The sequence below is a fragment of the Rhinolophus hipposideros genome (genome assembly GCF_964194185.1).
Source record: "Rhinolophus hipposideros genome assembly, chromosome: 6".
NCBI classification, from domain to species: domain Eukaryota; kingdom Metazoa; phylum Chordata; class Mammalia; order Chiroptera; family Rhinolophidae; genus Rhinolophus; species Rhinolophus hipposideros.
Window position 1 is genome coordinate 51,617,240 of NC_138052.1, and position 134,350 is coordinate 51,751,589.

The 134,350-nt window shown below is 47.5% G+C and overlaps 9 protein-coding genes across 11 annotated transcripts; all 9 read left to right on the forward strand.

Moving 5' to 3' along the window:
* Positions 1-430: 430 nt before the first annotated feature.
* On the forward strand, positions 431-2,209 carry HOXD13 (homeobox D13; the record flags this gene model as incomplete). The annotated part of the gene is made up of 2 exons (XM_081051734.1): positions 431-1,205; positions 1,959-2,209. The coding sequence occupies 2 exons, from the start codon at positions 431-433 to the stop codon at positions 2,207-2,209; spliced, it is 1,026 nt and encodes a 341-aa protein (XP_080907860.1).
* Positions 2,210-7,262: 5,053 nt separating this feature from the next.
* HOXD12 (homeobox D12) lies at positions 7,263-8,337 on the forward strand (the record flags this gene model as incomplete). The annotated part of the gene is made up of 2 exons (XM_081051833.1): positions 7,263-7,952; positions 8,099-8,337. Exons 1-2 carry the CDS (start codon positions 7,379-7,381, stop codon positions 8,335-8,337), a joined length of 813 nt encoding a protein of 270 aa, XP_080907959.1. The 5' UTR covers positions 7,263-7,378.
* Positions 8,338-14,880: 6,543 nt separating this feature from the next.
* Positions 14,881-17,967, forward strand: HOXD11 (homeobox D11; the record flags this gene model as incomplete). Its single annotated transcript, XM_081051621.1, has 2 exons — positions 14,881-15,661; positions 16,412-17,967. The coding sequence occupies 2 exons, from the start codon at positions 14,881-14,883 to the stop codon at positions 16,645-16,647; spliced, it is 1,017 nt and encodes a 338-aa protein (XP_080907747.1). The 3' UTR covers positions 16,648-17,967.
* Positions 17,968-23,231: 5,264 nt separating this feature from the next.
* On the forward strand, positions 23,232-26,821 carry HOXD10 (homeobox D10; the record flags this gene model as incomplete). Its single annotated transcript, XM_081051559.1, has 2 exons — positions 23,232-25,201; positions 26,544-26,821. The coding sequence occupies exons 1-2, from the start codon at positions 24,247-24,249 to the stop codon at positions 26,819-26,821; spliced, it is 1,233 nt and encodes a 410-aa protein (XP_080907685.1). The 5' UTR covers positions 23,232-24,246.
* A 3,559-nt stretch (positions 26,822-30,380) lies between these two features.
* Positions 30,381-32,648, forward strand: HOXD9 (homeobox D9; the record flags this gene model as incomplete). Its single annotated transcript, XM_081051730.1, is given in 3 exon segments — positions 30,381-30,482; positions 30,484-31,303; positions 31,652-32,648. Coding segments are annotated over 3 exon segments (1,164 nt in total). The 3' UTR covers positions 31,894-32,648.
* A 5,083-nt stretch (positions 32,649-37,731) lies between these two features.
* HOXD8 (homeobox D8) lies at positions 37,732-42,031 on the forward strand. 2 transcript variants are annotated; one of them, XM_081052072.1, is made up of 2 exons: positions 37,732-38,720; positions 39,100-42,031. In XM_081052072.1, the coding sequence occupies exons 1-2, from the start codon at positions 38,132-38,134 to the stop codon at positions 39,393-39,395; spliced, it is 885 nt and encodes a 294-aa protein (XP_080908198.1). In that variant the 5' UTR covers positions 37,732-38,131; the 3' UTR covers positions 39,396-42,031. The 2 variants fall into 2 exon arrangements, with proteins under 2 accessions (XP_080908198.1, XP_080908199.1); XM_081052073.1 differs by having other exon boundaries at positions 37,869-38,720; positions 39,103-42,018.
* A 15,438-nt stretch (positions 42,032-57,469) lies between these two features.
* On the forward strand, positions 57,470-63,610 carry HOXD4 (homeobox D4). Its single transcript, XM_081052070.1, has 2 exons — positions 57,470-59,598; positions 60,140-63,610. The coding sequence occupies exons 1-2, from the start codon at positions 59,169-59,171 to the stop codon at positions 60,469-60,471; spliced, it is 762 nt and encodes a 253-aa protein (XP_080908196.1). The 5' UTR covers positions 57,470-59,168; the 3' UTR covers positions 60,472-63,610.
* HOXD3 (homeobox D3) lies at positions 60,207-81,515 on the forward strand. Of its 2 annotated transcripts, none has more exons than XM_081052069.1 (4): positions 60,207-60,566; positions 75,064-75,168; positions 75,735-76,358; positions 78,821-81,515. In XM_081052069.1, exons 3-4 carry the CDS (start codon positions 75,818-75,820, stop codon positions 79,576-79,578), a joined length of 1,299 nt encoding a protein of 432 aa, XP_080908195.1. In that variant the 5' UTR covers positions 60,207-60,566; positions 75,064-75,168; positions 75,735-75,817; the 3' UTR covers positions 79,579-81,515. The 2 variants fall into 2 exon arrangements, with proteins under 2 accessions (XP_080908195.1, XP_080908194.1); XM_081052068.1 differs by lacking the exon at positions 60,207-60,566 and adding an exon at positions 64,809-64,955.
* Positions 81,516-94,348: 12,833 nt separating this feature from the next.
* HOXD1 (homeobox D1) lies at positions 94,349-96,543 on the forward strand. The gene is made up of 2 exons (XM_081052230.1): positions 94,349-95,079; positions 95,450-96,543. Exons 1-2 carry the CDS (start codon positions 94,455-94,457, stop codon positions 95,782-95,784), a joined length of 960 nt encoding a protein of 319 aa, XP_080908356.1. The 5' UTR covers positions 94,349-94,454; the 3' UTR covers positions 95,785-96,543.
* Positions 96,544-134,350: the final 37,807 nt, after the last annotated feature.

The following is a 134,350-nucleotide window of genomic DNA, read 5'->3' on the forward strand; positions in this document are numbered from 1 at the left end:
TCCCCGGGAGGGCGGGAAGGGGCGGTGGGCTGCACCAGGGATTGGGGAGGGCTGGGGGCCGGGGTGGGTGGGTGGGTCCAGCGGGGCCCGGGCCAGGAGCCAGGCTCTCCCGCGCCCCCACCCCCACGTGGCCTCGCGCAGCCAATGGCACGGCCCCGAGAGGGAGTCCTCGGGGAGGGAGGCGGCCCCCCGACCGGCCCAGGCCCCCTCCCAACCTGAACTTCGTTTTTATAAACGTCCCGCGATGAGCTAACCTGTTGGAGGGCGGGCGGGCGGGCGGGAGGCGGGAGGCTCGCAGAGGGAGAGAGGGCGAGAGGAAGAGGGCGGGAGCGCGAGAACGAGAGAGAAAGGAGAAGAGGGAGGAGGCGCGCTGCGCCATGGTGTCCTGCGCGGGGCCGGGGCCGGGGCCGGGGCCGGGCCGGGCCGGGCCATGAGCCGCGCCGGGAGCTGGGACATGGACGGGCTGCGGGCGGACGGCGGGGCCGCCGGAGCGGCCCCGGCCTCCTCCTCCTCCTCCTCCTCCGTGGCGGCGGCGGCGCCGGGCCAGTGTCGCGGCTTCCTCTCGGCGCCAGTGTTCGCCGGGACACACTCCGGGCGCGCGGCGGCGGCGGCGGCGGCGGCGGCGGCGGCGGCGGCGGCGGCGTCTGGCTTCGCCTACCCGGGGACTGCTGAGCGCGCGGGCTCCGCCTCGTCGTCGTCGTCTTCGGCTGTGGTCTCAGCGCGCCCGGAAGCTCCCTCGGCCAAAGAGTGCCCTGCGCCGGGCGCGGCCGCTGCAGCGCCCCCGGGGGCCCCAGCTCTGGGATACGGCTACCACTTCGGCAACGGCTACTATAGCTGCCGCATGTCGCACGGCGTAGGCTTGCAGCAAAATGCCCTGAAGTCCTCGCCGCACGCCTCGCTGGGAGGCTTTCCGGTGGAGAAGTACATGGACGTGTCGGGCCTGGCAAGCAGCAGCGTACCGGCCAACGAGGTGCCCGCCAGAGCCAAGGAAGTGTCCTTCTACCAAGGCTACACGAGCCCCTACCAGCACGTGCCAGGCTACATAGACATGGTGTCTACTTTCGGCTCCGGGGAGCCTCGGCACGAGGCGTACATCTCCATGGAGGGCTACCAGTCCTGGACGCTGGCCAACGGGTGGAACAGCCAGGTGTACTGCGCCAAGGACCAGCCACAGGGCTCCCACTTTTGGAAATCATCCTTTCCAGGTAGGGACGTTAGAAAGAAAGGGGAGGACAGGAGGGAGGGAAGGAAAGAAAAGAAAGGACTTGGCGTGTACGCCCCTACTTGAGAGTGGGTGCCTGTCCTCCTTGCCCAGCCAGGGTTAAGTTAACTCAGTGGAACAGTTCCTCCAGTTAGTGTGAAATCTGTAAATTCCTCCTTTGATTTAAACTGCCCCTCTCACAACTCTTTTCTTCCCGTGTACGGGCACAGGCCTGTTTTTCTCCTAAAGTTAAGGGTCTTTGGGTGCTTTTTGCTCAAGCCTTGGCCCCTCCTCCCCAAAGAAGTGTCACAGAGTTGGGCCCTACTCTTCAAGGACTTGAATGCCCCAGAGTGACCACTAAAGATCACAAGCTCCAAACACAGAAACACAAGAAATCAAAGCTTGAACAAACAGTCTGGATTTTATTTTTAAAGTCTGTGTGTGTTTGTATGTGCGCAGCCGGTATTTGCAGAAACTGTCCTGATGAGCGTCCCCAGTACCAAGGCCGTAAAATCACAGACTTTTTAAGATGCGGGTTTGAGAAACCATGATGCTCCATCAAATAGGCCTTCACTTTGAAGTGTAAATAATCTTTCTTTAATAACGTGTAAATAATATGTCTGTGTAAATAATAATAAAACGTAAACAGCCTGGCTTTCTTTAGTCCCAGTAGACCCTCCAAACGTACACACACAGTCTCCAGCTGGGTTCTCCAGATATTCTTGTCTAATTTTTCCCATGCTGTTTTTTATACCAGGGGATGTGGCTCTAAATCAGCCAGACATGTGTGTCTACCGTCGGGGGAGGAAGAAGAGGGTGCCCTACACCAAACTGCAGCTCAAAGAACTGGAGAACGAGTATGCCATTAACAAGTTCATTAACAAGGACAAGAGGCGGCGGATCTCGGCTGCCACGAACCTATCGGAAAGACAAGTGACCATTTGGTTTCAGAACCGAAGAGTGAAAGACAAGAAAATCGTCTCCAAGCTCAAAGATACTGTCTCCTGATGTGGGCCAGATTGGCTACAGAAAGTTTAAATGCTTTCCGTTGTCTCCAAAAGACCTTTGGAAAGACTTGAATATGTATTTAATTCCCCCCACCCCCTGCCAGTGATGGCAAATTTTGTGAATTGTTTTTCCTCTCTTCCCCTTATCTGGCTCTAAAACTTTGTGCTGCCCAACCTGACTTTGTAATTCTGTTTCTTACTTGTTTATTATTGATTTTGTTCTTTTCTAGGTTTATTTTTTGACGTTTTTAATGTTCTGTTTCTCCCTCCAGGCCAGTATAAAGGACTTGAAGTATTTTTTAATAATCCCCCCCCCAAATGAAATTTCAGAAGTGCCATTCTGATTTTAGGGTTTTATTTTTTTAAATCACTTTATATGCCTATTTTCAGCACTGATTATCTTCATAATCTATTAGGGCAGAACGATTTGCAGTCATTCATATCCTGTGATTCTGTAATTGAATCATTAGCTCTCAGCAGTCGCCCTGAGGCAAGTGGAAACAGCTCTGGGCAGGCAGTGCTCTAGGGTCACTGCGAACGTCTAGAAACAGGAGGCTGGAGGTACCGTGATGGCTTTAAAAGCAGCTACCTTATTAAATAGGGTTTGTTTCGATATTGGAACTAAGATCTTTCCGACTTCGGGTCTTTCACTTGCTGTTGTAGTTGTATGTGTTTAATACATCTTGTAGATTTGTGCTTTTATAATCTTTAATTTGAAAATAATGTGTCCCCATGGTTGCCTTAATTTCCCCAGCTCTAGATGCAAATATTTAAATGGCTGCAATTGTCAGAGGTATCCGTGGATGGTATAAATGCACCCTCCTTCCTTGGCCTCGGGTCTGGGTCTGTAGGACTAGAATAGAGGCCATTTCCTCAGTCCCCTGAAAAAGGCTGAATCAATGTGGCCATTGGTGGGAACTTTTATCCAGAACCCAGTGAAGAACTTGACTGTCTGAACAAATGTATTGGGTCTCTCTCAGAGCTTTAAAACATCTAACAAACGTGAAAATTATGAAGCTCTGAGGCTCAAGAAGAAAAAACAATGTTTCTTGAAAGTGGCGATAACTACTTTTAAAGTGCTGCATATTTATACAACTGAGAGATTATTTTTGTAAATGAAATGTCTGTGAGCTGGGATACATGGGCAGTGCTTCAGGCATTTAAATCACTTTTTACTCCTAGGGAGATGCAAATAAACAGAACTCTCATTTCTTCTGAGTCTTTATACATTTGTTTTCTGTTCCAAGCTTGTGTTGCCTCTAGAAACTGTTCTTATTTATTATAAAATCTTGTAATCTTGTAACTATGATATTTTCTATAGATGAAGAAAACATCAGTTCTGGTCTCTGAAACCTTCAGGCTCTCCACTTCCATCACCCTTTTCCCCTTTTCCGGTGGCTTTAACATAAGTAGTGATGTCTTTAAATGAGGATATAATTTGTGGTGTCTAAAATGATTTTTTTAACCAGACCACGTCAAAAACATGCCCAATAAAATTGAACTTCTCTTTCAATATTATGAATTTATTCAGACAGTTTTATTTTGTAAGTCAATATATATGAGCATGGATATAGCAAAACGTGCTCACTTGCAGATTTTCTTCCTAGAAAGGCCGTTATAAATATCTACTCTAGGAAGGTCTTGAAATTAGACATACCCATATTTGGCAATTGAAAAAGAAACATTTCAGCTTATGCCTTATTGCCTTCTCAGGGCAGCCAGCACACAACAGATGAAGACCGAAGCCATGATTATACACCCTAAACCTATAGACGCAACTTTTAGGCACCACGAAATTACTTTCGGAGGCCTTTTTGCCTCTCAGGGAAATGGCAGCTGAGTGACGCGGTGCCTCGTCGTTGTTAGCACCAAGGCACAATTTAGTGGTTGCTAACTTTTTGGTATGTAAGTTAAATACAGATGTTTAGAACCTCACACAATACATAAACTCTTCTGGCGGGAGGACTTCTTTATGGATCTGCCAGAAAAAAAAAACGCAGAGATCCCAGGTTCGGAGCCAGTTTCGTTTTCTCTGGCCGGGCTTGATTTCTTTCATATCTTGCAACTGATTGCGGGACGGCCAACTTCGTTTTGAGAGAGGGTGGGAGGGAGGGAAGGAGAAAAAGAGAGAGAGAGAGAGGAGAGAGAGAGAGAGAGAGAGAGAGAGAGAGAGAGAGAGAGAGAGAGAGAGAGAGAGAAGAAAATGACCACGATTCAATGTGTGGAGAAGAAAGAACCCCTGAAAATGGGGCCACACTATCCAGGACCTTTCACTTCGGGAAGAATTTCTAACATTTTCTCTGTTTTTCTCACACGATGTGTTTTCATCCGAAACGGGCTTGTTTTCCTTTCTTCTCCACCGTCGTTTTCCCTTCTTTTTTGTAACTTCCAGACGTCAGGGCCGCACTCCATTTCCCGGGTCCTTTTCTCAGGTTTCCCGTCGTGGATGGGGGGATTGCCCCGAGGTTTTCCTTTCATCTATAGTTTGCCCGTCAGTTTCCCTTCGCCTCAGAGAAATCGGAGGTTTGCTGAAGATTAAAACTGCGTTCGAACACTCTGCGGTGGAATTTGAATTGAGAGCTAAATCAATAACAGATGAAGACTTTGTTATTTATATGCATTCCTTTTATATTCCGAATTGAGGCGGGAGAAGAGGAGCCGGTCGTTGGCCTCAGCGCTGGACGGGAGGCCTCCGGGAAACCTGGAGGTGAAGGGAGCTTCGGGGAGCAGCCTTTCTTTCGGGTGCACAATGAGAGGCCGCAAGGAGAGCGCCTCCGAAACCCGGCAGGTTTCGAGAGCCGCTGGTGAAGAATCAAGGCCCGCGCGTCTGCGCGGGATTCAAGAGGCAAAGAAGGCTTTGGAGCCTAGGGACACACCGCCACACAAAGGGGCGGCCGCCACGCTTCCCCGTGTCTGGCAGCCTGCCCAGTCATTCTGGCTCCGCTGCCCCGGCCGGCCTTGCCGCCACGACCTCCGGTTTCCCAAGACGCTTGGCCGCGCCTGGCAGCGGGCCGTGACCGCACCGGCGGGCGACTCCAGGCGGGCTGTGCCGCCCTTCACTGTTGATCTTGACCGTGCGCGGCGCCTCTCCAGGCGTGGAGCGCGCTCGCCATCTCCTGGGCACTTGGCGGCATTGGCACATCTCGCTCTTGAGCTCCGCGGCCACATCCTCGGTTCACAAGCTCCAGTTCACCAGTCGAGCCTCCTGCCCCCTCCTCCCTTGCCTCCCTCCCTCCCTGTCCGCAGCTCCCAGCTCCACTCATACGACTTTGCCTGCTGGGACCTCGGGAATCATAAACCCAGGAGAGGAGGTGGGCGGCTGGGGATCATTCTCAGTCAAGAGAAATGAAGGGAGTCTAGTTGTTCTAGTCTTTTCTGTCTCACTTAGTTCCTTTATATCTTTAGTCCCGAGGGGCAAACGACAGCTGTGCGGCTGCCTAAGAGCCCGGAGTACACTTGGAAATACCGGAGAATTTGCTGTATATTGAAACGGGAGGAGAGGAGACGGCGGGGACCCCTGGAGCTAGAGCTTTTGGGTCTGGGGAGGCTGTAGCTCCTCAAAAACAGGGCAAGTTTCCAAAAATAAGAGCTTTCCCTTATACACTTAGGGAACTTAGGTCCCCTAAGTTCCTAGGTACTGAGGCTGCAGCTTGTGTCTACCTCGCTTCCACCCATGAAAAGGACGGAAAGTGGATTGCGCCTCTGTGTCTGAGCTTCTAAGGCAACTCTGACAGAGCCCTGAGAAGCCCCCGACTCGCCCACCTCCACTCCCTACCCCGCCCTAGAGCTGGAGGAAGAGGCCGTTGCGTTCCCCAGAGCCGCCCAATTGGTAGCCATAACTCACACAATAAAGTCGCAGCGCGGTGGTCAGCCTTGCCCCCCGGCGGCGCCTGTGTGGTCTCGGTGCCGGAGCTGGCGGTCTAACCAATTCCAGCTTGGCTCGGGACTGCAAAGAGGGCTGCAGGCTGGGGAGGGCTCCAGTCACGGGGTCGCTGGGGGTCTTAGGACCGGAGGCAAGAGAGGAGGACCCTTAGTCCTCTGGCCAGACTAGACCAGAGGGCCTGCGGCGGGGGCTGCCACATTGCTCCGGGCGCCTGAGCACTGCCCCGCCCACCTCCCTGTTCTCCAGACCCCGGAATCTGCCAGCCGCCCGCGCCCCTGGAGGCGCTGAGCAGAGGAATGCTGATAGCGGTCTCCTTCGGTGTACCCCGCTGTTCCCGACTGGAGGCTCTGGCTCTTCTCTCCTGCCACACCAGGACGGGAGAGCTCGTCCTGCTCTGCCCGCCACAGAATGGATAAACCCCTGGGAGTTCTGGTTTGCAGTATGTAGTCGCCAAGTGACTCCTAGCGATAAAAGGAATATAGCCTTTGGCCATGATTGGTCCATCAAACTGCCGGTCCCGGGCCTCCTTGGACCTGGATGGCGACTTCCGCAGGAGCAGAGGACTTGGCCATGAAGAAGCTCACCAGGAGTGGTGTGAAACTTCGTTCCTGTGCGCCAAACTTGGGTAGAGTTTGTGATGCACTTCTCAATCAGTAAGCCTCTTGGACTGGGTATGCCTGCAGCCTGGGACCCAGGGCTCAGGCAGCGCGTGGTTCTTCGCTGCCAGATCACGGGTGAAGAGTCCTCTCCAGAGAGACAGGACGGGAAGAGACGGGGTAGGAGTAGCATTGCTCAGGTCTAGGGGCAAAGCTGGTGGCCTTATCAGACCACGAGATGTCCGGACAAGCGAAGAGTCACTCGATACTGGAAAAGGCCTCAGCTGCAACTTAAAGCAAGTAGAAGTAACCTTGGCCCAGGTAGCCAGCGGAACACGGGAGTGCAAAGCCAATCAAGACCAAGAAGGGTCCCAAGGGACACTGGGGCAAAGGCACCCTATGCTTGATGGCCCCAGCTCCTGCCGCTGGCCCCGGAAACTCGCAGAGGCTTCACCTTCGCTCAACATGCCTTGGCTGTGCCTGGCAGCCTTGTCCGTCGCCATCGAATATTTCGGGTGTTATCATAATACGCTGAAGGGGGGGAAAACGGGTCGGGGGATGTAGGCGGTGCTGAAATGGCCGGCTTTGAAGAACCTGCAGGCAAAGTTTCGTCCAATCGTCTGAGCCTGTCCTCTTATTCCCGGTTGTAACTAAATACTGCTGCGAGCGCAGCCGAAGCCCTTTGTTGGAGATGTGTGAGCGCAGTCTCTACAGAGCGGGCTATGTGGGCTCGCTCCTGAATCTGCAGTCGCCTGACTCCTTCTACTTCTCCAACCTGCGGCCGAATGGAGGCCAGTTGGCCGCGCTTCCACCTATCTCCTACCCGCGCGGCGCGCTTCCCTGGGCTACCACGCCCGCCTCCTGCGCCCCAGCGCAGCCTGCGGGTGCCACCACCTTCGGCAGCTTCTCGCAGACCTACCTGGCTGGCTCCGGGCCTCTTGGCCTGCAGCCCCTGGGCGCCAAGGACCGACCTGAAGAGCAGGCCAAGTTTTATACACCCGACGCGGCCGCTGGGCCCGAGGAGCGTGGCCGTGCGCGGCCGCCCTTTGCCCCCGAATCTAGCCTGGCCCCCGGGGCTGCTGGTCTCAAAGTGGCCAAGTACGACTACGCGGGTGTGGGCCGTGCCGCGCCAGGCTCTACGGCCTTGCTCGAGGGGACCCCCTGCGCCGCCGGCTTCAAGGATGACGCCAAGGGCCCGCTCAACTTGAACATGACAGTGCAGGCAGCGGGCGTCGCTTCTTGCCTGCGACCTTCGCTGCCCGACGGTAAACGGTGGCCATGCTCCCCGGGCCAGTCTGGGCCGGAATGGGAGGTGGGGTGCAGGGGAGAGTGTGTAGGGGGAGGGAGCCTCAGGGGGCGGACAGGCAACAGGGAGCGGGCTGGGCTGACTTGGGTTGGGGCTGTGTTGCAGGCCTGCCGTGGGGGGCGGCCCCAGGGAGGGCTCGCAAGAAGCGGAAACCCTACACCAAGCAGCAGATTGCGGAGCTGGAGAACGAATTTCTCCTGAACGAATTCATCAACCGGCAGAAGCGCAAGGAATTGTCCAACAGGCTGAACCTCAGCGACCAGCAGGTCAAAATCTGGTTCCAGAACCGGCGTATGAAGAAGAAGCGTGTGGTGCTGCGGGAGCAGGCGCTGGCGCTGTACTAGCCCGGGGCCTGGCCGTGGCCACGCCTGCCTTTTTGAGCCGAAGCCTGACGTGGAGGAAGAGCGGGGACTGGGGGTTTTTTCCTTCCGCTCCTCTTTCGCTGGTCCTAGGTACCCTCCCTCTCATTCTGCATGCAGCCCCAGAAGCCAGCAGGAGATTTGGAGACCTGGGCAGTTTGGCCTCCACGTCTTCCCCTTTCTCGGAGGAGCTTGGGAAGTTGCAGCACAATCTTGGCCCTGAGGCTTCCCGTGTGGGGGCGTGGGGTCACCTGTCTTAGCTATTGGCTGAAGCATTTACACCCGCGGCTCATTCTAGCTCCCTTTTACTTGGATTTCTGCTTTCACCTGGTTAGTCTCCTTTTCCCTTTCTCCCTAACCCTTTCTGCTTTAAGCAGGCATCTAGCTAGAGCTCAGAGTGGAATTGGATTAAGGAAGACCCCCCCACACACACCAGGGCAGAGTGGAAAGGGCTGCGAGCACAATTGTGTGTCTTTGCAGCCAAAGCCCCTTGTGGCAAAGCTAGAATCTCAATTCTGGATGAAGGAAAGGGCGCCGCCACCACCCGCCTCCTTTCTGCTCTGGCTGCTTCAGGAGGACAAAAGCTGCCCTAGACCTTCAGACTTTGGGAGGGCGGGACAGGGTGGCTGGACAAACTCGGAGACACCTCGGAGTTCAGGCTGGACTGGCCCTTGCAGCTGGGCAGAATGGACTGGATACTTCCTTCTCATGGACGGCACAAGGAAAGCTGGGGCTACAAGGCAAACTGCAATCCCAGCCAAGACTGGTAAAATTCCCCTACTTCTCTCACCTCCTCACATATGCCTAGGCCAGAGCCCTGCACTCTGTAATTGGACCCCCAGGGCTGAACTCTGGTGAGGAGCTGCTAGTCTGCTTTGAGTCTGGGCTGCACTAAAAGGAGGGGAAAATGTCCAGGGGCAGGAGAAGAGAGTGAGCAAGGGGTGGGGGGGAGTATCCTACATTCTGACTGTAAATATGGCTTTCCTGTTGAGGTGGGTAAAGGTGTCGATATGTGTCTTTCTTTCTTGAATTACAGTAATGGGCCAACACAGGGTGAGGTGAAAGCTCCTCCACCAGTCAGGGAGCGAGGAAGGAGGCCCCTCAGATCCTCAGCCCTTCATCACTGCTCTTCACGAAGTAGAGGGGAAGTTCCAACCTCTTCACCACCTGTCAACTCCACCAGGGTCCAGCCATTCTGCCGTTTCTGAGGCCATCTCTGGCCTGCCCCAGTGGAGCTTGTGAGGCCCTGAGCCCTGCTAGGCTTGCTTTGTGGGGTTCCTGAATACCAGATGGAGTTGTTCTAGGTGTGCTGGACTGTCCTACCTTAACCACAGTGAACCTGAGATCCCCCCTAAACTCCTACCATCCCAGCTTCTTTTCTCCCTCCTTTTGAGAAGTAGCGCCCCCAACTCCTAGCAAGATGCACGACAGCCAAAGAGTTGAAGATTCCTTCCCAAAGTCCAATGATTTGTTTTCAGTGGAGGACCAAGCACTAGATCTAGAGTGTGCACCTCACAGGGAGCCCTGAGCCTCAACCCTCCTGACCTCAGTTATGTTTAGATTAATTACATTTTCTCTGCTATCTAATAGTTGTCATGCATGTTTTGTTTTGAGTTTGTTATAAAAAAAACAATAGCTTGTATATATCAGACACATAGAAATGTTTTGAGTGGAAATAAATATCCAGGTCCCACCCAAGCTGTCAAGGGATGATGTTGATTTCTCAAAATTTTTCGGATTCCCTCCTAATGGTTTTCAGGCCACGAAATTCTTTTTTTTTTCTTTCCTGGTTGCAATTTTGCTGTGGGCATTGACTTGACTATTCATTAAATGAGAAAATGGCTTCCAAGTCAGTAAGGAAATGGTACATAAAAGCCTAGGAACAAAATGTGTATGAAATATCCAAAGGAGGGAATCATGGACAGATTTGAGTGTGTCTCACACACTAAGCAAACCGTCATCTTGTTGCAGGCTGAGGCTTCTGCGTTTTGTCTAAATTCTCAAACTTGGAAGCTTGCTGTTATCAAGAGGCTGCCAAGATATGAGGTTCCACAGATTTCAATACAAAACATTTCTCCCTGCCATGTTTTTGTCAAACTTCTCTCTAAAAGGCTATGCCCTGTGGAAAACCTCCATATAGGCACCTCTGCTTGGAGCCCAGCAGATCCCTTGGTAATTGTGGCCTCTGAACCCCCTAGACCTTCAGAGCCTCTAGCTCAGGCGCAGAATGCTCGGGCCTGCTCAATATTCACCATCCTCTTGCAAACCCCAGCTCCTGGTAGCTGGGAGATGGAAAATAGAGAATTGTTAAATTTTAGCGAGTATGACAATAACAAAACCGCCAAATCTCTAATACTGAGTATTCAAATGGTTCCAACTCCCCTTCCCTGAAGCAAATTTGATGTTTACTTTTAAAATATATTTTAAACAGCTCCTTGAAAAAATACAGCGGGGAGTATGTGTGGCGGGGGGAAGGAGCCAAGAGATTTCAGAAGCCCTCTCTTTAGAAATGTATCCCCACCTTGTGGGGCTCAGGGAGACGGTGGCACTCGGAGCTGGTTCTCAAAACATCTGAACAAAGGCAGAGGCCATACTCAGACCTCAAGTTGGGAGGATTGGGTAAAGGACCAGGAAACCAGACTTAGACCCAGGCCCTAAGACAACACATGGAAGCCGTTTCTTTCCAATATATACCATTAAATCATCGTGTTATTTCTCTTTGGCCTGGGTTGTGGGGTGGGCGGATATATTCTTGGAGACCATTCCTCAAAGAGATTGAAACTATTCTAAATGTAAAATCTTGTCTGTGGATTGGGGCTCTGGCAATGTTTTTTAAGTCTATTCTTCTTACTGATCCACGCAAATACAAAGGCGGCGGTGTCCTCTCTCCCTTCCTAGCCGAGGTTCCAGCAGGGATTTGGAACCACGACGAAATTCATAAGAAACAAACGCTGGAGAAAAATGATGCTGAAATCTGAGTGCTCAACATTCTCTCGCACAAAGACAAATTCGTCCTCGGAAATGCTGTAGTCCTTGCAGGCCTCTTGACCAAGGAAAAATGTTTTTAAACAAGAAAAATACCGGCTTCGTCTGGCATTCAATCGGCTGCGAGCTCAGAGGGCCTACGGGGGACGCTTTTAAGGCCTGGGGGCTCTCCCCAAGGAAGGCCGGCTGGGGAGGCTTCCGGGAGGCTGGCGGGTGGAGAAGAAATCCAGAACCTTTGTAAATATTCATGTGTGTGGGGGTGCCCCTTCACCCCGCCTCCCACAGCTGCATCCACCACCCACCTTAGTGAGGGTTTTTTGGGGGGAGGCACGGCGCCTGTCCGATCGTCCTTGGACAAAGGTGATCTCCCCACATTTGTTCTCCAGTCCGTAAGGAGCCCGTTCCGAAGGCTCTGCAGGAAGGGACTGGCTCTTGGTGTTTTCCCCGCGTTTGTCCTCCTCTTTCGTTTCCTAAAAGAGCATAAATAATTAAAGTTTGGCAGGGAGGAAAAGCTTTCTTGCAGAACTGTAGTGGCAATAAATGAAATGACTCAGAATCCCTTCCCCAGTCAGCTTTTACGAGAGCTGCCAGACAGTGTCTGTTCACGTTCTCCAGATACCAGGGGCGCCCTGACAAAGTTAAGGTCAAGTTAGTGTCTTATCTTGGGTGGCTCAAAATTACCGCATCGCGTCTCCGCGCTGCGCGGAAAGCTACCACTCGCGGAGCTGCTGGCTGTGCCGGGAGGGTCCGGTGCGTTCCCTGCGCTTCGAATGGGGCCGCGCAGGCAAGGACAAGGCCACAGCGCCGAGGTCTTCACGGTAGGTTCTCGAGCGGGACGTGCGGGTCGGGAGTCTGGTTTTCCTTGGGTCTCGGTGACGATCGACGAGGGAGCTAGGGCCAAAGAGCGAGGCGGACCGAGCCCAGAACGAAAGCTCTGGCTTGGGTGTGGGGGCCGGGATCCGTGCAAATGTGCGGAGAGGGGCCAGCCACCCGGTTCCTCTATGCACCCGCGCGCCGCTGCGGATGGCGCACCCTCCCCCGCCAAAGCGCGGCTCCAGCCGGAGCCGCCGTCGCCATGTCGTTGAACTTGAATGGTTCGTCCTCCCCACTTCCCTCTAAGGCGGTCAGCAGGCTCTACTTTAGGGGTAGTGGGCTGCCTGCGCCCCACCCGGTGCAGAGAGAGGTGCAAGAATTTTGCATACCCCCAGACAATAAAGACCCGGCTGGGGGGCCCGCCGCCGCTGCGCTGGGTCCTGAGCCACTGCAGGGCCAGCGTGCAGTGTCCGGGGAGCCATTTTAGGAGAGAGATCAGGGGTGTCGACTGCGAGCCCGGAAGGGAGAGGCTTGGGCCGGGGATGGAGATAGGGAGGCAGATAACTGTGCTGGCGGCCTGGGCTGAGGAGAAGGGGCGGGGGGCGGGGGCGGGGGGTGGGCGGGCGAGCTGGAATCTGGATGAGGGTGCCAGCAGCGAGAAGGGTGCACACAAGGATGGGCAGTTCTGGGAGGGCGGGGAGGCTCCTTGCCCTCCTGTCGCCACCGACCTGTTTGCGCAGTATTCTGAGGGAAGCAGAGGTAGGAGGGAGGCGGAGGAGGGTGAGTGGGAGGGAGAAAGAGAGGGAGGAGAAAAAGGGGAAGGGGGAGAATTCGGCCAGAAAATAGATATGAGCTCGGATCAGCCGCCTTTCCTCTGAAGCATGGTGGGCAGATCTCGCCGCACCCGCACTGCGGCGACCGGGTCCTGGGAGGCAACCAGCTTCACAGCCTGCGCCGTCTGCCCTGGGCTAAGGGCTGAGGCCCAAGACCCAGTGTTCCTGATTACTTGGGCAGAGGAATCCTGGGGAGAGGGGCAACTTCCTGCCCCGGATGCTGTGATTTGGGTTGGGGGAGCTTCTTTCTGAGAGACTTGTTTTACCTTTGGAAAGCCCTGGGTTTCCCTGAATCGGGATCCCAGGCCTTGCCTGGACCCCCAGGCTAGGAAAGAGGGACCTAGCAGCCACCGAGGAGAGTGAGGCCTGAGGCGAGTGGATGGGGCGGGGGTCCTCAGGGCCAAGTGGTACAGAGTTGGCTTGAGCAAGGAGGCAAGAGCTGATGAGCCCCCCCCCCCCAGAGCCAAAGGACCTGGGTAGCGGGTGGCGCAGTGACCATGACGGCCCAAGAGGACGGCAGGGGACTAGGGGAGATGCGGCGGATGCATGGGCCTTGGCGGGGCTACTACGCAGGGAAGGGACTGAATGTGAGGCGGGCTGGTTCCAGTCCAGGCCAGAAAGCAGAGAGGGTGAGGAGGACAGAGGCGCCGGTGGTTTATGTCTGATTTTCTTTTTTTGGGGGGGACAGAAGCTGGGCACCCTGAGAATAGAACTCCAGAGCCTTTTGTTCATCAGACCTCCCAGCTTCCAGAGGGTCCCAGGGTATCTTGGACGGCTGAATTCCCTTTTTGCTTTAGCACTGGGAGAAAAAAAAGCAGAGAGGCGTCAAGGAGGGAGATAGACACTGTGACACACAGCGAAGGGAAAGGAGGACAGAGTATCAGGGGACAGAGAGAGAGACAGAGGAAAGGAGACAGGAAAGTAAGAGGAAGGAAGAAGCAAAGAGGAAACAAGAGGGGGGAGTGAGAGAAGAGAGGACAGGAGAGAAAGAAGTGAGAAGACTGCAGGGAGACGAAGGAAGGTGAAAGACAGGATCAGAGAGAGGAGAGGACAACAGGGCCGAGTGGGCACCAAGGCCCTGGCCCGGGTGAGCTGTGGGCAGGATTTGGGCGTGGGTTTCTTGAGGCTGGCACTCGAGCTCCTGGGGTTAGGAGTGAAGAGAGCCAAGTTACTCCGCGGTTAACGCGCCTGGCAGAGAACTATGTAAATCAGGGCTCTTTGCGCCCCCAGAGCGGCGCAATCACGCCCCTTGAACAAGAAGCAACAAGCTCCTGGCGGGCATGCTGCAGAGGGTGGCGGCGTCGCGGGGGAGGGAGCGGCTGCAGGAAGGGGTGTGGGGAGTGGGAACCTCACACCCTCACACCTAGTCCCTTGTGCCCAGGGCTGGGGCTCCCCCTCCGCTCTCCACTCCTTTCCCTTCCCCCTCCTCCCCCCTCCTCCCCCTCCCTCCTCCTCCCCGCCGGCCTGGGTCCGCGTACTTAAAGCGGCGCGGGCGGGCGGGCGCGGGCGGGCGGCCCAGCCGGGCGGTGGCAGATGCACCCAGCAGTGGCAGCCGCCGGCAGCGCACAGGTGACCGGCCTGCAGAGCAGCCTGGTCAGTGGGCGCACAGGGAGAGCGGGCTGGAGAGGGAGGCCGAGCCGCCCCCAGCGCGCGCGTCTCGGCGCCAGAAGCCGTCCCGGGGTGTGTTGGCGAGCGTTGATATAGATATAAGGACATTTCTCTCCATGGCGTCACGTGACATAATTACCACCAGAATCAATCAAGATGAATTGCACGTCAGCGCCCGGTGGGGATTTTTGCTTAGTTGATCCTGGCCCAAGCCTCTTGTGCAATCGATGGCTCAGGTTGGCGGCGCGGGGAGCGGCCAGGGGCTCGCCGGCGCGCACGCCCCGGAGCCATGAACGACTTTGACGAGTGCGGCCCGAGCGCAGCCAGCATGTACCTGCCCGGCTGCGCCTACTATGTGGCCCCGTCGGACTTCGCGAGCAAGCCGTCGTTCCTGTCGCAGCCGTCGTCCTGCCAGATGACTTTCCCCTACTCTTCCAACCTGGCGCCGCACGTCCAGCCCGTGCGTGAAGTGGCCTTCCGCGATTACGGCCTGGAGCGCGCCAAGTGGCCGTACCGCGGTGGCGGCGGCGGCGGAGCTGGGGGCGGCGGCGGCGGGGGCGGCCCGGGCGGGGGCGGCGGCGGCAACGCGGGGGGCTACGCTCCCTACTACGCGGCGGCGGCGGCGGCGGCGGCGGCGGCGGCGGCGGCCGAGGAGGCGGCCATGCAGCGCGAGCTGCTCCCGCCCGCGGGCCGCCGGCCGGACGTGCTGTTCAAGGCGCCCGAGCCCGTGTGCGCCGCGCCGGGGCCGCCGCACGGCCCCGCGGGCGCCGCCTCCAACTTCTACAGCGCCGTGGGCCGCAACGGCATCCTGCCGCAGGGCTTCGACCAGTTCTACGAGGCCGCGCCCGGGCCCCCGTTCGCCGGGCCGCAGCCCCCGCCGCCGCCCGCGCCGCTGCAGCCCGAGGGCGCTGCCGATAAGGGCGACCCCAAGACGGGGACCAGTGGCGGCGGGGGCAGTCCGTGCACCAAGGCGACCCCCGGCTCCGAGCCGAAGGGGGCGGCAGAAGGCGGCGGGGCGGACCGCGAGGGGCTCCCGGGGGAGGCGGGGGCTGAGAAGAGCGGCGGCACAGGTAGGCACCGAGCGCGGGGTGGGCGCTGGGCCCCGGGGCCGCGGGGGCGGGGGGGCGGCGGGGGCCTCCCTCTGCTTGCGCCGTTTTATGTGCTACTTTATAAGCGTTCGAAGGGGTTTATACATCCTATAAGATTTCCCCGGCCGTTGTAAAGCGTGTTTACGATAGGAAACCAATTTAGGTGGGCTTAAGGTAGACTTCGAAGAGGACATTAATCGCTGCAGAGAGCTTTCTCTCAGTTTGGGGGGTGTGTGTCCTAGAGACGATGGAGGGAGAGAGGGGAGATTGCAAGCCAACCTGTGAGTGTGGACACTCGAGCCTCCTGTTTTTAAGGGTGGGATGGGGAGGGGAGAGTTTGATCCGTGAACTGGACTTTATCCAAGCCTCTGGCTGACACGCGCTGCAGGCTGGAGTCGAGCAGATGCCCCGGTGTGCTCGCGTTTCTCTCCCTTCAGGTTCCAGCTCAGAGCCTGCCTCACGCTCTGCTCGGTGCCAGGCTGTGTGTGTGTGTGTGTGTGTGTGTGTGTGTGTGTGTGTGTGTGTGTCCGGGCGTGAACACACGTCCACGCCCGCACTCTCTCCTGTGCCCGCCCATATATCATCCCCCACTACGCAGGCAGGGCCTTTCAGCAGCGGCAGGGGACGTCCCCAAAGGGCCGAGGCCTGGCCCTCACGCGGGCCTGGGCGGGAGGGTGGGCGGGGGTTGGCAGGCTGCGGCCTCTCTCACCCCTTGGTCTGTTTGCCTTGCAGTGGCCCCCCAGCGGTCCCGGAAAAAGCGCTGTCCCTACACCAAGTACCAGATCCGCGAACTGGAACGCGAGTTTTTCTTTAACGTGTACATAAACAAAGAGAAAAGACTCCAACTCTCTCGGATGCTCAACCTCACTGACCGGCAAGTCAAAATTTGGTTCCAGAATCGCAGGATGAAGGAAAAGAAACTGAACAGAGACCGTCTGCAGTATTTCACTGGAAATCCCTTATTTTGAGAGCTCCAGGAAGCACCCCTCTCCCCTGAGCCCCACTCACTCACCCTCCTCCCCACCAGCCTGCCATCGGCAGGCCCAATGTCCTTGGGTTTAATGACGCCTCTTCTCTGTGGAACTCCACCATTCCTTCCCACGGTCAACTCGGGACCTCCCAGCGACCACTGCAGCCTGCGGATGAGGCCGGGACTTGGCCGAACGGATCCTAATAAGGGGAAAATGGTAAATGCAAATGTCCCTTTACAATTTTACCGCCAGTGTGCTGTTGTTCTCCCTCCCTCTCTCCATGTCTGCGTGGGGATGCTGTGGGATCTGTAGAGAGTTAGGCCGGCGCTGCAAGGCACTTGTTTTTGTTTTGAGTTTAAGGGACCCTGCCCTTCCCACTTGGTGAACGCAGATTATTTAAAATCTGGGAAATGTACCTTTGGTTTGTCGTATCAAGGCATGAGTCGCTGTCTTGTGTGTGAATAAATGGTTTCTAGTAAAAAGGAGGTTACAGCTTCAATACACTGTATGAATTTTCCTCTTTGAATAAGTTTAGTGTCTGATTAGGATATTTTAGTGACCAAAATCTTCACCCCCATGCAACTGAAAATCAAGTGAAATGCTTTTTAATTCCACTAAAATAAGAATTGTTCCTTCCTACTTCATCTAGGCCACCCTGGTTTTAAAAATCATTTTAGGGGTGAATTTCTGAATTGAAGATGTGTCCCAGGTGCTGCTTTCTCCAAGCAATGAGGCCGGGGCAGCAGGAACCTAAAAAACAACACTGCTCCCACCCCATTCTAGCAAACTTGGAATTTCTGAAAAAACAAAAACCATTTTTTAAAAAACTGGTTAGAAAATCTAAATTCACTCTTAAGAAGGTATCAAAAAGATTCAATGTCCCTTAAAAGAAACCAAAATTAGAACCCTCTATTGAAAAAAAAAAGTTTGCTGAAAGGAAGTTATCAGTGGGGAGAGAGGGCTTGGGGTGTTTGCCGGTGTCACAGCCAGGGAAGATAAGCCCCATTCCTGGAATAGGGCCCGAGGCTGCAGACCCACTTCTCACCACATTTATCCCTTCAAGTTAAAGAATGTGGTGGGGGCTGCACTGCACTTTATGTTGCAGGGCCAGGCCAGGCTGTTTACAAAACCTTGAACTGTCTAGACAACACCATAAAAGCCAAAGTTCTAAACAGCTTAATTGGGTTATATTATACACCTTCTGGTGGGCCCAAAAGAGATTTCCGCAATGTGCAATAAACTGGAGGAGTGAGAGAAAGCTTCTCTTTCTCTGAAAAGAGTAAAGTGAATCTTATGACTCTTAACTTCGCATAAGCCCAAAGTAAAAAAAAAAAAAAATCCATAAGATAGACACATCCCATGCCTCTTCCAAAGAGGCAAGCATTTCTAAATGCAAAAAAAAATTTTAATTGCCAAAGCTTTTTGGGGGGGGAAGGAAAAACATAAGTGCATAAGTGTATGCCTTTGAACTTCCAAAATGTCAAGGTCATCACCTTTAACCTTTCTGAATAATTAGGCGCCTTAAGGTTCCTCTGTGATATTCATCCGCCACCCACTCTCACACACACATGCTCACACACATCCAGATCCCCACACACATTTATGACCACACAGAATTATATGGGGGCTCACCATAAATCTAAGCAAATTCCTAATTTCAGGATCAATAAGCTTAATTTCCCTTCAAACATTTGCGTAATTCAATAGCAATTGACTTCTTTTTCAAATACTGATTTGATTAAAATGTCTACCAGAATGTTTTTAATACAGCTAGAAAATGCTGGGGTGTTTTTTGGGGGGTCATAGATAGCAGTCCCTTTTGCTCTAATGAAGAGCCTCGCTTTTAAAAAGCAGACATTTGAAAAGGAAGTTCTATTCAGACTTACACCTTCGTTATATTAAAAAAAAATGTCACACTGTCAAATAAATTATTGCGCTTTCTATGATATGAAACAAAAGAAAATATATTGTTCTCAAAAGCGTCGCACAACGTTTGGTGAAAGATGCAATAGACACAAAGCCTACAATTGAATAATTTCGTTCGGAAGGGGATTCCTTTGTTTGGAATTCTGGGTATCAGAATTCCAATGACAATGTCAGTGCCCTAGTAGTATCATTCCAGGAGCTTAAAATGGTTTATTTCTTTCTCTCTCCATGTATCCGTTCTTTCTTTCTTTCTGTCTTCCCTTTTTTTTTTTTTTTTTTTTTAACTGCGGCTAATTGTATCAAGCTTGTATGTCCACCACCTTAGGCAAGCGATACCATTTCCCGTTTGCATGACCTTGGACAGCCACACGGGGGCGTGCTCACGTTCCAGAAGTCGCGTTTGGCGGAGAGGCTGTGGTACCGAGTCTTTCCGTTACTGGATTCTAATAAGCAATCAGCCCGTTAGAAACAGGCGGCCGCTAAGGTGTTTGTTTGCTATTTGTTTGTTCTGAGCAGCCACGAGGTGTGGGAAGTTGTATACAGACAGAGATAAGAGAACCAGCCAGATTTCTGAAAAAAGCGATCTCCTAATCGTTGTCTCCTTAAAGATAAAGCTGTTGCAAAGCATACCTTGTTATAACTTGGTGGTGTCGAGGAGAGATTTTTAAAAGGCAAATATGTGCACCTCGAAATAGGTAATGCGACTGCGCGTTAATTCAATTAGGGGAAATCAATATTCTAGCTGGTTTGAGTGCAGAGTGATATGAGGATAGGACCACCCCCTTCCAAAAACCGCGTCTGCCTTGCGCGCTCTCCGACCTCCTGGGATGATTAAAAGGCTTTTGTTTAAAACAGATCAGGGCGCCGGCAACTTAGCTGAGTGTGGTCCCAGAAAATAAGGGACGCGTCGGAACGGAGGGGGTCGTTCTGGGCGAGGAAGTCTCCCCTCCCCCCAGGGTCGTGCCTGGCGCCAGGGGCTACCGGTAGCGACTGGGAGGCGCAGGCAGGACTAGGAGTTGGGGAGCCCGGGGCCAGGCTGAGCTGATGCGGCGGCGGGAATCGGCAGACTGTCCCGGGATACGTTTATACTCCGAGGCGTCGTGGGATGGGGAATGCATTTGAAGCAAACGGGCTTTGCATTTGACAGACTCCTGGATACCCTTCCAAGCCGCCTGCTGGCCTCGAGCACGGAGTTTGATTTTGGGACCAGCTCTTGGAAGCAGTTTTCTTGTCGCAAGCCATTCTAGCCCGTGTCCCCTTTGCAAAGTTCCTGACATGGGAGAGGGTCTGTGTCACCATCCGGGGTCCAAAAGGGAGGTTCCAAAAGGGAGGACTCCAGGACGTGAGCTTCCTAGGATGGGTGGCCGTCCCTTCCCCAAAATTCACTGGGAAGCGCACCCAAGCCCCGGAATTAGTGCGGGCCTGGGTTGACTCCGCTGTCTCTGTCTCCTCCCTCCGGGCCCTGGATCCAAAGCCCTGGGTCCACCCCTGAGAGCTGGCATCTGCTTCAGCGGTGGCTGAGGCGCCATGAGCACCCCAGTGAGGCGCCAGCCAGAGGCGTGGGTGTTCCCTGTGGGAACCCCCCCGGCTCCAGCCTGTCAGACTGTGGGTCCAGCTTGGCTATTGTGAAGCTACATTTTCCGGGGCCTAACTCGGACCTCAGTCCACGTGGGGTGAGAACTACCTTCCCCAAATATCGATGTGTTCCTCTTTAGGTGGCTCCAGAGGGGGGCGCATGTGGCCTTGCAGGGGGCCTCTTGACTTTGACTGGCAGCCCCTCAGCAGAACGCAGTTCCTTTCCTCCCGGCAGCGCCTAAGATGGGCCTGAAAAAGGCCAGGGCATTGGACCAGGACTTTGGTTGGTGGGGGGGGGGGTCCAGGACAGAAGGGGTCAGGCTGAGCCCTTTTGATCTTCAGAGCTATGGGGCTTATAGAGGGTGGCCATGTATCTTGAGTCGCCAAAGTCTCAGATCTTGAAGTGGAGGGAAAATGCGCCGAGTAGGAGTCTTTTGTGTCTACAATGGAAAGAGGCTCCCTGGCTGCTGGCCCTTTTGCGTGTCTCCATAGATCCCCTCTTCACTTTGGTGGTAGCTTCCCCAGCCTCTCCATTTGCTCCCTTGATTTCTTGATTTCTTTTCACATTGGCTGGGAGGTGCACCGTGCAACCCGGAGGGGCTCCTGGGGGAAGCAACTTTTAAAATTTGTCTCCATCCATTCTGCCCCCAAAGAGTGGCACAACCCTGAGGCCAGGCTCCTCAGGGCCCAAATTCAGGGTGAACCTAGGAGCACCCAAGTCCATTCAGGCCCAGGACTGCTGCAGTTCTTCCCGGTTACAGGAGAGCACAGATGCAAGCCACTCCTTGATTACAAATACTAATTTCTTGCTAAAGTGACCCTTTCATTCTTTTTTTGGGGGGGAGAACTGTGCTAGGGAGAAGGAAGTTTGGTACAAACGTGGATATTCATCTCCTTTATGGTGCAATATTGATTTATTATTAATGGTAACTGCTCTCACTGATCTAAGGATGATCGAGAACAGTGGCTATGCAGCTACATTAAATACTCGTAAGCAAAATAAGGTTGGCCTTGAAAGCCGCTGCCTTTTCATTCTATTTGCTTCATCTTAGCCTTAGGGTCTTGGGCAAACTTTCTATCCTCCCCTGCCATATCATTCTCTTGTATTAAAACTATTTTGCTTGATATTTATGATAAAATCTCTCTGAACTAGTGGAAGTCTCTGGCGTAAAGGAGGTGGTGTGAGGGCAGAAGTTTGAAAAAGAATAAAATAGATTTGTGATAATAGATTCAAAATTATATCTGATACAAATTTTTTTCTGCGAGTGAAGAAGACCTATTTAAAAACAATTCCAATGTGGGGGTGACTTTGAGCTCAAAGCCACCAGGAGCTGAAACAGAAAAGCCCTCACATTCAGAAGGCAGATTCTGCCTGTTCTGGCTCACCGAAGACCTTACCCGGTCCACGAGGAATCGCTGTTTTTTAGCCTGGATGTTTTCTTCATGTATAAATAAAGATTATGAAAGGGCATTTGATGGGCATAAAATTCCCAATTAGATTGAACAGTCTTGCCTTTGGCATGGTACAGAGAGAATTGGATAACCGAGTTCCTGGCAGCTGCCCTGGCCGCGGTGCACAGGGACGGTGCTGGAGCGCCAGGCTGGCGTCAGGGCGCCTGCCGAGGGCGCGGGTAGCGGGCACTTTGTCCAGCCCTGGGCACGGTTAGCTGTGGCTGGGATAATGATCTCTGCCTTGTGAGAAAGCAATTTTCGGGGTGCTGGTCAGTGGCTGTTAGCTTTGAACAGGATCTTAGCAGACTGGAGTTAAAAGTTGTTTTTTGTTTTGTTTTTGCCTTCCTCACTCCTCTCCCCCAAGCTTAAAAACAGACACCCCTGCTGAAAGGCAATGTAATGTTTAAACCTCGAACTTTGCCGGCCCCGCAGTCGCAGGTCGCAGTCGGAGCAGTTAGAGACGCCAGGCTTTTAACCTGACAATGATGTTGTATTTGAACAGCTGCATAAAGGTTTAAAAGGTCTGTCTCATTGCCACCGCAGAGTTGTTTTTTTTTTTAAAAGGGGTTATTGTTTGGGCGAGGGCACTGCGAGGGGACAGACCAAGCCGTCCCAAGGCCGAAAATAATGCCCAACCCCTGTTTCCACCAGGCCAGGGGAGATTCCTTTTGGGGTGAGGGGACAAAGAGTTTGTTGGAAAACGTTTTTGTGAAGGAGCAACGGGGCTACTACTAGGTCCTGCAGAATGCTGAGCACTTCTGTGAGCATCGGGCTCCAAAGAAATGTTCTGCTGAGGTGGGAACCCAATTTGCCTACAAGTTCAGTCTGTGGGCCTGAAATCCAAGGCCAACCCATGACAGGGAATGTGGGGAGAAGAAAACATGGATGCCTTCCCCGACAGAGAACTGGTTCATGATCAGAGTTGGGGTGGGGGGGAACCTTTTCCTCTCTCGGATGCAGAGAAGGGGATCCGGAAGCCACAGGACGACTCCAGCGCCCTGGCCCGGCCCCTCGACCGGGGCAAGCCTCTGGAAATCAAGGTTAAAGCTCCCCGCTGCTGCCTCGAGGCCCGAGCTTCCGAAAGGCTGCTCACCCGCCTGGAACCAGAGAACGAGGGAGGAAGTTGTTGGAGAAGTTTCTCATAAAACTCCGAGTTTCCATGGTGGTGATGGTGGTTGTTCTTTAATGAGCTCGACCACAACCCCAGACCAAATCCTCTTTATAGAACTTTCTCTCACCAAAGGAAACAGGGGACTAAGATTCTTCCCCCACCTCCTTTTTTTTCTCTCTCCCCTTACCCAAGCAAAACCATGTCAAATAATTTTAGGAATTGTCCAAAACTATAAAACTCAACTTCTGTCAAAAGTATAGCTTTTAATATTTGACGATTTGTGTTAAAACAAAAATTGACCTCCTTAGTTAGTAGTGAAGGGGAAAATCAATAGTATAATTTTCAATAATTCATAAAGCGAACGCCATTATGCTAAATCTTAACTATTAATCTTATCCTTTACAAAGTCTCGATTGATTTGTTAATAAAATATCTTCCCGTGTGTGGCAACAGCGGGTATAACTCTTTAAAAACCTTCAGAAGCAAGAAAATTACCAAGTAGCCCAAGAATGTAGATGAGAATTTTATTGATCGCCCTGATTCTTCTTAATATGTATTAATAAATTCCACAACCTTTTGTACCTTGCACTTGTCAGAAACCAATGCTTTTACAAAATCCATAAAAGGAAAACATTTTTCTTTGCAGAAGAACCAAATGACACCTTTGCCTCTCTCTCTCTCTCCTGCTTGGCCCAGTCAGTTTTCTAAAACTTCTAGAGTCTGAGGGCCAGAGTTTTCCTCTTTGAAAAAAATTATTTTCTTTTTCTCTTCCTTCCTTCCTCTTTGCCCTCCATTTATCAGGGTTTGTGGGGAGGAGAACCTCAGTTTAGTTCTCCTGCTGGGAACCCAAGGGCCTCTTTCACGGATTGCAAACTGCTCGACGAGGGATTGTCTCCGGTCTGAAAGCTCCCAGCGGCCTGGCCCGCAGAGGTCGGGGTGTGGTTCCTCAGAAAGCCCAAGGCTCGGGTAACTCACCGGGGCGCGGAGGGGCCCGGAGGCCGGGCGGGCAGGCCGAAGGAGAGGATAGCGCCGGGGCCCAGCCGGTCCTCGAGGCTCCGGGGTCGGCCGGCTACTTGGCCTCTCGGCCCTCGCGGCCCTTCTTGCCTCCGCTCCCCAGGATACCTTGGCCGCGTCTTTGCGCGAGAGATTTTTTCTGTGGACACCTGGGGTGGGATGTCTCAGAGCCCAGGGAATCGACTCACCGTCCCAGGCTTCCCGGGACAAAATTAACCAGCCTGGGCCCCCACCCCCGCCCGGGCCCCGGTCCTCGGTCCTCTCGGGCGCGCTCTGCCTGGGTGTATGCCGGGGGGAACCGCTTCTGTGTGCTGGCGCCACCGCACTCCGCCTTCCCTCCCCAAAAGGATCCTCCCGGAAGCCCCTCCGGCCGAGCCCTTCCTTCCGCCAGCGGGGCCCAAAGGCCGGAGTTGGGGACGCGAGTGGGGCAGGCGGGCCAAGCGAGCCCCGGAGCTGGCGGGCGGCGGAGGGCGCTGGGCGGGTTGTCTCCAGCGCGCACTATCTCGGGCGCGTAGTAGATGTCGCTGTTGTCCGCGCGTACGCTGCCGGCCGGCCGGGCTCTGGAGCACGTGACCTGCGAGGAGGCTGCGGCTCAAGGCCATTTTCAAATCTCATTGGCTTGGTTGTCATGTGGTCGGCAGAGGCATCCACAATTACACGGGGAATGTTTTCCTAGAGATGTCAGCCTACAAAGGACACAATCTCTCTTCTTCAAATTCCTCCCCAAAATGTCCTTTCCCAACAGCTCTCCTGCTGCTAATACTTTTTTAGTAGATTCCTTGATCAGTGCCTGCAGGAGTGACAGTTTTTATTCGAGCAGCGCCAGCATGTACATGCCACCACCTAGCGCAGACATGGGGACCTATGGAATGCAAACCTGTGGACTGCTCCCGTCTCTGGCCAAAAGAGAAGTGAACCACCAAAATATGGGTATGAATGTTCACCCTTATATACCTCAAGTAGACAGTTGGACAGACCCGAACAGATCTTGTCGAATAGAGCAACCTGTTACACAGCAAGTCCCCACTTGCTCCTTCACCACCAACATTAAGGAAGAATCCAATTGCTGCATGTATTCTGATAAGCGCAACAAACTCATTTCTGCCGAGGTCCCTTCGTACCAGAGGCTGGTCCCTGAGTCCTGTCCCATTGAGAACCCCGAGGTTCCTGTCCCTGGATATTTTAGACTGAGTCAGACCTACGCCACCGGGAAAACCCAAGAGTACAATAACAGCCCCGAAGGCAGCTCCACAGTCATGCTCCAGCTCAACCCTCGCGGCGCGGCCAAGCCGCAGCTTTCGGCTGCCCAGCTGCAGATGGAAAAGAAGATGAACGAGCCTGCAAGCGGCCAGGAGCCCACCAAAGTCTCCCAGGTGGAGAGCCCCGAGGCCAAGGGTGGCCTTCCAGAAGAGAGGAGCTGCCTGGCTGAGGTCTCCGTGTCCAGTCCCGAAGTACAGGAGAAGGAAAGCAAAGGTCGGTATGAGCAAAGTTGTCACCCCAGCGGGGCGCGCAGCCCGGGAGCCCGGCAGAGGGGGAGCACCTGGGTGCCCAGCGCCGCCCGGGCAGCCCAGGTGGGGCCGACTCGCAGGTGCAGCTCCTCCCAGCTTTTAGAGAAGCAGTCTCATTCCGGAGATGGTCTCCGCTTCTCCGCGGTTGCCCTGGCCCTCCTGGCTAGTCCTGGCCCTACGTGATGGCGCCCGAGCAGAGGAAGGGCTTGCCGGGTTTATTTTTCCTGAGCTAGATCTGAAATGCAACAAAGGAGTGCAAATGAAACCTGCGGCTCGTAAACACGGCCCCAGAATCTCCTTTCTCCCACTCAGATTTGTAGTCCCAGCTTTACCTTTCACCCAATGATGATTTTAAGGTGGTCCAAGGCACCGTGTTCGTGTTCAAGTGTATGCACCCCGCATCTTGCGAGCTTGGAGGCGGCAACGGGAACCAGATGGCTTGGCTGTTTGGCGCTTGGGCCGGGGAAACAGAGCTCCCTGCCTCTGTGGGGCTAGGTAACCTTGGCTTTGTCTGGGGGAAAGTGCAGCAAGCTTTGTAATCCGTTTGCAAAGGGGGCAAAGGCGAAAGAGGGGAGAATGGAATCTGCATGGCCCACCTGACAGAGACAGCCTTAGGGCTGGGCTAGGGCAAAGAGCCAGGGGCTCTGGTTTTTTGAGAAGGAACCTTGCCCGTGAGCCTCTCCCCCAGTGTCCAGAGGTAGGCCACATTAAGAAGCTATATTTCTAGGGGAATGCCTTTGTGTGGGGACAAGAAGGCAGAAGAATTCAGGAAAATCTGGGGAATGTAACAATGCCCAGGCAGGACCGAGAGGTTGTACTCAGTTCCTTGGTTATATATTGAAAGAGAATGGACACCTATGAGGCTCCCCCAATTGACTCGGGGAAGTGGGGAAAACGTGGCTGACTTGGGGACCTGAGGGAGCAATGGGGTTGGTAGGCTTGTCTGGGCTGTGGCTTGCTTTCTTCCACTCCAGCCTTGTCATAAGCTGACCACTTAGAATGTTGCTGGGGAGATCCTGAAAGTTTACTGTTGTACTAATGTTTTGTGCAGGTCAGAAACTTGAGAGAGAGAACCCTGACACAGAGGGCGAGAGTATCCGCCCATCGTGTCATTTGGGGCATTTAAACTAATCTGGCATCAATTACAAATCCCTTCCAGGGCCCACCTCATGTGAGTAATGTTTAATACCAGTATTTCCCAAAGCAGCCTGGCTGCCAGCGGGGTCATGGCCAAGGGTACATTTGAACAGACTGAGAGAAAAAAAAAATTCTTGATTTTTTTCTTCTTCTCCCTTTAATTTTGTTAGAGGAAATCAAGTCTGATACTCCAACCAGCAATTGGCTCACTGCAAAGAGTGGCAGAAAGAAGAGGTGCCCTTACACTAAGCACCAAACGCTGGAATTAGAAAAAGAGTTCTTGTTCAATATGTACCTCACCCGCGAGCGCCGCCTAGAGATCAGTAAGAGCGTTAATCTCACCGACAGGCAGGTCAAGATTTGGTTTCAAAACCGCCGAATGAAACTCAAGAAGATGAGCCGAGAGAACCGGATCCGAGAACTGACCGCCAACCTCACCTTCTCTTAGGTCCGAGGCCCGTGGAAGGCCAGGATCAAAGAGGGGGCACTGAGTTCCAGGGCCGAGTGCTGGAGGACTCGGAAGGCGGAAACAAAACCTTCATTGCTCTTTGTTTTGTTTTGTTTTGTTTTCCTGCTAGACTGTGACTTTGGGGTCATTCTGTTCGTGCTGCAAGTGATCTGTAATCCCTATGAGTATATATATATATGTATATATATATATATTAAAAAACTAGCACGTGTAATTTATTATTATTTTTCATCGTAATGCAGGGTAACTATTACTGCACATTTTCATTTGAGTCTTAACTTATTGGAACTGTAGAGCATCCATCAATCCATTCATCCATCCAGCAATGTGACTTTTTCATGTTTTTCCTAACACAAAAGGTCTCTGTGTGTGATTAGTCCATGAGCTCATGGCGTTTTGAATATCAGTACTTAAAAGTACTTAAATTACATATATATTTAAAAAAGATTAAGAAAACCCACAAGCTTTGGGGGGAGGGGGCCTAAAAAGCACATTACAATGTATCTTTTTGCAAATGAATTTAGCAACTGTCCTTGGTGAGATGGAATATTGACGATTTATGCCTTGTAGCCTTTCCTTGTGGTGCATCTGTGGTTTGATAGCGTGCAACAGCAACCTGTCTTTTCTGTGCATGTTCTGGTCGCATGTATAATGCAATAAACTCTGGAAATGAGTTCGCTCCTTCTTGCTTTCTGAAATGGAAATATAGTGGAAATGAAAACTTTTGGTGAGATTATCTTCCTGTCAAACTGCTTGTTTGGGGCAGTTGAGGGGAGGCACAGAGAGCAGGGGAAGGGATGTGGAAGAGAGAAGCTGGAGGAGGCCTAGGGTCCTGGATTTGGCAGTGGTGGGGGGAGTGATACCCAGCCTGGGTGTGCTGTTTCCATAGTTGGGAGGAAAGAGAGTCCTCTCTCCCCTGCCCGCCAACGATTGAATTGAATTCTCAATGGGTGTAAATTTCTCTCTAGCCCGAGCCTGGTGAGTAAGTAAGCCTGTGCCCAAGCTGCTTTTTCCTCAGAGCTCCCTCTCTTTGGTTTCAGTTGTGTTCTTTTTAATGCTTTCAGTAGGGTCTTGGCAATTTCTGGCTGGTGTGAAATCATCAGGGGCTGGGTTGAAACCAGTCTTGACCACCTGGAAACTGCGTGGCCTCCATTGCAGGAACAAGGACAAGCTCCGTTTAGCATTGCATTGGATTCAGTTCTGCCCCCCATTCCCTCATTCTCACCCTCATCCCAAGCACAAGACAGCCAGGCCACAGTAAAGCAGAGGATGGATGAGTTTTGCCATCCCACTTTGCCCTAATTTCCTTATGGAAAAATTTTATGCTCAGTCATTGCCTATTAGTGGCACACATGAAATTGTTTTTAAGGAAAAGAAGATTTTCCCCAGTAAATGCTTCCTCTATTTAATTACAAAATGCAGGTTGGAGCCACTGTATCTGGGAGGCAAGAAAATGTATAAAGGGTGACCAAAAGACAATTTGCAAATAAACATGACTTCCTATGAAGTCCAATGTTTCAACTGCCACCATGGCTTGGAAAACTCCAGCTTTCACCAGTATATATATATATATATTGCAGGATCCTCAGCCCAAGAGATTCCAGACTTATCTAGTCTTGTCAGGGAGAAAGGAGGAGAAGCCTTGGGGAGAATTGCTGACAGAGAATTCGTTACCCCAGGTTGTGCTGCAGTTTCAAAGAGTCTCCAACAGCTTCAAGCAGCTTCACAAAAAATGTTGTTTTTCATTTCTAAAAACAATATATTTATGGGCTCTAAGCCTTACAGCCCTCATCCAGGGAGTCTGGCAGACTCCGTATTTATTCAGAGTTTTAAATTTCCTCCTCAAAACCAAGAACCTGCCCCAGTTCCAAGACAGAACCCTTTAAAGGATCTATCTCCTAAGGATGGAAGAGAGCCTGCTCGGAAGGAATGCCAGGTTGGGAACACTGGAATCCATTTGTCCAGATCTCCACTGGTTGGGCAGGAGAAGGTGGGCAATTTTGACTTCTCTGTCTCCTCCGCTATGTGGAGAGCTCCATTAGTTGTTGACAGGGGGCCATGTCTCGGAGGAAACCCTGCGCTACAGGCAAAGGCAGCTACTCTGGAACAAAATGAGAAAGCCATTGGCAAAGACAATCACGCCCGAAGTAGCCATTTCCCCTCTTCTTTTTGGGCTCGAGGTGGGCTGGGAGCCCTCCAAGGGTGCGCTGAGCAACTTGTAGAGCGAGAAATATATCCTCCGCTGCCCGCTCCCGGCTGCTTTTGTCTGGGCTCCCAGCCGAGCTCCCGAGGCTTTGTACCATGGATTTGGGAGTGACAATGGGCATTTGCCTCAGATTCAAGGCTGCCTAGCCTTACCTCAGGAGGAGAGAGAGAGAGAGAGAGAGAGAGAGAGAGAGAGAGAGAGAGAGAGAGAGAGAGAGAGAGAGAGAGAGAGAAGAAAAAGAAAAAAGAAAAGAAGAAAATAATTCGGAAGTGAGTCGCCCAAGGACCAGGCCATTTTTAAGACATCTCAGGCGTTCGCTTGGAAACCTCTAAGTGGGAACCAGGCAAAGCCGCCCTGCCCCGGGAGATGCGGGTCCTGCTGGCCTCTTGCAGGGAGGGTCTGGGCGGCGGGCGGGCGCGGGCCTGCGCTACCATTTGGGTTCTGCCCTATGGTATGTTCTCTTCCAGGGCCTTTCTAGCAGTCCCGGAGAAGACAAGGCACTCTGGCCGCCACTGTCCGCACGCTGCCGACTCGCCAGCCTGCCGGCCGCTTCGAGGGCAGACAGAAGCTCCGTCTGCGGCCGCCGCTGCGCCCAGCCCGCGGGTCAAGTCCGCCTCAGCTCACCCGTCGGGCCGCGGCGTGTGCTCAGCCTCACGTCGGGGATGTGTGTGGCTGCGCGGGCGTGTGTGAGTGTCGTAGGGGGAGGGGACCCTCCAAGCTGCTCCATCCGTCCGTTTTATTAGGGACACATTAATCTATAATCAAATACACCTCATAAAATTTTTATTGAAAGGCATAATATCATTACAGAGGTCTTCCACCTGTTTTAAACAACACGACAAGCTGTGAGAGAGCGTGTGTGTGTGGGGGGGTATGTGTAAGGAGGGGGTGGGTTTGAGTAGGGAGCGAGGCACAGGGAGAAGAACTCCCCTCGGGCGCCAGGGGGCCGCCTCTGGAGGCCGGGCTGCCAGGGGCCGCACCAGGCCTGCGCGACCCCGGCTGCTCCCGGCGGTGCCCAAACTCTCGGTGAGCCCGGGACGCGCAGTCGGTAGCTGAGAGCCCAGGCGCTGGGGAAGCAGAGCCGGGACCGAACTGCAAGACCAAGGGCGGCAAAAGGAAGCGAACAAATAGTCCCCAGCGCCTCCTCCGGCCGCAGCCAGGCGTGTGGTCCCAGGAGCTGCCGAGCTGGCCGATCCAGGCTGTGCCAAGTCCGGTGCACTGGCCGGGACCCGCGGGCTTTAATTGCATGGCTTATGTTGATGATGATTTTTTTTTTTTTAATCACAGCAGCCCCCAGTTTAGCGGACTGATTTACTCCTGGTATTGGTAAATATGATCACGTGGGCCGCGCGACCAATGGTGGAGGCTGCAGCCTGCGAACTAGTCGGCGGCTCGGGCGCCGGCGGGGAGCGGCGCGGCGGCGGGCAGTGTAACCTTGGGTGGGAGCGCACGGGGCTTCAAAATGTCCTCCAGTGGCACCCTCAGCAACTACTACGTGGACTCGCTCATAGGACATGAGGGCGACGAGGTGTTCGCCGCGCGCTTCGGACCTCCCGGGCCCGGCGCGCAGGGCAGGCCCGCAGGTGTGGCCGACAGCCCGGCCGCCGCCGCCGCGGAGTTTGCCTCGTGTAGTTTTGCCCCCAAATCGGCCGTGTTCTCTGCCTCGTGGTCCGCGGTGCCCTCCCAGCCCCCGGCGGCGGCGGCGATGAGCGGCCTCTACCACCCATACGTGCCCCCGCCGCCCCTGGCCGCCGCCGCCTCTGAGCCCAGCCGCTACGTGCGCTCCTGGATGGAACCGCTGCCCGGCTTCCCGGGCGGCGCGGGCGGCGGCGGCGGCGGTGGAGGCGGCGGTGGCCAGGGCCCCGGTCCCAGCCCCGGCTCCAGCGGCCCACCCAACAGGCGCCACTACGGGATTAAGCCTGAAACCGGAGCGGCCCCGACCCCCGCCGCCGCCGCCACCTCCACCTCCTCCTCCACTTCCTCGTCTTCCTCCTCCAAACAGACTGAGTGCTCCGCGGCCCGGGAGTCCCAGGGGAGCGGCGGCCCCGAGTTCTCGTGCAACTCGTTCCTACGGGACAAGGCGGCAGCGGCGACTGGGGGAACCCGGCCTGGGGCAGGGATCGGGGCAGGGGCTGGGGCCGGGACAGGCGGCTCGTCGGAGCCCTCGGCTTGCAGCGACCACCCGAGCCCCGGCTGCCCGCTGAAGGAGGAGGAGAAGCAGCATCCGCAGCCACCACAGCAGCAACTTGACCCAAGTAAGTGCAAAAGAAATTGCCCCCTGATTTATTGCTGAAACCTGTAAGGCTCGAATGTGCAAAACTGATAGTTTTACTAACCTATAAAAACGTCTAGACGCCTACCTTAGCCTAGGCGAGCAACACACATCCATAAAAAAGCTTCCCATAACCACCTACCCTGGGTGCGCGGTTTGTACGGTAAACAGAGCGCGGGCATTAAGGTTTTTTTTATGATAATTCCCCCAAGTTGTGAAAAGCGACCATCCTTGGTGAAATTAATTTAACGACCTCTCTCCCCCACCCTGTCGTCTCTCCCTGCCTCCCCTCCGCCCCTCGCTCCCCTTCTCCTAACCCCCCTCTTCATAGACAACCCCGCAGCAAACTGGATCCACGCTCGCTCCACCCGGAAAAAGCGCTGTCCCTATACCAAATACCAGACGCTGGAGCTGGAGAAGGAATTCCTCTTCAACATGTACCTCACCCGGGACCGGCGCTACGAGGTGGCAAGAATTCTGAATCTCACAGAGAGACAAGTCAAAATCTGGTTCCAGAATCGTAGGATGAAAATGAAAAAGATGAGCAAGGAGAAATGTCCCAAAGGAGACTGACCCGGCACGGCGCCGGCGGGACCGCTCTGTTTTGCAAAGGCAGTGGGTTTTTTTCTTTGTGGGTGCTTGATTTCCAGAAACTCTCCGCGATACGGACATTACACACACACACACACACACACACACACACACACACACACCCCTTTTTAGGTAGAAGTGACTGTGTGGTTGGTCTCTGTGAGGTATTTGGGGGACTCTATATTTGCTCGCTTATGTGTTGGAGAAACCAAGTGGCTTTGGGTTTTTGCCCTGTCCCGTGTGCCCTCCCTTTCCTGCCCCATTGGTTCCTTAGGAAATGCTGTATTTTGTGAGTGCACGCTGGCTCGAGCAGCCCTCTCCTTTGTAAATGTCTTCCATGTTACTGAAAAGTGCTGTAGTTTAGTCCTCAGCGCTGCTCAAGCAGGGCCACGCGCGCCCCACTTCCGAGAAGGAAGGCAGAGCGACGGCAGTGCGGAGACTCGCCGAGGCCCGGCCGGGTAGCCCACCGGTTATGAAAGCCCCCTTTCCTCAGGAAGCCCGCGGCGCTCGACTGAGACCTGGAGGGAGGCAGAAAGAGGAGCCCAGGGCCTCCGGTGTGGCGGGGTGGGGGTTACTCAGTGCACTGGAGGAGCCGCTGCCCCCGGGAGGGCTCGCCTCGAGTGGGCGGCCGCGCGGGTGTAGGCCCGCCGGGTTCCTGCCTGAGGACCAGTTGTAAATGTTACCGCTTCCTACCAATAAATGCTGACCTGATCAAATGGAGCCCAGACGCTGGCCCGTAACGCTGTGTGCCTGCTTTCTCTGTCTTTCTGCAAAATATCACCCTCAGGAACGTCTTTCCCGTCTCTGCGAGTGAGACATTGCTAAAAATCCGGGTCCTTCCACCTGAGAGATCTTTCTGATTTGCCTCCGAGTCTCCCTTTGTGTGGACAAACCCAGCTCAGAGCACAGACCGTGGCGGGGGGGGGGTGTGTGTGTGGGGGGGGTGGCGGTCCGGTCTCTCCCTCAGCTTGCCTCCAGCACCTTAGCGAGCGCTGTGCCCTGGAACCAGTGCCAGCCTTGCAGCAGTGCACAGAGGAGCCGAAAGGCCCGAGAAAGCAGGCACCCTCTTGCTGGGGCGCTGGCACCACATACCCCACGTCTCTCTCTGATCATGTAGTCACAGCCATCGACCCCCCTCTCCAAACAAGGGAAAGGCCAACTCTGCACTCTGGAGCAACTCCTCAAGCCCGGCGGGTCTGTCTGGCTCCCGGAAGGCTGAGCCGGTCAGGCTGTGAGCTTCCGCCCCTCCCCACAGGAGCCCCAAAGTGACCTTAGCAGATCAAAATGGTCAAGGCTCTCCTCCGCAGTTACCTTCACCCCACCGCCCCCTCTCCCCCACCCAGTTTCTGTGCTCGTTTAGCCCCCAGCTTGGCCCTCTGAGGGCCTCATTCAGAGGCTAAAATGAAGGTCATTGTAAGTGAGGGTTCGGGCCCAGCGCAGCTTTTGCAGGCCGGAGAGGCGGCGGCGGCGCCGGGCGGCCTGAGCTGGGCGGAAGGCAAGGGCGAAGACAGAGTTTTGGGGGTTCCTGATGAAAGAGGGGACTTGAAGGAAAAGCAGAGGGGGGCGGCGAGGGAAAGCCAAGGCCCAGATCCGGCAGAAGGTGCTGCGTACCCCCACCCCTGCGGCCAACCCGATACCTAGGGCTCTTTGAAAACAGGAAGAGCCAAGGTGTCATAAAGCCATCGAGCCGGCGAGACGTCTGGAGGTAATGAGTTTACGACAGGCCCGGCGCTTCGCTTTGAAATCATCTCATTTTGATGTTTGTGTTTGTAGGAGGAAAGGAAAAATGCAGACAAAACTAGGTCTTAAAATCTGGACAATAAAATATAAACAAGACTGCGTTGGACCAAGAAGGCAGGGGCTTGGGAACGCCCGGTGAGGTGTGAGCACTTAGGAAATTAAAATGGGGGTGGGTAGGAAGGAGGAGATGATGTATTTCTGATATTTAAAATGGTCTGGGTATTAGAATTAGCCTTCGGTGGGTGCCTCTTTATAATATTTGACTATGGCCGTGGTCTAGCTTGTTCTTTTTGTTTTTAAATCGGCCTCTTATTTGGGGGTGGGTGAGTTAGTGATCTTGGGTCATTTACTTAGGTCGAGGGTCTCCCAGCCTCATGGTCGGCTGGAAAAGATAAAGTTACTTAAATGCCTTTTTACAAAAAAATCTGGCCTTCCACTCCAAACTCAATAACAAAAATATTATTGGCAATTATATCTATTTGCTTATAGAAAATATAATAGTTACTGCTGAGTTGGAGGAAAGTGTTTTTGAAAATGAGAAAAAAGATGAACCTCACAGGAAACACCTAAGCTGATTAAAGTCTTTGCTTTTTGTAAAAAAAATTAAAGTAGAATGCTTACTCACTTCATTTCATTCTGTGACTTTTGATGTAAACTTAAAATCTCCTTTATTGTTCATAGACATTCCAATGAACACAGCCCAGCGGGCCTTTCCAGACAATCACTGAGATTTAGCAAAAACCTCTTAATTTGGTCTGTATAACCCTCACCCCATCGCCCAGAGAAATGGATCTGAAGAATTAAAATTACAAAGTTAAAATAGCAAATATTCATGTTCAACGCTAAGTGAGAATTTTAAAAGAAAAAATTAACAAAATTTATATTTTATTTTCTGAAGTGCCTGGCTCCTCTGCGGGAAAAAATCCTGTTGCAGTTGATATTTAGAAAATTGTGATTTTTGTTAAATCTAGCCCAGCTATAGTTGTGGATGATTACAGAATGGGGACCTACTGTGTCTGGCAAAAGAAGGGCTGGAAACTTGAAAAAGACACTACTAGCAGCTCTTGGGAGCACAAATATCTTTGGCATTCAGGAGCTCCTGTTTGCTGCTCTTCACTTGTTGACAATCAAAGGGATGAAGCATAATTAGTGTCAGCGATCCAAGCCCCAGTCAAACTAAAGAACAAGATTGGAGTTATTAATAGTTTGAGTCGAATTAAAGGTAAGCTAAACTCGGTCGGCTCCAGGTGGCATTTGGCCACCAGAGAGCGCCGTTGCTCCACTTTGTGATCTCGTAAAGCAAGAGTTGGGGGTGTAGGAAGGTTTTGATTAAAAATATTTATAATCTTATTTTAAATTCCAAATTAGGATAAATTTAACAAATAAAGAAGCAGTGTGCACTATTAAATTCTGTAGCCATGTTTGTTAGGTATAAAATTTTGGCTTAGTCAGGATTTCAGAAAATTTGGACTATGGCACAGCTGAAACTGTAAAACGTTATGGTAAGTTAATGCGTTCTATCAAAACAGAAGCTTGTAAAAGCATAGATCTTTATTTGCGAAGTTAATCGCTCTCTTTTCCCATTCAGATTATAAATAAAATGCTTGAAAGAAAAACTAAGTGTTTTGTCCCAAGAGGAAATGTTGTGTTGTAATAATGTTTTCTTAATTAGGCCAGAATGTGTAGAAATGAATTTTGTTATATTTGTATTTCTTTTTCATCTTCCAGGAACCACACAGATCTAGATGGTGCCTTGCATTATTGAGATCTGGGTTCACTCTCCCTTTTCTCCATCCCATTTCAAAACCCACTCTTTTATCGAGTGTTTAAACACACACACACACACACACACACACACACCACACACGAAACAGTGAAATAAAAAAGCCACGATTACAAAGTTACTTCGAAACCTTTGCTGAAAACAATATTCTTTTAATTGGGTATTTGCAAGACCGAAATACAAATCATTAACTGTCAGAATCCGGTTCATTCGCCATAGGATTTAAAGGAAGTTTCACCTGGAGATAACTGGCAGAAACACACACACACCCTACCCACCACCCCCACCCGCAAAACACAAGTCTCCTGCACTTCACTAATTTGAAAACTAAATAAAGCATGACTTTATCATCTGGAGATTTATTAGCAATCCGTTTACTTTAACCATTTCCAGCCCTTCCCTGTAAAAACAATTGAAAGTCTTAGACATTATTATCTTCTTATGCCTTTCCACATCGACCTTATTTTCTTCATTTGCAAAATATGATATTTCTCCTGGACTGATCTCAAGACGACACTCTCAGGCTGAGGCAACCCGCAAGGAGTGGGGTTAGTTGAAGTCACTCGCCTGCTGCTCCTTTGGGGGCTGCCTGGGGTTTTCAGACATTTGCATTTGGCGTGAAAAGCCGGAGGTAGTGTGTGTCGTCGTTAGCAGGAGCGTCCTGGATGGGCTCGGGGCGTGTTTTCGGGGTTGGTTCCCAAAGCCCGTGGGCCTGGCGTCCTCACAATGGATTATCCCCAAGGGAAAGGGGCTCGGTCACCCAAAGAGCACAGGAAAATGGTCAAGTAGGTGAGGGAAAACTCAACAGAGACCTATTACATTTATTGGACATTAAAACGGGAGTGGAGGGGGGCGGAATATGTGGGGGACACAAGGCGGTTGGTGGTGTAACGCAAAGCGGCTTTGGAGCGAGCTTCAAAAATCAGGAATATTTTCCGATTCACACTCGACTCGACTGGCCCGCATGCCTCGGGACAGTTCTTTCTCGTCGCTCACAAGCGAGGATGAACCGCCTCTCTTTTCTTTTGGAAAAATTATTAATAGTAACTTTTAAAGCTCAGCCCGGCGCCCGCTCCTGGTAGTAATTACACGGGCTTGGCTGATGAACTAGAATGGCTAACGGGAGCTGGGTGCTGCCTGCAGCTGCCTGGAGCCGGCGGGACCCGAACGCCGGCCCCGAGGCTCAAGGGGGGGGCTCGCGGGCGTCGGTCCCCCGCTCCGCCCGGGGTCACTGCCCGCTTTGGTCCGCGCCACCCCGGGGCTGGCACCCGGGACCGCGCGCCCTGCGCAGGGAAATACCACGCACCCCAACGGGAGTCCTCCTTCCCGCCTTGGAGCATTTCTGGGCGCGTTTCTACTTACTCCCTCAGCAATGCTAATGCCTCCCTCCCCACATTCTTCAGCCTCCCCCCTGCGCTGGGTGCTGACGTCTATCGAGGCTGAAATGATGGAAACTATATTCATGGGCATGATTTCCATTAAGTATCAATTAACCCGGGAGCCTCAGCCAGGCGTGCAGTGCGTCAAGGGTAAGTGTCCATCTCATTTCCACCAGGCCCGCTCGGCTGGCCAGGGCTTAGATTCGCTTTGATAATGACAGGTTTGGGGGTCACCCTTGTGGCTTTTAATCAAACCTCTCGGATAGGATCTAACTTAACAAGTACGGTCCGTTCCGTCTACACTGCTCGCCCCTGCTCCCCAGGCTGCGCCCGCGCCTCCAGAAGGGCAAAAGTCACCGCCAACCTCTGCGGGGCGGCTCTCGGGGCCGGAGGGGGAGGTCGTTCGCGCTGCGCCCCCCTGGGAGTGGCCTTCTCGCCTCCACCACCACCCCCAAGAGTAAGGCACCGCTGCGCCCCCACTCCGCCGGCCGCGGCCCACCTTCGCGGGGCCCCGGGGCACGGCCAACCCTTGGCAGCGCGGCTTTCTGGGCCCCCTTTAAGGCCGGCGGAGGCATCTCCCTGCCAGTGTGAGGCGTCCCAGCAGGAGCGGCGCTATCGCCTCGGATCCCTCCGCGCGGTTATCTCGCCCCCATCTGGCTCCCTCTCCGCGCAGTGGCGTGGTGCGAAAATGCCTCGCCGGGGCGCACCGGGTCGGCAGCCCCGGCGGCGGCGGCGGCGGCGAGAGCAGTGGGAGGGGGCCGCGGGGGGGGCGAGGTGAGAGGTGGCGGGCAGAGGGTGATTGTTTTTTTCTTTTCCCTTCAGAGCGGGGGTTTGTAAACCGAAGCCAAAGAGTGTCCCCGTGGGCCGGGCGCACTTTTTTTTCTTGTCCCGGTGCGTACAGGGCCGCCTGGTGCCTGAGAGGAAACTGGAGGCAGCAGGGCAGGTCACCCGGGGCGTCGGCGATTAAATTGCGGCCGAGCCGGCGCGCGCAGGGAGAGGCCGGGCGGGCGGTGACCGTGGGGGCTGGGTGAGGCCCCGCGACCCGCGAGAGAGACGGCGCGAGGCCGCGGCGGCAGGCGCGAAAGCCGGGCATGAGCGCCCAGTAGCCGAGCGTCCGCGGCTGCCGAGCCGCAGAGGCCACGCGCGCGCGGGCGGGCGGGCGGCAGCAGCGACGTAAGCCGGCTGCCCCAGCAGCGTGAGCGGCCGCCCCAGAGGCCCCCGCGGCAGTGCGGCCGCGCCGCGGCGCGCTCCCTGCCTGCTCCGCTCCGCCCGCCCGCCCGGGGCCGCCCTCCCTCGGTCCCCGGCCGCCGCCGCCCCGATGAGCTCGTACTTCGTGAACCCGCTGTACTCCAAGTACAAGGCGGCGGCTGCGGCGGCCGCGGCCGCGGCGGGCGAGGCCATCAATCCCACTTACTACGACTGTCACTTCGCGCCTGAGGTCGGCGGCCGCCACGCCGCCGCCGCCGCCGCCGCCCTGCAGCTCTATGGCAACAGCGCCGCCGGCTTCCCGCACGCACCCCCGCAGGCGCACGCGCACCCGCACCCGTCGCCACCGCCCGCGGGGCCGGGCTGCGGTGGTGGGGGCGTCCCGGGCCCGGGCCCAGACTACTTCCAGCCCGGCGGGGGCAGCCCGGCCGCAGCGTACCAGGCCGTCCCCCCGCCTCCTCCGCACCCTCCGCCTCCGCCGCCGCCTCCCCCCTGCGGCGGGATTGCCTGTCACGGGGAGCCCGCGAAGTTTTACGGATACGATAACTTACAGAGACAGCCGATTTTTACGACCCAGCAAGAGGCCGAGCTGGTACAATATCCTGACTGTAAATCGTCCAGTGGTAATATTGGCGAGGACCCAGACCACTTAAATCAGAGCTCGTCTCCTTCTCAAATGTTTCCCTGGATGAGACCACAAGGTTGGGATGCAGCTTTTTTTTTTTTTTTTTTTTTTTTAAGCGGGGAGAAGGGGAGAACTCTTTCACTTCACGGTCTAGCTTTAAAACTTCCCTTTTCTCTCCTTCTTCTACTTCTTGTGTAGCGACAGTGGCTCGTATTCATAAAGTAATACGGACTTTTACCCCCTTAGAGGAGAAACCCAGTAAAGACGATGGAGACAGAATAATTGTGCAGACCTTTTCTCTCTCTCTCTCTTGCCTGCGTATTCTGTGTATAGCCACTGAAGAGAGTTGTGCATATTCCATCCCGTAGACCCATTCCAGAAACCTCCCAACAACCTGCAGAGGCACGATTACATGTTTAAAACGTTTATTTTCCGCTTTTGTTTGTTTTAATCAGCAGCTCCTGGTAGGCGAAGAGGAAGACAAACCTACAGTCGTTTCCAAACCCTGGAGCTGGAAAAGGAATTCCTTTTTAACCCTTATCTGACCAGAAAGAGAAGAATCGAGGTTTCCCACGCCCTAGCCCTCACCGAGAGACAGGTAAAGATCTGGTTCCAGAACAGAAGAATGAAATGGAAAAAGGAGAACAACAAAGACAAATTCCCGGTTTCCCGACAAGAGGTGAAGGATGGGGAAACTAAAAAGGAAGCCCAAGAGCTGGAGGAAGACAGAGCTGAAGGCCCAACGAATTAAATTCGACCTTTAAAATTCTACCATTGACTATTAAAGCTAATGATCAACATATGCTGGTGGACATCACCTATTTTCTTTGTTGGAAAGACTTTACGTGTATTTCAAGCTACCTTCATGTCACTGCTCTTGAGGTTTCTGCGCTTTGAGAGGGATTTGGGTGTTTAAAAAAGTTTCTAGTGTGGTATAAGAAGCAGCACTTGAGCTGTCCTATATAAGGGTAATTTGATCCTACCTTGTAGCGATATTTTTATAATGGTAGTTTTTAATGTTTGGGCTCGTGATTTGCCTCAACAACATAAACTTCCTAATGATTAGCACTAAATAATTGAATATAAAATGCTTTATTAATCAAACAAGTGCACTTGAACATTTTGAATCTTTTCTTTATGGTGAGTAAATTAAAAGAAGTCTATTAATTTTTTTAAAAAAATTATGCCTGCAGAATATTTACTTTGATTAAAATGTATTATTTATGTTTTTTCTTCTGCTTTTGTAATAATGGTTCGGGTGCCTTTTGTTTACTCCTAAAAGGTTTATTTTGTAAATGTAGTATCTCTGGGAAAAGTCTGGGCCAAATATTTGAAAAGCACATGTTAGCTGAAGAGTGTAATGTGTAGTCCCAGCTCTGCAGCTTCCTTAAACTTGGGGAAAATGTTGGGCCAGTGACAAAAGTTTCAGGGCAATGTCAAAGCTGACATTTAATGATTTTTCTATAATCTATACAAATTATGGCAATGTAATCATTTAGAGTGAATGAATACTTGAAAAGCCAATTATAACATTTTCACTCATTAACTTTTCACTCTGGCAAGTCGCTTTGTGGAATGCCTCTGCTTTCTCAACTTGCTTTCGTTTTGGTGTTCCCTGAATGCTAGGTGTCTATACTGTGGCCACCGCTGTGATTCCGTTTTTTTTTTTGAGTAGGTGCCATATTTATTTGTATTCCCTTCGCTTTGTTTGCACGCCCATTTTGAGCCAACTTGCAGTGTGTGTCTCAGATGTCGGTTGGTACGTCCTCTGTTATTCTCCAGGATGGTTTCACCTATTTGAAACAAGCCCTGAGAGCAAATGCAGAAAAATCCGAGTGTAAACAACCGCTCCAGAACTTAGCTAGCTCCTTAATAAAGAAATTAATCTTTTTCTAGAGCTAGTGTCTTTGAGCGCCGCAAATAACTCTTTTCCTGAGTCAGGAACAATTGCCTGGGCTCACATGAAGGCAATGCCCCGCTAAAGCTTCTATTTGATAAAAAAAAAAAAAGAGGTGGGGGGTTACATGCACCCATAGTATAAAAATACGTAAATAAATGTAGGGGAGGGGGCGCTTTCTTTCATTCCAGAGAGGACTGGCTAGGCTATCCTAGCTTTATTTTGCTCTAAGTAACCCTGCTAAGATACTGTGAAAGCTTTGAACTTCACAAAGGACTCGAGTTGTAGGCCCAGTGAGGGACAACCCGGAGCCAGGTTACACCACAGCTTATTCCGCTGAGCCCACACTGATGCTGGGCTTTGGGATCTGTTATTAACAAGATATCCATTTTCCATTCGAGGCTGCTCCTGCAGCTGCCATTTTATGAGAGAAAAGGAGGGGGACGAGGGGCAGGAGAGAACAGGAGAAATTCAAGTAAACTGACATTTCTCCCTGCAAAAGGGAAAGCACCTTTATCAGGTAGACATTGAAGAGCTCTCTGCTCTTTCTAGACGCATTTAGTTTTAAAGAGGTACATTTTAATTTCCAGAGTGGCATTTATTGCAGAGGTAAGAAAATGGAACCCTAGAAAATGGAATTAGGCCTAGATCACCCCCTCAGGCATTGGCGGGCTGTTTGCATGCCACTTTAAGGACCAGGGAAATGTTGGCATTGATTAGGCCAGTGGCAAAGCACCATCTGACTTTCTATCCATGGAAGAGGCTGTGGCTGTGGCATTAGCTGACCTGAGCCAGGAAAGACAATTTTAAGTCACGGGTGGCTCAGGGCTTAAGAAACATTTGCACGAGGGGAGACAGCTGCAAACGTGCATGCTGGATTTGGAAACGTTTCGCTCTGTGTGCTGCCTGAGACTCTGCTGTTGGCTGACACACAGCAAGGATGCCAATTACCTTAAAGGATGGCTAAGGAACAGCCTGGGGGTGGGGGGACAGTAAGCTGGCCAGAAACTGGTGCTGGCTAAATTCCCGTTGCCCTCCATTTAAAGGATTCCTCTATTAGCAAAATTGGCTGCCTCAAGAATACTCCCTCAATATTACTTTTAGAGCCACTGATTTGGGCAAAACTCTACCAGATGGGGGACCTGGTGTGTGGATGGATGAAATAATGGAAGGAAGGGGAGGTAAAAATGTCCTTATTTCCTCTGTGCTGCTCTGTAAGTGCTGTACCTCTGGCCCCATCATCGCCCTAACCACATGGTAAAATCGTAGCTTATGTATAGAAAAACTGTTGCAATTACTGATATATTTGAGTATTTGTACATATACAAATTTGGTAATTATTTTGGTATATATTTGGTGGATTTGTACATATACATAGATTGCACATGTGCAAAAAGTGTTGGTAATAAATGTAGATATATGTTTCCTTTTGTAGATGTGGAAAGCATAGATTTATCTCCAAATAAAGAGCTTGGGGAATTACACATCACACACACCACCTTTTTTTCCTACAGTGGCTAGAAACCCATCATCCTGGTGTTTCACGCAGACGGATTCGCGGTGACGAGAGCAGAAGATGCCCTTCTAATTGGCTCAAATCTGTAAACATTCAAGGGTTGCGGCAACAAACGAGCAAACATTTTTGCTGCAGAAATTTGCATAAAATTTCAAAGAAACCTTTGCAAACCCAGGTGACTGCTTCTCTGCCCTGGACTGCTTAGGGAGTCTTCTTAAAGAGGTCTGTAAACCATTTAGAGAAAAACAGGACCCTCTAATGTTAACACTGAATGAAAGAACCAAGCCTTCTAAGTGATTTAGTTTCTCTGTTTGCAAGGACCAGAAACACACAAAAGAGGGTGTAGGTTTCAATGGTTCCTCGAGAAAAGTCAGTTCAGCGACTGCCATTTTGTGAGGTTCCACAAAGCTCAGCACACCCCTTACTTCTGCACAGGGGGAAAAAGTGCAAATGTGGCTGCCTTTTCAGTGCAAAGAGTCTTTTCCTAGCCTTTCTTCCCCAAGCTGAAAAGGAGGGTCATAAAGCTCTGCTTTTATTTGGGTAGAGGAAAATTGACAATTGAGATTATATCTCAGAAAATTTTAGAATTGAACAATCTCTGTTCTGTTCCACATGTATAATAGGCCAGTGTAAAGTGTTCTAGTTTGGGAGGGCCCAACAACTTGCCCCATTTTCTGTGTAATTAAAAACATTGTCTTATTATTATTCAATGCAAAAGGTGGTGTTATTTCACACCCAAACTTGTGTCCTTTACTGCCCCTGTTTGCTGAATCCTTGGGCATCTGGGGGTAGACAGGGGAAGAGAGAACATTTTAATGGACTCTGGCTGCTGCTATGGTTCCCTCCAGCAAAGTTAAAACCCACTGACTTTTTCCAGAAAGAATATGACTTTTGCTGACAGATGGCAACAGAAGTCCTTTAATCAGAAACATCCAAGGTCATCGAAACTTTTTCAAGGAATATAAATGGCCATCTGCAGAGGGTGCTGGGCACTTCCTGCTTAAGTCCCCATCCACTTAGGTAGTTACTGGGTGTGAGGATGTTAAATAGCAGTGAACTTACACATAGGTATCCAATGCAAATATTTATAAACATATTAGAAGTCTAAAGACAGTGTCCTTGAAAGGATGGGGGTCGGGGGAGGAGTTACCTCTTTCAGGAAGGTTTTGAAGCCTGGATGGCCATGCCCGTGCATTAATGATGGAGGGACTGCTGGGGCCAGCCAAGGACATTTACTTTCAGCCGAGGTTCACTGGAGCAGCTCCTATCAGAGGTGCAAAGGAAATGTGACCCCTGCCTTTGAAGAAAAATGACTTTTCCCCCCTAAGGATGAAACTGGGGAGTCCCTCTTTTCCTGAATAAATGAAGCCTCTCTCCTCTTCAATACTGCATTGAATAGGCTTTATAATGGACAAACATTTTGGGAGCCAGAGAAGAGGGGAGAAACTAGAATTAATTCCATTGAAATGAGAATTGCACTTAGGGGAGACTTACAGCAAGGGGTTTCAGAGGGGGTCCAGAAAGGTGGCTTCTCCTCTAACCCAGGACTGACCAGAGGGTGTTTCTGCTCAGATAAAGGCCAGACATTGGGAGCTCAAACTGTTATTTTGGAGAAGTTGACAAGTGTCTAAAACCATTTCCAGCCTTTGAGCTGGTTGGTGACTCTCCTACCCCAGAAACCCCAAGAAATGGGAGAGACCCCAATTTATGTTGGAGAGGGGGTAGGAAGGAGAGCTCGATTTCTTGGCCTGCAGATCCCAGGTTTCCCGCGCAAGATCACTGACGCTGTCTTGCCAGGAAATTAGAGGGGCAAAACCCGAAAGTGCTTGGCTGCCTCCCAGAGCCGGCTTTTTGTGAGGGGAGGGGAGGGGAAGTCGAGTGCCCCCTGTAAGGGGAGATTTGGAGGGAGGTGACTGCCAAGATCACCAATCTAAGCGCCTGGTCAGTACACCGTACACCCCACTCATTTTCCCTCTAACACAGAGCCAACCCAAAAAAGAAAAAATAATTCCTAGAAAAGGTGGGACTACTGAGGCAGGAGAGGCAGAGAGAGCAAAGGAGAAGAGAGCAGGGAGGAAGGAAGATGAAGAAGAGAGACAGAGGGAGGAAGGAAGGGGGGAGAACGAGGGGGGAGGGAGGGGACAGAGAGAGAGAGAGAGAGAGAGAGAGAGAGAGAGAGAGAGAGAGAGAGAGAACAGGAGAGAAGAGAGAAAGAGAGGAAAAAACATGGCGCTTGCAAGCTGTACGTGCAAAATCCGCAAGGAATTGCAGTAAATTCCTTTTTGTTTGAAGAAAATTTACAACTTGGTAATAGACCTTTTTATGACCTATTTGCGGTCGTCATTGGCTGCGGCTGGTCATGTGCAGGCGCCGCTTGCCTTCACGGCCCTTTTCCTGATTTCCCAGGCGAATTTCCCCCCGCATTCTGCCTTCCTAGAGCCTCACCCCCTCTTTTTCTAACCTTTGTCTCTGCAGAGGTGGGCTACAGTCGTCGGCTGCAGGAGTGCGGGGTTCACGGCGGCCTCGGAACCTACCGGGCGCCCAACTTGGCCCTACGGTGGCTTCGCTCCGGGCGCACCGCGGCCGCCTCCGGAGCCGGTGGGGAGCCCGGAGGGCGGGAGAGCCCGGAAGGAGCCCCAGGCGCCGAGGCCCCCGCTGGCGCCGACACCGCCCGCCGGGAGCAGCCGGCCTGGCCCGGGGGACCGCAGCCGCGCGGTGCCGACGCAGCTCGCTCTGCAGCATGAGCGGGTCCCTGCCGCCCGGAGTGCGTGCAGCCAGGCAGCGCCTAAAGGATTACAGCAGCCGCCCCGGCCGACCCCCCGCCTGCAGCTCGGCAGTCTCCGGGTAAGAGTCGCCCCGTTCCCCGCCACCTCCGCTTGCCCGAGACTTGGGGGTGGCTGTCTGCGTCCCTCTGCTCCCTAATCACTCCATCTCTGAGCGGGCGTCCCCAAGGGTCCCGGGTGGGGTCTGGCTGAGCTCAGAAGTCGAAGGGAAGCCCCATTTCCTCTGGAGATTTCGAGAGGTGGATAGCGGCAGACAGGATCCCACCGCCTGTATCCAGAGCCCGTCAATCCCCCAACCTGGGAAGAGTGTGTAGATGGTTCCTGGACGTCTCAGGTTTACTGGGGGTCCCTAAAAGCACTCTGTAGTATAGAGCAGAGTTCTGCGGTTTGTTTGTGGTCAGAGGCACCTGGGAGGCAAACAGGTGTTTTTTGAGGATTGGGGCTTGGGGTGGGGGTGGGGTGGATTCTGTGTATCCAGGATGTACTTGGTTTGTTAATTTAGGTTTTGATGGGTGATGCTGACTTCATTTCTAGGGTTTATGGTTTATTGGGCCTTGTGTACGAGATGGAGTTTTAAATATTTTAAACTGTTTCTCTAGTTCTTAGCGAATTTTTGTAACAACTCAAGAAAGCTTCCTCCCACATCTAATAATCCAAAAGGTGAACGTGGATTATTTTATGCCACAAAATGGATGCATGTTTTGGTAGGTTACAGTATCCGAAAATCTGGTGCAGGTTTGGGGGGAAAAATCAATTAGACATTTCAAAAAGGCGAAGCATATCCAAGTTCAAACATCGCATTATGTTTATTTGCCATAGTAAGAAAAGTGTATTTTGCTCTTTAAATGTACAATCGTGTTGTGGTTTTTGTTGCCTACAAATCAATATTATATAGCAACATTTTCCCCTCTACTTTAAAATTATTGAACCAAAATATTATCTGAGTCAAAAGAAAATCCTTTGCAGGAAAAGAATGCTATTTTCTCCCATTGATTTTGAACGGTACTTGAGTATGTAGTTCTTAAATCCTATTTCCTATTTACTCATGGATACATGAAATATTAAAACCTTTGGACAATCTGCCGCATTGCGCATGGCATGAACCTGCGCATGGCGGAGTATGGTCTCCAAAGCACCCAGTGGCAAAATCTAACTTAATGTTGCCCCAAATATTCCGGTGTAACCGTGTTGGCCGTAAAAGCATTTCTGAACAATACATAATATCTTTATAGAAAGGTATTTTGTAGCAATTAACGATGGAATCGCGCTCGTTTCAAAATGGAGGGCCACGATTTGTGGCTAGTTGAAGTCTGCGAAATTGTTGTGGATCACTATGATCACTCACAAAAAAGATACTGAGTATTTTTAAAATTTGTAATGTCTGTATTTTGTAACTGTTTCTCTACTATGGTACAATGGGTGTTGAGATTATTTTTTCATATTGGTAAAAAGCATTACCTATTGAAAAGCAGGCCCCTGGTCGTGGGCTGTTAGGCCCTCCCCTGGCAGCTCCAAAGCCTGCGGATCCCCTAGGTTGGCTGCCACCACGGTGGGGGGTGGGGAGGAGCTAAGGCCGTGATGGCCAAGCCCTGGTGTTCAGAAGTTCAGTCGTTTTTCCCTGGGCTCCGTGGCTGAGCACGCCCAAGTGACTAGGAACCTGGGCAGGCTGCAGGTCCGATTACGCAGCAGAGGGTGATGTCATGGGCAGATAGATATGGAGGACTGAAGGGCTCTTTGTAAGTCCCCGTGGTAGCATTAAGAGCTTATTGGAACTAAATGGTCGATTGCATCTAAGGGAATAAATAATCTGCAAATCACATTTGAACTCAGGCCACCTTGTCCACCAGGAAACTAGTTAACGCTTTTGCCACTGCCGGAAACGTTCTCATTGTCCCTGTTAAGCCAGTAAAAAAGAAAACTTAAACGAAATAAAAAACACTTGGACCCTAAGAGTTCACAAGCCAGAGAGTGTAACTCCCAGCATCCTTGGCCTGAACCTCTATCCATTTATAGACAGGGAGCCGATGGCGTGTCTGGGCCGTGGTGTCCACGGGTCAGGCTGTGAGCTGGGCTCGCGCTACCCCCGAGGACCAGGAAAAAGAGCAAAGCTCGCTATTGCAAATGTGGCCAAGCACCCGGGCTGAAAAACTAACGTATTTTCCTGTCAAATGGTCCTCCAAATAAATATATTTCGCCAAAATTCTGTTTTCTGAGCTCGAGAAGCAGGGGAAATCGGAACAAAGACAGTATTTCACTCTGGGCTGGCAGGCAGCTGTTAAGAGGTATTTACGGCCTTGCCGCAGTGCGGCCGCCGGGCAGGGCACGCAGGGGCACCGGAAGCTGAGGAGAAGCCACCAAGAACTCGGAATTCCGATTTAAGTCCAATTTAGGGCCACTTTTCCGGAATTGGTATGAACAGATACCCTCTTTCTAGGAACTGGTCCTAGACTTAATAGTTGTGCAGAACGCGGGAGAAGTTGTGATTTCTAAACGTAGGGTGTTTTTCGTCGCCTTGATTAATGATTCAGGAGATATCGTGGCTAGATGTGAAATTGCTGATCCAAATGACAACTTGACGAGTGTTCATTGGTAACGTGGCGATTTTGCTGGTTCCGTGGAACATGGCTTGCCAATCAGAAAGGACGGTTGGCTCTTTTAATACAGGTTTTCCTGGAAAAGAAAAGCATATTTTCTGTCCCTTAGATATAGGGCATCCAAGCTCCTCTGCAGGTAGGCGCTGAAGCAATGCGTGGTGCCGCACCCCGCATAGCCCCGAACCGCCTGCCACGCACGCTCACCCGGCGTCCAGCGGCGCATGTGCAGTGAAATAGCCCGCCTGGGGATCCAACCGGCGGAGCACTACGGGGGGGAGGGGATAAGTGGACTCAGAGCAGGAAGATAGAACCCGATCTCTCCACTGCTCCCTCCCTCAGGGTTCGCTACTCATCTTTCCTTTATTCCGGCCTTCAATCTAAATATAGCTAAACATCTTGCCCTTGACTACGTTTTCAATCATCTTGACTCACACCCCACCGCAATTTAAATCTGTACTTTAGAAACTGTGCAAGTATGAGCTAGTGGCCAAAGGGAAACCAAATCTTCTTTCAAGGTGTTAAGTAAACACACATACATATACTTAACACCTTAAAAGAAGATTTTGAGAGAGAGAGAGAGAGAGAGAGAGAGAGAGAGAGAGAGAGAGAGAGAGAGAGAGAGAGAAATCCTCAGGGAAGTGTATAGATGTTTTTTCAGCCTGGTGCTTTTGCTTTGGGGGAAAAGCCTTTCCTCTTGGCGTTTGTTCAAACCGCCAAACTTCAGCCAATCCTTCAGCCGGACCATTCCCGGATCTTCTTACGCCAGCGCAGCACGTTCGAGGGCTCTGCGGGGGGCACGCGGCTCAGCGGAGAGCGGTCAAATAAATAAATAAATGCACGGACAAACTGGAGGGATTTTCCGCTTGGGCTCATCTAATTAATGGAGGATGCACGCTTCTGGGCCGCGGGCCTGCTGTCAGTGCTGGAGGGAGTGCCGTGGGGGCAGCCTTAATGCCCTCTCGATTCCTTCGTGCCGCCGCGGGGGACACTGCAGTACTAGCTCACAGCCTCTGGTGCGGGGAGACCTCCGCCCCCACGCAGAATCCCCGGCCTCGGGTTTCCGGGCCTGGCGTAGTCCCTCTGTTCAGCTGTCTGGTGCCTTGTCCAGGAGGAGGCGCTGTAGGACAAGCGTCTCGAGGCTGCGGCCGCGCAGGAGTAGCCCGGGGCGCGAGCGGGAGGGGGGAGGAGGAAGGGGAGGACACGTGACCCCTCTCGCTCTCCCCGCTCTCCACCTCTGCTCTCGAAGTGCTTTTCGCCTCTGATGAGGGTTGGCTACGCTGCGCCCAACCCCAGGGGCTGCATCCGGGGATGGGCAGCAGAGACAGCCCCGAGGCCCGGGAGCCTGAAGGCAGGTTCCGGGGTGGCAGGCCACCTCACTTTCTCTGCCTTCCCGGAGGGGGCGCGATTTTCGCGCGCTGGGCTCTTAAGAACAGGAAAGTAGAGCCCGGTGGTAGGGCAAGGCGTACCTAATCCGCGGGGTCCCAGCGAGCCCCCTCATGATGGGCTGCTGTTCTTGCCACTTTCCTTTCCTGCGATCCCTGGTACCCAGAATGGGCAACCTTGAAAAGCACAGCGTTCGGCGCCTCCGGCAGGCTGACGGGCCTCTCCATGGCTCACCTAGAGCAAGACCTGAGTGTCTGAATTTCCTTGAGGCTCCCTCAGAGCCATGGCGTATCCTATTGACTTTTCGGCCTAAGGACCCTGCCCATCTCTGCCCTGTACCACACCACCCACACACCCTTCTCTCACTATTGCGCCCATTCCAGGCCTATGGTGGGCTCCTCGGGGCGTTTCTTGCACCAGCAGTGGCACCCAACTTCAACTGGCTCTGATCCAACCCCACTGATCGATCCTCCATTGTCTCCTGACCAAGCAGTCGTTTTCCTCCCTCTTTTCTCTACTTCAAGGCAGTGATTCTTAATGAAGGCCTGCATTCAAATCTTGTTTATAATGCAGGTTCTTGGGTCTCCCGCCAGATTTCTTACTATATCATAATGTCCTGGACTTGCATTTTTTAAACAGTCTCCCCCACGGGCAATTAGGATGCACACTTCTGTTTGAGAACTACTAGCCAAAAGTCCCTCCTTCTTTTATGGTTCTTCTGTCTCCAGGGGCCAAATTCCCTCTACCACTCAGGACTCCCCATAGTTTCTGGGGTTCCCTCCCTAACTGGGTTTTATAATGTCCTATCCCATAGGTTGAGGAATTGCTCCCATTTGGAGAAAGTGATATTGATCCCTTGCTTACTTGGAGATTTCAGAGGTGAGTAGATTCAGATTACGTTGGTTCAAATTTTTAACACTTACCTGCTGTGTGACCTTAGGCAAGTAGGGAAAACTCTTTGCACCTGTTTCCTCATTTGAGAAGTAGGGATAATAAGAGTACCTTCGTGTGTTATGAGGATCGTTACCTATACAGCACTATGTGCCAAGCACTATTCTAACTGCTTTACATACATTAACTCACTGGTTAAGTACTTAAAAGTGTTTTAACACATAACAAGTGTTCAATATGTGTTCCTTATCATCAATATCCCTTTTCTGCTCAGCAATCATGTCTAGACTTTTAGAGCTGAAAGAGACCTGGTTTACTCACCTAATCCTTAAATTCTATAGAGAAGACAAGCCTAGGCTTTGTCACACAGGAAGTGGCAGACTCAGGAGAATGTAGTTCTGGGACTCTTCCTATTGCTATAATAAGCCTCATAGCCCCTGCCTTCTTAGGTCTCAGTGTCTGGCACATGTCTACAGGTAGACTTCAGGGCCATACCCAGGAGGAAAGTGGTCCTAGCTCATCAGTGGGCAGATGTCAGGTAGGGGAGGCCTCACGCCCACACAGGCACATCTGTGACTCATACAGAGGGCTTCTGGCCTTTCCAGAGAGCAGGCCCCATTGTCTACCCCGAAGTCACCTTCTCCACCATCTATCATCACACCTACCAGGGCAAGTACCCTCTTTTTCAGACCCTAGGCAAATACTCTCTTTTCAGTTTCTTGAAATTTGGGGTAAGGTGGAAAAGCAAAAGGCTGGTGGGCAACAGCAGGGGAGACCAGGAGTGCCCCACTTCCCCATAATCTGCTTGTGTTCCAAGATTTGGATTCCAGGGCCATGGCTGAACCATAGATCCCACCTTGGGCCATAGTGACGCTAAGGTGTCTTGGAGAGGCCTTATCCCTAAAGCACCATCAGCTCTTCCAGCCCTTCCAATGTTTGAAATTATTTATATCTTTTACAAAGTTATGTAAATACTACCTCAGGCTACAACGTGCACACATGGACACACGCCCTGCAACCAGATTCCACCCCCTTAACTCTGGCTTCCATGACTGCTGCCTATAGACTTTTCCTAAGAGGGCCTCTGTAACCCTTGGCTAAGCCTCTTGGTCTGGTTTTCTCTCAAAACACACACAGTCTCTTCTGCTATCCACCACATCAGGTGGAGTTGGGCCCATGGCATACGGCAGCACTGTAGCCACCTAGCCACCCCCAACTCCTGTGCCATATAACCTTAGATAGCCACCCCAGACCCTGCTCTTCTTGGGATCACTGGAGAATTTTCCAGCCCCTGCCCCCACCATCAGATTCTGTCCTAAGGCCCATTCTTTTGGATCTCATCTCTCATTGAAGTTTTCTTCTGTAGTCACCTTTTCTTCCCAGAAGACACTAAGCCACAGTACCAATGAGTGGACTCAATTGTAGGGGATACGGTGGGGGTAGCAGGAGAAGTGTTCTTTCAGTAACACAGCACAGTGCCAGGAATATGGAATCATATTTCTGTCCTGCTTGGGACTCCCTGATCAGTTCTTCTCTGGCTCCACCCCCAGCCTGTATCCCTAAGTGCCAGGCCTGGGCAGTTTCCTTTCTCTATCTTTCCCTGGCCTAGGGAGTTCATCTAAAGTCGCATCCATACCAATCCTGGTTGTGCAGACATTTAGTTTAAGGGAAGAGATTAACACCTCCTCTGGGCAAGAAAACTCTTAAAAGTCAGTATTAGAATATTCTTTTCTGCCACACAGCAGAAGCCCTAGGGTGGGCAGAGGGCAGACCTCGTTACCTTTTGAGTGCAGCTGATGCCTCTTCCTAGCAGCCGCTCTGGCTTTTGGGTCAGGAGGATCCCTACAGGGACTCTATTTCATTGATAGCTCTCTGGGCAGGAATTCCCAGGACTGGTTTTTTCCAACTAAATGGGGAGGGACAGTGCCTAGAATCTCACTTTACCCAGAAACGAATTCCTTCGAGGTTTCTAATAAGGCCTTGACCTCTCTTCCCCTACCCCCTCTTTCATAACCACTGCCACCACCATTGAAAGTGTTTGGGAAAATCCCCAACAAATCAGCCTACGCTAGTCTGCTGTTCCACCAGTGCTCCACCTTCTTACTAGACCAAGTTTGCTCTTCCCCATATCTGCTCTCTCATTCATCTACAGAAGCCCAGGACATGGGGCAAGGGAAGATTGTAGGAAGGTGGATACTCTCCTTAATTACGTTGCCTGTCCTAAGATTAGAAAGTAATTGAAGATGTCTGCCTCAATGTCTTCCTGTCTTTCCTCCTGTTCCCTACACAAAGTCGTTTCCTGTTATTATCTAAATATACAGAGTAGGCTGTTTGGTAGCATCTTCTTATGTAAGCCACAGTGAAGACTGCAAGAAAGTCCCAGTCACCATCCTTCATTACCATTCATTCAAAAAAATATCTGCTAAGCCCCAACTAGCTAGGGGCCAGGCAGGCATTGTTTCAAACACTACCTCCTCATCCTGGTCTTCTCCTTAGCCTTCCCCCACCCCCATAAAAAGCTCATCACAATTGCCTAGAAACTTATACATCCTTTAACTAATTGTTATATTAACTTAAGGTAAAATCAAGAAAGCTTTTCCCACCCCTCAAACTTTGATTATTTTTTATAGTGTTTAACAAGGACTAATTTTGAAGCTGCTCACCTCGTGCTAACAGGATCAGAAACCATTTTTTAAAGGGTTGGTATTTATTCATATTTTGAAAACAGATGCTATCAAGTGAAATAGAAAAAAGTCCTCTTAAGTTATTAATAGGGGGCGGGGATGGATGCATGCAGTCTGGGCTTACAGTCCCCTGCTTTCTAGCTAATGAAAGTCAAATCAGGAAATGGGTTTAGAAATGCAAGGAGCATATGGAGGTGGAAATTAGGAGGCAAATTTCCTCTTAATTGTAGAGAGGGATCTCTTTCATGGGCTTAGTGGGACTTGCAGATGAGAACTTTTGCAACTAAATTTGATTCACAAATCATATGTGTATGTGCTCCCCAAATCTCCACGGAACATCCATTCTTTTCATTGGAATCATAAAAATCACACATTTCACACTGTTTGGTGGCAACTCTGGCAGACTATGGCAGGGTGCTGGGGGTCAGTCCTCTTTTATTTACTCCTGTTGGTGGGAGCTCAGGGCAGCTTTCCCACTCCACCTCCCCCAAGCACAGAATGTCATACTCTTCCGTAGAGCAGCACTAAGGCCCAAGCTCCTTTTTTTTTGGCTTTCTCAACAGGAGAGCACACTCCTCCCTGCTCTCCGCTCTCTTAGGCTCTCCCTCTCGTGGGAGTAGCACTGCAGGAGGGGAGGATAGGACCTACCCAGGTTTGGGCCCTGGACAGGACCGTGAGCCCAAAGCCCTGTGGTTGGGGAACTGTGAGAGTGGGGACATCTGACTTCCTGGGCTTGGGTTCCTTCAGAGCTTCATTTGCTTCCTCACACCCTCTCCCCTTCACACCAGGGCTGTTTTATTGTTTTATAACCTTCTTTAAAGCTTCAGTTGCCAAAGATTCCGATGGGGCTATTCTCCACTTTCTCACTTTACCAAACCCCAAGTCTTGCTGTTTTAAGCAGTTTGGTCACTTGCAAAGGCTTTTCTTTCAGATCTAAGCAAATCATAGAAACCTCTAAGCATGCAGCTACCTTCAACTTTGCTGAGCCCATGCACAACAATACAGAGCCAAGTGTTAACTCCAACTGCCACCCCACCCCCAAGCCCACCCAGCCTCTCCTTAACCATCTTTTTGCTGTTGAAGCTTGAACAAAATCTCAAATAACTTCTGGTATAAGCAGTAAAAAGTGGCCCTTGGCTTTCCTCTTTGTTTACCACATCCAGAGCTAGAAAATGATTGAAATAAAGCAGTTGATGGTACTCACAGTGAATGCAGTCAAAGACCCATGACATGCCCAAACCGGCCTTTTCCAAATAGCACTATCTCCCAACTTAAACAGCCGTCTCTGAAAAGATGCTATTTGAAAAGCCCGGGGTATTGATATGAATATGACCCCTCCCCCCCATCTTGGATATTTGGAACTATTTAGATGTGAGGGAACAGTTGCAGTGAACCTTTATTTAGTGAATAAAAGTTTAAAGCCAAAGGTTATTTATGGTTCTGCAGAGATGGGACCTGAGTGGCTATTTACGAGCACGTGATTCCAATAAACTTTGTTTTATGGCTTGAGAGTTGACAAGCCAAAATATAATTCCCACCATAAATTAGGTTAAGAGCATACAAGTGCAGATGCTTGGTTCCTGGAGCAGCGATAGGAAAGTGAGAGGCTCCAGCTAGCACCCGGCTCAGGAGGCGGTTCTACTCCCAGCTCCCCTGCCCACTAGGAGGGAAAACCAGTAAGTCACTTATTACTTTTTCCAGGACAGCTCCAGGGGTGGGGGATTTATCTGCCTCTCTTTTCCACCTGGGGTGGGGAGAAATCCCATCGAACTTAATTCTAATTTTAGCTTAAACCTAAATTAACAAATAGAAGGGGTTTGGGGGTTTTCTCCCCTCCCTCTGGACACAGAAAGTTAGGAGTTGAGGGATCCCATCTCACAAGAGGGACTTACTGTCTCTCTCCTCCCCATAGGTAGCATCTGTTTCAGAAGTGGGATAAGACAGTGGTAGTCCAGGTGGAGAGAGAAAGCATGAGGATGGAGATGGCTCTGCCTCTGAGATTTTTCAGAGAAGAATGCCATCCTAGAATAAAACGAGAGGAGACTGAAAACTTAAAGCTGGACACCAGCCCCTGTGAGGACCTCTGCTTTGTAAAATTGCTTTGTGGATTCTCCAGCAGCAATGCTGACAAAATGATGTCATGTCCATAAAGCTGGATAACAATCTCAAGCATTGCCATTTACCTTTAAATCCATTGATTTTCCTCCTCCTAGGTTATCATTTGGGTCCTCATTTCCCTTGGAAATTGCTCTTTGTTTTGAATTGGAGCAGAAGTGGGAAGGCAAGTCTCAGCCAAGCCTGGTCCTTCTTTGGGAAGGAGAAGACAGGTTTGGGGGGCACTAGTTTGGGGCTGGGGAATTTGAAACCAATCTGAAACTGGGAAAGGGGGCTGAATTGCTCCCAACGCAAGACAACGGGAAGCTGGGGCTGGGGACAGACGAAGCCGCTGCTCCCTACCCAGTGGACCTGAGCCCACCCAGCCGATTCTGCAGAAGGAAACACACAAAAGGCCCATTTTCTCCTCGTTTCCCGTTTTCCCACCGGGGAAACTCTGTTACAAGCAGACTGAGTAGGGCCAAGGAACCAGTCAGGTTTTGCCCAAGGGAGGTGATGGGGGCCATACTCTCCTACTCCGTGGGTCTGCCCTTGAAGACTGCGTTCTCCCGCTCCGCGGAAAACTTGGCGCGGTTCCTGGGGGCGGGCACCCGAAACAGGGAGGTCTGGGTATTGGTGGGGTGTCTGGGCCTTGTCATTTTTCTGTGTATCATCTCTCTGCCTTATTATCCTGTGTAATTTAAGTGACCCCTGTTTTCATTGCAACAGGTTCAGGACCACGAGAGACCGCCGCTGTAAGTACCTTCCCGTTTCTTCCGAATCGCGAGGAGGCGGTGTTGATAGCTGGGGAGGTGGTGGGCAAGGGCCGCTCCAGGGGAGAGGGCGCGTGGAAGACCGGCCCAGCCTCCCCTGGCCTGGCGCCTGGAGGGGAGCTCGCTTTGGAGGTGAAGGCTCTAAGTTGAGCTCCTGGAAAGATTGTTGGGGCCTAGTGCACAGTCACCTAACTAAGGAAATGTGCCGCGGGCTCTCTCCCTTCTCTTCTTGAGCTTCCCTGGATCTTCTGGGCTTTCCCAGGTCTTCCCAGCTCGCACAGGTGCAGCTCTGCCACGGAGTACGCTTCTGTTAAGAGCTTGCAGCTAATTAGCAGCCCGCCCTATTAACAAGTTGCGGCGAGTATCGCCTTCTGCTAGGACCAACCTGCGGAAACACCAAGACGACGCGATCTCCCTCCGCAGGCCAGCCCAGCTTAACCCGGTCCTGCCTGGACCAACCTTCTCTTGTGTTTTATAAAAATAAGACAGAAAAAGAGACAAAAGAAAAAATTTAACCCTCTACGGCGGGTGTGTTGAGTGGATCCGCTTCCAGCAAGGGCTGCGATTCTGAGCTTTAGGTAGAAGTCCCTCGTCGCCCCTCCCCCGGCCCAGCCTCCGCGGTTTGGGCCCTGGGTTGGGGACACGGGCCCGAGCGAGGAGGGAGGAATACGGTCCTTCCTGGTCACCTCTGCTTTACTGTAACTGCAATTCGATAATTTCTGAGCCAGAGCGGCTGGTGCTGCAGGCAAATACTGGGGGAGAGGGAAGGGATTGGGAGAGGTGAGGTGGACGCATACATTCTTGGGGTCCTGGGCTTGGAAGTTAGATCTTTCTGAGTTGCACATGCCGCGGAAGACAGGTACATTTCTGAGGAGGCCCGTGACGTCTTCAGGAAGACTGTCTCATTAAGATGATGGCAATGACAAGAGAATCCTGGAAAACACAGTGGCCCCTCCCTCACTGCAAAACGGACATAGTTTTATTTTGATGGGAGATGGAAAATGTGAGGGCGGTAGGACTCTGGCACCCTCCCTCTCTCGTGAGACACCCTCTCTTCAGGGTAAGAGATGCTGGGACATGGCTCTAGGTCAGGTTTCTTTGCCATCCAGCTTGTCAGCTTAGTAGACTCCCTGGGTGCTGCGCTCAACCCGCTCAACCCGAGAAATGGAGATTTCACTAGTACACAGTTCCCCTCTACAAATCAAGCTAGCTCAAGTGAACCGGGTTCTGGGCTCCAGGCTGGAAAACCTAGTGTCCCCAGGATCCCCTTGCCTCGCCCCCTTTCCTGCCGCTACCCTGGCTCTTGGGTGCTTAATCTCTGCAGAGGCTTCTTGCTTGAAAACCCACTTTCGGCACCCTGTAGCTGAACACAGCACAAAAACCGGAGAGATCAAAAGCATTCGTATGAGCAGTTGTGCAGGAGGTGAATATTTAACGCTTTTGTTCATCAATAACTCGTTGGCTTTGACCTGTCTGAACAAGTCGAGCAATAAGGTGAAATGCAGGTCACAGCGTCTAACAAATATGAAAATGTGTACCCTCACCGGGTCCCCACCTGGCCCAGCAGGCTCCCCCAATTTGTCTGGGTAAAGCCTAGGCCCAGTGTCTCCAGGAAGGCGGGATTGTTGAGAGCACTTGGCATTAGGGGAAGTTGGGGGGAACCTCTTTCGGACAAGCAAATTGGGCATGGGGCAGCCTCAGAGCTCTTGTTAGAATTGGCACCTAGGAAGCCCCTACAAAGTCGCCAAAGCACCGGAACCAAAAGATTATGGTATAGGGTAGAATGTGCAAAGTGCAGAGTAGAAGCAGGCAGACAATTTTGCCAGGCTGGGGGAGTGGAGGGGAGTCTCCCTGCTCCACCCTACCAGGCCCAGGCTAAGGTTTGAAACTAATTTTTGAATCATGAGAGGAAAATCAAAACAATTTAAATTTTTTTTTAACACCTCTGGCCTACGATCAGTGATCCAAAAGCCCCACTTGAGCCAGGGTTTCCCTCTGCCCCTGAAATCCATCAGGGCCCTAGTGCATCTGTGCTGTTGGCGCCCTGAACTGAGGGGTGAGCCCCAGACAGCGCCCAGGCTCTGGGGCGGGTGCAATTCGTGAACTTTTGTACTCTTGTGTGCTGCTGTCGGCAAAGCAAAAATAATGAAACTTTCTGATATGTTTGTAAATGATTTCGAATGACCCCTCGCCCTGCCCTTCACCATTAGTGTGCTGGCCCCAGCCCAGGGCAGCTCGGTGCCTTCAAGCAGCGCCTGCCTCGGGGGTCTGCAGCAGCAGCAGCCGCCGCCGGATGGAGAGGCCAGCCGGGCTCAGGGCCCAGGAAGGTAAATGTGCGACTTCTTAGAGAACTAGCTTTGTCAGCCAACCTGGCTTGCCCGGGCAGTGGATGGAGGATATTCCCCTGTTGCCTCTTTCTTCTGCCACTGAGGGCATTTGCTCCTTTGTGGAAAATACCACATGATAGGGGGTGGTATTTGGATCCAGAGAGGGGGGTAATAAAACCTCCATTTCTGGGATGGATTATTTTTTTATTCTTTCTTTTCTAAAGAAGACTGTCCTGGATCCTTGGCTGCTGGGTAATCCCCGTCCTGGTACAAGGATGGGGAACTCGTTGCTGCAAATTGCCACCCAGCCCTTCAGGCTACCTGAACCGTCTCTGAAAATGCGGGTGGCTCCAAGGCCAGGGCTGGCAGCCGTCTGGGTACCCGATTTGGGTGGAACCCGGAGGTAGTAACGTTGTCTATATATACCCTGTAGAACCGAATTTGTGTGGTATCCACATAGTCACAGATTCGATTCTAGGGGAATATATGGTCGATGCAAAAACTTCACATTTCTCCAAAATAGCCTGGGTCGGAAGCATAGTCCAGAAGCAGTTGGGCGGGTCAGTTGCCTCTTTTTGTTTTATTACCTTGGACTCCAGCAAGATCGACTGAGCCTGGTGTCACAGAGCACCCTTTTCCTGGAGAATCTCCTCAACTTTTAAACAGAGGCTCTTGTGCAAACCCTTAATTGGTTGCACGAATCCAGGGCGAAAGGGCTAGGTTTTGGGGGACTGGGGAGTGAAATGGGAGGCCAGGTAGCTCCAGCTGTGCCCTGGAAGAGTAGGAGGTCAGATGGTGCCAGTGAGGGGACTGCCGCATGGGAAGGAAGCACAGGGGAAAGCGTGCAGAGTCCTTTGGGGCTCATTTGGGTGAGGTACAGATACCCTCACCACCTTCCTAGCCCACCCCTCAGCTGTACCGGCTAGGCCTGGCTTTGACTAGATGTACCCCGGCTTGGGCACTCGCAGAAAGCTTGGCGGTTACTCATTGCCTAATTTGATTCTGGCCAGCCAGATTGTGGTAACTTTTGGGTGACCCTGACGAAGACAAAGCCGGGACTCGGCCTTTGTATGGCAGAGTCCCTGTTCCGAGGCGGTGCTAGAGCCTGGCCTGCCTGGGGTACTCTGCCTAACTCAGAAGCTGCCTTGTCTGCCTACCTGCCTTTTGGTGCTTTACACTCCAACAGATATGGGGATTCATTCCCCCTTGAACTGTACCCATTTTGGGGAGCTGCTTTCAGGTGGGGTGAGAGTGCACTTCGAGGTTAGCAAAGTCAGTGGCAGACAAAAGCTGTGATTACCTTTGGGGAATGAGGATACTAGAGGTTAGAACTACACTAACATGTGCTGGGGCCCCTCAAATGTGCCACAGCAAGTCACTTGATTACACGTATGTTATTTAGTTAAATTTGTAAAAATTACGAGATGCTCGCCAACCCGGTGATAAACTCGCTCCCTCTCCATTGGCTGGCCTGGTCACATGGCCGCCAACTTTATTCAGTTGACAGCAAGTAGGAGGGCCCTATGGCAGGAGAAAAAAAGACAACACGAGAAAAATTAGTATTTTCTACCTTCTGAAATTAATGGCCATGAGTTCGTATATGGTGAACTCCAAGTATGTGGACCCCAAGTTCCCTCCCTGTGAGGAATATTTGCAGGGCGGCTACCTAGGCGAGCAGGGTGCCGACTACTACGGCGGCAGCGCGCAGGGTGCCGACTTCCAGCCCCCCGGGCTCTATCCACGGCCAGACTTCGGTGAGCAGACCTTCGGAGGCGGCGGGCCCGGGCCCGGCTCGGCGCTGCCCAATCGGGGTCACGGGCAAGAACCCGGTGGCCACTACAGCGCTCCAGGAGAGCCGTGCCCGGCACCCCCGGCGCCCCCGCCCGTGCCCCTGCCTGGTGGCGCCCGGGCCTGCAGCCAGCCCGGCGGCCCCAAGCAGCCGCCCCCCGGGACCGCACTCAAGCAGTCGGCGGTGGTCTACCCATGGATGAAGAAGGTGCACGTGAATTCGGGTAAGGCGCAGGCCCAACGACCTCCCAGTCCCCACCCCAGCCCAGCGGCCTGGGCCCCGGGAAGGGATGCGAGTGGGTGGGGGCATGTGGGGCTTCAGTGGGAGCCGCAATTACTCTCTCCATAAATTTTTATAGCTGAGGGAGCTGGCCAGAACCATGTGGCAGGCTGCTTGTCTGTGGGCTAAAAAGGGGGTGGAGATGGGGGTGGGGTGGGGGTGAACTCCATTTTTAGAGTGCAAGGAGCACAGAGGAGAGGGGGGGTTTCCAAAATACTTGGAAATTCCCGAGCTTGTGGTGGTCCGGGGAGAGGGGAGCACAGTTGGGGATCCCCACTTGTGAGCGTGGGATAGTGGGTGGGTGTCAGGGAGTGGGTAGGAGTGAGCGTGTGTGCCGGGGAGAAACGGCAGGCGAGAGGGAGAGCAAGCTTGGAGCTCGGGGCGGGCCTCGGGCTTTGGGGAGCTGCAGGAAGTGAGCGTGGTGGCTGGGGGCCTAACTACTGGCCAGGCCCTGACCTGACCGTGCTGTCTGTTTTGTCTTGCAGTGAACCCCAACTACACGGGCGGGGAGCCCAAGAGGTCCCGGACGGCCTACACCCGGCAGCAAGTCCTAGAACTGGAAAAGGAATTTCATTTTAACAGGTATCTGACGCGGCGCCGTCGGATTGAAATAGCTCACACCCTGTGTCTGTCAGAGCGCCAGATCAAGATCTGGTTTCAGAACCGAAGAATGAAATGGAAAAAAGACCACAAGCTGCCCAACACCAAAGGCAGGTCCTCCTCCTCCTCCTCGTCATCCTGCTCCTCCTCAGCCGCCCCCAGCCAGCATTTGCAGCCACTGGCCAAGGACCACCACACGGACCTGACGACCTTATAGAAGTGGGGACCCTGGGCCCATCCCTTCCTGCACTCCCGGCTGAGCCGAAGCTGCGGGGGCAGGCCGGGCCTGCTGGCACCTCGCTGGGCTCTAAGGTACTGTGGGGTGGACCTGGGACCTGCAGGCCGCCCTCGGACTAGGTTAGCATCTTGCCCGAGGGCAGCCCCCTCCCTGGAGCTGGGACGGGGGTGGGAGGGGGGCGGGATTGTCTCTCTAAGTATATTATCACATGGCAGGAGCTACTGAAACATAAAACCTTGGCGAGTCATTAAATTCATGAAAATCTCTGCTGTTGGATTTTGAATTTGCAAGTAAAGGTTGAATGCTTTATCCCAGTGTGAATTTGAAAATCCTCCCCCACCCCACCCCTCCAGGGAGCTTTGTGGTTTAATAATGTGGGGGAGTTGAAGCAGAAGGTTGGCCACCCCTGTGCTAGGTGCTTTCATGGAAGCAGGAGAGCTGGGCCAGGATTTCTGAACTTTCTGGGTTGTCTATATAATTTCCAGTGTGAAAAAAATGCATATATATTTTGCTCCTAGTAGCCCCATGCCCAAAGAAAGGAGTCTGAGAAGGAAGTGGAAACGGGTTATTTTATGTTTAGATTATATTTGCTTAAATATTTATTTGTTGGGGAAGGGAATACAGAAATAACTGACATCTTAATGCCAAAAACCTTAAGATGGTGAAAGGGGCTGAGTTTCAGAGAGCAGAATCAGAGATGTGTGGACTTAACTTCTGGCTCTAACCGGCATTCTGAACTCCACCCCCTCCCCACTCCCGGGAAATATGTGTAGGAGACCCTTAACCCTTCTAGAGGGAAGCAAAGGGTCCACTCAGAGTTGAGTTCTTGAAAATATATTTTCACATGTGCTTTTTTCAGCATTGTGCTTACAACCAGTTCTGGGTAATTAAAGGAAAGGAAAAAAAGGAAGAAACAAATGGTCCAACATTTTCCTTCTGGGGAAAGAAAACAAAACCTCTGTGTTCTGGGTCATTAGATAATGACTGAATTTTCTGTTCCAACTGGATTCCAAATGCCCAAATGCCCCACATAGTAGTATTTTATAGGACTTAGTGTATGGCCTGTATTGGAAAGGGGATGTGCAGTGGGGAGAAAGTGGCAAGATGAGGAAGTCTTGCTTTAAAAAAGAAAGAAAAAATGAATTAAATTCAGAAGTCCACAAAAGTTGATTTCTTCCCTGAAGTTTTTATTTTTTAAACAAATCTAAGGTAGTTTTTCTCAGCCTATTAATTAGAAGCAGAAATGGTAAAAGTATAAAAGTTTTCAGGCCCTCTGCCTTGCTTTGAGAATAGTGGTTTAAAACAATCACTCAAACAACAGGAGAGATGTTCTTTAGTCATTTTTCTTATGTCTTGCTTGGGAAGGGTTCAAAGCTCATTTTTCTAAAATGCTGACCCTTAGGGATAAGGGGGAAAGAGAGAGTCAAAGGTAATGACCAGAGTTCATATACTCAAGTGAAACAAGGCTTTGGAAGTTTAAACCCCAAAGCCTCGGGCTCCAAAAAGAAACCCCTGGTTGTAGCTATCAAAAAGTGACAAAAAAGCGGGAGGGAGAAAGGGTGAGCTTGAAAGGAAGACTCAGAATTGGGGTTATTTTTTCAGTGTTTCAGAACACTTTGGAAAGTTTCAATGGTAATTTTAAAAATACATTTAAGTGGAGGGGGGGAAAAACTTTCTCTGCAGGCATGTTCTTTGGTTTGGTGTCTCCTGAGAGCTAAGGGCAGGTATTCACTGGAGTCCCTAGGCTGAAATTCCACTAGTCTAAAGTATCTTCCAAGCCTTGGTCTTTTGTATTAGACCCTGGGGACAGCTCTTTGTTCCTCCTTGGGGTGAGCCTGGCTCTCAGACTTGCACATGGCTATACTTGAATATCGGCACGTCGGGATATTAAAGATGGATATTCCTGCATTATTCCCATCATTGTTTCTATGACAAAAAGCACAGAGTTCATACATAGTCAAGATGTCTTTTTTCTGATGCCCTCACGTTGAGAAGCTGAAAAGGTATTTTACTGAAGTTCGGCTAATTTACAGAATCAGGTTCATCCAGAGGACAAATTTTCTATTCGATTAGCTGTATTTCAGCCGGGAGGACTGACCTCTAAACCCTTAACCTTTTGGACTCTAACTACCCTTCTCTTCTTTTTTTTCCCCTCTAACACGGAGAGTAGTCTTTGGATGTAGCATTTGAAAAGAGCTGCTATCCTTGGGCAAGTTGGAAAGTTGCTAAAATTCTTTCCTAAAACCCTAATCTGTGAACACATTGAATTTCTTCTTGAGAGGAGGAAAAGCATACATTATCACAATATCCAACTACTATATATCATAGAGAGATTATTATATAGATTTCCCAGAAGTTAAGGTTACTCACCCCAGTTTGAGACCAAATGCCAAACCCACTTTACTGCCTTCACCCCTGCCCCAAAAGAGAGTCAAGAGGCATATTTTGATGAAGAAAATACAAGCTCCTTCTCAAACATAGCCCCACAACTTAGGAAAGTAACTTAATAAGAGAAACAACTTCTTTGTTTATAAGTCTCAGCTCTCCTTCTCAGCTTCTAGGGATTGTCTTTTGAAATGTTAATGGAGCCTGGATGGCCCAGAGGGCAATCCTCAGCCCTGAGGTCCCAATTGGACCCCACTGTCCATTTGGGCCCACAGGAGTGGGTCAGGGAAGAAGCAGGGGCCCCCATAGGTCAGGGAAGGAAGTGAGTTTCCATCTGGGAACATGCTCTGGAGAAAACTAGATGTGGAAAGTCTCAGTGCCCATTTGCTCTTATTTGTTTCCAGTTTGTTCCCCCAAATATGAGCCAGAAGTGTTTGTTTGGTGTTTTTTATTTTTCAGCTGTGTTTGGGTCCTGACTGGGGTGGGGGTGGGGTAAAATGTTCGCTGAGGGCACTGCTCCTCAGACTCCCATCTCACTTTGTCCATTGCAACCTTTTGTTGGGGGATGACATTGTCAGTCCATGGTGTCTGTTCCCACAAGATGCTTTTTAAATAGAATTGACCAATGTTCTGCTGCCACCGATTAAAGTATTATTTATACTAATTGTTGCCTGTAGTTTTGATGTAATTCATTGCTCTATATTTGAAATAATAAAAGGTATAGCAAAATTGCCCTCCTGTTTGGTGCCTTCACAGAAGCATCTTCATTAAGTCTTATGAAAGCTAACATTCAATATAAACTACTTTTTAAATTTTCCTGCAGTGTGCCTAGCATATGAAGGTTAAACTGTGTAAGGTGAAGCAATTCTATCCTTATCCCCTCCCCCATGTATACATAGCTCCAATTTGGCCACCAAATTTTATGAGCATTGAAAAGCCTGGGGTTGAACTCAGGTTGCTGGGGGTGGGCATTATTTTTTAAAGAAAAATAAGTTACTGGGCTAAAAGGAGGCTCCAGGTTGGCTTTCTGTGTGGCCCCAGTCACCCCCAGACTCCTTCCGTCTCTTTTTGTTATGTGGTGGGCGACAGACTTCCCCACCTCCAGCTCCAGGAGTGAGTGTCTAATGCTGGGTTGGGGGGCGACCTGGGACTGGCCAGTGGCTGCTCGGACACGACCCCTCTGGCCTCCAGTCTTGGGCTCCTTCTACTTTTCCGGTGCTGCTGAGTCCCACTGGGGCTTCCAGCACCTGCCCCTCCTCCCCCGTGCGTCCCCTCCGCCCTCCAGACAACAATAAACACTCCCCACTATAAAAAGTGGCGTGCGCTATTTTTATCGCGAGGGCTTTTTCACAGCTTGGCTTGCCTTGAAGAGGGGCCAAGACAGGAGTCCCAAAGTAGATGGGTTGTGGGTGGGGGGGGGGGCTTGCTCTTGACAGGAAATGAGCAGAATGCGTAAAATCAGACATGTGTACTTAATATATGGAAGGGCTCGACTCAGATGCGTGGACATGTGTATTTATAAGTGCACAGAAGTTTAAATATTAGGACACATTTTATGATGGTCCTCTGCCTGTCTTCTGGCTAATGGCTCCTCCTGTGCCCACCAATACATCAGTACGGCTGTTTGTATTGAATCACCGGCAGGGATGAGGAGGAAGCGAGTCCGCAGCCGAGCCCGCTCGCGTGCAGTACAGTGACTCGGGCCCCTCGGCAGGCAGAAGGCGCTGCCCGCCCGCCCGCCCGCCATGTTGGGGAGCCCTCCCTGCCCCCCGCGCCGGGCTGGGCGGCCGGGGCTCGCCGGCAACCGGGGGAGGGCCTTTCATAACCCGGAGAATTTTCAAAGTGCGAGGAAGATGATAAGAATAGATTTCTACAAGCCCCGACCACGTGATGGGCGAAATAATTAATTCAGCACGTCCCTTAAGAAACACGGAGTCGTCATTAATCTGCCACGCAAAGGGCTCTCTCCGACTTGGAAAGTGCAGGGATCCCAAGAATATCACCCGTCCAGGGGGGCCGCGCGGCGCCCCCGGCCTCCACCCCCGGCCCCGCCGCGGGCGCGGGAGCGCGGCCGGCAGGTAAATATTTTGGCGACTTTTATTTCTTCAGATTTAAATCCTTAATGAACTTAGCTGTCAGGGCCGCTGACAAATAGTTCCCTTTGCTTCCTGATTGGGAACCGCGCGCCGGCGAGAAGTTGTTAGTGGCTTGGATGGTGACCTTTGGTTCAGCAAAGCTTTGCACTTATGAAAAATTACTGAGAGAGACCGAGTGAGTGTGTGTGTGTGTGTGTGTGTGTGTGTGTGTGTGTGTGTGTGTGAGAGAGAGAGAGAGAGAGGCGCGAGGGACGAGGGGGCGCGGGGCGAGGGTGCGCGCGGGCTGCTCGGGGACAACAGGCGCTGTAAGAACCCGCCCGGCTGGGGGACGCGCCTGGCGCGCGCGGGCCGAGGTCGCCCGGTCGCCTGTGTCTACCGGGAACAATGGTCGCTGTCGTGGCATCTGCCGCCTATTCTTAAACCGGTGAGAAAAGGCCCCAGCCCTCCTTTCAAGCGAGGGTCGTAAATTTTTCTTTGCGTCATAATAGAAGGCTATAAAATCGAGTGGAAATTTTACCCCAGGCAGGTTTTAACCAACGGATAATGATTTCCGAGTTGCTTCTTCCACTCCCCGCCCTCTCCACCCAAGCGCTGCAGCTTCTGTCACCCCAGATAGTTTTCCCTTCTCCCCTTTTATTTCTGTGTTTTTAATTTGGGGGGAAGTTCTAAAATAAAGACGGGGGGGGGGAGTCACTTCCGCCGTCTGAGAAGACCTGGCGGCCCGCGGAAGCCTGGAGGAAGGCATATGCGGGAGAGAGGCCCCGGCGACACGCGTGCCAAGGCTGTCTCTCCTGCTTGCTTTCATTTCAGCCTCTTTTCTCCCGCACCCCAAGGAGATTCGAGGTCCCAGAGCCACCCCACTCCCACCCCAAGCCACCCCCCAGCTTGGGCTCAGGGCAGCAGCGGGCATTCCTCTTCTCTAGCTGGAAACTCTGGCTTGGGGGAAGAGAGCTTCTTTATTCACCTCCTTCCCTCCTCGGCGGCGTTGAGGATGATTTCCTCGACCTGAGGCTGGCTGCATTTGGTGGTTGTTTTGGGACTGTGTGTGTGTGTTTTGATTTCTTTTTTGGTGTGTGTATATTTCCCCGTCAGACAGAGACAAAGTTTCCTCCGTTATGAATTATACATTCAAACAATAACACATTAATTCAATTATTCAAAGATGACAAATGTTTATGTGCTTTGCAAGTGACTCCGGCGCAGATTCCAGGCTCTTTCTCTGAGCTGTTCGCGTTTTTCTCAATGAGAATTGGCTCCCCTCCCACCCCAACCCCACTCACCCCGACGCACCTCGACATCCCCTGGTAGGCCCGGAGAGGAACCCACAAAAAGCCTCCCCAGCCCGACTGGCAGCCTGGCAGCTAGCAGCCTCCCAAGGCCCGGGCTTGGCGGCCACCGGCCCGGGCTATTTTATCAGTGTGACAATTGCCCGGGTTGGTGTGATAAATCATCGTAAGTAATTCCTGAAAGGGTGCGAGGCTGTTGGGGGCCGGGCGAGGACTGTAAATCTTTCCGGTTTATTGCTCTATGAACATATGCTCCGATTGAAGAAGGCTTAGATCCTTTCCTGGAGACAAATTCCCGCAAAGCGGCCCGCCTCTTTGGCTGGAGATTAACACTTGCTGCGGGCGGGCTGCTGGGCCCCCGGCGGGAGTCGAGGGGGCGGGATCCTCCTGGCGGGGTTGAAATGGGGGCACCCATGGTCTGGTTCCAAGAGGCGTCCGCTGGGCCTCCAGCCAGGCCAGCCAGGTGAACACGAGGACGGGCTCACTGAGAGGTCTGGGGGCTTTCTATGACCTGCCCTCTGGGACTTGCCTGGTTTCTGGAATGGGATTTCGAAGGACCTTACTCCCTTTACCGCGGCCCTTCTGCGGCTGCGGGGCACATTCACCTTCACCTGTCGGAGGTGAATGCAACGGCGACAGGGTTTCTGCTCCGTGCCCATTGCCACTGAGAAGCAGAGCTGGCCGTGAAAGCGAGACTTCGGGGATGGGGTGGAGCCCCTCGCATGGTGTGGGATTCCGGGTGCAGGTCGGACTTGGGGAGGTGTGCGGGCTTGCCCGGAGCCAGGAGCTGGAGGCCACCACGCGCTGGCCTCCGGCCGGCCGGGAGCTTAACTCTCGTGACCAATGCAGAATTGCTACCGTAAATTTGACCCGACCACTCACTCGGAAAGTGCTGGGAATCTGTCCTGATTTAATAGTTCTAAAACAGAAGCTCCCTCGTCCCCCAGATAAGCCCAGCCAGGACTGATTCCTCAGCCCCCATGTTTTTTTTGGAGGAGCCGCAGGAAGCGGGAAGGCGAGGCCTAGCGGTGGTCGGGCCTGCGGGATCCGCGGGCCGGGTCCGGATCCGGACGCACACAGGTCACCGCAAACGGCGATCCGGCATCTGGGCTGCTCCGCCGCGCAGGACCCGGGTGGAGTGAGCAAGATGCAGAGAGGGAAGACCGCTCCCTGTGCTGGCCGGCTGCTTATGAGTCCGTTCTGGCCCTCAGAAGTGGCTGCTGGTCTGCGGCGTCCGCGGAAGAGCCAAGGCCCCAAGCAGTGGTGATGCGATGGTGGGGTTTTCCAGGGTGCCTGGCCTGGTCTGTAAGCAGGAGGCTCCCACCTGAGGGCCGCAGACTGAGCTGTGCCACAACGTAATCGCCTGGTCCGGGGAGGACGAGAGCGGTGGGTCCACCTAGGCGGCACGTTGCCCGGGTGCTTGCCGAGGCGGAGAACTGGGCGCAGCGGGGGAGCCAAGGGAACCCTGAGACTCTGGTGCTCCACAGCCACCTTCGGAGACTCCTCTAAGACAGGCGACCTCTGAAATTTCCAATCCCCAGACCAGTCTGACGGAAGGCTGGGCCAGGGTCAGAGGTCGTGGGGGAGAGACTCTCAGCGCCCCAATCTACAGGTCGGTCCCTAGCATTGAGCATTGAGAAGGCGTTTTCCTTCATCCCCATACCCACCCGTGTCTGCCCCTGGAAAGGGACCCGGATCCCATGCCGTCCGCCCCCTCCTCCCAGCCCCCAGGCCTGGCTGCGCTCCGGGGCTGGATGCTGTGAAAGTTTCAGCCTCAATCAGTACAATCTTTCCTCAGGGTCACGTGAACAAATATGCTCGCATTTGAAGGCAGCGTCTGTATTTCCCGACTGAGGGGGTTTCCGGGGCTCTCCAAATCCAGAAAGGACCACATTCCGAAAGCAAAACAAACCTCGAGCTCTGGGGGGCCTGGGAGGGCTGGGCAGGAGCCCAGGAGTGGGTGGGGGCGCGGGTGGCCGCTTCTCTGGGCCTGGGAGCAGACAGGCAGGCGGGTGGACCGACGGGCGCGCAGCGCAGGCTAAGCCAGCTCGGGGACTACGAACTCATTCCTCCTGCGTTTATTGGTAGTTGAACCTCAGCCTGGTACCGTTCTACCGGGAATTCCGTGTGCTCGGGTATATGGCCGCGTCTGCGAGCGCGCAAGACCAGGGTTGGGACAGTGTTGTCTGCAGACAAAGGGGGAAGGCTAGCTCTGCCCCCCACTGGCGCCCGCTCTGAGGCGGAGGACACCGGGTTTATGATAAATTGGGATCCAGGTAAGCAATTGCATGACACAATGGAAATCTTTGGGCACAGGGCTGCTTGTTGCCCTAAGGTGATACTAAATATGATTTATTTTGTGTAATCTGTGATCTTGATTATTGCCAATTGGTGAGGCAGCCGGCTTAGACCTAGATACACTTCTACATATACATTGAGGACCGTGATTAATCGTGACTAGTCGCGCTTTGTGGGAATGCTCCCCGCCTGCCCAAAGGTTAGGAGGACACACTACCTTGCCAGGCTTGGAGGGTGACCGGTGGCATGGGGTGGGGGAGAGAAAGGTGGCAGTTTACGGAGAGGGTCAGTGAAGGGGTTGGCGGCTGGAGGAAGTATTTTGGGGGTAAATGTGCAGTTATGAGAATGGGCTGGAAATGAAATGAATAAAAAGAAACTTTTTTTTACACTGTCACTGCCAAAGTGAGATGGAGCGTCATATTAATTCCGTGTCTTGGGCTGTCGGGTTGGGCGCAGGCAGGTTGATTTATATGTATTGAAAATAAACTCTGTGGCCAGCCAGCTCCTTGCATTGTTCTGGGAGCTAGCTGCACATACTCAAGCCTTTATCTCTTGCTGTTGGCTTAATTTCTTTTTCTCGGAAGGTTAAAATGCTACTCAAGATTCTCTCCCCAAATTCAAAAGAACCCCCAAACTACCCAGAAGAGTTTGGGAGTCTCAGCCACATTCCCCCTCACTAATCAAGGGCTTTGACTGCAATAGTGGCAAAGAAAAGGTTTAGGGCTTCTGGGTCCTCCCCAAAGAACCTGGAATGAAAGCTAAATCGTATGTTAACTCCTGCATCCCATCCATCCTTTGTTTACTATGTCCTGTGGCTCCTGGCTGGGGGAGGACAGGACAATCCATCCTGGGTCTTCGGAGGCCAAAGCCTGAGTAAGTAGTTCCATGAGTCGGAGTGAACCGCTCCACACTCATGGGAACGCCACAGGGCCAGGTCAGACTGGGCCTCTGTGGGGAAGGGACCCAGGAAACAAGGAGCACTCGCTTAGCGTAGGCTGGGACTGGGCACCAATAAGAGAAGGACCGACGTCCAGGGGCGTCGCCATTAAAGGAGAGCAGTAAAGTTGTTTTGTCAATCGCCTGTGCTTGGCTCCATCAGAACTTAAAGTCGCTGGACATTTTTCTTCGCTTGCTGCCTTGGAGCTGCGCGCCTGCCAACTTAGTCAGCTGAATCCAATTACTGCGAGCAGCATTTCATTTGGCCCCATGGAACACTCACTTATAACTTCCCCGAAAATTTCAATAATCCGCACCAAGGCTCCTTATCCTAAAGACTTTTCAGGGTTACTGGTGGGGGATGGGGTATGAGGCCGGGTCTGCCCGGGACCAACTCCTCGTTGACAGCTCACAGACCAGACTCCCTCCTGCTCCCCCCGTTTCTGGCTGTGGAAAGAGTACTTGAGCTGGTGGCCCAGAGCCAGCCAGGTTAAGCCTACGATTCTGGACAAGCAGGAGGCTGAACTGGGACCCATGCTGGATGGTGGGGGAGTTGGGAGGGAACGCAGGAGAAGGCGGTGGGGGCTCTGGGCTGCCCACCTTTGGCCACTCTGGGATCCTCTTTTCTTTCCCGCTCCCAAGCCTCATGCGCCCAGAGTGCAGAGAGCACCGCGTTCCCCAGAACGCCCAGGAGCAAACTTACCCTGTTCCTCCGCGGCTGGGAAAATAAAATCTAGCTACTGGCGTCCGGGGATCGTGGCCCTGGGTAGTCTCCCAATTTATCCCTTTTTCTGAAGGGAAGCTCCTACTTTTAAAGAACCCCCTTTTTAAAAAAAAAATTAATAAATAAAAAACCAAGCGGCGAAAGTTGACGTCCGCCCACGTGAATGTATCATATAAAGCGGCTTCGGGATTCGCCGGTTGGGTCGGTGGGCCCGGGTACAACGCGCCTCCATCGCGAAGTCCTCCGGGCCGGCCCAGCGGACTAGACCCCCTGGGTCCGGGCCGACTGGGAAGTTGAAGTCGAGGCGAGATGTTAGGAGCTCTACCGGGCCGGGATCTCTCCGAGGCGCTTCCGTTGGGTGTTCATTAAGGGTGAGTTATTGCCGCTTGAGCCAAAGGTCACTTCAAAGGCTTATGGCTTCGCGCTCTGGTCTTTAGAAGGGCCCGGAACGCTTTGTGTGGGGCTTTCCCAGCGCGGTTTAGTGTTTGCAAACTACTGAGTCGACAAATTGCACAGGGCAGCTGCTAGAGGGGTGATTGTGTCTCTCCCTTCACCTGACCAGGGGTTAGGCACCCTCTGAGCACCTTCAACGGTGGGTAGCTAGGTCTGTTTTTAGGGTAAAGGTAGGAAGGGATGTTTATTTCAGGCGGCTTGCAGGCTGATTCCTACCCAGGTGCGGGCAGCCCAGGGCAGGAGTGTGGTGGGTACCTACTGGAATAAAATTAACTCAGGGAAACCACTGATACAATGTACAAACCGGGAAATAGCGCCTAGTTCCCTCTTCACTGGGACCCACTCAGGCCTGTATCTACATATTCACTTCCCTTTTCTGGTGCTATACTGTAGCTCCCCTCCCACCCCAATTCTGCGCAGTCCCTCTCTTCTGCTTTTAAAAGGGTGGGCTAGGCCTGGGGGATTGGGGCACCTGGATCATTTAGAGCTTGGTTGGAGCAGGAGGAGAGGGAGGGACTGGTTCCCTGCTTGGCTCACCCCCTGCCCTAGGGTGTGGCCCTTCCTTCAGGTCCGGGTTCTCCCTTCCCCCATCCGGCCAAGGATTTGGAGTTAGTCTACTCGCTCCCTAAGAGTCAACCGAGTCTCCTTTCTGCGTGAGAAAAGGCGCCCTGAATGGCTGCAGGCACATTTTACAATAGCCACGTTGATTATGACACCCTTAAAGGGGATAAAGCCTCTCCACATGTGTTTGTAAGAAAGAACAGGCTGCCACTGAGAGTTTTCCATTTTGTTCCAGATCCACCTGAACAGAATCTCATAAGGAACCCGAAGAGCCTACAAAAAGAGTTAGAGACAAAATTCGAGAAAACACACGTACACACACGCGAACACACACCATTGTGAGTGGCATCACTTTAAAAAATATTTTCACATTTCCCTCTGTCCTACGACTCAAGGTAGCCATCTCAGGATTCATACATACATCAGGACATAAAACAAAGGGCGGCTTTGAAGTGGATCACCTCAGTGTGAACTGCCGCCGGTTACATGATAACCGATCATCGGCCTAAATTTATGGCGCTTTAATGGGGTGAGCCCAGTGCTTTAAATGCAGGGTATATTACGAACTGACTTAGCTGGGCTAAGTAAGAGTGATTTAGAAGGTCCGTCCAGGGCTTCCTATAGGGCAGAAGAGGCTCGGGCTGAGAGATCGGCAGAACTTGGGCAGAAAGCCCCCAGCTCTGCGATAGATAAATACATCCCTTTTGGGGCAAACCTGAAAAGGAGTAGTTCCGAAATCCTGAAGTAGCAAAGCCAACAGGGAAGGGAGAATCATTGCTCGGTTCCAGTAAATTAACGGGGGTGCCGAGCAAGAGTCGTGTCTGCCAGGAAGAGAGCTGTGGGCTTCCAAGGCCCTGGTTTAGGCAAAACAGGGAGAGGAGCCGAGGCCAACTCGAACCTTAGAAAAATTTGAGACTAACAAGCCCCCAGCACACCATCTCCTCCCCCGTCTTTTCCAACTTGCATGGACTGACTTTACCCATCCGTGATTTACGACCTCCGCAGCGCTAGTCATAGCCGGGCCACTGCCGCCCCCTCCCGCCCTAAGTCCCTCGGCCTTTCCACGGCCACCGCGAGCCAGCGAGTGCCGGGTAGGCCTCCGGCGTCCGGCGAGCCTCTTGGCGTCCCCAGGCCGCGGCAGGCAGCAGGTCTTCGCACCCGGAGAGGCTCCGCGCGTCCCGTCCCGCGTCCCGCCGCAGAGCAGAGCTGCTCCGAGAGGCGGGCACCGGCTACTTTATATAAGCCCCCTGCTCCGGGGGCGCGGGCCCAGCAAAAGTGCGGAGCAGTGCATTCTTTTGCTGCGCTTCCTCCCACGCGGAGCCTGTTTTCCACTTCTGAAAAGTGCCGGGCCTGGGGAAGTGTTTTTCTTTTCATTCCTTACTGAAGCGTTTACTGCCGCGGTGCTCACAGTCATAAATTTTGTTACAAACCACAATGACAGGTGCATTGATATGCACCGTGAGAGCTCCAGCTGCTTAATAACCCCGTCCCCTGGCCGCTGTGAACGCCTTTTATTTATTCGGTATCATATTAGGTATTGATCCCCGGCAGAATTAAGTGCAGTGAGCAAGTATCTGGATCCCGCTGTTTCAGAGGTGCGGTGGGTGCGGCGGGCCAGCGCGGAGGGCCCGGGGAGCGGGCGGTGGTCGCTCAGAGGCTGCCTTCCTTCCGACCGGGGACCGTTTGGCGCTGTATTCCCCGCCTGCGGTTGGGCCTCCGAGCTAAGTTGGGCAACTTCCCGGGACCTCGAGAAAGGACGAGCCAGACCCCCAGTTTGGCGCCCCTTCCCTGGAGGGGTGGGGGATGGCGCCGGCAGGGTTCTAGGGAGGCTGCCCGGGGCTGGTTCCCCGGGTTGGGGAGTAGAGGGGGAGGGAAGAGTGAGAGGAAAAGGCAGCTGAGGACTTCGAAGACGGCCCCCCCCACACACACACAGGGGCTTGTCTTCACCCCAAGGCATTTGGGTCCCGGAGCCCAAAAGAGCAGAAGTACCAAAGGGCGAGAAAAGAAAGCCTTAAAGAAAGAGGGTGGGTGATCGAAAAGATGAGCCACTGAACAGTTGACCATTGTCCAAGTGATTTATGACCCATTCCTTCTTTTTAGGTTCAAGCAGAGTTCACAAGGAGTAGGGATTTCTGGAAACAAATAAGCTTTTTTTTTAAAAAAAAAAAAACACAGTTTTGTAACAATATTCTCAGGTTCTGTTTTAGGAAAGGTGGCTTCTTTAAGGACACTATATTTTTTTGGGGGGGGGGCGCAGTGGTGAAGGCTGCAAAGCCCTTCCCATTTAGCAGAGGGCTACTGCCCTGGCTTCTGGGGAAATGGGCATTGGGGTGGTGGGTCATCACTGAGTGGGCCTTGAAATTCCTAATACAATGAAAACAGAGGTGGGAGAACAGACTCTGTGGTTATGAATAAAGCTGCCCTGTATTTGCACTTTTGAGGTCTGTACACAGAGCTTTTTCTAGGAAGATGCCGTAGGAACAAATATATATATATATATATATGTATATATGTATATATGTAAAGCCATCTGTTTCAAAGACCTGGCCAATTCCTAAAGATGCTGTTTTGGTGTGACTGGTCCACCTATCAAGATAAACTTGGTCAACCTGGAGGTGAGAGGGGGATGTTTTGCTTCCACAGTTGTAAATGGAATGACAGAAGCAGCAGTGAGTTCTGGTGGTCTGAGTGTCAAATGTGACTGTTTTAACATCCAGAGGGCCCAAGGTTTAAGACTGGAAGCTGGATCCCAGAAATGTCCAGAAATTTAACCAAATCCAGAGTACCTGGTGCTTTTGCTGGGGGTCATACACATATAAATATGGTCACAGGATGAGGAGGTAGCTATCCATTTGATATTCAGTAACTTTAATCATCAGAGAATGATATAGAAAATGAATTGAGAGAAAGATTAAGACCAGCTTTGTTGGGTAGGTATCTTAACTGCATCCATTTAAGAACAATAGTGGAAACAATTCCTAAAACATCCTAGGATTCTATTATCCCATTGAGAAGGGCCTGTCTCTTATCAAGATTAATGGCATATTCACTTGTATTTTAAAACAAAAATGAGCAACAACACAACCAAACAAAGGCTAGTATGAGTAATTTTTTTTATTGGGTTAGACTTTTGGTGAAAGTGGAGGGCAAATGAGTGACTGGAGGAGTGGTTTTGGTGTTAGTGGCCAAATCCATTAGGCCACATAAGTTGTCTAAATAATGTGGTCCATCATGATGACCATGATGGAAGCCAAGGAGTTTGGGGGAAGGAAAGTTGCCTGAAAGACGAGATCAAGAATTAAAACCAAGGAGCTAAGTTTTCTTTATCAAGCAGACAAAAGTGGTTGAATGGTATTAGTTATACTTTAACTCCTCAGGAACCTTTCAGGAGAAGGGGTGGGTGGGTAAGAAGGGAAACCTCCATCAAGAGTCATAGGGCACAAAAGGGGTAGAATTTTTCTTAGTTTTTTTTTCCCCTTCTAATTCTGGACCCATTCATCATGCTAAGAGAGGCTCTCTCACTGGTTGTGAGTTGGGTGGCGGTGAGGGTGGGAGTAGCATGGATGATTCAGAGCAGAGGTCAATAATAATATCTATACAATAGATACAGGATAAAAATGATAAAGTTATAATGTAAAGCATTCTCCATTCACCCATGCTTCATGTATTTCAAATTCTAAATCTCTTCACCCATTTCCAATGGTATCCATTTAAAAGTAGTGGAGGACAAAGTAAAGAGTCTAGAAAATTGTAGATGAAAGAGAAGAAACATTTTCTAGCCTCAAAATAAATCTAGGGTCTTTAAGTCCTCTTCTTGGTTTTTATCTCCTAGTGGATGTCACAGTGCTGTCCGAACAGAGCTAACTCGGCTGATTCTCACTCTGTCACTGGAAAGTGGACTGAGTCTCCATGAAAGATGCTGTGATTTTGAAACCAGGTGGGGAGATACTTTTTTTGAAAGCTCTGGTTGTTCTTAGTATGTTATAGTGCATGTTTTTTGCCCATCAAAATCCTGAGATGACCCCATGATTGATTAATCCATCCACTCATTTACTCATTCAACAGGCATTTGTTACACTTACTACATGTGGGGCACTGGACTAGATGTTAGGAATATATAGACGAATAAGACACAATCCCTGCCTGCAAGGAGCTCAAAGTTGAGTGGGAAAATCAGCTATTAAAATATATGAGGCCGTAAGTGCTTTTCAGTGTGGTTTCAAAAGCTAAACTGACAATCTTGGAGAAAGAAAATTGTATCTGGAGAAAAAAAGGCTCCTTCCTTTGGATGGAGTTAAGCTAAAGAGAAGGAAAGGTCTTTTCTTATGTTTATGAGAAATTCCTTCGGACTTTTCCAAGGGTTCAATTAAGTTGAACTTTTTTAAATCCCTGGTTTCCCACCATGAAGTGGGTGAGAAGCAGAGAGCCTGAGCTAGTCCTTATATATTGATTGGTTTTGCCAATGATGATCCCACGGGGGCCTCTCATTTTTCTTCTCCACAGGTCACCTGGAGCCTGGGGCTGCCCCAGCTGTCTCAGGATTTGGCAGACATTGGAGGTGGCGGTGAAGGAGACAGTGGTGGTCAATGTTATTTGAGCAGGGTCAGCAGGCCCTGGAGCTTCCTGAGTGCACGATGCAGAAAGCTGCTTACTATGAAAACCCAGGACTATTTGGAGGCTATGGCTATAGCAAAGCCACTGACACTTATGGCTACAGTACCCCCCATCAGCCTTATCCACCCACTGCTGCTGCCAACTCTCTGGACACTGATTACCCAGGTTCTGCCTGCTCCATCCAGAGCTCTGCACCTCTGCGAGCGCCAGCCCACAAGGGGGCTGAACTCAATGGCAGCTGCATGCGGCCTGGCACTGGGAGCAGCCAGGGTGGTGGTGGTGGCAGCCAGCCTCCTGGTCTCAACTCAGAGCAGCAGCCACCACAGCCCCCTCCTCCACCACCGACCTTGGCTCCATCCTCACCCACCAACCCTGGAGGTGGAGTACCTGCCAAGAAGGCCAAGGGAGGGCCCAATGCTTCTGGCTCCTCAGCCACCATCAGCAAGCAGATATTCCCTTGGATGAAAGAGTCCCGACAGAACTCCAAACAGAAGAACAGCTGTGCCACTGCAGGTAGCTTTCTGAGGGGGCTCACCCCTAGGCTAAGGCCCATTCAAACTGACACCAAGAGGCTAGCTCACCTAGCAACCAAGGGACTCAGGGATGGAAGTGCAACCTTGGAGGCCATATGTCTAAACTACTGATGCAGAAACATCCCTTCTTTTTAGTGTTCTTGATTGGGGGTCATATCCTTACAATGACAGGGGACTCACTTCTATTCCAGGCTGTTGGTGCCATTGCTGGGCAAGTCTCATAGTTATAAATAGATAGTTTTTCCTCATACTGACCTAATATCTGCTTTCCTGGGCTGCTGGTCATAACTCAGCTTCTTCTACCCTCACATAGCTCTTCAAAACTTGAAGACAGGTATAATCCCCAAGACCAGGGGGTTATGTGGTCCATATCACATGAACCCCATGCCCTTAAATTAATAAGCACGAAAGTCTATGGCGTCTAGGTTAAGAACCATGCTAAGTGCTTTACAAGCATTTAATTTTCCAAACAACCCTTTGAGGTAGGTATATGAGATCTGGCAATTAGGTTCGCAAACTTTTTTGCAACGATGTTGCTAACTTTTTTTTTTATATCAGAGGGATTATTCATTATGAATTTATACCAACTCGACAGTTAACCAAGTTGACTATTTGGAAATGCTGTAAGGCTGCATGTAAAAGTTAGACGACCTGAACTTTTCACCAACAGTTCATGGCTCTTGCATCACGACAATGCACCAGCTCACAAGGCACTGTCTGTGAGGGAGTTTTTAGCCAGTAAACAAATAACTGTATTGGAAGACCCTCCCTACTCACCTGATCTGGCCCCCAATGACTTCTTTCTATACCTGAAGATGAAGGAAATATTGAAAGGAAGACATTTTGATGATATTCAGTATATCAAGAATAATACAATGACAGCTTTGATGGCCATTCCAGAAAAAGAATTTCAAAATTGATTTGAAGGGTGGACTAAGCACTGGCATTGGTGCATAGCTTCCCAAGGGGAGTACTTCAAAGGTGACTGTAATGATATTCAGCAATGAGGTATGTGGCACTCTTTCTAGGATGAGTTTGCTAACTTAATTGTCAGACCTCGTATGATACTATCCCCATTTTACAGATAAGGAAACTGTTAGAGATGATAAGTGACTTGCCCAAGATCATAAAACTACAAAATGGCACACTGGAATCCAACCAGAGCCTCTAAGGCATAACCATGGGATTCTACTTGGCCCATTCCAGCCCAATTCTTCCCATTCCAACAAATCCGTAATGAGGAGGGGCATATCCTACTAGAAGAGGATATGCTCTGAAACGGGAGCAGCCTTGGGTTTCCCTCCCTGGAAAGGGAGACCCTACAGTTGAGAAGATCTTCTGTATGTCCTGTCAGGGTGTGTGGAAGATGGTCAGGTACAGGAGCTCTGAAGCCTGCTGCCTCTCTCTTTTTGGCCTGCTTGATTCCTGAAATTTTCTGGCTTTGTGTTCTCTGATTCAGTTTATCTTCAGGCGGATGAACTTGCTTTCAGGTTCAGAGCCAGCTTGAAGCCTGAGATGTAGCTAACTTGTTATCAGGTCTCTGGTTGCCTCCTGCTCTCTGGGACTGCTGTTCCTAAGGGGAAAGTATCTCCCAGCCTGTGGGCTCCTTCTGCCCCTCCTTCCCAGCTGTAGGCTCAGGCCCTCCCTCCCCGGAGAAATCCATTTGTCTTCCCAGTGAAGGAGTGGACAAGCTGCTGAGAGGTGGCAGGGGTGGTAGAAACCAGTGTTGAGGCTGCTGCTCCTTGCACTGCAATACTCAAAAGGCTCCCAGCCTGGCTTTGGATCCCCTAAAAGTCAGGGCAGTATTTTTATGGTTTATCACCTCCCTGCGTTTGGATGCAGAGCCCTTGGGTGCAGCGGGGCTGGAGTGAGGTGCCAAGATCTCTACCCTCATTCTACCCTTCCTGGGTGCTTTGCCCAGGAACCAGCCCTTGAGGAAGGAAGACTGGGGCTGCCCCTCCCCCTCTTCCTCAGCAAAGGCTATGAGGAGTGTTCAAAGAAGTCTGGCCCTTCTTTGACAGAGGGGAGGCTTTACCAGCTGCTACTAGTCTCCCATTAAACTCGTCCACGGCCTTTGGGACGGGATGATGGACTAGGCTGGAGGGGAGGGGTCGGGCAGAGGAAATCGGACCTCAGAAGGCAAATGGGGTTTTCAGGTGCGACTGACTGGTAGGCCTGGGGCCGGTGAGTTCCCCCTTGGAGTCTCATCTCTCAAACGCCCCTCTCCCACTCCAGCCAGGATTAAAGCTGGGGGAGGAAGGAGGAAGCAGAGGGAGCCAGGGAAGCACCCTTCTTCAGCTCTGGGTGTCCCCACCTCTCCCAATCAGTGTTCTCTCTCCTCTCCTCTCCTCTCCTCTTCTCTCCTCTCCTCTCCTCTTCCCTCTCCCCTCTCCCCTCTCTCCTCTCCCCTCTTTCCTCTCGCTCCTCTCTCTCTCTCCCCAGGAGAGAGCTGCGAGGACAAGAGCCCGCCAGGCCCAGCGTCTAAGCGGGTGCGCACCGCGTACACGAGTGCACAGCTGGTGGAGTTGGAGAAGGAATTCCACTTCAACCGCTACTTGTGCCGGCCACGCCGCGTGGAGATGGCCAACCTGCTGAACCTCACCGAGCGCCAGATCAAGATCTGGTTCCAGAATCGGCGCATGAAGTACAAAAAGGACCAGAAGGCCAAGGGCATCCTGCACTCGCCAGCGGGTCAGTCCCCAGAGCGCAGCCCACCGCTCGGCGGCGCCGCGGGCCACGTGGCCTACTCAGGCCAGCTGCCGCCGGTGCCAGGCCTGGCCTACGACGCTCCCTCGCCGCCCGCCTTCGCCAAATCTCAGCCCAACATGTACGGCCTGGCCGCCTACACGGCGCCGCTCAGCAGCTGCCTGCCACAGCAGAAGCGCTACGCCGCGCCCGAGTTCGAGCCCCACCCCATGGCGAGCAACGGCGGCGGCTTCGCCAGCGCCAACCTGCAGGGCAGCCCAGTGTACGTGGGCGGCAACTTCGTCGACTCCATGGCACCCGCGTCCGGGCCGGTCTTCAACCTGGGCCACCTCTCGCACCCGTCTTCGGCCAGCGTGGACTACAGTTGTGCGGCGCAGATCCCCGGCAACCACCACCACGGACCGTGCGACCCTCATCCCACCTACACAGATCTTTCCGCGCACCACTCGTCTCAGGGACGCCTGCCCGAGGCCCCCAAACTGACGCATCTGTAGCGGCAGCCACCGGCCGGAACTCGTGGCGCAATTACCTCGTTTGCTTTGGTGGCTGGGGTGGCGGGCGGGGCCCACGGGGCAGCAGGCGATCCTCTCCCTAGCTCTGGCCGGGATGCTGCCCCCCGGGTCTCGGGCCAGCGGCGGCCGAGGCGCAGGCACGGGGCCTCCCCTCCAGGCGCGTACTCCTTTGGGGTGACTTGCCATAAATCAGCCGCAAGGATTCTCCTCTGTAAGCCTGACAGTGCCATGTGCGGACCAAGGGACTCAAATCTGGTAATGGTGTCCCGAAGGTAAGTCTGAGATCCACCGGCGGCGCGTCCTGCCGAGGGCCCGGCCTGCGTGTAGCCTAGTTGCGGAGACCTTAATTTATATGCTCCTTCCCGTCCCCGTAAGGATTGCATCGGACTCAACAATCTGTATTTATTATTTGAAGCGAGTCATTTCGTTTCCCTGATTATTTAATCCTCGTCTTAATGTATTTATGTGTAAACTCGTAGAATTCTCCAGCCGAGCTTAGGAACGCGCTCCCAGGCCGCGGGGGCCACATTTCACCTTAGTCCCCTTGGTCCGAACTAGTTGAGAGAGTAGTTTTGAACAGTTGTAACCGTGGCTGGTGTTTGTAGTTGATGTAAAGGATTAAGACCGCAAATTGTCCTTCATGGGTAGAGTCAGGCGGTCCCATGGCGTGGGCACGACACCCGTAACTCATTTCTCAACAGCCACAGCCCTCCCACTCGACACAATTTATTGACTTCAAATTGTCTGGTACTATTTTAACAAATATTTAGAATAAAAAAAAATTTCTCAGTCGGAAGTGTATCTGTGTTAATCACGCACACTTGCAAGTAGATCACTGCCTTTGTCTTTCCCACAATCCCCGCGTTAGGCCCCCAAATAGGCTGACCCTTTGAAATATATTTTTTAATTTATTTGGAATCTAGTACACACATTGGTTCTGGGGATACTTGATTACATCCCAGCTATTCACATTAGGGGGGAAAATCCGAGGATGCAAACCTAGAAATGTTCCGGGAGGGATGATTTGGGTAGAGCTTTGTGCTGCGCCTGCTATGCTGTTTCTACCTCCCTCTTTCTAAAATACATAAATTGACTTTCTAAGATTGCATTTACATTGGAGAGGCCAGAGCTCACGTTTCTGCGTTAAGTAATACAAAATAAACTTTGAAAGAAAACTGACAATCAAAAGACACAAGAGAAGTCAAAAGAAGAATTGAGCTATGAAAAAGCTAAGGTGCAGGAAAGAAACGATCATTTGGAGACGCGCACCTAAGCTTTTTCTCTAGGAAATGCTGTCATGACTTTTATAGTGGTTGGTGGTTCATTTCTAAAGAAAACAAGCGTTCCCCATGATGTAAAGTAGTAAAAGTTTCATTAATGGAACATAAGTATAAACACCTTGTTTATTCCTGTTTCTTTGTACAAGATGGGCAAAAAATGTCTCCAAGGATTTATAACCATTTTGTAAATATTAGAGTGGCTTTAGCTTAAGGGTGGACAATTTACATCCGCTTCTCTGGGAGGAGGCACTTGGAAAACGCCTTCAGATAAGGTTCAATTCTTTGTATTTCGGCAAAGTCTGCCCACGCATCTCTATTTGGTTTGACAAATAATGCAACTCCTACTACATCCCCGGTGACACGAGGTGAAATTCCTGTTGTGTGGAAATAATTTAACTTCTAATCTTCTGGTGGAACAACCACCGTTTCTATTTGGATGTTTGTGTTTCGCTAAATAATGATGGCTCAAAATAACATTTAGTTCCCTTGTTCCTTTGTGCTGTTTTTAAAATGGCATGTTAGATTAGGGGTGGGAGGGGGTTATCCTTTTGCGAAATTTCACCTTACCAAGCAGGTTTAAAGAATACATGTTGTAGAAGTGTATCAACAGAATAAATGACTTCAACGGAAGGGATATTTTACCCACTTTCAAGGCTCAATTTTGTTTTGTATGAAATTTGCATCCACAAGCAGAATTTCTAATTGTCTTGTAAGAAATTATTTTTTAAACTGTTAGGGAAATCAAAGAAGAGCTTGCTGCCTTGCAGAGATAACAACCTTTCTTAACTGGCTAAATATTAAATAGATGAATTGTCAGGCTGTTTAGATTCAGCCCGGGTTTCCCCTCATCTTCTCTTCCTACCATAAGTAATAATAAAAATACATAATGCATCATGGCTCCAGGCGTTTTCCAGCTCCGTGTGTTACCGCAGGAGGATCTGCTGAGTCTGCGGGAGTCTGCAAGGCCCCAAGTGTCATCTGCGGCTTAGGGTTTCATGGATTAAAATTTAAACGGTGTCTAGCCGGGCTGACATCAGCTTCCTCTCATACTCAGGCTCCAAAGAAGTTCGGGGTTAGGGGCTCCCTCTCCAGGCAGCCGCAGCCGCCCCAAGGCACCCTCTTTAGAGGGGTGGCGGAACTCGCTTGGGACAAATCTGTGGCTTTCTCTCACCTCTTGGAGAAAGGTTCTGAGTCCTCTGAGAATGGCTCGGATCCGTTCCTGCCTTGACCTGTCCTGTGATGGGCACACTCGGTCGCTCTGGGCACGGGTGGGGGCCACAGTGAGTCTGGGGAGGTCGCTTCCTGCAAGGCCAGCTCAAGAGCGGGCCTGAGACACAGCCATTTAGAACTTCATAAATTATAAACAAGCCGCCTTGGCTTTCGCCATAAATTCTGCTCCTTTTGAGCCTGCAATTAGTGTTAGGAAGCACCGGAGTCTAAACACAACTAAACGCCCTCAGAAGGGCCCAACTGCCCGAGGTTGCAAACTTTATTTCCCAGTGCCACTCCCTCCGCACCCCGAGGTTTGCACACATAGTCGCCTCCTCCCCCGCTACCGCTGGTGGCACACACTCGGCTGGGTTCCCGCTCTGCGAGGGAAGGTCACAATAGCTGCTCTATCGGCGGAGGCGCCGGCCGTCAACCCCCCACCCCACCCCGGTCTCCGTGAAGCAGAGAAAGGAGAGTGGGGGAGGGGAACCCGGGCCCGGCGATGGCGCCCTAGGCCCAGGCCTCTCCTCTCCCGAGGACCTACAGCGGGAAGGGGCAAGTTGGCAGGGAAACCTCCACTCTAGCCCATTATGAATGTGCAAGGGCAATGGGGAACGCACCAAAGCCTCGAGGCTGCTGGCCCTCGCCGCCTGGCGCTGGGTTGAGGGCGCCCTGAGCAGCCGGGTCTCACCAGAGCGGCTGCGCCATTGTGTGCGCAGCTTCCCCACAGGTCCCGCGGCGGGGAAGGCCGCACAAAGGCGACGCTGGGCGGACAACTGGAGGTGGGGAGGGCCGGGTGTCGCTCTGAGCATTGGTCTCTGGGTGGTTCATCTCGTTTGCCTACGGGGAGCAAATGGCTCAGGTCTTGGCCAGCTCTGTTTTCTTTTTCTTGTAAATACAGCTTTGGGGGAGGTAGAGATCAGGGAGGTTGTGGGGGATCCTCCTGAGGCCCGAAGAAAGGGGTCAGGGCTGCAAGCCCGGGCTCATGGACGGCGGTCGTGGTGGCAGTTGTTTTGTCCAGACAATCAGATGTGAATTAAGGTAAAGTGGAGGTGAGGCAGATGGAATGGCCCTCTGCAAAACGGGAGGTGGGGGTAGGAAAGAGATTTAGGCTGATGGAGACTTTCCCCTGGCTACCAGGAGAAACTCAGGACCCAGCCTGGAGTGATGGGAGGAGACCCAATTGAGCTAGCCAGGGGGGTGGGGAAGTGGCAGAGGAAAAGGCCTGAAGAGTAGTCCTGGCCCCTGGCAAGGCGGCAAGAATGGGCGATTAACTCTATATTCTGCCTCCTACTGGTAGCTTTCAGCCTGATCCAGGGACCTGAGAGAAAAAAAAAATCCACCTCAGATGGGATCATTAACTTAACCATTCACTTGTATCATTTCTTTGTACGGCTTTTCAATGAGAGAGCAAAGGAGAGAATATAGAACAAGTCCTTTCCCGGTGCTGCAGCCCCAAGCTTAGCCCCCATCACAGACACATCAGCTAAATTAGTTCTCCAGGCCCCAGAGGCTGCTAACCTTCACATTCTTTGAATTTCTATAGTAAGGAGTATTAAAGGATAGTGATTCCCTGTACTAACTCCTCGTCCCTTCTCCCTCCCCCAATCTGTACCAGCTGACTGACCCTTGAAAGAAGTGCATCTTCTCAGCCAGCAGGCTTGGGAGCCTAGGCTCTCCATCTGTTGAGGTTTTTCAATAGGGAGGGTGAAGAGGATGTGTGTGTGTGGGTGTATGTTTGAATAACAAAGAAGGAACCCAACATTCAACTCAAGTTTTTCTCTGCTTGAACTAGGGAAGCCAGAAGCTTGTTTACACCTTCAGTATTCAAGGGACAGTTCCTGTTTTGACTTTATCTGGAGAATTAGTTGAGACTTCCTCCTGAAGCCAAGAATTGGTTAATCCCAGTAACAGATCTAGGAAAGTCCTCTTCATCTGGGAGTTCTTGGCATCTGGGAGTCGTTCTTTCAGAAACTGTAAGAAAAGAATAGAGTGAACAGAAGTTTGTGAGTATTAAATAAAATAAAGAGGGGCAGAAGGCTCCCTAGTCCCTACTGGCCTCCAGCCTGATTACTTGAGGGCACTGCCCCTTCCCAGAGAGGGTATAGCGAGGGCCTGGGTGAGCAGACCTATCCCTAGACACTTTAGGCAGTGGGAGCTGAGACTGAGTTACTTACCAGCCACGCCCTCACCACCTTTGAGGACTGGGTCACTTAGATCTCTTGTAAAAGGCCTGGAAGGAGAGAGAAAAGATGGGGTAGATGAATCATCTGCACTTCCTGCATCGGTGGTGCTGGCTGGTAGTCGGATCACAGAGAATGAAATCTTAGTCCTCATTATTCCCTTGTCTTCCACTCCAGCTACAAACGCCCTCCTCTTTGGGGGCCAAATGGATTTATATAATTGGCCTACAGCCTATGCTTAAACATTTCCCTCAAATCTCATACCCACCTTGGCAAGTTGGAAAAGTACAGAGACAGTCCAAAGACCTACTTTCAGGCCAGGTTTCCACACATGAACGAGGAGCCAGGGTCAATGGATGTTTAACCATTTGTAGTAGCAGAAGCAGGTGAAGGGCCCCCACGAGATGGTGCGTAAGTCTTCTTGTCCTAGATCTTATGGCAAAATGTATTGGCTGATCCCTTAGGTAGTTTGGATCACTTTTATGGAAAAAATAATATCTGGAAAATCATGAAAATAGTGTTTTAACATTAATTAGTAAGAGCCCAAGGAGGAGATCTTAATGTAAATCTGGATTCATGGAGAACCTTGGTACAAATGAAATGTTTTTGCTGGGGGAGCAGGCCTCATACCAGGTCAAGAGGACTTGTTGGGCCAGGGCCTTTGTGAAGGAAGGAAGAGCTTCCTGACTTATAAGGAGATAGGGAGAAGGCCTTTTGAGGGCTGTTTGTTCAAAGTGGTGCCCTACAAATACCACACCACTCCGCACCTCCTCAGCAAGGGCCAAGCAGGGAAACTGGGTCCAATGAGCTGACCTTAAGGAAGTGGCAGAGCTGGCACCAACCTTCCTGCCACCCCCACCCCCACCCCATCTGTTGCCCCTTGGGGCAGCACGAAGCGATCTTGGCCCCACAGGCAGAGAACACACAAAGGAAGCCCTCACCCGTTCTCTGACCAGGGACACTCTGGGGAGGAGGCTGGTGGGACCCCGAGTCCAAGCACCTCCCTCCCCTGCGGGGAACAATAGCCAGCGGTCGGGCAGTAGCGCACAGCACAAAGGCCAGCTCAGGCCTTGCCACCATGTGACACGCGCTTGCTGGAGCTCTCCCTGGCAGCCCCGCGGCAGGGCGCCGTCGCCAAAGCCAGGCTGAGTTTGGGGGTGGGTGGGAGGGTGTTCGTGAAACCACCTGCAACGCTTCGGACAAACGGGGAGTTAATCACCCAACCCACTGGCGGCCACGTCCCCTCTCGCCAGCAAGAAGGTCTGGGGAGGAGAATGGGTGAATGATTTCTCTGCGTGTGTCTAGGGTGGGGAACGGGAGAGGTTAGTCCTATTAAGAGTTCATCAATCACCCGGTGTGCACTTTTCGCTCGACAGCGGTTGCTCCTCCTTCAGAGCAAGTCTGGGCCAGCTGGGAACCGACCAGAAACCGCAGGCGGAGGAGAAGCAGGCATGCAGGGTGAGCGCCAACCCAGGGCGCGACCCGCCACTCCGCACTGGCTCACCGGTAGGCCGGAAAGAAATACTGGCCTGTCACCTCCTCACACCGTGATCGGCACTGCTTAGCGCCAGCCTAGCCCTGGGACCACTCAGGGTGCCCAGCGCCCACCTGCCACGCTGGCCCCAGCTCCGGCCTTGACCCTAAGTGATTCTGCACCCCCCCAACCCCCACACCTTCTGCTTGCCCACGGGACACCCTTAAATGCTGCTCTACCCCCCTCCCCCCAGGGCCAAATTCATCTCTGAAGACAGGACAAGAAAAATCCCAATAGGTCTGAAGGGTCTTGTGGACACTGTTTTATTTAAGAGTTTAAAAAAGATGTCCCCAGGGAGTAGAATTCAGGGAAGCCACAGAACTAGTTTAGTTCTCCTGTTTATCTGCAGGAGTATTCAGTGTGGGAGGAAGCAGCAGAAGACCACTATTGAACTTGGAACTAAACTTGAATTCCACGTAAAATAACAATATATACTTAAAACACCAACCACAATGACATGACTCTCCTCTCTTTTTTGATGTGATGGCAGGACAAGAGCATTTAGAAACAATTTTTTTTAATTGAGGTATAATTTGTATATAACATTGTATCACTTTCAGTATAACAAAATGATTTGACAATTTGTATACACCACAAAACAGATCACCGCAATAAGTCTAGTTAACATCCATCACCATTCATAGTTACAACTTTTTTCTTGTGATGAGAACTTTGAAGATTTATTCTCTTAGCAATTTTCAAATATGAAATACAGTATTATTATATATACTGTGCTGTATTTACTGTTTTTACTTCAATTCTTTTGGGTTCATTTTGAAAACACCATAAAGGGATAGACTGCAAGTTTGGAGGGAGGGGGGCCGTCATTAGCAGTAGAGCTGTTTCCAGCAGGAGGGCCTGGGTGAGCAGGTGGGGAAGCATTCTTCTACTCCCTCTGGAGTGGTACCTGCTGTCCTCTTTGTAAATTCTAAGGAAGTTCCAGGCTGCCTCCTTTTAGCTTTTTTTTTTTTTTCTGAGTGCTACCAGCTGAAAATTTTCTGAAGTTAGTTAAATACGTTGCCTCAGCTCATAGGAAAGGGTCTCTAAAGGACAGAAGGTCCAGTCCCAGCTTTCTCCCCTCTTCCTCAGTCCTCTTCTCTCTCATAATCCTTGTGGGTGGAAATTAACTCGCTTTGGAGAAATGTTCTACTGTCAGTTTGCTTCAGATATATATCTGCATTAAGCATATATAAGCATTAAGCCTTGCACAGTGTCCTGAACTCTCTGAGCAATTAAGATACTTGTCCTGTTGTCCTTGGTTCAGAATCTGTCTCTCTCTTTCCTTGCCTTTCCACCAATACCCGCTGAACAGCTCCTAGATGCACGAGGCTTGGCCTTGGCATACAAAAACGAGTCACTAATGGTGTGTTCCCCTCTAGCTACTGGGGGAGAAAAAGAATTAATCTTGAAACAGTGTGACAGACGCTGCAACAGAGGTGTGGCCAAAATGTTCCTGGAATAAAGAGCTGGCGCCACTAAGAGTACCTTTTTTGACAGCAGTGTCAAAAAAGGCTCCTCAGAGGAGGTTGAATCTGGGTCCTTAAGGATAAGAGTTTTTTAGAGGAAGGAGGGCTGAACCAGGTGGAGAAAGCAGCACATACAAAAGCAGGGAGGGAAGAAAGAGCAAGGTCTGGACCTGGAACAAGGAGAATAGTTTGAAGTGGAGCATCTGGCTGGAAAATAGGTGGTAGAAGGACCCTAGAAAGGAGTCTGGACTAGGTCTGTATGTAATGGGGAGCCACTGAAGGTTATAAGCTGGGATGTGAGGTTATCTGTTTGGAAAGCTAACTCTTGGGGCTACTGTGTCTGATTGGAGAAAGGAGAGATGGGAGGCAAGAAGAAGAAAGGAGGCTGCTACAATAATCCAGCCGAGAGAGGAACCAACATAATATGGATGAAGAGGAGAGACATTTAGGGGGAAGAATTCACAGGGCTTGGTGGTCCACTGGATAAGTGAGAGAGGAGTTGTGGATGTTAATCCCTAGGTTTCTATTTTGAGGGCCTGAGTGGGTAGTCAGATCTTTCACCAAAATGAATAGAGGAGGGGGAATAGAAGACTTTGCAGGGGAAACTAATGAGTTCAATGTTAGGTCTACATTGTGTTTTCTGCTTTGCTAACTGATACATTGTGTGATCCTAAGCCATTCACTTAATCTTTCTGGCTTCAATTTCATCATCCATGAAACAGTCAGTAAAGATATCTATCTCATAAGTTTGTCATTAGAGCTGTGTGTGTGTGTGTGTGTGTGTGTGTGTGTGTGTGTGTGTGTGTGTTGTGTTAGGTACGATAGTCACCAGGTCCAAGTGAGTGTCCTATATAAAGCTCAAACCTAGGGAAAACATCCTTTTACCCATACTACGATGATCAATACTTAGGTCCTTGGTGGACAGTGAGAAATAAGCCTCAGGAAAATTAAAAACAACACCCTAGTGCTTCCCCGATATTGAATCCAAGCTAATGCTTAAGACTAGGTCAGATCAGATTGCTAATCAGAGCCCCTCTGCTTCTGGAGGGTAGTCTCCAGGGGACACATGCAGAAAGATGGTCTTGGTATGAGACCACTAAATAGGAGACCTCTTAGCAGATGTCAGAAAGCTTCTGTGCGTTTTTATATCATGTATCTTTTGGGGAATGCTCGGAGCCACACACTCTCTTTGAACCTCCTTAAGCTTCCCTGTGGCATAGTGTAGTATAGGAAAAAGTGTTGAGACTCTGACCTTGGCCATTTACAGTGCGTGTGACTACAAATTGCTTATCTTTTCTGTGTCAGTATTACCATCTGTAACACAGAATTATGGAAGGATCAAATTAGATAAGGGAAAATGACATTTCTGGAGATCTTATAAGGGTGAGTAACAGGATATCAGATTGGCAAAAATAAAAAACTCTAATTCCCCTGACTTGGCAAAGGTGTGACGAAACAGGAATTCTCATTTGTTGCTGGCAGAAGTATAAATTGATTCACTTCCATGGAGAACAATTTGGCAATATGTATCAAAACTGCCAGTGCACATACTTTTTACTAATTTCTATGTCTAGGGATTTTTCTAATAGGTAAAAACGTGTACATGTGTATGTAATAGCAAAAGACTGAAAATAAGTTAAAGGCTCATTAATAAGGGACTGGGTCAACAAGTTGTGGTAAGGGCATAGAGTAGAACAGCAAGAAGTTATAAAAATAAACCAGGAAGTCCTGTATGCATTTATATGAAATGATCTTCAAGATACAATAGGGAGAAAAGCATGGTGCAAAAGAGTCTATCTGATATGCTACTGTCTGTGTAAAAAATGTGGAGGTGTGTGTATGTGTATAAAGTATCTCTGGAAAGATATATAAGAAACTCATAAAATTGGCTGCCTATGTGAAGGGGAACAAGGTGCCTGGGGAACAGATTGGACAAACACTCTCACTGATACCCTTTTGTACCCTTTGAAACTTGAACCATGTACATTTAAATTTATCATCTATTTAAAAAATAAAGGAGAGAAAAAAAAGATCAGTACAAGTGTAACTGACCTGGGTGTCTCTTGTGTCTTCACACACGTCCTTATTTGTATTTGCTCTATCCAGCTACATTAATCTTGGGACACTTCTTGTTTTGTCCCCCCACTCCCTAACCCCCAGAGCCCTGATGCTGATCAAGCTCAGCAGAAAACGAGAGGATCCTTTACTCAGCGTGGTGGTGGAGGGGGTGGCGACCCAGGTCCATCACTGCCCTCTCTTGCAGGAGTAACTCAAGGTGGGTTCTTGGAAGTCTGGGGCACAAGTTTAGCAAGAGGAGGGCAGTAGACTGCTCAGTTAGCCACTCTGGCTGTATGGTCTTCCAGAAATGAGGGTGCCGCCTTGATCACTGCTCTGCTTGTTCAGCATCCAGGCTGCCACACTGCGGAAAAGGGGCTGCCTTACTCCCTGATTTTTGCAGACTGTGGAAAGGCAACAGACCAGTGAGTCAGAGACCCAAATTGGTTCCCTAATTTTTGCAGGATGCTTTGCCTTTCGACCTCCGAGTAAAGTGACTTCCCTCTAAAATGAGGGAGCTGACGTCACTTACCTCTAAGGGGCCTTCTGGCATGGACATCTTAGTCATCTTAGTCAGCCTTTAGCCGGGGAAAGAGTTACACCTAAGCCAAGGGACATTTCACCCTCTCTGGATCCCGGAGACTCAAATGCTCATTCCAGACGATTTGGGGGAGGTAGAAAGAAATGAGGGTTGGCTCCTTCCTCTTGAGATTCCTATTCCCACTCCTTTCCTCTTCCCATTGACTCAGGACCACTCTAAATTTTCTCTGAAGAGACTGCGAAAGACAAATCCCTTTCACTTCCTACCCCACTGGCATCATCAAAGATAAGTTAAGGAGGTGACAAGGAGAGCAGAAGTGAGCCCAGTCTACAAAGCACTATTTTCTCAGCAAAACTTGGGTAATTCCTGGTTACTTCTTAAGGATGTTTTCTAGAACTTCAACCCAACTAGACTTAAGTTTGACCTTGAAATTGACCTCTCTGTCTCTACTACTCAATAGGCCTCCAGATACGCTTTAGGTATACTCATGTTCCAGCTAGCCATGAGCTCTCATCACGGTGGTTTCAGCCCCCACCGCCCCAATCACCCATCTTTCCCCACACTGATTCCCCCTAACCTAGCTCCAAAAGCAGAAATACTCAAAGTGTGGTTCCTAAGAATCTTCCTTTAGAATCACCCAAGATGCTTATTAAAAATAAAGACTCCTGGGTCAGACCTATTGGATTAAAATCCCTACACTTTTAAATAAGCTCCTAGGGTGATTCCTACACACATGAAGTGGTTTGGGGAGTGAGTAATCTAAGGATATCCTTTACCCACTATGAGTCATGGTGAAGATACACCATTCTGTTCATTCTTTATTTCTGTGCAACAAACATTTACCGAATGCCTGCTGTGTGACAGGCACAAGCTTGACCCATGAGCCTTTCATTCACAAAGGTCTCAGGAAAAGGCACAACACTCTAAACTGTTTTCCTCAGAGAGGGTCATGTTAGCAGACTTCCATAGGTTTATAATTACTGTCCTTAGGATCACTTTCATCTCCATCTCCAGCTTGGGATCACTAAAGGTGCTGCAGAGAACTGCAAATCTTGCTTAAGAGAAAAGACACCCCCACCTCCTTTTACCCCAAACAAGCAAGAGCCTTTCTATGCTTTGGGGCTGTGGAGCCAAGAGTTTGCATGTACTCAAGTGTTTCCAAGGGGTAACAGGGCAGGCCTGTGGAGAGGGATTCCAAGACACTTCTTAGGAACAACTGTAAACACACAGAAGACCAGACTGCCACCCTCCATCACTTTTGCCTGCAGAAAAGAAGCTTGTCTTGCAAATAGGAGAGAACTGTAGTCATGGGGGGTGGGCAGGGGGTGGCTGCTTTGGTGAGCAGGACGGGAGAGATTTCAAAGCATTCCTACATCAAACACAACCTGGCAATCAGGCCCCACTGCTGTCACCTCCTGCTGAGAACTCATAGCACCAGGACATAGCAGGGCAAGTGACCCTCGGGAATTCATGACTTGAACAAGCAATAAAATCAGTAAGACATTTCTCCCACGCCCTGTGAACATGTAGGAGACAAACTTGAAACTTACTCAAAATATCCTATATTCACATCTTTCTACACGCACTTCCCTCAGTAATATCTTCTGATTTTTCCTTAGGAAATTACAATATTTCTGGAGTAGATTTATTTAAATTCTTCTGGAGTAGATTTATAGTATAGCTAAGACCTGTGCCAGAAATGAATTCATTGTTCCTTTGGTTTGTGAATATCTTTCCCCCTAGCGTAACCATCCCCTAACAAAATATTCTAACATAGTAGGTCCTTGGCAAACATTTGTTGAATCTGAGTCTGAGATGACCAGAGTCTTGACTGCTAATCTGAGCAAGCCAAGAACGAGTCCAGGAGTGGAGATGATAACTCTGAGCCCCAAGGTGTAGGATATGCCAAAGACTGGGAGATTCAAAGGAGGTAGAGAGACTGAATGTAGCTTTTTGTTATGCAATTAGCAGGGAACTGCTATTGGGTCTGAACAAATAGTGAACACCTTACCCACAGTTTTGAAAATAAAACAATATAATTTTAAAAATGTCTTTAGAAAGTTCTCTTTTAGGATAGTTTCTTCCCTCAGCAAAAGCTCATCCAAAATTTTCCTTCAGGAACATAGTGTAGATAGATAGCTCACAAGTACATAAAAATCAATGCTTAATTGTGATAGCAAGGACCCAACTTTTGTCCCAAATGTTTGGCAACAAAAACTTGGTCCTTGTTGCAATGAAGGTTGTCAAGGTACCGAGGCTGCCTTCTTTTTACATGAAACCTTAGAGAAAAGACGCCTAATTTGATAGGTTTTGGTCAGACTTTCCAGACAGTCACACTGGGTTTTCTGTCCTACATCCTGGGTTGCAGCCAGCTGGACGTCTTCTTCAGAGAGGTTTACAAGGCTACTCTTCCTTCATGACCCCCTGGGGCCTCTGGGCCTAGAAGTTGTGATTAAATGAGTACTTTTTGAGAGAGGGCCTCATACTTTTGAGATAGGAGTGTAAGAGCTGGGTCATTATGCTAGTAAAAACTGGCTCTTATAAGTCTAGCCAGGGGTGGCTGTGGGAGCACCGTCAACTTAGCAGACTCTGACTTGCTGATACTTTTGCATTAAGAGTGCAGAGGGAAGACAGTGAAGAAATGCGTCTACATATGAAGCCTGAGCTAGTTCTGAAGAGCTCTATTATTTCCTGACCAGGATGTTAGAGAAGAACCTTTATTTTTCTCTTTTAAAAAACTATTTAGGATCTTTGTCACCTGATTGGCTACAGGAGAAAACTGAAGTAGCAACATCAAGTTTGAAGGGCTATTTTCAGCATAGGATTCTCCAAGAATGCCAGCAGTGCAGGAACCCCAGACCCCTTTAGCTTTGTTCCTAGCTGTCTACCCTCTACCTACCCTCTCCCCATCATGGCTCAACCCTCCCCCATCATGGCTCAACTTCAGTCTCACCAGCAGTAACACTTTTGGTGTGGTTTTGTTTATTCACAAGTTCACATCCCTGTAAGGAACTGGCTCCCTGGACTGTGATGGCTCCTATTTTCCAGACTTCCTCAGAATGGAATTTTAGGCAAGAGCCCAATCGCTCTTTCATGACAACTGGATCAGTAAAACAATAATAAAACCTCGGTCACCATAACTCAGAGGCTGTAATAGATCAAGTTCTCAAGGGCACTTGAAAAGCCAAGAGTAGACTCTTTATTTACGCAGAGTTTTAAGAAACCATCCTCCTTCATTATTACTGTGTGTAAATAACATTTATGTGTTTGTTATTTTCCTACAGCCCCAAAGAGGGAAACATTAAAAGAAATGTTCAAGGAAGTTGGAAAGTGTGTCAGTGTAAGCTTGTCTTTGTAACCCTTCTACTCTTCATTTCCTGTGCCAACTGCACTTTTATTTCCCGTCTCTCTACACTCAGTAAACAAAACCATATTATCAAGGGAAAGACTTGAGCCCATTAACATTGTGAGCCCTCAGATTTCACTCGCAAGAGACGACGCAGCACTTATCTGATGGAACAGAAGCTTTAATTGCTTCGAGGTACAAGCCTGTCCAAACCTCTCAGATCTGACCCACCCCTGGGAAGCTTTCGCGCCCTCGAGCCAAACGCCTGGGATCGCCGTACCTGCCCGCCTCCTAGATGGGAGGGCAACCAGCGAGCGCTCCGTCACAAGGGCAGATTTCTTTATTTTGACAGCCTAATCCGAGGGCAAAATCAGCTAAACTTCCGAACACGGCAGAAACTTCATCTTCTTTTCAAATCACAACCTGGCACTCCAACATTCGCACTTCTGCCGCCACAGACGGGAGGAGTGGAAGAAGCCGAAGAGAATGCTGAGAAGTAAAGTGAGAATCTAATCTAAAAGTGAAACATTTTCGCGCCCCGGATACTCAGCCCCTACAGCATAACGTTTAGTACCATAGATCGGAGGGGAGGTGGGAAGTCAACCTCAGCTTCAGGTTTAGGGGAGAAATAACACCAGTACCAAGAAAACCAAAAGCGCACAGGACGCAGAGGGAAGAGGAATAAGTACCTTCCCAGGGGAAAGGCTGGGAGAAGTCCCGACCGCCAGGCTCCGCGCTCGCTTTTTAACCCCTTCCACACCGCGACGCCCACAACCCGCACCTGAGGGCCACGTCACCGCGGATCCAGAACAAGCGCGTGCCCTCTCCATCCTCTCGCCCTCACCCGAGCGACCAGTTCTGCCTTTCTGCCCCCACCGCGCCCAATACCTGTGTGGGGAGCAGGCGCCCCAGGCTGGCGCCCCGCGTTCCGACCCCGCCCTTCCCCAGGCTGCCCCCCAGGCAGCCGGCTCTCCCCGGTCGGGGTCTCTGGGCGGCGGCCTCCCGCAGATCCCGCAAAGTTGGCAGCGGGGTAGGCGCGTGGCGCGCGGGGCCGTGCGGGGAAGACGCCCATTGGCCGGCCGGAGCCACGTGGCCACCCCCGCCTCTATATTAAGCCACTATTTCCCTCCGGCTCGGCGCGCTCGCTATGGCTCAGCGAGGGCAGCTCGGGTAGGGCGGAGAGGCAGAGCGGCGCAGCCCGGCCCCGGCCCCAGCCCGCGCGCTCGGGTAGGTGAGCCGGAACCATGAGCTCCTACCTGGAGTACGTGTCGTGCGGCGGCGGCGGCGGCGGCGGCGACCTGCTCAGCTTCGCGCCCAAGTTTCGCTGCGCCGACGCCCGGCCCGTGGGCCTGCAGCCCGCCTTCCCCCTGGGCAGCGGCGACGGCGCCTTCGTTAGCTGCCTGCCCCTGGCCGCCGCCCGACGCGCACTGTCCTCTCCGACAGTCCCCGCACAGCCCCCCGCACCCCCGTATGCGCCTCGCACCCTGGAAAGTGCCTACGAGCCGGGCGCCGCACCTGCCGCGGCGGGGGGCGCAGACTTTCTAGGGCCCGGGCCTGCGTGCGACTTCCCGTGCGCTCTCGGGCGGCCGGCGGACGACGGCGGGGCTCAGGTGCACTACGCCACCTCGGCCGTCTTCTCGGGGGGCGGCCCCGTGCTCCTCAGCGGCCAGGCCGATTCCACGGCCTTCAGCGAGCCCGGCCCCTTCCCGGCGTGTCTCAAAGAGCCTGCCGACGGCCGCTCCGGGGCCTTCCAGACCGCATCCCCGGCCCCTGGCGCCTACCCCAAGTCCGCCTCCCCAGCCTCGGGCCTCCCCTCCGCCTTCAGCACGTTCGAGTGGATGAAAGTGAAGAGGAACGCCCCTAAAAAAAGTAAGTACTTGAGCCACGCAATGACGCCCCTGGGGTTGGGGACCGAGCCTCCTCCAAGAATTGTGCCGGGAGCATTTTGCAGCCGTCCCTCTAGACGGCGGTTTGGGGTCTATGGAGGAAACGCGTCCCGAGGCGTCATTACAGCAGGCAATTTCCAAGGAGCGTGCCCCGCATAGAAGCTCGGAAAATGTGCCAGGCGTAGGGAACATTCCAGGAAGGGGCTTTCCGTGGAGCGTTTATCTTGGCAGAAGTGTGTTCATTGGGACCCAGGAGGGCTGCGCGGTGACTTTGTGACTGTAGCCCTACCGCTCGGCCGGTGTTGGGTGTCCGCATTCTCTTGCCCCGCTGACGCCCTGTCTTTACGTTGCAGGCAAACTCTCAGAATATGGAGCCGCTAGTCCCTCCAGCTCAATCCGCACGAATTTCAGCACCAAACAACTGACAGAACTAGAGAAAGAATTTCATTTCAATAAGTACTTAACTCGAGCCCGACGCATCGAGATAGCCAACTCCTTGCAGCTGAATGACACCCAAGTCAAGATTTGGTTCCAGAACCGCAGGATGAAACAGAAGAAAAGAGAAAGAGAAGGGCTTCTGTCCTCTGCCACACCTGTAGCTTCCCTCCAACTTCCCATCTCTGGAACGAGCCCCAGCAAGTCCGGCAAGAGCCCTGGGAGCCCTTCTCAGGCCCAAGAGCCCTCATGAGGTTTAGCCTCTAGGCTCTAAGAACCTTGGCCGGTACAAGTCATAGGCCACCGCCCCCGTCTAGACTTGCTAGCTTAGTTTAGGATGGAGGTGGGCATGGACAGAAATTAATAGACGTTTCACCTGGGAAACGAAGTATCTTAATTGGCTTCTGAGTTCCAGGCTGTGTGTGTACAGATATTAATTTGAGGTCTCTTAAGCCACTTGTGTGTATTATTTGTCTTGTTGGGGAAAAGGTGCCCAGCTGCCAGCCCAGCCCTGCTGCTATGTTGCCTTAGTCACATGCAATTGTTGGGTTTAGAGTGGCAAAGCATTAGCTGCTGAGCTCTGCCAACCCTCTGATGTGCTCAAATCTACCCAAAGTATTTCTGGTTTTAATTTAAAGGACAAGGCTATATGTATTTGGCTTCTTGAGATCCCCAAAGCGTGTTAGGGTCTCCTTGATGTAGCTAAGCTGCTTCAACGATGATCTTCACATTTGCACTCCAGTTTTGTTTTTCTTTAAGAAGCAGTTTCTACCTCTCCGTGTGCCTGAGTGAAGATACAATCACTGTTTAGTTAGTAGCTGAACAAATCCACAAGGTGGGTAAAGATTAGAACCTGAACTACACTTTGACATCAGTTACTCAAACTTGAATGTAAATATATACAGTATGTATATTTTTAAAAAGGTTTGCTTGCAATGAACATATATGACATTTAATGTCATAGCATGTAAAAGGTTTGAACTTTTTTTATAATAAAAATTACAGAATCTACTACGCTCTGCTTTTCCTCACCTTTCATTTTGTTTATCTTTCTTTCATGTTGACTCAGTGTCTTTTTGGAACTTCGTGATTCTGCTATGAGAATTTGTTTAGGTTGATATCCTTAAAAAATAACAAACAGCAAGTTAGGGACAATTATCTAAGCAGTTTTTAAGGGAGAAAGAAACTACTCTGCCAAATATCAAAATAACCTAGGAAGTACTTCCTTACCGGAAATGTCATATTTTATGGCGAATGTGTAACTCAAAGATTAGGTGTCCACTGTGGGAATGTTGTAAAGCCAAGGAGACACTGATGAGAGATCTCCGTGTTCTTTTGTCTTCTGGTCTCACAAAAGGAGGAGGAAGGGTGGTCTGAAGACTTTTTTAGTTGGTTAATGTTCTCTGAGAAAGGCAGCTGCACATCAAAGGTTCTCAATGGCTGAATGAATTCCCATTTCCAAAGTCAAGTATTATAAAGGAAGCTGGGAGAGGCCAGTAGTCAAAAGCTTTCCACTTCCTGTAACCCAGATTGAGCATCTATCCGGCCTTACAAGAGATAGCACAGAGATGCCTTTCGTTTTTGAAATGAAATAATTTCAAATGAATTCGTAGGAGGAAGTACAAGCACACAATCTGAAAGTTGGCATGAAGGTATGTGGTAAAATCCTCTTCTCTAAACTTATTTCCATTCATTCCCCTAGTGCCCAGCTCTGAAGGCACCCGTGGTTGACCAAGCTTTTATGTAATCTTACAGAAACATTTGAAACACTGCAATGTTAATACATATAATCAAGTGGATATTTGGGACAATTGTCAGGGTATGTAATTTTCCTTACTATATAGATAGCTATAGGTAGATCTTTAAATTCCCTGTATAGTTCAACTGAAAAGCTTAATGGCCCAAGTAATCCAGATAAGAACCTCAGCTCTCCTTTCAGCTAGGATTTCAAGAGTCTAGGGTAGTGCCTCAAATCCAATAATTCAGAGGTCTAATGATTGTGGATTAGTTTCCTTATAAAACAGTAATGTGATTGTCTTAGAAGACTGAAATTATAATAAAATTCCTGTCCTTTGAGCTCACAGTTTAATGGAGTTGAAGAAATAAAATTATCAGCTCTAACAAACTCAGTTGATTAAGGGGGAAAGATATCACTTAAAAAGCAGGTCTGTCAGTATCATTCTTATGTTTAGACATCTGCCCTTCACTAACTTGATGTTAATCAGATCTTGTTTGAAACAACAGCTCCCCCTCTGAGCTCTGTAGCTGTCTGAAAGGACTTAAAGTTGTAATCTGCTTGCTTAAAGCTACCTCTGGGTTTCTCCTGCAGTGGTCTTTGACAAGGCAATGTTTCCTTTTTGATAAAAATTCAAATATACACCCAAATAAAAAAATATCAACACAGCTTGGTCATTTCCTTAATCTACCACCCTTTTCTCTAAGAAAAATAGAGCTTTTCCTTTTGAAGCTACTATTAGCACTTATCCCTGATGGATGTCTTACTTGATGAAAGTGGCTATTTTGACATACGTATAATGCTGTTCTATGAATTAGGCCAATATTAGCTATTTTTTGACCAACCCTGGGGATCTTTAAAAGCTTTCTTAATGTAGATCACTATATAGCTATATTCAGTATTAAGGAGAGACCTGGCTGGAGATCGGGACGAACTAGGTAACCTCTGGAGGTCCCTTCCAGCATGAAAATGCTACAGAAACAATTCAATGACTTCTGCATATTTTATTTTAGGTCTATCATTGGAAGAAAGAGAATTCGGTTCTAAGAAAGCAAATGCAGTCCCCAGGATTACAATGATACTGCGTTTATACAGGTAAAGTATATTTTAGAAATTATCAAATCCATCTTACCAGTGGAGGTACCTAGCCCATGTGGAGTATTTATAGAACATTCCCCCTTCTCATTATTCAGAGCCTTGTGTTATCTTGAGTCAGATCTTTCATGAAGTGTTATGGTTACTGCACAAACTGCAACTGCTAAAATCTGTTTTACATGATTTCAAACTAAATATGCTAATTCACCCTCCAGCGATCCATTACAAGAATGAATACACAGTGGACAATTCTGTTTGTTGTATAATTAACTATTCAATGTTCCTTTGTCTTCACAGAATGACCATGGGTCTATTTTCCTGGATTCAGGATAGTTTGAAGTGAGGAAGAAGAAATAAAGCATTTAATAACATATAAAACTTCCATTATTTGAGTACTAGCAAACGAAGGACTTGCTGATGTACAATCCTAAAGCAATGTCACCTAGATTAATTGTATGTGATTTATTCTGCCTCAATCTTATATATAGTGAGGCCCAAGACTAGAAGAGATTATGTCCAAATATCATGTCATAAGAAAAGAGGGACAGGCTCAGGAACGTTTCATTAGTTCTGACGTTCTTAATTATTTTTTATGGACAAAGAAATGCTCTATTTATGCTGAATATTGAATTTGAAAACCTCAGGACCTAATCAGTTTCAGAAAGATGCTTAATCTGACCACAGATCTCTCAACAAGAAATATGCCCATTGTTAAAACTTTATTTGTGGTTTTAAAGTGAAGCCATACTGGACACATCTCACAAATAATGATAAATCTCCATCTAAATTGAAATAAAGATTTTCATGGATTTGACTTCTATAGCATAATCCCAGGGCATGAACATGCAACAAATATACAAAATAGTTCTATTTAATATTTCACTTCTAAGTTAGTATCACTTATAAGTTACACTTATATTCAGAAATATAATTTCAATAGAAACTGTTTACCTAAATCTTGCCATAATAAACCAAGAGGAAAGCAATCCTAAATATTGGTGTGAAGCGGAGTTTTATTACTTAGATTGTGAAGATTAAACATTATCTCTTCCATTTCTAATAGTCTTATTGATATAATTTGGAAAGGATGGCCAGAGTGCTATTGGGATTTGTAACAGCTAATAAAGCAGGTCGCTGACACTTCTGAGGCATTTCTAGAGAGTGCTAGACTACATTACACATCTCACCCTGAGGAGTTGTGTAGAACCTAAACTATAAGTTGAGGGGTCTTCTTTAAGAAAAAACCCACAAAATCATAAATACAAAATTGGTAAGGCACCTCCCAGAACCTGGAAGTGCCCAAATTAGTGAAGCTTAAGTTTCTGTGGGTTCATGGTAAACCTATGTCTGCTCCTTCCTGAAATAATTGCTTCATGCCCACCACCCAGCCATCGCCTGTGAGATGATAGCAGGGATTGCTCTTCTCCAACATCTTGGAGCCAGAATTACTGTTTGTGCTTCTTCAAGTGTATCCAATAGTAGATAATAACCCCAAAGTTACCAGGGGCAGGTTGCGGCTCTGTTCTACAATCTGAGCTTCTCAGTCCCACTCTGCTTTGGGCTGCTGGCTGACTGAATTACTTCATTGCCTTGGGAATGGGAGCTGTCTCTCATCCTGGAGGGCCTTTTCTGTGTGTTTCCTTCTTAATGATAGAAGCAGAAGAGAAATATAGAGCTGGAGGTGACACAGCTATGCTCTTAGCTTCTAAGCATTTCCCAGGAGGACGGAATCACTGAGGCTGAGGTAAAGGACTGTGTTAAAAAGAACATTATTCTTAAGGGAGGAAACCTGGATTTTAGTATCAGTTGTGTTTTCTGATTAAAAGAGAAAATAACTTCCCTGGTCTCAGTTTTTCCTATAAGACAAAGGGAGTGTGTCTGGATGATCATTAAGTTTCCGTATCCTTGGTGTCCTTCCATATCCTTTACACTTCTAGTTATTACTGAAAGTGTATTTAACAATGTGGAAGCTCTGTGAGATTATCATCAAAAAGAGGCTGTTATTGGAGTAATATCTGAGGCTTTTAAGTTTTCATCCCTTTTGCTTTAGAACATGTATGTGTGTGTTTGTGCGAACTAGGTAATGTTTCTCATTGGTCTTGAATTGATGAAAAAAAAAGCTAACAATGGTCATGCCTCCCATGCCCGACCCCAAAGTTACCACTTCCCTTTGAATAGATAAATTAAGATCTAATAAGAAACTTTTTAAATGGGTGTCAGCATTTCACGTTCAGCTTCTTGGTCACTTTGTCCTTAATTCCATACTTCAAAGTTGACAACTTTCAAAATAGAGGAATGATTTTGAATTTTTCTTCCTCTAAGATACGTGGGGTTGCAAAATAAATGCTCTCTTCTGTTGAAGAAAAGAGAGATGGATAACCAAATCACTCCTCCTTTCTATTAGTCACCAAGTGCTGCCTTGTTCCCTTCTCCATTGACTCCAGCTTTATCATCTCATTCAGACCAGCAGTGGCTGCCTCCCTGGTCTCCCGGCCTCCAGTTTCCTATCTAGCCAAAGCACTACCCGGCCCTGGCTTCATCATATTCCACTTTAAATTCTCGGTAGCTTCTGGTTGCCAGTGGGAGAAACTCAGATATCTATAACCTGAGATTCAAGTCCCTCAACCTCTGTATCTATTCATGTTACTCTCATACCCTTTCTTGATACTAAAACTTCACTCCACTTAGTATGGTCCGTTCATTCTCTACCCAAGGAAATGTATGCTTTCTTTTTTTTGTCTTGGAAACTTTTCTCATGCCATTCCTCTTCTCATAATTATCTCCTATCTTTGCTCTGACTATCCCAAGTCCTCCTTTATAGCACAACTCAAATCCTACCACCTCCAGATTTAAAGTGAAGGATTTTGCACCATCCAGATTTAAAGTGAACTCCTCTGGAAAAAAGAAATGGATTTTATTATTATTATTATTATTATTATTATTATTTTCTAAAGAAGGAAAAAGTCAATAGCTTTAGTTTTAATAACAAATTTTGATGGCGTACTCTAATATGTTTCATATTAAAAGGCAACACTGTAGGTTCCCAAAAAGTTGAAATGAAATCTTGCTAATTAAATTATTTTTACTGGTGGTAAATAATGTGGGCTCTGCTACTAATAAATAACCTAAAGGGTAAAAATGTCCTTTTTATACATATGAGAACTTTAAAATCCATACATTTAAGGGGGAAAGTTGTATTTTCTCACTGCTTTAAATGTTAAAATTGAGTACCAGAGTCAGAATTCTCTACTCTGAAAATCACTCTTTTCAGTCTCTGGGAACTAAATATGACTTGGAGAATTTCACTTCTAAATTTGAAGTACAGTGCATATTTTGAAACATTTTTTTATCAGAATAAGATACAATATTCTTTGTATATTAAGTAAGCACTTAACGGCTTTAAAAATCCAGACTTATAAGGACATTTTTAGTATGATTTGAATGTTATCTCCCAGTGCTAGTTTTGCCTGCTATGTACCAGAAAATCTAGCATTTTAATATACCTAGTAATATGGCAAGTTGCCACACCTGCAGTGGGATTCTGATTTGAATTAAAATGATCATTTCAATTGTTCAAAGAAAATAAAGTGAACTTCTCTGAGTTTCTGTAGCGTTTATTGTTTGTATTACTCACTCAGCATTGACAGTCTCTTGCCATTCTCTCTCTCTCTCTCTCTCTCTCTCTCTATCTATCTATCTATCTCACATTCTCTCATTCTCTCTTTTTCTTTCTCACCCCCTCTGTCTCCCCCATCTCCATTAGTTCTCTCCATGGGTATACATTTTATCTTTCATTGAGTACCTTGCACATAATAGTGGTCCTATAGTATCTGCTGAATGTTGAATGTAGTTTTATTAGATCAAAGCATATACTGCTACTCATCAAGTGCCTCTTCTTACGTATGTTCTTACGTATGTTCTACTGTAAATAATGAAATCTAAAGAATACTTCACTAAACATTCTTTAGATTTCATTATTTACAGTAGAGCATACACTAGTCTTGACTACACAATAAAATACAAATGGGAGCTAGGAGGTGAAGGAGGGAGAGCTCCTGTACTTCAAGGAACATTCTTTTGATTGAATACATTGTAAACCCACAAAAAGTGTGAATGTTATCTAAAATGATCCCTTTTATCCTTACAGAATATAATTTACAATGCACTTTGGTTGTTGTTTGAGCCTTTTTAATATATTGCATTTGTTACTTGCTACTGTCATGTGCATACCTTATGGGAACAAAACATTTTATCTTTCACTGGAGAAGGACTATTGAAACCAGACAAGGTCTAGGGTGGGGTTTCTCAAGAAAGGTCTGGAGACAATTGAATGTAGTGGTTACAAGCATGCACCTTGGAGGCAGACGGCTTGGGTGCAAATCCTGGGACAGATGATACTATGTCACTGAGCTCTACATTCCTCCCTTAAAAATGGGAATAATAATGTCCTTATTTCATTGACTTATGAGGGTGAATAGAGATAATACATGCAGATTGCTTAACACAATGTCTGATGCTTAATGCACATTTGCTAATTATTAAGACAGGATAAATTACGAGAGTTGCAATAGGCAGCTAGGATGGAAAGACACGGGGAGAGGGAGAGAAATATTTATATATACAACAAATACTTCTTGAGCTCCCCGGTGCCAGGCACAGACTATTAACAACTAGAATTGAAGAGATATTGAGAAGGGAACAAGAATTGCAGGGAATCAGGTTGGAGAGAATAAGTAAAGCCCCAAGGCTATTGATAAAATTGGCAAAATATTGGTTGTACATGACAACAGAGAAAAATAAAATGGTCGCTGATGGATACTTGATGAGTGCAATGGCTGAGTACTCACTGAATGAAGTAAGCACCCAAGACCTTAGAGGAAGCCTGAACCAAAGGGGCGTTAGACCATTAAACACTGCTTCCATTTTACTGGATCATTCCGGGCCGTGCAAAAAACCAAATCTGTCACACTTCTCATTTTTTCCCTATCCAGAAGGACATATGAATTCACGTACATGGTGTTTTGAGGGTCAGGTGTCATGAATTAGAATGCAGTGATGATTTACATGAGTTTCCTACATGGTGGTGCCTCCCTGGGTTGAATTTATTATCCTTAAAAATAGAGACTCTGGTTGCTGTGTTCTGTGGACATCAAAGTTAGAATAGGATCAACCACATTCTTGATTCTCTTGCTGCAGAAAGAAGGAATTCCTCCCTCTACCTACTCTGACAGTGGGAAACATGAATTTTCTCAACTACACATAAACCTTTAACTATTTCCATCGTGGATTTATGAAAGCTTGCTGTTAAACTGGAAAAAAAAAAGCTTGCTGCAAAAAGAACACTTTGACGTCTAATTAATGGCCAAAGGATAGTCATATGTAAATAGAAAGTATTTTATTTTTCCTAAATGCCTATGACCTAATTGTCAAAATAGTGTTAGTATCCAATTGCTTGTATGAGTGATTACTCTATCATATATAAATGTTTATATCTCCTCTTACATTTGAAACCTGATCTACATTTCAAATTCATGAAGTATGCTGACTTCACTGTAGAGGTCAAGAAAAGAAATTACTAGCTTATGAAAGAATAATAAAAAAGATAGATTCAATGTAAATAAATAAAATGAGCTCCAAAGGACAAATTAAAACTATAGTATTTCTCATTCAGACAAAAATAGCATACTATTTGTCCCTAAAATCTTCAATCGACTTTAAAAGCAATTTAAACTTCTTTGGATTATCCTGTCAAGAAGCCCAATTTATTTTTCTGTTTTGATTGCAAATAAAAACCCACATGCAACCAGAATAATCTTATTTTTTCTAGCAGCATATGGTTTCTTTGCAAACTTCAAAATATCTGTGTTTGAATCTCTGAAGATACTTTGGAATTTGTCACATAGTGACGCTACCCAAGAAATGTCCAAGTCCACTTTTATTAAAGGTTTGTGATTTTTTTGCTTGGCCCTTGATTTTGAAAATTTATGTATTTTACAAGAAAATGTCATAGGTTTCTTAACTGGTCCCATACAAACTACTGTAAGTTACATATTTTATTACACCAAATAAATTTCATTCTGAATGATCAAAAATGAATAAAGGTATCGCTTTATACATGTTCCTCACTCAATATGTATCACAAAGGCAAAGGCAAGCTACCACCAGGTTCTTTGTAAATAAAAGTTTCATATTTTCCAATTCTTCCCCTTCCAATTACAGTTATAGAACATAATTATCTTTTGAACTTAGGACAAATAGAGTTAGCTTAAAACTTTCTTAATTAAGATTATGTTGTATTAGGAACACTTTAATGAAATTCAAAAACACATTTGGATTGCTAAAAAAAACCCAAACTTTTAATTATTTTACCTCTTAATACCAGAAGGCTCTTTTTGAGGCTACTCTCTTAGTGAAGAAGAAACAGTTATCTGTTAGTTTCATCTGTTTCTCTTGCGTTAAATGTAATATTTTTATTTTAAAAATAACGTGCATGTATGGACCCAGCTTTATAAAATGATTGCTGCCTACCAAACTGTCTCTCCCTGTGTTCGTCACTCTTCATGTCTGTGTCTACACAGAGATTCTATGTCCTGAAATATGTTCCCCTAATGTTAATGATGATTATTTCTACATAGTAGGATTTTGTTGATTTTTGACTTGTAGTAGTTTTCTATATTGCTTAACATTTAAAAAATAATAAATCATTAAATGTAGAGATAATAAAGTCATTACTTTAAAATATATGAAAAAGGGAAAAATGCATTAGGTAGCCACAGTCTTTGCATTTATTTTTGCCAGTGGGAGACCCCAGAGGAATTAGGTAATGCATCTCATGTGCCAATTCCTGAATAATTAAATAAAAATGTCTGTAATATACATGGGTGTACACATGAGTCAAATAAATGATAGATAAGGTCTATCATTCATTTCTTCAACAGGGAATTCAGCACTTGGGTGTCACATATGTTCAATTTCCATCCTACCAGTTGGAAACAAGCTCCAAATTGTGCTGATAAAAGCAGAATTCATGATTAGCAAAATAATAAGAAAAGAGTATGTTTAGCATATGTAAAATGGAGAACCAAGAAATATGGAGAATGATATTTTGGATTATCATGTTTTCTATACTTATAAAGCAAAATGAAAAAAACGCTGCGTTTAATGTTAAAAGCAAGTTTATAAAGATACAAGCAAACTTTTAATAAGCATGTGTATTCTTAACAGGCTTTGCATTTTTTTGGAGAGCAACACCAAAATAGTCTTTGCTTTCTATCATGTATATCAGTTGTAGAAAGTCTTATAAAATTTCGCACTGGTCTGTGAGATAAACACACCAACCGCCCCCCGCCCCCCGCCCCACAAGCCCCAAACAAACCAAAACAGGTTTAGTTAAGCCCCTAGGAAGCTAGTTAAAGGTTAGATAACCACAATGAGAAAATGCTGGTTCTTTCACTCAAGTTGTCTTATTTCACTAGCAACTTGATACCTTTAGGTATGGATGAGAAAACTAAAATGTGTATATACGTGGTGTATATTTTTGGCATGGGGGTGCCAAAAAATGTATACAAGTGGACACCTCGGTCAACGTTACTCAAGCAGTAGTTCGCCATAATCAGAAGTGTCTGGACGCTGATGGTAACCACTTTGAGCACCTCTTGTAATTGCAGAAGGCAAACGTGACTTGTATTCATTTTTTGTTATCGGTATATACTGAGTATTACAATTTTAATAGTTTTTTTCCTTACTTAAAATGTGTATACGTGTTTTGGGCACCCTCTGTACATCTGTCTTAGCTGTCTTCATTTGGCTGAAATTATTCAAATTCTGTGGAGCGTCCACTACATGGCTGTAGACGTGTTTTGGCTTGCCCAGCATTTACTCCTTCTTCCTCTAACAAACCTTCTTTACTTTTGCTCTGGGGAAAAGGACAGCTGATTCTTGTGCCCATGGTGGTGATGTCAGCTCTGGGGCCTGTGCTTGGCTTATATGCAGGGTGCTGTTCTTGGCTGGCTGGGGAGCCACCTCCAAGCCTAGTTCTGTGGCCCTCCCGGAGTTAACGAAAGTCAATCTTTTCTTTTACCCCCCATTTAAACTAGCTTGAGTGGGTGCAATGTTTATCTCCCAGAATCCTGTGTGACGCACTGCTCTCACGGAACTTATAAACTCAGTAGTAAGGGACATCAGACAAGTCCAAAAATAACATTAAGTGCTTTATGTGAGCTTCACGTGCTCAGGACTGTGTCTACCCAGCACAAAATGAAGTGGCAGTCTGGCGCACATCCAGTTGCTTTAACAAATTTGGCAGCCCCTTGACTACATAAGCCTTCAACGTGAATCATAAGGTCTCTAGAGAAGGGAATTCCATAGACTCTGGCAATGGAAAAGTGGAGTAGGTTTCTTTTTCCTTCATCTTTTTTTGTTCCCAAAAACGTTCTCAGCTCAAAGTAGGAATTTTGATGACAAAGCTCAGCTTCATAGTTTGGTTAATTTTAATTTCTTCTGCTTCCAAACCCCTCTGTGTTCCACATCTCTATACACATCTTTATTATAAAACGATTGCTGTTTATTGCAGTGATCTGCATTCATGCCTATCTCCTACAGGGCAGGAGCTGTATTATATTCATCTTCCGAACTCTGGATCTCTACTGTATCCATTTTTGCTATGTTTAGTGGTGTGGTGGTTCTATCTGCCATAATTACTGAAGAGATTTTTAAAAAGAGTTGTACAAGTGCCCCACTCCAGCCCTTTTAGAAAGTGCTGCCTCCCATGTCTTGGTTAAAACGATAAAGTGAGAGAAGTTTGTCTCTATATCTTCTTTTCCTGAGGCTTTTTCTGCTACTACCTCCTCCACCCTCACCATATCTTCTAGTCGGTAGTGGATTAAGTCAGCTCTAAGGTACCAACTGACAATGTTCTATCTTAACCTGTTTACACAAGTGGTCTCTTCTGATTGGTTACACCCTTCTGAATGTATGCTATAGTTCACAACCAGGATAACAGAAATAATGCACATTAAAAACATGTGTCTGTCACTACACAGAGCATTGGATTTGCCTAGGAATGAGAGACAAGAATATTTTAACGTTTTAAGCTTCTTCTAGAGGCAAGAATGAGACACTGAGCCTGTTAAACACTGAGATGACATAGAAAGCATTGTTGTAAGACGGATTAGATGGGAAGAGGCAGAAGTCAGGAAGGCCATTTAAGGATTCATTTCAATTGCCTTAATGAGAGATGATGAAGGCTTGAGGTAATGAAGAAGACAGAATAACATCAACAGACACTTTGGAGGAAAAATGGGAAGCAGTTAGTAACAGATGCCAAAGAGGAGAGATAAGACCAGATACAGGCTTTGGAGCTCTAGGAACAAAATGATTTAAAAAATTTTTATCATGGTAAAATATACATAAATTAAAATGTACCATTTTACTATTTTTAAATGTACAATTCAGTGGCATGAAACACACTCATATTGTTGTGCAAACATCACCACTATTCATTGCCAGAAAATTTTCATCTTCCCAAACTGAAACTCTGTACACATTAAACATGACTCCCCATTCGCCCTCTGCCCCAGCCCCTGGTAACTACTCTTCTACTTTCTGTCTCTATAAATTTGCCTATTCTAGGTTCTTTATATCAATGGAATCATAGAATATTTGTCCTTTTGTATCTGGCTTATTTCACATAGCATGATGTTTTCAAAACAAATAATTTTGCTGGGCCTCACCTCTATTACAAGTCATTTAAGATAAAATAATGTTTTTCAAAATGATACCAAATTATGTATATGCCTAAATGAAAAAAAGCATATTTCTGAATTTTCTGATCACAAACTTCTGGCTAATTGAAGCTAAATTTTTCTCTCTTTCTGTGTGTGGGGTGTGCGTGGGGTATTTTTGTGCAGGGGGGTACTGTCTGCTCACCTACTGCATAATCCACTGCTCAAGTGGCCTGCCAATCGCCAGAAATGCTGCATTTTTAGATCTTTCTTATATTCCCCCCAGATTCAAATGTGTCTTCCCTGTTTCCTATTCCTTTTGGGCTCTGTTCTCTGCTACTAGGCCAAGGATGGTGACATAGGTGGTTGGACATTTCCTGGATAACATATTTACATTTTAACCAGGGATTTTTTTTTTTTTTTAAATAGACCCTAATGAGTCCTAGAGTCAATGTGGAAATGGAAACTTTAGGAGAGTGGCAAGCTGATGGAGGAGGAGGTGAGACACATGTGGCCAGGGCAGGCCTGGGGCTCTCCCAAACCTCCTGTGCAGATGGGCACCTAGGATGGCTGTACGGCTCCAGCAAACCTGGCTAAAGGTGGGTAGTGCTTTAGGTGTGATGAGGCAGGGAGTAGAGGAGGAGGCTCTCACAGCACAGAATCCTAACTGTTTGGGCTGCAAAGAGCCTTAGTGATTTCCTAGTTCAGTCTCAGAGCATGGACTTGGCAATCAGAGGGCCTGGTTTCAAATTTCACTCCAGTCCTTACTGTTTGACCTTGGGCAAGTCATTTGAACTCTTCTGTGCTTCAGTTTCCTTATGGGGAAATGAACAAAGTGGTTCATTTTGTTCATTGTTGTAAGGATTACATAAAACAATATATAAAAAGTATTTAAGAATGGCTTTTGGTATGTAGTAAAGCTATGTTAGCCATCCTCATTTTACTGTTGAAAAAAAGGGAGGCCAAGACATATTGTACTGAAGCACAATCTAGAGCCAGGATTGGAGCTACAATAATCAGATCCTTTATGTTCCCATTGGATCTCTGGGTTTCTTAAAGCGAGGAGGAGAGGAGAACACTTTTTTATAATCAAGAATCTATTCCCAAGCCAGAGAAAGAAAATGTAACCTGATGCCCAAAGCACTACATTTTAGCTTCCTACAATAGAAAGGACAGACTTATTGAGAAGGCAGAGCAGGGGAAGGGGTTGCCTGGTGATGGAGGGGCTGTCATTTCACCATTTTTTGTCTTTAGTAAAAGACTCTGGTTAAAGTATAAATGCCCCTCAAGAGGGGTTGTGTATTAACTTCCTCTATTAGTTATCCATTGCAATGTAACAAATCACCTCAAAGCTTAGTAGCTTAAAACAATAATAATCATTCATTAAATTCACAGTTTAATAAATGGAGTGGCTTGGCTGGGTGATTTTGGCTCAAGACCTCTCAGGAGTTAACAGCCAGATGTTAGCTGGGCTGCAGCCGTCTGATGGCTTGCAGGAATAGAAGAAACATAGAGGTGGGGGTGGCATCTGGAGGGCGGTCTTAAACCGACCTTGAGGTGGGGAGGGAGGAAGACACTACAGTGAGCTTCATCCACTTTCCCTGCCCTAACTGAGGGCTGGAAAGGCAGCTTGAATCAGGAAGGCACAGCCCCTGAAGAAAGCTACACACCTCAGAAGCACACTTGTGCCTGGAAACTATGAATAAAATGATTCCTCTTTTAAGCAAATTGGGTACCACTTTGAAACTTTTGACAAATGTCCTGGCAATTCCTGTTACCTGTCTGGGCCAGCAGTTTTAGATAGGTGCTGCTGCTCCTACCGTCTTATTGTGTATGACGGCAACTTGGTCTCTTCATGTCTTACTGTCTCTATCTTTGGAATGGGCTTCACAGTATTAGTTCCTTGGTGGTTGTTTTGAAACACAGGTTTATCACTACAAAGACAGTATATTTACTTTCATGTTATTATTTTGCTTTAAAATGTTCATTAGTCTGTTTAAAAGATAGTACAAAGATCCTCATAGATGCATTCATCTACACATTTACTTGCTCATTTTTCTTTTAATTTTAGTTTTCAAAAATACCCGAAGGCTACATCCATTACAGGGTAATGGACTGCAAAATCTTATTTAATTGCAATGAACATATTTACTGGAGTAACAGAAAAGCAAAAACTATGTAATTCTATGAACTTCTATCAATTTAAAAGACTCAAAACAACCTCTGATAATGGGCAAAGAATGCTTCCTCATGTTCTCACTCTCCCTTCTCTGTCCCTTCTCCCTTCACTCCAGCTCCACAGACTTTGAGAAAGCTGGAGACCCTGGAGCATTTCTACACTCAGAAGGCCTTGGAGACCGGAGGCTCAGAATTTGTGGCTCAGAACTCTTGGGAGATGGATGTAAATCACATGCTCCTGGTTTGATTCCGATACAGGGCTTAAGGTGACTCACCAACAGCAATTTTCAGAGCTTTCATCCTCTGCAGACTGAGAATGCTCAGCAGTTAGATTGTGCTGAGGGGCCTTTGAGCCAAGAGCGGTCTCACTGTCTATGAGTTATTCTGGTGCATTCCTTCCTCACCTTGAAGATAAGGTAAGCATATTTGAGGTGATTAACTATGGCCTTATGCCCACGATCTTATTTATGATTCTTGAATTATAAAATATTTTAATGGGAGATTTCCCCCATAAATTTAACATAATTAAAAATAGATGAAACACAAATTCAGGAACATGTAGTACACCCCAATTTTTCTAGAGATCTTGGTACCATTACATATATACTTATGTTTAATTCAATCTAAGATGATTATTTCAAACTGGATTCTCCTGCTGTCTATTTCTGGGTCCTCAGGGATCCTATGAAAAATCCGAGGAAATTCCTTGCTGATTAGCGAGATATTAGACTGCAACATATGGCCCACACATGTGATTAGTGTTCCTCTAAGGAAAAATGCAAAAGGTTATATTTAGAATATGGGGTATGTGTTCAATGGTCTGGGTGACCCAGGGGATTATTAGATTCTTCTTTGTGGAATCTTTTATAGTTAAAGGATGAATCCTGAATTCTGACTGTTTTGTGTGGACATTGGAGCTCATCTGTAAGTTTTTGCAGGTGTGAGGCCTGCTAAAATTTCACTATTGTGTAGTTTCTTAAAAGGTTTTCACACTGCTTTTCAGAGATTTTCTGAGTGTCAGGGTCTCTCCCGTATATTTTAGAGAAGTCTTTGACACAGGTACCTTTGACACAGGTACTTTCTGAAGTAAAAAGTTAATAATTTATGAACAATATGTTACTGGCCCCCAAACAAAATGGGTTAAGCCATAATCGCATTGCCAGTTGTGCATCTACCTTAAATGAAATAATTCTAAATTTTATTCCTTTTTGTCCTGATGTTTTACCATAATTTGTTTTACCAAATATATGATCATGAAACTAGAGAATGGGACATGATTTCTGATTAAATTCTGATTCTCATGTCTTGGTCCTGAGAGGCCAAATGCTAATAAGTCAGGATTACTTGCTTCCTTGGTCCAAGGCCTTGGCTGATTTGACCATCTCAGTACAAGGTCTGTGGTAGCTCTGCAAAAAGCCAGGACACCTCAAGGCCTGCTGCCACCTGCGAGCTCCCTTAAGGTTCAGCTGCTGTTAGAGCCTCATGCAGTAGGCAAGTTGGGTGAGGCAGGGTCGCAGGGAGTCACTAGAGTGGGAAGAGTTGTAGTCACCAGGTTAATGTAAATTCTAGTTTGGTGCCAGTGCTGAACCTGGGATGACTCAGCAAAAGTCTCAGAGCACACTGAGGCCAGTTGCTGCCCACTTGGGGTCTGCCAGACTCCAATAGTTTTCCAAGAAACAGTACAATGTGGGCGGGGCTGGCTGCTGGAGAGAAAATGCCTCCAGCGGTGGGCGAGTTGAGTGGGGCGGGGTCCCAGCACAGCTCATCAGGCCAATTAGATTCAGATTTGGCTGTAAGCATAGGGGGAGGGCTCAACACAGGAAAGATGTTGCCTGCCTGCCAGCTGCACGGGAAGAGGGTGCTTCACAGGGAAAATGGTGACTGTCCTCCAGCCCTTGTTTCAAAGCCTCACACTTCAGTCTGCCCCCGATCCCCCACCCCCATATGCCTCTGACATCTCCCCAGTCACCATCCCTCTGCTGGAACCCAAGGTGAGTGCCTGCAGGTGAGTGAGTCTGTGCACGGGCCGTTTAAGAGGATGTCAGGGTTTTCTGCAGCCTTCTGTCCCACCCAGCTAGTCGGAATCTGTTTTTTACAGCCAGATATGTGGGTGTTTCTCTTCCTGGCACCAGTACCTCAGGCTGGGGAGTGAGGTGTGGGGCCAGGTCCCTTGCTCCTACGGGGGAACTTCTGCAGCTGAGATATCCCTCCTGATTCTCAACTGCCATATGGACATTTGTGGCCTGTTCCGCATCTCTGCCCCTACTAGTCTTGGCATGGCTTCTTCTTTATATTTTTAATTATAGGACTTTTGTTTGGCTAGACTTCAGATTGTTCTCAGGTTGATTGTTCTATAATTTAGTTATAATTTTAATGTGTTCACGAAGGATGCAGGCAGTGTTTATCTGCTCTGCCATTTTGGATCTCTCCAAGCTTGATCCCAACAGATAATTTTTAGAACAGTCCAAGGGGGCAGCATGAATTGGGGTAATAGAGAATCCTTTGGTGGTAGAGTGACTGAGATAGGCAAGGGAAGACTGTATATTTGTTGTGTGGGAGCAGGGTTGGGGTAGGAAGGCTGAAGCTCATGTACAGCCAATTCTTATCAAGATAAAGGGGAATGAAACTGCCTTTCCCCCTTCCCCTGCACACAATTCAGGCTTCATATTGTATTGTTTTGAACTCTTTTTGCTTTCAAGTTTGCCCACATTGTATATTTTAACTTTAAATCCACTATACAAAGATTCTGGAGTGGAAGACAGTGGGGAAATTTTAATTTACCCAGATATGGTCCTAGGCCTTATATCATATTTTTCCATGTATAATGCATTCCCGTGTATAATGCACACCCATGTTTTTGGCCCAAATTTTCAGGGAAAAAATTATTTCTTTTTAATTCAAATTTTTATTTGTTTACATTTAGGTACTTGTTTTTGCATTATAAAGGAATTTTAGCTTTATTTTTTAACATATGGTACAAGAAATTTTATGTAACAAATGATTGCAAAACACAAGAACAGATACAAGGTACAAGAAATTTTATGTACCGGTAACAAATTTACAATATTTCTGTGCCATAGAAGGCCAAGAACTCTTTGTCATTGAAAGTTTATCATAACTTCAACAAACCTGATTATTGTATTCCAGGGTATATTTTTGCATATGGATATCTATTGATTTCTAGAGTTATACTTTTAACTCATAAGCATAAACAAAAGAATTAAAAACATTTATATAGATATAGAATTAGTACTACCCATGTATAATGTGCATCCTTATTTTTCCCTCACAAATTTGGGCAAAAAAGTGCACATTATACACAGCAAAATGCTATATGTCCCTTGGGGTGACTGTACATTTGTTAAAATTTGTGGTTTTGTGAAATCTTTTCCTTGGTGAAGAGTGAGAAGTCCAAGGTTTGGAAGAACCTCATGTCCACCAGTAGTCTTAGCATTGTTACCAACATCTTGTGAAATAATTAATTTACTAATGTGGTATTAAAATTGCAAACCATTTTAAAAATTAAAGTTCTTAATGTGAGCAGTTTCAGGGGATAGTAATTAGTAAAGGTGCATAGAATGACTGAAAACGTACACCAACCTTTTATCTGAAAACCTTAACTCTATGGTAAAGAAGAAAGGCCCATTGGAGCTCCTTGTTTCTTTTTAAAAATACTTTTAAGATGACCTAAAGTCTCTTTTTTATTATGGAAATTTAAAAAAATTGGAGTCCAAACTTACCTTGAGAATCCTATTCATTTGAATGATTTTCAAGCTAGATAACTAGTGATTCAATATTTTCTTAGCTTTTGTACTCTCAAAAAGAATGAAATATTTTACTTTTGATGTACATCAGATGAGCAAAGTGTAGGTTATATGCCTAAGTATGGTATTTAGGGATTCTATTGTGAAAAAATTTTGGAATTTGTCCTGTCATATGGGTTGTTACTTGAATGGTATTATTTTTAATAAAAGCATGACTTTTTGCCATCATTTTATTTCTCCCTCACTGGGATACAAGCAGTATCAGATGACTTTCTTAAGATTGTGAAGAAAAAACCCTATTATTCTATCAGTGACCTTTGGCATGCAACTGCTCTCTTGAACTGCTTATGTCTCTGGAGTGTTTGACTAAGGTTTCTTCTGGTCAAGCCATCGACAAGCCAAATGTCAAATAACAATGTGGCCATTTTTCATCTTGAGATAAGTGTTTCTCCAATAAGACGATCAATTAGTCTTATTCACATTATAACACACCTCCCCATGTATTTTTTATGCCATACAAAGATCTCTATAGTCCTATTATCTTCTTATTAAAAAACCTCTTCATTTAGATTTCAGGCTATTAGAACACATAATCAATCCAAACACACCTCATATATGACCTATGTGTATTGACATTTTCATTATACCATTACATCCTGCAAAGGTGGCATTATGAAAAAAAACACCTCTATTCTCAAGGATATAAACTAAGGACTTTCATAGAAAATATCCTACTTTTGATAGAAATGAAGTTCTGGAAGTGGTCTTTTCACTGAAGCAAAACTTATATTGAATTACAAGTCCTCAGGATTTTTTTTCCACTTGGAAGCAAAGCATTTAATCGAATGCTATATAAAAAAATGTCTAAAATTTGTTTGCTTTTTGCTAGAAAAACACTTATGATACCACACTTTCTTCTATAGAAAAATCTAATGTGGGAAACATTAAGTGTACATCTTGAGAAGAATTCATATTACTTTTGGAAAGTTCTGACGGCTGCTGGGATTGTGTAGATACAGTTATAACCACTGCTTCAAATGCAGCCAGATTTTACGTCGGAACTCCTGTTTTGTTTTGTTTTTTTAATTCCTTGTTAATGGTAACATCATTCACATCTACCCAAGCTTTCAGAATTATTTTATATTACAGTTGGACAATTTATAAACCCTGCCCAAGAGATACCTACATTTTAGAGAGATCTTTGAATGCCCTCAATTTAGAAATCTCATTTTTAATTAATGAAATTTTAAAAAGCCGTTTCTAAAAATGTTATTGGGACCCCAGAGTACTTATACCTCTGAATATAAGCTGTTTCAAATCATTTTAAAAGCACAATAAAAATTTAATGCTAAATATATATGTATATGTATGTCTGTGTATAGTGGGAGAGAAAAACAGTTCCATGTCCAGATTCAGTCTTTAGTAATACACTTCAGAAATTTGGAATATGTAACATATTCAAAACGTCTGGCTTAAAACAATAACAAAATACTTTCCTACCATTGAAAGTGACACAGCAGTTCCAATAAGCATTATAAATAGAACAATCTTCACTGGTTTATTAATTCATTCTTTCTTCCCTATGACAAATCATCGACAAGCACCTAATCTGGGCCAGGTAATGCACAAGGCACTGGGGATACAAAGATAAATGACGATCTGTGCCCTCCTGGAGAATTTTTTCCTCCTGGAGTTTTAATGTTTAATTTCATTCGTGCTTTTATTAGGAAGGAAAGGCAGAGAGAGGAAAATGATTGTCTAAAAAGGGGAGATTCTGAACTCATTCCATTATTATATAATGGTGTCACTTCTCCAGCTGAAATGAAACATACACTCCCCTTTTCTCTCACACAAGATGGGTGAAAAGTAACAAGAGCATGGAATCTGGAGTCAGATAGGTTTGGGCTGTGATACTGATCCGGCTACCAATTCGATTGTACCTTCCTGTAATTTACTTAATTAGCCTCTGCGTGGGCTGGTTTACCCCATGAAAATGGGAATAAAAATATCAGTTGGTCCTTGCTAAATAAAGGCTGATTCTTTCCCCTTTCAGCCCCTTCCTTTCCCTTCTAGCACTGAACATCATTAATCTGAAAATGAGACTCCACATACAAAATTTTAAATAATTTGAAACCTGAGAACTGTATCTTTCAAATTATGAAGCATAATTGTTAACTTTGGATGTTTATAAGACACTGGAATAAAGATGATGTCAGGGCGCCCTAATTCCTTGGTCGGGCTATGCATATTTGGCACTGATCCAAGATTAAATATAGCAAGTCTAGCTCCTTGGGTCAATATAATTTCCAATCCCTAGGTTGAATGAGCAAGCCTTCCCAGACAAGATTTAATTCACAAATGCATTTAGGTAGATACTGGATATATCTAACAGTGTATCATCAAGTGAAACACAGGTCATCAGCATTAGCTCGGCTAACTGAAAAGAAGCTTGCATTAGGGAGCCAGCAATCTCACCAACAAATCCTGCCGGGGATTGACTACACATCATTAATTGAAAAAAAAAATTTAAATAGAGTATTAGCGATCTATTTTCCAACTAATAGTTGCACATAATTCCCTGAAGTGTAAATGGAAGCTCAGCAAGTGCATCATCAGAAGAATCTACCTCTTCACATCCACCTTCATCTGTCAATCTTCATTCACAAGCTCTTGAAGTGGGGCAAGAAAGGAAAGAAAATCCCATGGAATTTTCAAGTAAGAGGAGTTCATCTCTTTACACTTACCAGTTCTCCACAACCCAGCCTTAGCATTAAAATGGCTAAACTCTTTGGAATCATGTGTTCACATCCCTGGAGGATGGACTGCGCTTTATACCTTTCTAGAATAGATTAATGGGATTTCATCTAATTTACCCCATTAAGGACAAGCTTTAAATGCCCTTCTGATTTACAAGGGCATTTTAGGACTTTTTTTTCTTTCTTTCTTTTTTTTTTTTTTTTTTTGCTGTTGGCCAAAATATCTCTGAATTCTTGGACTTAAGCTGAGGATAAGCTTTATGGCCTGAGTATCAGTAGCAGTTACATGTCTTTATTTTTCCATTTATTTGATTGAAATAAACAAGCTTATGTTTTCCAGTTTCTTTACTAACTGAAATAAGTTTCTGCAGTGGATGAAAGTTACTGTCACAACTCAATGTGAGAAGTCAATGAGAAATTTAAGACTGCTATTTCTGCAACCACTTCTAATGACTGCAGTAGTAGGCTTAAACTGCTTTCACAGTAGTCCTATAAGCCAGGCCCAGAAAGATCCTTAGATTTCTGTGCAACGCTCTTAGTAAAACAACCATTCAACCTAATTGAGACTAAACAGCTTTACTTTAGCAATTTGTTTGCCTTGTGGCCTGTGTTGGTTTTCTACTACTGCCTTAGCAAATTATCATAAACTTAGTGGTTTAAAACAACCCGAATTTATTATGTTATAGTTCTGGAGGTTGCAAGTCTGATGTGGGTCTCACTGACCTAAAACCAAGGTGTTGGTACATTCCTTTCTAGAGTCCTTATGGAAGAACCTGTTTCCCGGCCTTTCCAGCTTCTGGAGGCACTGTATTCCTTAGCTCGTGATCTTCAAAGACAGCCTAGCTGGGTGAGTCTCACATCACATCACCTCACTCTGACAGTGCTTCTTCTTCTGCCTCCCATTTCCACTTGTAAGGACCCTTTTGGATAAAGGGATAAAGGATTAATCCAGGTTAATCTCTTTATGTTAAGGTCAGTTGACTGGCACCTTTAATTCAATCTGTAATTTGAATTCTCCTTTGTTCTGTAATAACATAGGTAGTCACAGTTTCTGGGGATTAGGACATGGACGTCTTTGCCTACCACAGGCTGAATAAAATCTCCTCCCAAAACAAATAAAAACAAACAACAAAAAAGGGCAACAAATTTCTCTTATTCAGAAGAATAAAATAAAGCCTCTCCTCAAATGAAGACATTTTCATTTGGTTTGAGGTCTAGGAGCAACTAGTTTTGAATACAAGTGAGCCTTTTCGAGCTAGAGGAATTCCAGACTTGTGAGGGTCACAGCTAAAAGAGGGTTCTGAGTCCCTGCTGGTGGGGGGAGTTCATCTTGTGTTTCAAATAGTAAACTGGGGTAAATGACTTTCTTACAGTTATCTGTTGGGAACAGTTTAAATATGTATCGTTCTAATATGAACTGGGTTTAAGAAAGCAGGATAAATCTCTCCTTTCTTTAGAGGTTACAGTGCAAGTACCTGTCATAGGTGTGAAGACCCTGACTATACAGGCAATCCAGGATGAGCAATTTTGCAGACTGGCTTTTATTGGCAGCTGGGGCATAACTAGATACTTACTATCATTCCATAATGGATGCATCTTTTTCTTTCTCTTTCTGATATTTTGGGGAAAGGAGGTCATCTCTATTTCCCCTTCTTCTTCCCACCCTTCCTTTTTCCCCTGCTTGTGTCTTTGGCCTGCCAGGGATATCCAGTGCCTCCCAAATGGAAAGGTATAATTTATCATTCTGTGAAACCTGTGCAGCTTTTATAGTGGAATCCCATGTAGCTGTGACAAAACACCAGATTGTGCTTGGTTTTTCTTTATTGCCTTCTCATTCTGCCTGTGACTCTTTAAAATGTATAATACAAAGAGTCTTTCCCCATGTCCAAAGGTTCAAAGACATGTCAGTCAAGGACAAAACGTAATGAAATCCTTTAGGATCTGGGAGGTAAGAGAAAGAAATACTTCTATTCTGAAGTATTTAGTACCAATAGTAGACTGTTTCTGTACCCCTGTACCCCCTCAGTTCTCACCTCCACTCTTTCCATAAACAGTCCAAGGGGCCTCCCTACATGCCTAGAAGCATAAACTTTTCAATATTTTTAGGTGCCTCTGGTTTGCTCCTGCTGATACTTGTGCTAAAAGCAGTTGCTGAATCCTATTCCCCAAGAATAATGGGCTGATTTTAGACCCTGCTGGATGATAAAGAGAAAAGAAGAGCTCTTGTTTCATCAGTCTTTTATTTTAATGAGCACTGTGGTAGGCAGCCTGTAAAATGGCTCCAGTGATTCCCGATTCCTCAAGTGTGGGCTGGACCTAGTGACTTGCTTCCAATCAACAGAATAGGCAAAAGTCATGAGATCTTGGTTCTGAGATTAGGCTACAAAGACTCTGGCTTCCATTATGCTTGCTGTAGTGTTTGCTCTGATGAATCAGCTGCCATGTTTGCGCTGACCTATAGAGAGGTCATGTAACAAAGAACTGAGGTAGGCTTCTGGGAGACAGCCAGGGAGTTGGAACCCAGGCCTTCAATGCAACTATCTCAGAGGAACTGAATCTTGTCAGCAACCACGTGAGTGAGCTTGAAGTGAATCTTTCCTTGGTCAAGCTTTGAGGCAACTGTCACCCTTAAGATTGAGACATCTGGCAAAGCTGTGCCTGGATTCCTAACCCACAAAACTGTGGGAAAATAAATTACCTGTTGTCTTAAGTGTCTAAATTTTGAGATAATTTGTTTAATGACAATAGACAACTAATACAACAATGAAATGGCATTAGGGAAAGTTTGGAAAATAGAGGGAGGAAAACCACCCATAATTCTACCACTCAGTCACAACCATGGCTTTAATTTTTGCATGTTTTATTTCAGCCTGCTTTACATATGCACACATATATTTATATTGCTGATAAGCATAATGTGAATAGAATTTTGCATCCTACTTTTTCATTTAATATTAAACCATAAGTATTTCCATGTTGCTATAAAAATCTTTGTACTTATAATTTTAATGGCTGTGTAATAGTCTCTCAAATGGAAGTACTATAATTTAGCTAATTTTCTCATTTTCTTTAGGAATTTTATTTACTTGCTATTTAATTTACAATTAAAAATAACATAGCAACCATCATCTTGTGTATGTGGTGCTGTCTTCTTTTTTTTTTCTCTCACCACTTTAATTTTTCCCGTGTTATTCTCTTCCTTGGTACGGTTCTCAATTTGCTGTAATTCCTCAGATATTCCTCAGTGGTCAGTAGATGACAAAATTTCTGAGTCACTTCATGTCCAAAGCTATCTTTATTTTTCTCTTCATTAAATATTAATTTAGATGAGTATTGATTTTTGGTTGAAAACTGCCATGCCAAATAAATGGCAATATCAAAGTTAAGAAAAATTCTCCCAATGAGAAGGTAGTTTAAAAGTTTTCAACCAACTTGAATACACAGTTTTATACATGGAAACAAAATTGATCATGTGTATTTATAATATTTAATTTTGTCATTAATTTTGTAATACAAGAATTTAAAGACATGTTTTTACATGTTTTAAACATGTTACAAAAATCATTTTTTTTTAGTTTAAAATACTACTTTTTTTTTCTTGGTGAATTCTTTAAAAAGTTTTCATTGTGGTGGAATATACATCACATAAAATTTACCATTTTAACCATTTTTAAATGTACAGTTCAGTAGCATTAAGTAAATTTACATTGTTGTGCAATCATCACCACCATCTATCTTCAGAATGGTGTTGTCTTTCTTTTGGTTTAGAAAAAATATTCATAAATTTCATTATTGGGCTAGACGTTTGAATGATGTGCCCTTTTTGAAACTTAATATTGTAGTGTCTAAGAGCATGGGCTATAGAATTAGATAAACTTGCATGTGAGTCCTGACTCTGACTAATAGTTTACAAACTTGGGGAAGTTGTCTAACTTCTCTACATCTCATGTTCTTTGACAAAGTGGGTATAATAAAGACATCTAATAATACCTAATAATAATTGGTATGAAATTATATATGTAAAGTACTTACTAGGTGCCTGGCGCATAGTAAACACCCATTATTTATTTAAACACCTATTATTTTTCATCATTGTTATTATCATCATCATACGTATTATTATCATCATACGTATAATCTCGTATAATCTCGTATAATCTCGTATAATCTCGTAAATCTCGTATAATCTCGTATATCTCGTATAATCTCGTAAAATCTCGTAAAATCAGTTGTTTTTTGAATACTGTGACTTCTGGCATTGTACTGCTTCTGTCATAAACCACTCTGTAAGGAGATTTAAAAAAATATTTGTGAACAATATTTATGTTTGAACAAGTTGTGATAGTATCAGGGTTGTAAAAAAAGGCCATTGGGGTGATTCACACTGTTCCTGAAGGATTGGCTTTTTACAGAGCTTAACAGTAGATACAATGAACATGGAATTAAAGCACAGCAGTATTCATAGTGCAGCACCACAAGGTAGATTTCAATATCAGATGAAGCGCAGTGGGAAAGAATATAAAACAAGAAAGAGAGTGAGAGAGATTTGGAAGAAATGACTAGAAAGAAAACCAGGGAAGCTCCTGGTTATTAAGCTGTTACGGAAAGTGATTGTAGAAAAAGAGGTGATCAGCATATAATCAAGTGTTGCAAATATCTTTGCAATACTCTCGTGAGATAGTGAAGAATAAACAAATAAGAAAGCCTAAATACACAATACTTACTTTACTGAGCATCACACAATTATTGGCAGAAGTGGGATTAGAATTTAGGTTCCCTATAACAGCTGTATATGATGTCAGAAGGGTAGTAGACTGGGGAAAGGGGGTTATCACTTTGTGAGGGGTATAAATGTCTAACTATTACATTGTGTTGTACACCTGAAACTAATAATACAGTTTCCCCCCGAAAATAAGACCTAGCCGGACCATCAGCTCTAATGCGTCTTTTGGACCAAAAATTAATATAAGACCAGATATTATATTATATTATATTATACCCGGTCTTATATTATGTAAGACCCGGTCTTATATTACCGTATTTGCCGGCGTATAAGACGATTTTTTGGCCCCGAAAAATATGCCTCCAAGTCGGGGGGTCGTCTTATACGCCAGGTACACTTCAGATAGACTGCCCATAGTGCTTGCCCCGTGCCATAGTGGCCTCCCAATGCCCGCCCACTTCATTCCACATACCGTTCAGGCATCAGCAGCGCTGCTGGGTGTATGCTCGGCTGTTATGCGATTTTGCTGTTATGCGATTTTACCACACTCGCAAAATCGCACACAGCCGAGCATACACCCAGAATGATAGCGCAAAATCGCGAATCGCAATACCATACTGGGTGTATGGTCGGCTGTGTGCGATTTTGCGAGTGTGGTAAATTCGGGTTACCGTATATTTCTTTACATATGCATTGAAGATTCGCGATTTTGCGCTATCATGGTGCCTGTTAGAATGTTGAAGAGCTCGCACTTGCGCACTAGTGAGGTCCCAGGGAGATGCTGATGCAAGGGTGGACCAGACTGCTATAGTGACAGGGCGGGCAAACAGGGAGCAGGGACCAATCAAATCAGGCTTTGTATACAGCCAACAGCCAACCACAATACTGCACCATTGTACAGTACAGCATAGAAAATGTCGACCAGTCAAACCCCTATCATCCCTATCATGGCACCAGCCAAAAGAAAGAAGTATGATGCAAATTTTAAACTGAAAGTTATTTGGTGTGTGGAAGGTGTGCGGAAGAGGGGGTAGTCTTATACGGTGAGTATATAACAAACTCTGTATTTTGAGTGGAAATGTTAGGGGGTCGTCTTATACGCCCAGTCGTCTTATACGCCGGCAAATACGGTATATTAAAATAAGACCAGGTCTTATATTAATTTTTGCTGCAAAAGACACATTAGAGCTGATGATCTAGCTAGGTCTTATTTTTGGGGAGACACGGTAATAAAAAAAGAATTTAGGTTCCCGATTCCATGATTCTATTTGCTTGTGGCTCACTGTTTAGTCTGCTAAGAATTAATTCTAGAAGGAAATTCTTTTCACTTGAAATGAGTAGGCCTTTACACAGACACAGACTCATGGAGAATGGGTAAAGCACAGCTGTGCCAGAGAACTTCCCTTTGCCCCCTGAGATCCACTCCTACCCTTCTCCATCTTGTTCTCTGCATCAGAATTGATCTGTAGAGATTGCATCAAAGGGCTCCCTTGCCCTTCAGCTTCCTGTTGCTACTGGCCAAGGAGATTGGAGGAGGAGAGTACTTATGGTTTCCCCCCTAAGGGGTTTCATCAGACTGGCTGTGTCCTCCTTCCTGTCTGGTTCCTGCCTCTGTGTACAACCTCTCAACCTTCAGGTTCCAGTAACTTCCTCATACCTTTGTTGTTGCAGGGTGGTAACAGCCCCAGGGCACTACAGTATCATGCCTTGTTGATTCCCTGTATGTTGTTCATACCTTTGTAGATAGTCCCTTTACCACATTCTCCTCTAGTTATCCCATTCTGAGTGCACCTTCTGTTTTTCTGCTGGGACTCTGACAGATACGTAAGCTTTATTACCACTAACCAGAACTCTTGTGGAAGCAAGAGAAGTTGACATGGCCATAGAGAGATCTAGGTTTTCACCATTCTAGACTGGGTTTGGCATAGGCTGGTGGCAAAAAATGTGAGTAGAGTTGTTCTAATAGCTGAGTCCTCCAGAAAGCTGGATCCTTCCTCTTCCAGTCAATGGTGAGGTGACATTTCTATTAGTGGGGTCTCAGCAGGTCAAGAAGAGAGGCCTGGAATGGGTGCTATGCTGCAGTCCTGAGCAGTCCTGGAGAGAAGGACATTATGTTCCTCCTCTGGATGTAGCCTGGACTCTTGTCAAGAGTGGCCAGGCAATCTGGGACTAGGCTGCCCAGGCATCGACCATTTCTTAAAAGTCATAGACCTACAAGGCAGCCAAATCCTCATATCTCAGACCTATATTGACATCTAAATTACAATATTATAATCAAGTTTTATATCTAAGACTTTCAGGCTTTAGATAATTTAAGGAACAGTCTAGTGACTAAAGAAAATCTCATCATAAAGCGTCATTTGTTTGGACGTCTCTAGACTCCAGAGAAGAGATTGTCTTGGGAACCGTACTATGATACCACTGCTGTCCTATATGGGAAAACTGGGGTTGGGGCATTTACTGCTTTATGTCATCTCTTGGGAATGCTTTACATATTTGATAGGATACAGTCAGGGCCCCCAAACTGCCAGGTTCTTGTTCTTGCCAGAACACTGGAAATGCTGCAAAAACTAACTTGACTATTTTTTATTTCACTTCTTGATGCATGCACATTCTACCAACACTGTATAGAAGCTGATGGCTTCCATGAAATGCTTTCCTTGTATTTGCTTTGAGTTCTGCTGCACTCCCATGCTGGGTCCACTGAAATTTTGTGCTCTTGCAGCAGCAGGAATGCTATGTGCAAACAGGGTGGCAGGAAACAACGGACACACATATATCTGCTCATGCAGTGCTCCATTGTCCCTTTGGACTTGACTTGCAAAACAAGTTCAAAGATAAAATTATCATGAACTTCAAGAAAGTGACAGTAGAGCATTAAACCAAGCGTGGGGGTCTTCTGAATGTGGGACCCTGTGTGACGACAAAGGTCACGCACCTATGAAACCAGCCCTGTATATAGTTAAAGTAAGAGTTCTTTTCTTTTTCAGTAATTTGAAAAATCAATCATCATGGGAAAGCACAAACAAAATGAGTACATGCCAACTGGGGCAATATTGAAAGGCAAGATGGTCACGGGTAACGCATGCCTGAGATGAAGAACCCTGAAATATCATAAAAGAGTTAATAGGAAAAAAAAGAACTTGTAGTCAGTGTTCATTTGAGAGTCATCTTCAGTGTGAGCATTTCTAGCTGTGAGGAAAATTAGTGGATTCAATATTTTTAAAGAATGAAACACTTGTTTATTGCTGTAAACCTTAGAACTTAAAAAAAAATAAAGGTTAACAATTACAGAGAGGTAATATAAAAAAAGGTACTCTCACAAATTGAATATATTTTGAAAAATTTGTTGCATATATCTATAAATAATTGTTTTGACTCCTAATTGAGGCAGATGACATAAGAATAAGCGAAGATACCCATCTTGTTCTTTCCTTTTCATGCACTAAAGTTTTGTATGACTTTGTTGATGAAAGACAGCACTATAATAGCCCCAAAGGAAAATCCATCTAAACATTTTCAACTTGAAAGATTTAAAGAAGCAATGATAAATACGTCATTCATTTGTTTACATTTTAATGTATCTTCTTTTATATTAGGGTGAAAAATTTTCACCCTATATTTTCAGATGATCAATACAAACATAAATAACTATATTAGAATGACATGGAAAATCATATGTGACAAGAGGGCTTTGATTAAGTTTATGATTATACAGCTTTGTGAATATAAAAGTGTTGCTGCAAAATAAAAATGTATTATATATTCACTAATAAGTATTCATAATTAAATTAACCAAAACCCAGATCATTCTTATATTTAAGCAAATATTTCTCTAAAATAACTTTTCCAAACATGCGCGTGCACACACATGATTATGCATTGAATATTTCTGGGAGGACACTCAAGAGTGTGTTAATCAGGTGGTTTGACACCTCTGGGAGTGACTGGGTGTTGAGAAGAACTTTTACTTTTTACCTTTTGCCTATCTTCTGTACTGCTGGATTTTTTTGCCTGGAACATGATTTTATTTTAATAATTTAAAAGCTGGTTAATTAAAAAGGGTAGTCATTTAGTGAATATACACTAAAATGTACACTATAATTTACAGGCACACATTGTACATATGCTTCTCTACCATGCTTTCAATTTCATTCTTCAGTTGGTTAGCGCCATTCTCTAGCTCAGGGGGATTTTCGCATGAATAATGCCTTTGTGGGTCTCCAGAGGAACAGGGGTCTGCGAAGGGAGAAGGGCTTTTTGCAATAGTAGGGATTGTCAATCGTGAGGAAGAGCCATATCCACGAACATTTCCCTGTTATGTATTGTATGTAAATGATATTCTTTCATACTTTTAAAACATTTTTTAAAATAGAAAAATTCTAAAATACACAAAAGTAGAGAGAATAGTATAATGGTATAATGAACTCCCATGTATCCATCAACCAGCTTCCACAATGATTCATGCACAACCTTGTTTTGTTTATACCCCCAGCTTTCCTCCCATCCTAACTGAATTATTTTGGAGCAAATACAAATATCATCTCTTTTCATCCATAAATATTTCAGTATGTATTTCTATAAGGACTTTTAAAAAAAGTAACCACAATATTATCTCATCTAAAAACAATCCTCAGAAATTTCTCAATATTTCTAATGTCCAGTTCTTGCTAAAACTTTCCTGATTGTTTCATAAATGTGTTTTTTTACAGTTGACTTGTGTATAGACTATATCTTTTAGTTTGTGGAGTACCCCCACCCTATTTTTTTCTTATTCTTTGTTTGTTGAAGAAACCAGGTAGTTTGTACATATGAGTTTTCCATAGTCTGGATTTTGCTGATTGTATCCCCTCGTTATTGTTTAATATGTTTTCTGTCTTCTGTAGTTTTGTAAACTAGTAGTTAGATCTGGATGCTTAGTCAGAGCAGGTTCTGTTGTTTGGGAAAACAACTTCCTAAGTGATATTGTGTCCTCCCTCCTGGTTCGCATCAGAAGGCACATCATGCATGATTGTCTCTCTTTCTGTGATATTAGCATTGATCAGCAGTAGTTCAGGAGCTGTCAGCACCGTATATTGTAGTAGCCTTCTCACTCCGCCCTTGCTCCCACCTCACAAGGGACATCTTCCATGGAGGGACTGAGCTGTGGGGTTGGCTAAGCAATTTTACTGATTTTGGCTGGGTGACTTTTCTGGGTTCGGCTAGGACTTGCTCACTAGTTGGCCAGCTTTTGCCCGATCAAGGATGGACTCCAGTGGGATGGTTCATCATCTCCTTGTGTCTCATCCTACAGCAGGTTAGGCCAAACATGTTCTCACGGCAATTATAGGGGGTCCAAGAATCTTCCGTATTTGAAATTACTTGACTCATTAGCAAGATCATTCTTTCCTAGCAGAGCAAATTCTTCATTAGACTTCCAAATAGTTTTCAGTATGAGCATTCAATACAGGTACAATATATAATAGAGCTGATCTTTCTGAAGGTTTGGCAGTTCATTTTGTCTCTTATGTAACAGGATAAGGTTTATTATTAACATTTTCTATCCTTATCCTTAACACAGTTTTATAGACTTTCTGAAGTGATTAAAAGTCTTTATCATTTTGTTCTTGAGTTTGTCAGTTTAATCCACACCAGAATTCTTTATTTCCTTTAATTTGTCTCATTGACTCTTTTACCTTCTGCACAATTCTTCTCTTTCTTTTGACAGCCCAAGCAGATTTATACACAGTCCTGTTTTAGCTGTGCCGACCTATCTATTCACTTTATCCTTGGAAGATTCAGAAGAAACCTGTTGCAGTTAGTGTTTATAAGCTTTTGTGATACTTAGGTAACAAATGCGCCTTTTAGAGATCAAGGTAGGTGTTGACAGAGTCAACAAATAAGTAAAACAGAGGGATGGCAAATTCCGGCACTGGTAGATGGAGACTCACTCAGGAATGATGCTTGTAGGAGATGAGGAATATTTTTTCCTCAATGTTAGAAGCAGCTCTGCCAAATCATTTCATTTCTTTCATAATTTGTAACATCTCTGGTCTCTTGAAGTATACAAACTATGTGATGTGATGTGTGTGTGTGTGTGTGTGTGTGTATTTTTTTCTCGACTTGACCAAATATAATAGCATACATATTATTTATTGTCTCACACTCTCCAAACTATTTACAAGATAATAATTCACTTAGTGAAAAAACTTTGTGGAACACTTCAGGAAGTATTTAATTTACAGGTAAAAAAGCTAAAGCTCAGGAAGATGGCTTCCCTCCAACTAGTGGTAGAGCAGAGGGAATAGGCGCGAGCCCAGATGCCTAAGCCTATACCCCCTTACTCACCCCATACTCAAAGACATGGTAACTTATAATCTGAACTTGAAGGGTGTTACATAGTAAAGTATTGTACTGGAAGTTAAGAATTGAAAGCCTTGGATGGATTTTGCTAAACAAGACAGTGATCTGTGAATGTCAAAGAAGTTAAAAAAAGAAAAAGAAAAACAAATCTTTTATGAGAGCTTAGCCAGCCTTATGTGGGTCACTAAGGGACAATCTTAACTATAAAGGGCTATAAAGGGCTTGAGTGTCTTAAATTATAAACACCCTTACAATCTTAGAAGATAAAAATCCTCCTTGAATACCATCACTAACCAGTTTAAAATATTATCAGTTTAACACTGATTATCAGTAAAACGCTGTCAACTTAAAAATGCTTCTTAAATGTCTTAACAGTCTTCACTGCATTTCTTCCAAGAAATGCAGATGAAAATAAAATTAACCCTCGTAACTTTTGAAAGAGACAATAACCTCTTTTGAGTCAGACTATTTAAGGATCTTTTGAAAACTATGAATTTTCTGCTTAGAAAATGCACATTTGAACATACTCTCAAAATTTTACATACAGCTTTTCGGGTTTTACGCAGAAGCCCTTCCATGGATCCTATAGGGAGGGGTGAGTTATGGACTTCAGTTGCCCGTAACGTATTGGGAAGAAAAACTAAGTAGGTGTCACATCTGCCTGTGACTTGCCATCTGATCTTGATGAAGTCACTCAGCATCTTCAGAACTCAGTTTCCTCATCTGTGAAAAATAGAAGCATGGATTAGATAATCTGCAAGACATCACTTCCTCTATTCTTCAGGAAGTAATAATCTGCCTGGAAAGATAAAATGAAAAATTACAAAAAAAATTCACGGCAATATTTTCCCAACATTTATTATGAAATATTTCAAATGGCAAAATGGAAAGAATTTTACAGTGACCACCAGCATCTCCATCACTTAAATTCTACCGTTAAGTTTTATCACTTATTTATCCATTTAGCCATTCCTCTATCCATCCATCAATTTATCTTTTAAAAAATGCATTTTAAAGTAAATTACAGACATCCTTACTTTCTCCCTAAATTCTTCTGCATGTGTATTGAAAGTTGAGTTCAATATCTGTGTGTAGTTTTCTTCTTTGGATGTAAAATTTACATACAAAGGAATACACAAGTCTTAAGTTTAAATTCGTTGAGTTTTGACCAACTATGTAGTCAACTCTTTAGAATCAATCCCTTGCTATACACTATCTCCCTTGATCCTTCTCTTTTCATTGTACTCATCTGGAGAAACAAAAACCCTGTTTAAATCCAACTCTCCAACCAATCAAAATTTATCTGTGCTGTTGAATAAGACAAGACAAACACAACTATGTTCACCGTGTGTGTTTAAAATTCATGATTATTAACATCAAGTGGGCGCTTAATGCTTCTCAGCAGTTGTATTTGCTTAGTCCATTCTCTCCCACTCTTTAAACAAACATTTCTCAAACAATCTGTGGTGAAGGGCCAGCTTCTTATAATTTTAAATCCATCCTGGAATAACACTTTTGTAAAGTACAACAAAAATGAGCTATAAGAAAAATGAAGTAAAATAAAACATATAAGATGCAAATCCCAAATTTTTATTATAAAATTTAACAGTCATAAAATTACTCTGTCAAATTGCTATAAAAGCTTCTAAATGATTACTCTTAATTTCTGTATTTATCTAACAATGAATTTGCAAAAAAGCCCTGGTCTTCAGACTACCCTTTGAGTAGCAAGGCTCTAAATGACTAGACTATTCTGTACCTCCTCCTCAAACCTCCACCACCTCTTTGCCCTTCCTCACTCTCAGCTGATGGCTTCGCTTCACCAACACACTTGAAGGAATCAGAAGATAATTCATAAGCTCTCACCATCATGTTTGCTTATCTACCTGTCTCTGTGCCCATGTGCACAATCCTTTCTCATGTTCCTTGTGGATAAATTACCATGCTCCAATCCTTTCACGCGTACACTGGTTTCATGTCCTCTCAATTCAAAGATGTTGCTCTGGCAATTCTCCTCTTCTCTTTTGCATCATTGTTCCTCTTTCCCCTCTCTACTACATCATTCTTATCACATACAATCATGCTGTCATTTCTACCATCTTAGAAAACCTCTCTTGGTTAACCCTCTCTCTCCAGCCGCATACTTACTTCTCTGTCCCTTTTCTGCAAGAATCCTTGAATTAGTTGTTTATATCAGCCATCTCCAATTTCTCTTCCTAATTCCCTCTTGGACCCACTTTAGTCAGATTTGCATTGAAACTGCTCTTTTCTTAAGGTCATCAGTGACATTCACATTTCCAAAGCAATAATCATTTCTCAGTCCTCATCTTCCTTGACCCATTGGCAATATTTGACAGCTGATGATCCTGTTTCTTGAAACACTTTCTTCTGTCTTTCAGGGTACCATTCTAGTTTGTTTTCCTCTGACTTTTTTCTGGTTTTTCCTCTGGTGGCTCGCTGACCTGGAAATGTTGGAGTGCCCAGTCCTTGAACTTCTCCTCTTTTCTGTCTACACATATTCCCTACATGATCTCGTCCAACTTCATGACTTCAAATACCATCTACAGGCTGATAAAGCACAAGCTCCCTGAACCTTTTCCCTGAATCCCAAGAGTGCCAACTTATTATCTCCCATTTGATGTCAAATGAACATCTCAAACTTAACATGTCCAAACGTAGCTCCAGATATTCCCTTTTGCTCCCCCAAACTTTCTCTGTCCTCTCTATTTTAGTTAATAGCAACTCCAATCGCAAGTCTCCCAATCTTGGTACCATAATTGACATCTCTTTTTTTTCACACCTCACATCTAACTTTTCAGCAAATCTTGTTAGATATCTCAGTTTACAGGAGACTCAAATGATAAAGAGTTTTTAATACAGATCATAGAGTAAGGCTTCTTAAAACAGAAATACTAGGAGAATACCAGTACAGCCTCTGGGCCCATTAAATATGAGGGATGGAAAATAGACAGCCTCCACGCCAGAGGGCTGCAGGGGGTTGCGGGGGCACAGAAAATTCTCAAGTTCTCCATAGGCAAGAGGTGAGTCAGATTTTGTAAAGAGGCTGAGGATGAGAGGAATTTGCTAACAATGGAATTATTGTTCCAGGGGGTCAAAGAGGGAAGGTTGGGGAGATAACAGTGGAAATGTAAATCATCATCATCATCATCATCATCATTATGTAGTCTAATATCCTGTCAGAAGGATAGTAAGCTACATATACATATAGATGCATTGGCTTGAACCCTAACATTTTGAAGGCAATATAGATATGGCAATGTCAACTTAATGATTTAATGCCAAGATAAGGCAAGGAAGTCCCAAATTGTACTAATTTATAAGAATTGAAGAAAAAAGAGAAATATTGTATGATTCCACTTAGAGTAGTCAAATTTATAGAGAAAGAAAGTGAAGTGGTGTTTACCAGTGCCCTGGAAGAAAGGAGGAGGGGAGCTAATGTTTAATGAGTAAAGACTTTCAGTTTGGGAAGATGGCAAAGTTTTGGAGATGGATGGTGGTGGTGGTTGTACAATGTGAATGTACCTCATGCTACATTGTACACTTAAAAATGGTTAGGTGACAAACTTTATGGTACTTTTTTTTTTTTTTTACCACACACAAAAGAATTGAAGCAGTGTGCATTTTAACATTTGCTAATCCAATCTCTGAGTTCAGAGAATGTCAATTGTACACCCTAGTAGGGGTTTGACACTATGGAAGGTATTCTATCTACTTCCTCTTCTTTAATGCTCACTGCTGCCTGATGAGGAAAATATTGCTGTCTCCATCACAGAAGAAGGAGAACTAAGAGCCACAGAGCAGTCTTATTCAAAGCCAGACAGCTAGAAGTAATGGTGCTGGGAGTTATAGCCAAGTATATGTGTCCCCGAAGTCTATGTGCTTCCCATGTGCTAACTACATCACACCGAAATAGGGGATGTGTAAACTCTGCTTTAAAAATGTTCCAAAGTCCACATTTGCAGCATGTGGCACAGTAGTGGGCCACGGGCAAATACTAGCAACAGATGGTTAAGGGAGCTCCTTTAAACAAAAGCCAGACTGTACTCAAGTTGAGAAGCCAGTGGGGTAAACAGGAGCAAGCTCCACAGAAGCAGCAGAGGCCTTGAATGAAAGGACACTGTTCAGTGGGAACACTGTGGAAGGACTCACCACTGTGCATCAGATTTATCAGCTATCCCCCCCCACACAGGCAATAATTGCTATCATGGGGCATTACCCTCTGGATAATGTACAGCCCAAATAGGATGAGTTCAGAGGTACAATTACAATTTTATATCTGTACTTTAGAAATATGAATGTTTCATAAGTACAAGGCATTAAAATTATTTAGATTCCACCAAGCAGTGTGGGATCGGGAACCGTTGTATCAGATACGTATGAAGCTCACTGGCTGCCAAAACAACAGTGCCAAAAAGGAATTAAGTACAGACCACTCAGGGAAGCTTTGGATAATGCCAGCTTGAACTTTTCTCTGTTTTTTTTTTCCCCTCACCAAAGTATGTTTTGGAAAATCTATGTATGTATCCTATTTTCCAGAGAACTTCAAAAGACTGACGTGGATCACTGCAGAAACCTCAGAATACTGCCTTGAGAATACTTCAAATATTTCCAAAACACACCAGTATAAAACATCTGCAATGTAAATTAAAGATGCCAATTGACTTGCCAGTAAAGGCAAAGTTTAATATTCCCACATGTTATTATACAGTATCTAGATGTTGGCTGAGTAGGGTATGCAAATTTGTACAGCGTAGTATTTTTTCAAAATGTAAATCTAGTCCCTGGAGACATAACAACAGCAAGACTGAATAAATTGTCTGAAAAGTAAAATTCATATATCTTTTTTTATTGCTCGTTTAAAAGATAGGGGAAGGGAAAGAGCAAGAAAACTAATACTTCTAGTAAATGGTATTTTTCTTACTGAAGTGGTATCCGCAAATTCTTAATAAGCATAGGTATGGAATGAATAGGTTTTTTTTTTTTTTATCTTGGCATTGATTACTCCCATTGCACACCTTTGAGAAGGTACAATGGAAGCTAAATACACTCATTTACTTAATAAATTCTCTTTTTGAGGTATTGACTGTGTTATAGCTTACTCCATTTTTAAAGCTTCCTATGTTTTAAGATAATTCTATCCAGGATGTGCAAAACAAAATGAAGCATGGTAGTTTCACAACATCAAAGAAACCATACCTACGTTATAGAAGTATTTTGGAGGATTTAGTAATTCATAGAATCCTTGCCCTTGTGGGAGTTGGTAGCAAGGATAGAATAGTGGAAGCAGCTTCATTCTGGAAGTTTTCTCCTACTTTACTCCATTTGGAGTTGAGCTTCAGTGGTAATAACCATAAAGAATATTTTTAAGTGCAAAATTATTTTGGGTAACCCAAAGGTCAGTTTTTATCCAGTCACTGTCTAGTTCAATTATTCAATAGATTTTGAACTCAAAATACCATTACTGAAAGCAGTAAGGGAAAATTGTCAAGTGTGTATGTCTTTTATATAGGTAGTTTAACTAAGGCATTAGTTTCCAAATACTTTGGCATTATGCCAAAACCTTCAAGCTAGGGGTCAGTAGACTAGGTTTCTAGACTTTATCACGTTCTATCAATTGTGCAACCTTGGAAAAGTAAATTTTGCTCTTTGGAACTATGTTTCTTCATTTTCAAAATACAAAAGTTGGGTTCCACTAGTTTTTCTGACCCGCTTCACCACCAGAGGACTTCATTTTAGCTGCTGTCTGGAGACTCCTACTTGAGAATCTCCAATTGCTTATGTAGTCAATTTGAGGACAAACACACAATGTCTATTAGATGTTAGGCTGAGATCACAGATACCCAAAGTTTCCTTCCAACTCTAACACTTTATGATCCTATGACTTATTTGGTGCCTATCCCTCAATCATCAGTAGCAGCAATGAATTATGGGGTGCCCAGTATTTTACCATATTGGGTTAGGCAAGAGGGATATTAAAAAGTTTGAGAGATTCCTCTTCAATCTTTCTGGGAAGATAGATTAGATAGGTAAAATTAAGGAAACAGGGTAATGTGTACTGGGTGGGAATGATAACCTGGGCCCAGAGTGTTTAGGAAGGCTTTCATGGATGGGACTTGAGAGGTTAACAAAGTAGAAGAGGGTACACCTCTGCAAAGGAGTAATAAGGTCTTTCCAGTGGGGATAAGTGGAGTCATCAGAAACATGGGAACAGAAATATTCAATGACTGTCTTGAAGTAATGAGTATGCCAATATAGCTGGAAAGAATTGTATTGTTATTTAATGAATCTTTAATCCTAAATTGTGTATAGAAGTTTAGCTGTTATTTTAGCAAATGTGGTAGCTATTATTACTATATTTAGCCAGCCTGTGGTACATCAGACTACTTAGCTGTTTACAATTACTTTTATTAACCTGAGCGAAATTACTGATGTGTCTCAGAATCTAATGTTGACCCAGTGGAACCATAGAAAAATATTTATTGA

What these genes read in the sequence shown, in the direction of transcription:
- HOXD8 (XM_081052072.1), top strand. Translation starts at nt 38,132, where the DNA reads ATGAGCTCGTACTTCGTGAACCCGCTGTACTCCAAGTACAAGGCGGCG. An exon ending in TCCCTGGATGAGACCACAAG is followed by an intron (nt 38,721 to 39,099) that starts GTTGGGATGCAG and finishes TGTTTTAATCAG; the next exon opens with CAGCTCCTGGTAGGCGAAGA.
- HOXD4 (XM_081052070.1), top strand. Translation starts at nt 59,169, where the DNA reads ATGGCCATGAGTTCGTATATGGTGAACTCCAAGTATGTGGACCCCAAG. An exon ending in GAAGGTGCACGTGAATTCGG is followed by an intron (nt 59,599 to 60,139) that starts GTAAGGCGCAGG and finishes TTTGTCTTGCAG; the next exon opens with TGAACCCCAACTACACGGGC.
- HOXD3 (XM_081052069.1), top strand. Translation starts at nt 75,818, where the DNA reads ATGTTATTTGAGCAGGGTCAGCAGGCCCTGGAGCTTCCTGAGTGCACG. An exon ending in GAACAGCTGTGCCACTGCAG is followed by an intron (nt 76,359 to 78,820) that starts GTAGCTTTCTGA and finishes CTCTCTCCCCAG; the next exon opens with GAGAGAGCTGCGAGGACAAG.
- HOXD1 (XM_081052230.1), top strand. Translation starts at nt 94,455, where the DNA reads ATGAGCTCCTACCTGGAGTACGTGTCGTGCGGCGGCGGCGGCGGCGGC. An exon ending in GAGGAACGCCCCTAAAAAAA is followed by an intron (nt 95,080 to 95,449) that starts GTAAGTACTTGA and finishes TTTACGTTGCAG; the next exon opens with GCAAACTCTCAGAATATGGA.